This window comes from Notechis scutatus, chromosome 6 (genome assembly GCF_049901735.1).
Source record: "Notechis scutatus isolate UNSWTSFEM ecotype Mainland chromosome 6, rNotScu1.2, whole genome shotgun sequence".
Lineage (NCBI taxonomy): Eukaryota > Metazoa > Chordata > Lepidosauria > Squamata > Elapidae > Notechis > Notechis scutatus.
In genome coordinates, this window is record NC_142014.1 from 33,245,167 (window position 1) to 33,389,345 (window position 144,179).

A 144,179-nucleotide genomic window follows, 5' to 3' on the forward strand; every position below is an offset into this window, starting at 1 on the left:
GTTGGGTACCATATGTTCAAGCTTACTTAATGTTCTATTTAAAGATGCATTCTGTTTGAAAAGGTTATTCGTCCTCCCAATCTGATTTAAAAATAAAGTCCAGAGTGCAGAGACCTTGAGGTTGCCATCAACAGCAGACTCTGGACACCTGATAATGTAATTCCCTATTATGATGAAATGTTTTGCATTAAAATGAAAGTCATTCTTTTTAAATATGCATCTAGAATAGAGGAAAGCAATTTTAGCTCAACGGAGGCTATTTGGAGGAGGAGGTTCATTGAAAGGGGGAATTATACAGAGTGAGTAACCTTGTGATACTTTGTGACACAATCGAGAGCAGAAATATTCCTGTTAAAGGCTGGACCCATTGAGATCATTCCATCCACTAGGAATGATCCCTCTTGCAGCTTTCACATATGTCATGAATTTAAATGTAGAATTAGATCTATATGTATCCAACATATAACAACAGGAGCTGTCTTATCAATTATGCTACTAATATTACAAAACACACCCATACACATACACACAGACTGACACTGCAAGTATTTGCTTTTATTTCTGAAATCTGAGTGCTTCTTACTCGAATAGGCTAGAATAGGGTAGCAATAACATGGTAAACAGATTTGTGTTGTGTGTGTGTGTGATTGTGTGGTGTGTAAAAGGGAGAGAAACCCCCTATCTATATTATCATTTTCCTGACAATAATATTGCAACATTTTGTTACATGGCAAATGGGTATAATTCTAGGCTTATAAGGAAATGTGCCCCTAATTTCTAGACAATTATGAAACCAACCAAGGGTTAATGCTGATTAGAGTTCTCTGTCATTAGAATGTCTGCATTATTTAAAAACTATATTTGATTTTCCCACTGGTCACAGGTTCTATTACATATACCGAAGTCTATGCGCTCCAAAACCCAAGAGAGCCAACACAACCTGCCTTGTCTCTGGGCAACATGCCCTTAAGTACTTAAAGGCTATTTACTATACCAACGCTTCTCCAATTCTACAACAACTCCTATTGCTCACTACTTTTCTTTGTGAATCCTGTTTTTGGAAAACAATAACTCTTTTATTTATCTTGGCTAATTCTGGCTGTTTCCCAAACAAACACAAAGCACCTTCCTCTCACAGCACCACTACAGTTGCCTCTTTGCTCAGCTTTTACAGCTACCAGTTGCTGGGCTGTCTAGAGCAGGGATGTCAAACTCAATTTTATTGAGGGCCGCATCAGGACTGTAGTTAACCTTGGAGGGGGAAGGTGTGGGGGCTATGGCCGACTGGGTGGGCATGGCTGTGGCCAGCTTGACACCAGTCCCCAAACTGCTGGCATGTTTCCTCTTTGCATTGGGTAGACTCGGCTGAAGCTACACTGGCCTGATCTCCTCTTTGCATTGAGTAGACCGGGCCAAAGCTACATTGACCTGATCTTTCCTCTTCTCACTGGATAGACTGGGCCGAAGCTACGCTGGTCTGATCTTTCTTTGCATTGGGTAGAACAGGACGGCCCCGCAGGCCAGATCTGATCACATCGTGGGCTGGATCCGGCCTGCAGGCCTTCAGTTTGACAGTCCTGGTCTAGAGAGAAGTTTTAAAGGGACAGGGCACTAGCAGCCCAGATGGTGGCCACTTTGCAGGCAGCCTGTCCTCTCACACCAGTGCTTCTTTTGTGTCTGCGACAATTGGTTCACAAGACAAAGTGAATCACTTTTCTTTCTGCTCAGTACAGAAAAGAAAACAGACACTATTCCTGCTCTAAAAGGGAACAAAAGAAGAAGCTCCATCAACAAGCAAAGGAGCTGCATATGACACCCTTTCATGGACAAGTCATGCTGCCTTCCAAATGTAGTTTGTCTAGGAGCCAAAACATGGACAAGCTGGAGATCACAGAAAGGGCCATCTAAGGGCACTAGAACAAGCTGACCATCTCTAAATAAATGTGCTCCTTTTATGGCTGACATAAAGAAGAGAATTACAGGCCTCGCCTGCTAAAATTTCTGCAGGCTGAAAATCAAGAACCACAATTCTATAGGTTTTATTTTATTTTTTTCAGGCAAAGTGAAAAGCTTTATTAAGGTGAGAGTGTGTCAAGTTTTTTTTACAGAGAACAGAAACAAACAATACATTTCTTTATTTGTTACATTTACATGCTGTCCATTTCACTCTCAGGTGACTCTGGGTGGTTTACAACATTGTAAAACAAAAAACAAAAACATTTAAAAATGAAATATTAAAAGTAATAGAAATTACTTAAATCCATTCATTATATGTGAAGCTTCTGAAAGCAACAAATTGAACAATTAGAGACATTAATAGTGAGAATTGGACAGTAGAAAACATTGGTTGACTCACATGTAATCAACTTACTGTGTTGGGAATGAACACAATCTTCTCTGCCCTTAGATCTGATTGGCAGAAGTAATAGCCACTGGGAAAAGTCTTTTTATTAATCAATATTGTGCTGGATAGACTACTTCAACTTAAATGAATAAAAGAGTTTAAATGGCAGTTCTGGTGGCCATCTTTGCAAAAAGACATAGAAGCTTATGTCGCCAGTTGTCCTGTATGTGCTTCAGCAAAACGACCTCCTAGTAAACCAGCTGGTCTGCTACAGAATGTTGCTAGGCTGAGTGCCCCATGGAAGGAAATTTCCATTGATTTCATTGTGAAATTACCTGAGAGTGGGGAAAATGCAGTCATTTGTGAAACACAATATTTGTGTTTTAATGGCTTTCTTTGTGAATCTGATATGAACTTCTCTTGGTAGGTTATTTCTCATCGCATATCTTGTAAAAACTCGATATACCTCATCTACTTCCTCCATCATCTTCTCTTCTGTTATTTCCAAAGCTTCAGCCAGTATTTCTATCATTATCTCAGCTAGATTTTGTCCTTTTTCTTCCTCTATGTTTTGAAATCTGAGATAAAATTCTGATCTGTCCATCTCCCATTTCAGCATCCCACTTTTATCTTGTTCAACCACTGTTAATCTGGTGTCAATGTCTCCAATCTTTTTGTCTCTTTGTTTATCTTCTTCAATTTTTTGGAATCTCTCATCATACTTCACCATCATTTGTTGAATGTTCTCCACTTTTTCATCAGTTTTCTCTATTCTCTTTTCAACGGTGTCTGATTTTGTTTTAAGTTCTTGGATTCCTTGCATAATCATCTGTAGGGTCACTTTTTCTTGTTCTTTGTCTTGCTTTAACATTGTCTGGATTGAACATTGTCCTCCAGATGGTGGGGAGGTGGAAGTAGAAGTTGAGGGGCCAGAAGCTATAAATTTCCTACTCATTTTAAACAATTCAAAATCTTCAGGTTCTTCTGAACCTTAATCCAATTATGAAGTAGCCAATTATAATCCAAGATGAAAGATAAAAATGGTGGAAAGAAAGAAGCCCAATAGTAATAAAAAGAAAAAAAAGAGATATAATTCTTCAGGTTCTTCACTACCTTAATCCAATTAAGAGGTCTCAAAAATAAAAAAATGAACCAAAAGTATGGATAGAAAGACAAAAAATCCCAAAGAAGAAAGGAAAAGAAAAAAAGAAAAAATTTGGAGGCTTTCCCTTTAAAATAAAAAGCTAAGATGGAAATATTACAAAAATAAAGCTGGTAAGTAAGTAAAGCTGGTAAGGAGGGGTAGCACAACTTAGAAAAATAAAAAGGACACACTGCACTTTATTTAATTATCCAAGGCTCTTATTATAACTCTCTTCTCCACAAACTTCAAAACCAAGCTTCAATTGTTGATAGAAATCCAGAAGAACACCTGCAATAACACTCTTCCGTGCTCTTTCCTCTATCTTATCATGTTGCAATGTGCTTGAAAGGGAGTCTCTGATCTTTCTTTCTCCGCTTTCTCAGCTTCGTCTAAAACATTTTCAAGCCTCTAGTTGGCAGTGTTGCAAAGTTTCTTTACTCTCACTTTCCCCCTCCTTCCCCAGACAAAACGTAATAGAAGTTAAAAAAAGAGAAAGTATATATATATATAAAGAAAAATAACTAAAGGGAGCCTCTAACCTAAAATGTTGCAAAATCAAAAAAGAGAAGAAAAAATAGATGTAAATAAGAAAGGAGCCAGTCCAGTTAGCAAATGCTAAATAAGTAATAAGAAAAAAACAAAAACAAAAAACCAAGCCTTACTTTGACGCTTCTGTTTAAAAACCGCCGCTTATTCAGTTGTCAAAACTTTTACAGATTTTTTCTTTTCCTTCGGGTGTCCTTTTAAGTCTTAGAATAATGATAAAAAAAAAGTTCTCACCAAACCGACACACTTTCTCTTTCCAGTCTCTTCCGTTCCGGAGCTGTCCCAACTTCAGCAGCTTTAATGGCTGCCTCTCTGCCGCCGGCAAGAAGGGCTTCTCCTGGATCAACCAGGGACTTTGCGGTATCCCTGGGATCTACAGGATGCACCCTTCACTATCGCTGTCTCTTTGGGACGGTTTAGGTCCGTTTGGACCGTCCAGAGGCAAAGATATCGGCTGCAATCTCAGACCTCCGAGATTGCATGCCGTATCGTCGCAATGTCAGCTCCGCCCTCCCTGCCTCCAAGAAGTTTTCTTGACATCTCTTACTGCTTGATTCTTGTTGGCTGCCATAGAAATGGGGGGGACTGGTAATTTGGTATGGGGGGGGAAGTTTGCTGGAGTGCAAAGACGTTCCTGTGTGAATTAAAAAGGAGGGGATGCTTTCCTGCTTACTGAGCAACTGCATAGACTTATCTCTACTAGGCCAAGGTCAACTGTCTTGGCATAATGGATGAATGAGAAACCACTTGAAGATGTGCCCCACATGACACCTCAGATTGGATGACCAGTCTGGACTCCTGGGGGAGGGAACTTGGGATAACTTTCAATATGTAGTTTCTGTACCTATTTGCCTCAGATCTTGTTTTCCTCTTGTTGCTATCACTTCAAATCCAGTAAAAGTACTTTTCTCTATTTTAATGGCATCTAAAGATTTCTTTCTTGGATTTAGAATGGAGGCACAGCTGACAGCTCCCCCTTTTATGAATCTATATAGCGATTACTTTCCAGGATCTTTATTTTTCTTTAGTAAACCAGCCAGGATGTCCAAAGCCAAGATAGATCTTGACAAGCCAAAATGCATAGAATGTTTTACACTTAATCATAATGAATGCTAGTATATTTTACACAAATTATAATTAGATGCATTTTTACATTATACCTTGGTGGCTCTGATATAGTCAGTTTGAGATGTATTTCCTGTCTCAAGCTGGCAATTAATCTTGCTTTTAATGCTACTACTTTCCCTTCTGCTCTTAACTACAGGAAATAAAGAAAGCCTACCATCTGTCTTGCCTTAATTCTCTTAGGGCAAAATTTATGTGGCCAAGCGAGCAAGCCAACTATCTGCTGGCTGCCACTAATCTGCCTGCCCACACCCGGATCCTGCACCCTCAACCATGCTGCCCCCTCTCCTTTCTCCCTGCCTCTCCCAGCCAATGTTGCTCACGAGTAAACTGCAGCTAGGAATCTCAAATATGGCCAAGAATTAACATTTATCTTGTAGCCACTGGCTGGTATTACTAAACAGGCAGCCAAAGTAAGTGTGTGAAGGACCCCATCCAGTCACTTGGAGTCCAGGCGACTGGCAAGTGGCTGGGATCCTTGAGAGGTGAGTAGTTTGCAGGGGACTGATCTGTCGCTGACTACAAGTTCACAATGTTCATTATCATCTGTATTTGAGATTCCTAGCTGCAACAGACAGCAAAACTAGGGTTGACCTCGGCAGCTTCTCTCCACCAGAGTGCTTCCTGGGTGCGGCTTACAGCTCCAAGCCCAAAGCAGCAGGAGGCATGGGCTGCCTTGGTGGTCCAAGGCAGTGGTCTGTGGAGGACGTGCTTGAATTGGCACCAAGATCAGAGACCCAGGAGGGCTCAGGCAAAGACTTTTTTATGGCTTTCTTTCTGCCTTGCAGAAGCAGAGGTGGGCGAAAGGTCCAAGAGCACACAGCACCCCAGTGCAGTGCTCTCTTGAGGGCTGCTTGCCCACCCCCTCCACCTTGCTAGTCTGGCCGGTGATCTCCCGTGCACTTTCCTTGCAGGCCAGCCCAGCTTGGGAAGCAAGCAAACACCGGGAAGGGCTCCGGTGCCACGGTGTCCTGAGCACTTCCCTCACAGGCCAGGCTGGCTTGGGAAGCAAGCAAGCATGGGGAAGGGCTCTGGTGCCACAATCTCCCATCTGCTCCTCTCCTTCCCCATGCGTATCAGTCCACCCGCTGCTGGTATCACCCCTCCGCCAGCTCACCCTCCCCTGCTCACCTGCCAGCCCATGCAACGTGTCAATGCGGTGGCGGCGGTAGGTCATTCGGGGTGGCAATGCAGCGGCAGTGGTAAACCTCACTGTGTGTCCCCACGGCAGACTCTTTGGCCAAGTGCAGATGGCCCCACCCCTGCCATCGGCCTTACCTTCTCAGGCCAGGTGAAATAGAGTGGCCATATGGGAGGCAGCTGGGTGAATGAGCAAAGAAAGTCTCCCCAGGCAGCACGAAAAGGAGTGGGAGGGCTGGAGCTGAGAGGGCCAGGGCCAGTCAGTGGTGCAATTTGACAGTTCTGCGAACTGTGCAGAATCATAACAACTGGTTCTTCTGAACAGGTCCAAACTGGTAGAATCCCACCCCTGTAATTGGCCCAAGGTCACCCTGCTGACTTTCATGCCTAAGGCAGGCCTAGAACTCACGGTCTCTTGTTTTCTAGGCCAGTATCTTAACCACTACTAGCTCTCATTATGATTAGATATGCTAAATAATCATCACAATTTTGAATTGCATGTAGAAAGTGATTAGAAACTAAGGTTGTTTCGCAAAGGAAGCCAATATTCTCAATTGGCTGGTAATATTTTAAAACAATCTTGACAAAACCACTCTGCCTGCATTTCTCAAAGCCTTATGAACTGAACATTAAAGAAATCAATGGTGATTAATACATTATAGGTTTGATTAAATTTAGTTAATATAGTAGACAAAGTAATGAAGTTTGGAATTTCTGGTATAAATGATTAAATAATACAAAAAACAAAAAATAAGTTTATTATAGTCTTCCACCTGAGGGCAGTATTGCTACAGTCAAACTGATAGTTTAAGATTTCTCAGAAAAGGGACATACTGAAAGCTGTTAAGACTAAGGCTGTACATTTTGCTATGTTGATAGTCATTTGCAAACCTTAGCTGCACCTTCCAGAACAGACGTAACATAAATCAAAACAAATGTTGGGCTTACATGTGCCCAAAGCTATGTTCAAAACAAATTGTTTTCTGTATAATGATAATAGGTATGTGTCAATACAATGGGTCTTTTTTATTATTTGCTTGTGCAAAATATTTAATACACTAATGAGCTTTTGAGCTTTGTGTTTAAGTTGCTGCAAGGACAATATTTATCTATGATATCTTATGGATTTTTGTTAGAAAAAAATCATGGCTTTAGCTTTATTTTACAATGGTAGATATTCCTGAGGTTGGAATGGGTTGCAGTTTAAAATCCCACATTTTTAAAATCTCAGTTGCTGTTTAGAAGAACCGATCAGCCCCAAGTTGAGGCAACTGACATCTAACATGTTTTCCTGTGACCTGTCCTGTAAGCTGAAAACCCAAACTGATTGTGGATAATGGGAGTTGTAATATTTAAATAATTTAAAAGCTTCCTAAAACTGTATCTATCTTTAAGATAGTTATCTTTAAGAAACAACAGGATAATTCAAAATGACAAATACAGAAGTGAGCAGATGGAATGGTTAAAAAAAGGAAATATGGCACTTGCAATGGTGCAATCAAAGTTCCACCTGTTTATGTAGGATGCATAAACCCATAAAAACAGGTAGAATTTTCAATCCCATTGAGTAATATTTCTTTGGAATCATATACTGTGAACTCCTAAAAAAATCTGCTTCTATTCCAAAACATTACCAAGCAAGACATGCTTCCATAATATTTTATCGTTCTGATGAAATTTTATGATCAAGACTTCAAACCATCTGAACAATTTACAAAATAGTAGCTTCTTAGCTCACCCTATGGTAGGAAGTTGCAATATGAGGAATCTCCTGGAAGAAAACTACTGCAATTGTGAAAAAGAATGGAAACAAGGCATTATTTATTTTTTTAAGGAGGGAGCTGGTTGGGAAACATACTCATACCAAAATTTTTAAAAATACCAGATGTTCCAGGCTCAGCCTGCTTATGATACTTTGGAATCTTAAGGGCAACTCAAGATCTAGAAAGTTTTGTACAGTGCTGCATTCACACATAACACCAAGCCAGAATGTTTATCCATAGTTTTGCCAAATGTGCCATTAATGACCTTGTTATATTTTTAGTGTTGTCCATATGCTGAGTGGGCAGTTTCATGGTCTCTCCTCTGTCATCTTATATTTACCTTGTCATATTTGAGCAAAAATAGATGACTTTCAATAAAGGATATTTCTCTGGACAATATGACATCTGGAGACCTACCGATATCTTTCAAAAGTAATTTCTGCATTGTTACTACAACGTTAAAAAATTGGTTTATGATTATATTAGTTTATGTCAGAGTTAGAACGGATTTGTTGCAATTGTTAGAAATTCAACAACTGATCACATCTGCATTTGGTCAAAAGCTCTTGTTAAATTTATGTCATGCACATGATAAGGGTAAATTTGAATTTACCATAAGTTCAGAAGATTACTGCTATAAGAAAAATCTGGAATGGGGATTTATAAGGTTTAAGGTTTAAGTTAGGGAGATTCACATTTTGTTGGAAAAATATACAGGATGGAGAAGATTGCGTAGCTTGATGGGACATCATAGAATGGAAGGGTTTGAAGAGACTTTAGAGATAATCTAGTTCCACCTCCTGCACAGTGCCTAATTCCATTATTTGAGTGGTGGCCATCTATTGTCTGTTTAAACCACTCACATTTGAGAGGTGACAATCTATTGTCTGTTTAAACACCTCCATGAGAGATTCCATCACTTTCAGAGACAGTCTGTTCATTGTTTAACTGCTCTTATAGTTATGAAAGATTTTCTTGATGTCCAAATGATTTTTATTTCTTCTGTTCATTCATGTTCAATTCTTAGAGGCTGCCTTGAGAAGTCCCTGAAGTTTTTTTAGCAAGGTTTTTCAGAAGTGGTTTATCATTGCCACTTTCCTAGAGCTGAGAGAAAGTGATTGGCCTAAGGTCACCCAGATAGTTTTTGGCCCAAGGCAGGACTAGAACTCATAGCTCCTAATTTCTAGCCTGAGATCTTACTCACTGCACCAAACTGGCTCACAACTGAACCTAATTTTTCATAATTTGAATCTGTTCTTTCTTCTCTAGGAACAATTTTAAAGATTTTTTTCCTATCACTTACATAGTCTGCTCTAGTCAAAATGAATCAAAATGGACTGGCATACACCTGACATAGAAATTTTGAAGAAGCTGGGTGGCCACTCTTAGAAAGGGTCTTCCTGATTTTCCTGCACAATGGTTAGGATTGGATAATCTTTATGAATCTTTCCATCTCTACAATTCTGTGAATTTATTACTTTTCCCACAAGAGAGGGACCCTCTCTGGTGAAAGTTAATTCTTATGTGGAAGCACAGGTTCAGTCCTTTCTGATTAGTTCTGAACATGGAGAAGGTAGGTTGGTAAAGATGCAGGCCAATCAAAGATGGAGGAGTACCATGTGCCTAGATTATTCCATCACTAACTGGAGGAAAGCATATGAAGCTCTCTCATCAAGATGTTTTGTTTAGCCCTGCAGCTTACTAAGATAATGATGGCATCACTGACAAATGGTCCCATTTCAATTAGTCAATAGACAGTAGATGTTTGGGTAATGAAATTTATGTGGTGGAAGTAGTATTTAGATTTTAAACAACTGGGTAGGTAATACAGTGCCTTTAAACGTGTTGCTATGTCTGGTCACTTAAAGGCAAAAATCATAAAATTGCATCTCACTTATTTTGGCCATGTCAGCAGGGGAATTCCCTGGAGAAAGCAATTATGTTTGTAAAAGTTAGTTGTAAAAGAAAACCAGGCCACCATAGAACATGGTGACTGGACACCATCAAAGCTGACACCAGCAAAACTAAAAAAACTCAAAAAAAAAAAATAGTGCAAGATCAGAATATGTGGAGACACCTGGCCCATAGAATTGCCAAAACTTGGACAAGACTGAATGGATAACATCATCACTATCATCATCATAGGGTGGCTTATACCCTGCTAGCTGAAGAGGGTTTCAAATGTCTCTGTGAAGACACAGTCTACTAATTTTGGTTTGTTACTAGGATATCCTTTACCAAAGTACGCAAAAGGTGTGTTGATGATTTCTTAGCTAAATCTCAACTGTCTATCTAACACTAAGAAAATTTGGACCTTTATCTTTTTGGATGCCCAGAAAGCATTTAATAATGTAAATTGGCAATTTATGTTGCAACAAAGTGCATGGACTTTGGCAAAAAAAATTATAAATATGATAAAGGCAATTTACACACACCAGAGAGTTAAAGTGATGGTGAATGGAGATGTTACAGAAAATTTTTATATAAAAAAGGTACGAGACAAGGCTGTCCATTATCCCCATTATTATTCATATTAACACTAGAAGTTTTAACCAGAAATATTAGACAAGACCCAGAAATAAAAGGAGTGGAGATAAAAAAAGAAAAATATAAATTACAAGCATCTGCAGATGTTGTTGTACTATATTAATTATATTATCCCAAATTAACATTCAGTGATAGAATGAAAGAGGGAACTTTTTTCCATATGTGGTGGTCCTGTACAGAAGCTCAAAAATATTGGCAGAAAATTAGAAATTGGCTGGAAGAAATGACAAGAGAACAGATCGAATTCAAACCAGAGTCCTTTCTGTTAGGGATCTTTGATAAACAAATATCAAAAAAAGTGAAATATATAATAATACACATTTTGACAGTGGCCAGATTGGCTTTTGCACAATGTTGGAAGCAGCCTCATGTTCCATCAGAGGAGATGATCATTCAAAAATATACTACAACAGCTGGAACTGCTGGTACAAATGGATAGACCACAGATAGACTTCACACTAAAAGGCAAAAGAGGATAGGATAAATCCATAGTAGTGATACACAGATAATTGTAAGGATTAGGTGTGTGTATAGGGCATAAAATAAGGATAAAAAAAGAGGTCTTACAAACTGTTGAAGATGAGAATGTTTTTAATTGTTTTCTATTTTTTTTCTTTCTATTTTCTTCTCCCTTTCTTCTTTTTCTCTCTTTCCTTTATGTATGTGTTGTTGGTTTGTTTTAATTGTAAAATCAATAAAATTTATTTAAAAAAAATAAATGTGGAAAAATAAAATAAATCTTTTTATAAAAAAAGATTTAAAAGAATGGATTATTGTAAATAAAATAAGAGATCTTAAGAGATTATTAATATAGACATGTATATAATATGATATATAAGATATATGTATTTGTTGATGCAAAATTGTTGTTATGAATATAAATGTGATTTGTATTTTTGAAAATTACAATAAAAACAAATTTTAAAAAAAGAAACTGGTCCTAAATTGATAGGGAAAATTGAGGAATATGGAGAGTGAAAATAAATAAAAAACCAAAACAATAGTTAAAAACCTTACAGATAAACAGAAAACGAATTGACAGAAAAAAATAGATCTTCAGATAGTAAAGGAAGTTAAATATTTAGGCATCTATTTAACAGCAAGATGTGCAACAATGAAAGATAATAACTATATAAAACTAATGCAACAAATTAAGTTGGACTTGGAGAAATGGAAGAATCTACAACTATCTTTGATAGGGAGAATAGCCACAATAAAAATGAATACACTACCAAAACCAAAACTACTTTTTTTTATTCCAAATGATACCGATACAAATAGAGAAAAAATATTTTGAAGAATTAAATAGAACAATGTTGAAGTATATCTGGCAAGGGAAAAAAGCAAGAATAAAACTGAAAATGTTATAGGAATCTAAAAGCAATGGGGTTTTTGGACTACCAGATTGGGAGCTATATTATCAGGCATCTGTACTTATATAGGTAAAAGAGTGGATAAACGAGAAACATAGAAGATTATTACTATCGGAAGGACATGATCTCCAATTGGGATGGCTTGCTTTTTTATGGTATGGAAGGAGTATGATACATTGATATTTTCAAAGACACTATGTGAGGAATGCTTTGCTTCAGGTATGGGAAATATTAAATTATAAAACTATATGAAAATACCAGTCTGGCTTTCTACAATGGAAGCATTGATACATCCAAATCTTATTAATTTGAAAAAAAAGTACTTTATAAAGACATTTTAAATGAGAATGGAGAACTTAAAACTAAACAACTACAAAACCAAGGGGTGGACTTAGCTTGGTGGCTGCGTCTGCAAATAAAATCAAGATACAAGAAAGATGCAAAAACATGTTTACAAACACTGATAAGATACCATGTTTCTCACAAAATAAGGCCGAGCCTTATTTTTTTTTGACCCCCCCAAAAACGGCTAGGCCGTCTTTTCGGGGGTGACTTAATTCCCCCCCCCTTGCATCCTCAGGCGGGCGGGCGGCGACGGCTTGGATGTTGACCTTGGCATTGGTGGGGCACTTCGTATCGGGAAACCTTCTGCCACCGTTGCTTTCCCTTTTCCCCATGCTGCCGCGGCATTTAGAGCAACACCACGGCATTTGGCGCAGCCATGCACGGCCAGCCAGGGCTCCTCCCTGCAATCGGAGCCCAGCAGAGACACTTGGCTTCAGGTGCTCCTGTCGCCGCCTTCCCTTTGCCTTCAAAGGCAAAGCCAATTCTTTTAAAAATGACGCCCTACTACCGGTACGACAAAGCCTCCCCTGCCTGAGATGGCAGCTCAACCCCACGTGGGGAGGTGAATCTCCCGGGACTGCAGCGCAGGATCGGCCCATCCCGGTAGAAGCGCCCAGCCACCATCCCTGCCTGGCACCGGGCAGAGCACAAAGAGTTTCACCTGGGGCACCCAGCGCAGCTGACAGGTGGGCCCTCCTGCCTGCCAGCAGAGCTCTCACCAAGGCAGTGAGTGACTCCCCACCAGACCCTCCAATCATCCCACCAGGACCGCGCTGGAGTCATCCAGGCTGGGCAGAGCTGGGAAAGCGAGCTGTGGGTGCATGCCCGCCTGCCAACCGAAAGAGCCGGGCCGACCTGAGCTTGGCTTCCTTCCCAAGTCCCTCCAGCCCGAACCCAAAGGGGCCACCTTTTGGTGGGGAGGCACTCGCTGCCTTGGTGAGAGCTCTGCCGCCGGGCAGGAGGGCCTGCCTGTCAGCTCCACTGGGTGCCCCAGGCGAAACTCTTCATGCTCTGCCCGGTGCCAGGCAGGGATGGCGGCTGGGTGCTTTTCCTGGGGTGGGCCGATCCTGCACTGCAGTCCCGAGAGATTCACCTCCCCATGTGGGGTTGAGCTGCCATCTCGGGCAAGGGAGGCTTTGTCATACCGGTAGTAGGGCGTCGTTTTTAAAAGAATTGGCTTTGCCTTCGAAGGCAAAGGAAAGGCAGCGACAGGAGCACCTGAAGCCAAGTGTCTCCGCTGGGCTCCGGTTGAGGGAGAAGCCCTGGCTGGCCGCGCATGGCTGCGCCAAACGCCGTGGCGTTGCTTTAAATGCCGCAGCAGCACGGGGAAAAGGGAAAGCAATGGTGGTGGAAGGTTTCCCGATACAAAGTGCCCCACCAATGCCAAGGTCAACACAGGCAGCACCATATACAGGTATGCAACAAAAGTACTTCCTAATGGCCAGCCCCCCTGCCATTCCCCCCCATTTCACATGTTCAATAGAGGCCTTAATTTGGGGGGAGGGGCTTAATTTGATTTTATGCCTATAAAGCATGCTGGGACTTCCTATTGGGGGAGTCCGTATTGTTGGAGAAACAAGGTATTATTAGGGACAGATGAAAAACTGATCAAGAAAATATATAACTACCTATTAAGTTATAAAATGGAAGAGGAACAAGCCAAAGAAACAATGATTGTATGGACAATTTTTTTTGGTTATACTATAGGATTAGATAAATGGCAAAAACTTTTGGATAGGAACTATAAACTGACAATGGCTACTGCACATAAGGAAAATCTCTATAAAATGTTTTATAGGTGGCACTTGCCACTAGCGAGATTACCAAAAATGTTTAGCAATATGTCCGCTAAATGTTGGAAGTGTAATCAGACTCCAGGCACTTATCATATTGATGAACTTGTATGAAAGCAAGAAAATATTGGATGAAAATGCATACGTAGTTGGAAAAGATGATCAAGCAACATATAGATCTGAAACCAGAAATATTTTTGTTGAGTATAATGCCAGAGGGCTATGATAAAGGGACTATATATCTAGTTTTGCATGTATTAATAGCAGCGAGGATTGTATTTGAACAATATTGGAAAAATGAGAACACCCCATTAGATGAGGATGTAATTCGGAAAATATTAGTCTGTGCAGAGATGGATAGATTGACATTAAAAATAAAGGACAAGGAAGACACAGAATATTACTTAAGATGGAATAGATTTTACAAGTGGTTAGAGATAAGAGGTAGAAATTAGATGAAGAAACATTGTTGTCATGTATGAATTAATAAAAAGATGGTTTATAATTATAAATATGCCAATATAATCAACAGAATTACAAATAAGCTAATATAAAGAGAAATCTCCATTCAAAATTCTCAGTTATTTCTCAGCATTCCAAAACTCACCATTATAGGTCTGAACTCTGGTCATCATGAATTTGTTAAGAATTATTTTTCTGCTGATTTAATAACTGGCAGGCTTCTTTGTGGCAGAGGTGATGATTCAGATCAACCATAAATCATTTAGGTCTTTTTAATTTTTTTTAATTGAAAATTAGATTTTAAAAACATTTGAACGTGGATATCTTTTGACATATATCAATAGTCTTTACATTGTTATAATAGCAGAATGTCATCAAACAATGTTAACATATATATACATATACATATACATATACATACATACATACATACATACATGGTATTCAGCTTTGTTCGGGCATTTTCCCGCGTCATTATAGTTGTGCTTTTAAAGTTGTAGCAACGTGACACCAAGTTACTAACATCCTATGCACAAGCAAACCACCCAAAAGCAACTTGCACAAAGAAGAACTAAAAGCCCTGCAAGCCCTAAAAAAGGATAGCAGCATAATCATACTTCCAGCAGACGAAGGGAATGCCACAGTAGTAATGGATAGAAAAGACTACGAAACAAAATTGACAGACCTACTCCAGGACTCCACATACAAACCCATAAACACGGACCCAACCACACATCTGGAAAAAATAACCAAGAAGAAAATTATAACCAGCCACATGAGCAAAGAGATCCAACAGACGATCATCCCAAGAGAAAAATCTTCCAGATGCCCCAAACTATATGGCCTCCCAAAAATACACAAAGAAGGCATACCTCTCAGACCCATAGTCAGCTCCAGAGGAGCACCACTACAAAATCTATCTAAACACTTAGCAAAACAGCTACAGCCCCATGCTGAAAAAGCAGCTTCACATGTACAAAACTCATACCACTTCTTGGAAATGATCAAAGATCTACAAGAAGATCTGCTTGTAAGTTTCATCGTGGTTTCACTATTCACTCAAGTCCCGATAAAAGAAACTCTTGAAATCATCAAAAATAAATACCAACTAGCTAAACACCTCATGGAACTAGCAGAACACTGCTTAACCAACACATATTTCATATACAAAGGACAAAGATACAAGCAAATTGAAGGAGCCCCTATGGGATCATCACTGTCACTTGTCATTGCAAACCTGTTCATGGAAGAATTCAAATCCAGAGCCCTGGCTAATGCCACCCACAAACCCAAACTATGGTTAAGATACATTGATGACACATTTGTGATTTGGCCCCATAGAAAAGAAAACCTAAACAATTTCCTAACACACCTAAACAGCACACACCCCAAAATCAAGTTCACCATGGAAATGGAAACAAACAAACAACTACCATTCCTAGATGTACTAATCTACAAAAAAACAGATGGCACACTAGGACACACCATATACCAGAAGAAAACACACACCAACTGCTACCTCAACGCCCAATCCCACCACCACCCAGCACAGATAAACTCTGTGGCCAAAACACTAATTACCAGAACCAAATGCCTGGCAGACAAGACACACATAAAGACTGAACTATGCACCCTGACTAAAGTATTGACAGCCAACGGCTTCCATAAAAGCAAAATCACTGGCTTGATCCACAAAAACACACTGAGACATAATGGAGACCTAGAAGATGAACAGACCTATGGAACAGCTGTCCTGCCCTACATAAGAGGTACTACAGAGAAAATCAGTAAGATATTACACAGGCATCACATCAAGACTGCCTTCAAAACAGACAGAAAAATAGCAGCCATCCTTAGAAACCCCAAAGATAAAATTGAGCTGGAAAACCAAGGCATCTATGAAGTCCCCTGTGCATCATGTCCGGCCACATACATTGGACAGACCAATAGAAGAATAAGTACCTGCCTGGATGAACACAAAAATGCAGTAAAAAAGCTGGAACACACTTCCTCACTAGTCCACAGGTCATAGCATCAACTTCAATGGCACCAAAACCCTAGCCACTATAGAAAACCCCAGCTACAGAATTATCAGAGAAGCCATAGAGATTGAAAAAAGACCTGAAAGCATGGATAGAAGAGATGATTCCACCAGACTGTCAATTATTTGGAAGCCTGCACTCACAAACAAAAAAATCTCCACACCACAAGCCAGGCAAATACCTGGACACAAACAGATCCCCCCTGATACCTCCAGCTCAAACACACCCCAACCAGGCACCCAGATGAAACCTAGCTTCCTAACAAATGATAGCCATCCATTTACTCGGAGCCAAGCTGCACTAAAAGCCTCCAATACAGGAACACAATGTTGCCAGCCAACCACGACAAAAAAAGCCACAAAACAGACAGAAGATATTAGAAACACCAATCAAGCAGAACACAGCAAACTCCAAGACCAATAAACACAGACCAAGACTCCCAACCAATCAGGATGAAGAAAAAACCATTCTGGCACAACAGTAGGCTAGCCCCAAATTTAAATCTGAAACAACTGTAAAAGTCTGACTCACAGACGAACACAATACAGAAGCCTGATGATGGCAGATGAGATTCTGCCAAAACGTTGCTACAACTTTAAAAGCACAACTATAATGACATGGGAAAATACCCGAACAAAGCTGAATACCATACATGTAAGTACCTGCAAAAAATTAAGAATATATTTATTCGGGTTTTTTCCCGCGTAAGATTGGAAGTATCTAGGCAACGCTTTCGATGAAGTCTCATTCATCATCTTCAGGCTTCTGTCTTCAGCTCTGTGCTTCTCAGAGTGACGTGAGCTTGCAGCTGCTTCTTCCTTTTAACTGCTAGTGGGGTGTGACTTGATTGGGTGGGGCTTGGCTGTGTTCTGATTGGGTGGGGGTGTGTGTTCTCATTGGTTGGGGGTTTGGCTGTGTTCTGATTGGTTGAGGGTTGGCCGTGTTCTGATTGGCTGGAGGTGTGTTCTGTTCAGGTGGGGGCTTGGTTGTGTTCAGGTTAGTCTTAGTTGCTGGGGGATTTGAGCTGGTGAGCTGTGATCTTGCTGTTTGGCTTCGAGTTCGTGGTGGTGCCGCTTCTTCATGGTGGGGTCAGTTCGCTCATGTATGGCTCGGAGGGGTTTGAAGTGGGTAGTGATGCAGCTGCAGTGCGGCTTCTGGTCCGTGGTCGTTTCTCATCTTCTGTGTGGGTGTGAGTCTGCTTTTTACGTGGAACTGTGGTGGTGGCATCTTGTGTGGCCCTCGTGGGTGTGGGTCTGGTGTCATTCTTCATGTTAGGTACTCGTCTGTTCATGAGGGCGGGTTTCCAAATGGCTGGTAGGCGGGAGGTGTCATCTCTTTTATTCATGCTGTGTGGGCGTTTTTCTATCTCTATGGCTTCTCTGATTATTCTGTTGTTGAAGTGTTCGGTTTTGGCGATAGTTCTGGTATTTTTAAAGTCAAAAATACCAATGAGAACACACCCCCACCCAATCAGAACACAGCCAAGCCCCCACCCAATCAAGTCACACCCCACTAGCAGTTAAAAGGAAGAAGCAGCTGCAAGCTCACATCACTCTGAGAAGCACAGAGCTGAAGACACAAGCCTGAAGATGATGAATGAGACTTCATCGAAAGCGTTGCCTAGATACTTCCAATCTTACGAATAACCAAAGATCCATATATATATCCATATAAATATATATATAATTTTGATAGCTGAAATTCTGCCAATTAATGATAATTGAAGACTGTTCCAATATTCTAAATCTGTTTTAATTTGTCTGAATAGATTTTCATAATTATCCTCCTTGATTGTAGAGCAACATGCCAAAATATTAATTCCTAGATATTTTATTTTTTGTACTATTTGAATATCTAATAGTTTAACAAGATTTTCTCTTTGTGTGTTTGTCATATTCTTGGCTATGATTTTTGTTTTTTTCTTTATTTATTTTCAAACCAGCTACTTCTCCATAGTCTTCAAATTTTTCTAATAATATCGGACCTGTTTGTTCAGAGTCTTCTAAAAAAAATACTAAATCATCAGCATATGCTTGTAATTTAAAATTTTATTTTTTGATTTCCAATCCTTTAATCTGTGTTTCTTGTCTAATTATTCTCATTAGGACCTCCAGTGTATATATGAATAATAGTAGAGACAGAGGGCAACCTTGTCTTGTGCCTTTTTGTATATAAACCATACTTGACAATTCTCTGTTTAATATTATTTTTGCTTCCTGTTGTGTATATATTGCCATAATTATCTTTAAGAACTTTTCACCAATATTCATGTGTTTTAACTGTTGCATTAGAAAAGGCCAATTTACATTGTCGAAGGCTTCCTGGGCGTCTAGAAATAAAAAGGTTGCCTGTTGATCATTACGTTCTTCGTAAAATTCAAGAGCATCTAATACTATTCTCACATTAGATTTTGTTTGTCTATTTGGGAGGAAGCCATTTTGATCGCTATGTATGAATTCATTTAAATAATTTTTGAATATTTCAGCTATGATCATAATAAATATTTTGTAATCTGTATTTAAAAGAGATATCGGTCTATAATTTTAAATTCTTATCTGGTCTGTACCTTCTTTTTTAATCAATATTATATTGGCCTCTCTCCAAGATTTTGGTATTTTCCTGTCATTGAGCACAGCATTGAAGACCTCTAATAAATGTTGGTTCTGATGTTCTTTGTATAGCTCTGCAGGTATGAGCCAGATGCTTTGTTGTTGTTGTTGTTGTTTCTTCATTGAGCATTAATTTCATATCTTCTGGAATCTTTGGTAAATCAGCTTTCCTTAGGTAGGTTCTAATATTTTCTTCTGAGTAATTTTCATTTCTTGTGTATAATTTTGCATAGAATCTCTGGGCAAAATCTGTTAAGTCTGGGCGGTGGGTCCCAAGGAGAGACGAGACTCGAAGTAGTGACAACAGCTCTTTATTAGGAAACCAGATACTGAGACAAAACTCCCAGCCGAGGCAGCTCCTTTTATAGAGCTGGCTGCGGCTAGGCAGCCTATGACATGCATTTGAGCTTGCCGCGCTTGGTTTTACCCAATCGCGGCAGCCGAATAAGAACCAATCAGAACGCTTAGTTTTGGCCAATCACGGCCCGGCTTTTCTGGACCAATAGGAATGCAGGCCTACAAGCCTGCTAGTATGGAACAAAATCATTTAGGTATTGAATGGTCAACATCAGTGAAATAAATTGGATTTGGTAAGCAATTTATATATAGCCCATGCTCCATTTTCTCTTGATTGGTTTGGTCACAATTGTATTAAACTTTTCTACAAATTCTCATCCCATGAAGCCAATAAAGTGGACTGTTGTCCATTCCTTTGATGAAATAATAATAATAATAATAACAACAGCAACAATCATCATCATCATCCAGTAAAATGTTCATCTTTCATTTGGAAAAATGCCAATGTGCCCTCCTATTAATGTGCCCTGTTATGAAACTGCTCTTTTGGCGTCTTCATTCTTGAATAAAATATATGGAGAAAATTTTTATAGTTATATGCCTTGCAATAAAATTCTAGCTTTATCAGAAATTGGTAAACTCTTTATTTCTGGATTTCCCAGTGCTAAAAATTGTATTCAATAGTAATGATCCAATATGCACATTTAAAGATATTGGTTTCAGAATATTAGAAAATTCAACATTGTATCTTTTTTTTAAAATAGTCCTTCTAATAAAATACAAATAACCCATAATCATGTATTTTATACATCATTGCTTTCAGTGGAGGAGGCACAAACATACTTAAATTTCTGGAAAGCAAAATTCAGCAGAATTTTAATTTAGGAGATCATGATCTCCTATCTTGTTTTAGGTCTCTTCTCTTTTTATCAAGTGGGATCCATTCTATGACTGCCTTTGTCCACCTGCCATCAGTTCCACTTGCTATGTGACCAGCCCATTCAATTCTTTTACTCTGAACCCTGAAATTGAATTGCAGGTTGAGTTTATGTAGTTCAAAATAATACAGCACTGCGTACAACAGATCAATAAAGATAAATTTTGCATCCTTTAATGTTATTATCATTTATTGTAGTAACATTTTATGTTTCATTTTATTTAGGTATTATTCTGGGCTTTTCAGAAATTTCTAACAATGTATTGGAGAAATGAAGCTTTTAGAGTTCATTGAAACAGTGCTGCATCTATATAGTATCACGCTTGGGAATATTAAAGGAACAACTACCCAAACCTATCGTATATATAAAAATCAAAGATTTAAACCATACAGGAACTTTTGATAAAGAATAATATTATGTACATACATATTTATATAGAACAAATATATCAATGCTTACAATATACTGAACTGTCTATATTATCAAATACAAATACAAAATACTAGCTGGTGTGCTTTCACATTCTATGTGATTGTGTTAAATCAGTTTGAACTACTGTGGAAGACAAATTACAAACCAAGTTCCAGTTTGTTAAATAATTAAGATCAAAACAAAATTACATGTGCAGGATCAGTTTGATACATGTTATATATACTTGTCATAGGAATCCCACTAGAACCAGCCTCTTTCTGCATCTGAGCCCACTTCAGTTGTCATGATTAGACATCCTTATTATGCAATTATTGACATCATATTGAAGACTAATCTATTAGCCGCAGGAAGCAGAGAATCTCACTATAAAAACTTTTAAATTTATTAGTGCTCATTTTTGACAACTAGTCATAAAAACTATACTTTGGTAGCAGTAAAAAGTAGGAACAGCTTTGACTGGCTAAGATTTAATTTATCTTTTGAGTTCCATAAATTGGAGAATTCTGATAGTCATTTATAACTATCCATTGGCCTGAATACTCTCTATAAACCACAGCTACAGAGAAAATGGGCCTTTTTCATCCCACAACAGCAGTCAATTTTTGTAATAAATGATATTATTAAAAGTTAGCATAATACAAAATTTATCATATTTTCTCACTTTCTGTAGTGGGCACTCCTAAAATTAATGTAATTTATTGATGAGTAAGTGAAATACTTTCAGAAATTGATGCTATTTTTATATCTTGTTTTGAGTATACTTATTAAAGTTATAGTTAGTGATTTAAAATAATTCTTTCATTTTTCTTTATGTACATACATTATATGTACTGTGTATATATATATATATATAATCTTCACTTTTGGACAACTTTTTTCTAGTTTCTAGAAATAGTAGTTATCAAAACCAAAGTAAGTCTTGATATGTACTATATACATAATTAGATCCAGGTACCTTCACAATTCACATTTTTATTCTGTCCTGGTCCAAAAAAATTGGACACAGGTGATAATGCATAAATAACCATCCTTTAACAAAGTGGGATTTAATCCACCTTAGGTCCATTTAGTGGTATTAACAAAGTTTTTGGAATCTTGCCGTTGACTAGAAGTAATGTCCTCTTCTATAGTCAAAAGTCTTTTGTTTGTTTGCTTGCATTTGGCTAATGAAATTCAACCACTTCAATGGCAAAGAAAAACAAACAATTTCCTTCCAAATTAATGCTGATTGGAATGTGAAGAGTTGTAAATCCAATCCAAGAGAATTAGAGTCATGCTCCCAAACATAAAGATTATGCCAACAATGAGGAAAATCAGGGCCTGTAATTGGGAAAGTATAGCAAAAACAATTAATTAGTAGGAAGAGCTACAACTTAGCTCAATAATTGAAAAAATATGGATGACTCACTCCAATCTTTTGAGGTGATCTCAAAGGTTCTTTCTTGACAATCCGAAGATAAAAGGCAGCAGGCAAAATAAAAATCAGCATTGTTGCAGCAGAGGCACCTGCAATAGGAAACATAGTCTTATTGTTTAGGAAATGAAAGCAAGCTAAGGGGCTTTTAAAAAGAGGCTGATTACTATTAATTTCTCTCCAAAGCATAGTAGCATTGCAATATGTTAAGGTATTGAGATTTAAGAGCTGACCAGCTGTAAAGTTGATGCAACGTAAGGCTGATGCAATGAAGATGTGTCCTATACAGAGTTTTCCATACAGAGTTAAGAAGATTGCTTGTTTGTCAGGTATTTGCCTACCACATATATTTCTGTGTATGTCTTGTATATAAATCACTATTAAACAGTCAAAGACTCTATGTGCTGTATTTTGCTCCTGGGTTGTCTCACAATAGCAGTCACACTGCATACGCTCTGACAGGTTATGGGCCCAGAACAGAGAGAAGGTTAATGTGACTGGAGAGCCTAGAGAGAAGAGAAACCCAGTGGGAGCTTGCACCAGAGTAAGTGGTTTAAATCATGATTAGTGGCAACATGGCCTCTGTTGGCCTAATGGGAGGAGATTTCTTGGTGTCTTGGCTGAATGAGACAAACTACCTCTTCTGGAATGTGAAGATGGAGATGTACCTGCAGAGGGAGGAGTTGTGGATGATTGTTACTGATCCACCGGTAGTTCAGGATGATGGGGACCAGAGGAAAAATGAAAAGGCATTAGCCAGCATAATTCTGGCTTTGGAGGACAGTCAGCTGATACTCATGAGGGGTCTCCAGTCTGCAAAAGAGTGCTGGGAGGTGTTGTGCAGTGTGCACATGAGAGAAACTGCATGCAGTAAAGTGTTGCTGACTAGGAGACTGTATAAGACACAGCTAAAGCCAGGGGAGTGTATGTCCACACATCTGCAGAATATGAGAAGGACATTCCTTGAGTTGGAAGAAAGAGGAATGACATTTACTGAGCACACAAAGTATATGTGGTGCTCAGTTTCTTGGACAGTTCATGGGACGTTCTTGTAACAAGTCTGGAGTCTATACAAGAACAGGATTTAACCACTGGTTGATTATTAGAGGAGGATCAGGAACAGCTGGAGAGGAAACAAGGAAAGGGAGGAGAGAACACTCAGCACAGATCACCATCTTTCCAGGATGGTGGCAGAGTAGCTGAGACAGTGAACTTTGTGAAGAGGTGCTACATGTGTGGTTCTACTGATCATCTCCAGAGACATTGCCCTGACAGGAGGAACAGAGGAGCAGCGAGACAAGGGCGCTGGACTACTCAGCACATATGGAGTGGTTCTCCAGCATCATTTTCCTTGGCAGCATCAATGACTGAAGACACCAGGAATTCATGGTTGTTGCGGCATGCCAGGATATTGCTAACAATCCACAAGCATTTTCTGGTTTGAAACCAGCAATGCAAATGATTTCAAAATCTGCTAGTTTTGTGGAGCAGAAAAATTGGAACAAGGTACATGCTAATCATGATGTGTTCATGCCAATGCATAGTCCTAGTTTACTGGAAGGTGAAACAGGGAAGATAAGACATGAAACTGGATCAGATATAGATTTAGAAGAGGATAGACTGTGATAAAAGCGAAAACACAGAAATATATATATATATATATATATATATATATATATATATATATATATATATATATATATATATATATATATATATATATATATATATATATATATATATATATATATATATATATATATATATATATATATATATTGAAGAGATCTGAAACAGTAATGCAGGGACATATAATACCAAGGAGATCTATGAGAAGTAATAAAGGTATACCTCCAGAACAGTTCACTGCAAGTGAGGTTAGAACATACAGTGTCAGGTTTGAACCCCAAAGTTGCCAGGAGATAATGTCATTGCCAGAAAGGAAAAAGGCAGTAGGGTGCAAATGGTGTTACACAGATGTTTTATTACACAATAATGAACTGCAGTATAAAGCATGGTTTGTTGCACATGGTTTGTAATATTGTTTGCTGACACTGTAATTGGAATTAACCTGGTATGTATGTTTGTTAAAGGATGCAAATGTATATGTATAAGATGTATCAGTATTTGTAAGCTGATATGTTAACAAAGCCTGTATCTGTGGAAAAGTATAAGGACTATGTTAAAGACTTTGGTTTATCAGCTGCTCAGCTTTAAATGGGGGGAATATTAAGGTATTGAGATTTAAGAGCTGACCAGCTGTAAAGCTGATGCAATGTAAGGCTAATGCAATGTAAGACAATGTAATTAAGATGAATTAGCATTGGTATTGCCAGTTTTAGACTAAGAAGGGGTCCACAGAAGTTTTACCACTTTAAGAGGCGTTTATATAAGGCAGCCATTAGAGGGCATATACTCTATCCTTGTGTTAAATAGTCAAAGCCTCTGTGTGCTGTGTTTTGCTTCTGGGTTGTCACACAATAGCAGTCACGTTGCAAATGCTCTGACAGGTTATGGGCCCAGAACAGAGAGAAGGTCAGAGTGACCTTCAATTTTCCATTAATTCAAAAATCCAAGACTTTAACATTTGCAACAGTGTTTTTCAATCTCAGCAACTTTAGTGATGGCTGAGGAATTTGGGAGTGAAATCCATACATCTTAAAGTTGATGAAACACTGCTGTAAAGCATAGTAGTATTTAAACATTTTGTCTTATGTGAATATCAGAAGATACATTATTGTGTGTATGTCTCTTAATTCTTATCTGTAATAAAAGTCTTATTTATCTGATCTATCTGAATGTTTCCTGCCAAGAAAGGCTATTCTCAGATGGTTCATTATTTGGAGAGGTGAGATTTATACCTTGCTAACCTCTGGGCTGAAGTCTGACAAGATGACTGCTCCAATTTTGGAGATTCTAACATTCCCAGCTCTGTAACACTTTGCATCCAACCTTCCTCTATTTCACTTAAATTAAATCCCTTGAACATTTCTTCTCAAATGCTGGGTAAGAAACAACTGGTCACTTATAGCCCAATAGACCTAATTCTAAATTTGAATTTTCAATATTATAGTTGCTCCAATCTGACTGAACCAAACTAAAATTACTGTTATCTGAATATGCATTTTTAATATATTATCAGGTATCCAGTAAATTATATTGCCAGAAGTTACAAATAGACAATGAGAATCTTCTATTACAATACCTGACATTTCTATTAATGTATCTATGCAGTGGTGGGATTCAAATTATTTAACAACCAGTTCTCTGCCCGAATGACCGGCTGGGTTGGCATAGCTGGGTGGGCATGGCTGGGTGGCATGACTGGGTAGATGTGACCAAGGGGCGTGACAGCAGTCAGCCTCCTGTAGCACTCTGCCAGTCAAAATGGGGCATGGGGGTTAATTATAAAATGTGGGCTTTGCTTTGACACATCCAGATCCAGCAAGCACAGAAAATACACTTTTGTTTGGTTATGAAGAAATATTGCCATATGTACACTAAATGTAGACTGACTTTTAGCTACACATCTTCCCAGCGAACAGCAAATTTTGAAGCTACAGGTTAAAAGGATTCATTTTAGGATGAGTAACCAGTTTGCATGTTGGAGGTTCCTAAAGGAATGCTGGGAAACTATGTATTTTAAAAACATTTGAGGGAAGGGTGCAGAGTAGCCCTTCTGTGCCTGAGGCTGTAGAGACCTGGCACCAATCAAATACCATTTATGAAGCAACTGATCAACACTGACAGGGTAAGCCACTAGTATATGAAAATAAGAGCAAACTTCACTCCCTTCTAGGACTGATGATATTATCTAGTTTGGTAATGAAACATCTGCAAGAAAACCATCAAGCTCAGAGAGGACCAAGGACCCCACAGTTCAACACTGAGCTACAAGTATTCTCTTCTATCGATAAATACTTTTTGGTTAGAGGGACTCAGAGCCTGCCTTATATGAGATGTCTCCCAGTAGATTTCATTCTAAATGTTGATATGATTTCTGTAAATAAGGAATGTAGAATTATAATGGATGAGTATTTGAACCTTCATACATAAAAAAAATACAAAGCTAAGGGATAAACAAATAAAAAACAGATTTGAAAAAAAGAAAAGGCTCAGAAAAGAAAAAGAATGAAAGTGTAAGAAAGAGGAAAAGAAGGAAAACCAAAAAAGAACTTTCTAATTTTCTTTGGTACAGATATAAGTAAAATATATATATCAAACTCTTACTCTAAGATTAACATTTGTTTACATTATTTCCATAATCCCATATCTAATCATCAAAGCCCATATCAACTTTTAATTTCAGTTTCTCACAAAAAGTCCAGTAATGTTTCATATTGCTTTAATCACTATTTGTTAAGGAAACCACAACTGATTTATTTAATTGCACCAAACTCTAAATAAAAAAGGAATGGAAAATCATAAGCTGTAGTGTAGACCCATGCTTCTCAATTTTGGCAATTTTAAGGTGCATGGACTTCAATTCCAGATTTCCCCAGGCAGCATGTAGTTTGTCCACCTTAAACTTGCCAAGACTGAAAAATGCTGATCTACAGAGAGGGATTTTTCCATTCCTCTTTTACTGGTTCTTACTTACTTATAAGCAATCATAATGCAAATTCCTTACTTCCACCCCATCCCAGAGCAAAGATAATGCAAAATTCTCACTTCCACCCCATTCCAGACTTATCATAATGCAAAATCCTCACTTCCACCCCATCCCAGAGCAACCACCATTCCCTCCCTAATCTAACTCCATTCTCCTGCATGCAGTGTAACAAAAGAAGACCATGTGACTACCAGTTTTAAAAAAGTTCAGTCAGACCCTCCAACTTCTTTGGGGAAAAAAGATCTCACGAAGTTGTAAGGTCTGACTGAACTGACTGATCAGCCTTCCAGCTGCTCAGCGCCACTGGTCTATTGCCGCCTCCCAGCTGATCAGCACAACTCCCAGTCATGCCCCTGCAGCCTCCCCACTCTGAATGGCAACCCCTGTGGGCGTGGCATGGCATGGCATGGCGTGGCCAGCCAGTGGTGGGAACTGGTGCACTGAACTACACAAAAAATTAACAACAGGTTCGGCGGAACCGGCACAAACTGGCTGAATCCTACCACTGTATCTATGGGTCTATTTTTCTATTAGAAATATTTCTACAATGCAGAAAATTTTAGAATTGCATGTTTTCTTGTAAATTGCTATTTATTTGTTCAAAATTGTAGTTTGCTTTTCAACAAATATTTTCCAAAGTAGATTATAGTGACAGGAAAATAACAATGCCTATAAATACCAAAGCCAAAACACAATGAGGAATTAAAATACAAGAATAAACTCTTTTAAACTTTACAAATGATATTCTAAAAAAGAAGAAAGGCTCTGATAATATATTTTAAAAAGTCAGTCTTCTAGTCTTATAATCTAGAACACACTAGGAGTCTACTTATTCCTCCTCCAAAATTATTCCATTATTATCCAAAAACCCGATCAATTGTGGAAATAATTTTGCAAGAAAACAACCAAGCTCCAACAGCAACAATGACCCCTCAGTTCAACCCCAAGCTACAAATATTCCCTTCTATTGGTAAAACAACTTCTTAGAGCAGCAGTGGGATCCTGCCTGTTTCACCAACGGTTTGGTGATTGCGTGCATGCACGTGCACCTAGCGCGCACGTGCGGCTTTTCCCACACCAATTGGGGCCTGCAGTGCCAATCAGCTGAGAGGAGAAAGAAGAGAAAAGCACAAGGGCAGGTGGGAGGGCTGCTCCTGCACTTTTCTCTTCTTTCTCCTCTCAGCTGGCTTTTTTCCCCTCCTCTCAGCAGATTGTCGGAGGCTTTTTTTACTACCAGTTTGGCTGAACCAATCTGAATGGTAGCATACATACCACCATTGTCTCAGAGTCCACAATAATTTGGCAGGGATTATAGATCTAGCTTATCCAAATACCAGGTTAGTGAAAGGAGTTTTGCCAAAAATGAACATGTTGCTATGTTAATATTCTTTATTTAAAACAATGACAGCAAGAGAAAGCATTCATACCTATGAATCCAAATATGTCTTTAATAGTAGGGACAAAGATGACTAAAATATTATTAAATATGAGAATAACAACAGCAATGAGGAAGTGTCTTATCCAACTGAAAGGTCTTCTGGGGAACAAGAGCGTGGTAAGAGATGTACGAATCTATAAAAAAAATCAGCACATTTTAGTTTTATTATGCCCTTTAAATATCTTGTAGCAAGAAATGGTTTACCTTTCCCCCTTTTCACATTTTTGTAAACATGCCCTTTTATCCCGAGGTTTTATAAATAAAAAATGTACTTTGATGCAATATCTAATGTTAAAACTAATATGAAGATATCAAAAATAAGTTATACTTATTAGTTCTACTTATTAAATGAAACCTGACTTGGAAAAGGATGTCAGCATGGTTTCCAGTGAAATCCATAAAGAAAATATCTTCATAAGTATCTCAGTATATTCACTTTATATTGTAGTTGCAGGAATCAATTTTATAGAATTTATTGTAGGTTTTACTAAAGAAGGACTTTTGCTTCTTCTACATGTCTATTAAACATAATTTCACTCTATCATTCCATCTACAAGAGACACCTGGAAAAATAAATGTGGATATATGATTCTGTTTGGCCTACTCTGCAAATATCTCAAGCCTAGACAGCATTTCTGTAGCTGCTATGAAGATGCAGGGATAATTACTAGGTAAAAGGTTAATAGCCGCTCCAGTGGTCAACATTACAGAGAAATCACTTGACTTGTTAAAGGGGAGGGGGGAGTTTTAAGTGCAGATACCAAACATGAAAAAATAGCATCAGCATGGAGTTTGTAAAAACAATCAGTAGCTATTTTCTCACTGATCTTAGTATCATGGAGACTCTTCCTTTAGGTTATAAATTTTTCCACAAGCATTTCTTTTATAAACAGTATTTAAGACTCAAGGCTGACCTTAGTTTAGTCAACATAGTATCACCCATAGATAAATAACAAAATATATTTCCCTAAACAGGATTTTAGGGGAAAAACACAACAATGGAAGAATTTCCCCATGTAAGAGAAGATAATGTGCTTATGGTCACAAAATACTTAGTATATGTGCATTTTTCAGAATGGAGTATCTTGGAAGAGGCCATAGCTGGCTACCACATTAAACTGGAACTATGAATCTTGAGTTCTCTGGTGATTGGAGCAATTTCTTAAATATATCAAGATCATTAATATAATTCCTGAAGTAATTTACCTTTCTAGATTTTTGTCTGTAATCTGTAAGATTTTTAATGTCATGTCACATTGTCATTAAAAATTAAAAAATGGACCTCTTTTACACTTGAATTTCTTGGAGTGGATTACAAGAGGAGGGCAAAGAGCACAATCATGGATGGGCTGCTTAAAATTTGCTTAAAACGACTTACTGGGAAAAGGACAATTGGTACAGTGAGAGTCACAGCCACAAGAACTGCAAGACGAACCATCAAGAGCAGAGTGTCAAAGGTGTAAACCTTCCTATATGTATGAAGCAACTCATCTTCTACTTCACCTGATAAAAAAGAACATTTCTCTATTAGTTTTCTCAAGCAACTTCATCATTACTTGGTGCACCTTCACATTGAACAGTTTGGAATTAGCAAACAGCAAAAATCCCTACATGGAGACTGATTTGCAATATGTTCATCATTAGGTCAGTTGGGCAGAATTCAGTTATCTGTTCCCTGGTTTAGAGATAAACTATGGTAGAAGACAATCAAACAATAATAGACCTTGATCTTAGCATATGAAGTTGATATTTTAAATTGCTCAGGTAAAATAACATTCCTTACTGTGCACAATTATTTTATAGATAGCAAACTAAAGCTGATTTTTTAAACAACAACAACCCAGTGAAGGGAAATTGCTATTACAAGGAAACAGATTCTGAATAATATGAAGCCTGAACAGATACGTTGAGCATTTCAGATCAGCTTAAACTCACCATAGAAAGTAAGATAGCCAAAAAGGGCAGAGAGGAGGTACATGATGAGCATTCCCATGATGGAGATGTTAGAAACATTTTGCATCCGTTTTCGAGATCGGCTGAGAAAAATACAGCAATGGACAGTTAATTACTAGTAGACTTATTTATTCATGTAGCTTTGTATGTATATAAGAGAAAAACTGGGAGGGAGGGAGGGAGAGAGAGAGAAAGTGATGATTACCTTGTGCCTCTTTCAGCTCTATTAAAGGAGAATATTTGTAGTCGAAATGAGGAGTCCTTGGTGTTCTCTGAACTTAGTTGCTTTCCTGCAGACATTTAATTACCCAAACTAGGCAACATCATCAGTGCTATACCTAGTACTAGCATTGATGATATTATCTAGTTTGGATAGTGAAACATCTACAAGAAAACAACCAAGCTCAAAGAATACCAAGGACCCTTTTTTCAGCTTTCATGTATTCGGTACAGTAAGTGGCTTCATTTGCTTATTAAATCTATACCAGACTTATATCGTGCCTAAAGGAACTTTAGGAAGGATAATGTGAAGGGGGAATAAATTTTTAAGATATCAAACTTTAAATTTCCCTACATCACCATGTTTTGCTCTCTTCCTGAGTCATTTACAGTATATTATTTCATTTGTTCATTTTATTTAAAAATAAATATCTGGAGATTATATTTGTCCTTTTTAAGGATGTGGCTCAAGAGAATTCCGGTTAATGGATGATTAGAAATATTAATGGTATAATAGTATAATAATAATTTAAATTTATTTTGCTGTTGAGATTAAGAATAAAATCATGCAATACTTTCAAGTTATTCTATACACAAAAAGCATAAGGATTATCAGTTAACTCTTACTTCATTGTTGGCAAAGGAATAATATCCTATGCCACAACTGAGAAAATAGTTTTACTTAGGAAGCCCAGCTGAAAAAGAAGATAAATGTAAGTTTGTTCTCCAGAAGGAAGAAATAACTGACAAATTTGGCTGAAATGGTTGAGGGTGGGATCATATTATTATCATTCAAGATCTGTTGTTTTATGGTCACAGTAGCTTTGACTACATCTAAAAACAGAAGTGTTACCAGTAGGGGTGGGCTCCAAAATTTTTAGCAAGGGGTTCTTGACCCAGTTGCTAGGCTGGCATGGCCATGGTGGGTGTCGCCTAGTCAGCCTCCTGCATCACAGTGGGGGGTATTTTTGCCCTCCCCGGGCTCTGGAGGCTCTCTGGAAGCCAGAAACAGGCCCATTTCCAGCCTTCCTGAACTTCTGGGAGCCTCCGCATGCACACTGCAATTACCTGCATCTGTGTTGGAATTCCTAGGAGGGGAGGGGTGGATGGAGCCAGCTAGGAGTGGGATTTGGGGGTTCTCCAAACTATGCAGAATGGCTGCGTGTTGCATTATTTTGAGGGGACAGCACATTTACACTGTTATACAAGCTGTATACCCACTACTTTACATTGTAGCCAAGTGTTATTTCCTCAGTGTTGTCACATGAAAAGATCTACTTAAATATTTACAAAATGTGAAGGGGTGTACTCACTTCTGTGAAATACTGTATATAAAAATGTGCAGCTTCAGTAGTTCATGAAAACATTGCACAGCTTCAGTGATTGGTCAACATGAGGAAGAAGAAGGCTGTCACCCATTTTTAGTAATATGCAGTCTGTTCATCAATACAAATTGTCTGCAAGTGGTGGCTAACCTTTTCAGCACCGAGTGCTGAAACAGGAGCATGCACATGCGTGCGTGCTGGAAACCAGAAGAGCAGATCCCCAATGCGTGCACGTGGGAGTGCCGGAATCTGGAAGCTTAGCTCCCCAGCATGCACATGCGTGCTGGCCACCTGATCTTCTGGTTTCTAATGCGCGTGTGTGCATGAAGACCATCTGGGAAGCTGCTCTTATAGTTTCCAGCGTTCCCACATGCGGTAAGGCCAGCTGACCGGAACCCAGAAGAGCAATAGGTGACAGCTGGTATGCCTGGAGAAATGGCTCTGCATGCCACTTCTGGCACACATGGCATAGGTTCACCATCACAATCTTAACCCACAGATTGCCTGTATACTAATCAAACAGTAAGGTTTACTATTACAGTACAAAATGTATTGAACAAAACCTAAAATATATTGGATACTGCATTAAGAATGTGAACAGGGATCTTCTTGGGGAGGTCAAAAAGTCGAAATGGCAACTGTGACCACAGTACTAATTCACTGTCCATTTTAAAATGTATATTGCATTCTCAGATGTTCCAATGTGAAATGAAAACGTATAAAGAAATGAGAAATTAACAATAAACCAAAGAAAAGTGAAACAGAAATATAAATAGTAATGTTTTGCTATGGAAAAATTTCAATCTTTATGAAATAAAAAAGTCAGAGGAAATCTGTGAATAGTCTTACTTTTTAAGTTCACTGTATATAGGTAATACTTCTGGATGGCATACAAATGCAAAGGCCAGAATTGGTATTGTATAGGCAGTCTGAAAAAAACAAACAAAGATTTCAGCTCTGGTTAATGCTGAGCTTGCTTTTTCCTAGGCAACCTGAATTCAATTTCCTGAATATTGTAAGGGGTTGATACGATGCAATTAGTACTGTTAAAACTTTAAGCAAGGTAGAAGCACAGATGAACAGAGTTAAACCGAGAAGACGCTAGCCAGAGATCTATTTTGGAAGCAAGTGACTCAAACATATATTGTATATAAATTTGGAAAGAAGGAGAATGAGGACAATATTTGTTATGGGACCATTGCTTTTAGTGTGTATATTCTAACCACATTATATAGATCCTAACCATGATGCAACAAGATATGGCCACTATTAAAGTTGCAGCAGTGACCAATATATTTTACATTTTAAAAATTTGCAAAATGCACTCTTTAAGGGAGAAGGTCAACATTTATAGAGGTTATTTTCTGTTGGATAAATGATAACAGGCTCTTACCCGTGAGTTAAATACAAAATACTTGGCTTGGCATTTATCATTGTCTTCTCCATGGGCTTCATATTCTACTCCACTTTGATGTAGCTTAACTTTGGTTTCTTCAAAAACCGAAGAATATTGTTTGTTAGTGCTGTCCATCATCAAATTTAATTCCAAATTAGCAGAATCATTTGGTAACGCCACTACATGTAGCGGAACTGCAGTATCATTGTAGGACCAGTTGCCAATTTTATTGTCCAAGACTGGGAGAGGACAGGCTATTTGGGATTTCTTGTAGATTACCTAAATTATTATAAATATAAACAAGAAAAGACATGTATTAATTTATCACAGAAAGCACTGGATCTCATTATAAAGCACTGCAACTATCATTTTCTCAGAAGTTACATTTTAATGTTGCATTGTCAGAAAAGTAAAACAAGTACATTCATATATAACATGGTGCCAGAATTTTATTTGGGCTATTATGTGGCTAGAATATCATACCACTAATATCCAATGAACATGTTTTGAAGAATGCAGCCATTGGATATTTGCCAGAAATGATCTTTATTTTTAAAGTTTATATAGTATGTCTTTTAATGGTTAATGCAATTTAATATTGCAGAAATACATCAATTTTGAGAAATAATGTAATAGATAAAAACCAGCCTGGATATCACTAACTAAAATAATACTTTGCTTAAACATTTGGTTTGGTTTATTGTTGATAAAAATTGAAATATGTATAACACATTAAAATTTGCAACCTAATCAAGATTGAGTTATCATGCCCTGTTACTTCTCAAGCTAATAGTACTGCTGCTACATAATATTCCAGTGTTAGGTGGTAATTGAGAGATCAGGACCACATCTTCACCTCCCAATATTCTCAGATTATAAATGTCATTTTGGCATTAGAGAAGGAAAAGGGGCTAAATTTGGGATGTATTAATATTTGGGGACAGAAAAGATATAAATGGGATTGGGAAAACCAATGCTTCAAATGATCACACTGTTGATTTTCAGTACCAAATAGCCACATTTCAGTGTGATATTGGATCATGTTTGGAGAGGTTAAGAATGGTAATGAAAAGGTTTGCTTCTGAAAGGATTTCCTAGCTTAATTTTGCAAAAGAAAAAAAAGCTGCACAAGTGAAAGTTCCTCAAAGAATTCTAGCTAGTTTTGTTAAGCATGGAATTGGAAGAGGTTTAATCAGTGTAATACAGCTTACTTAGTCTCTATTTATACTGCCATGGTTCATGTCATAATAACTCTAGTTTATCTGGTGACAAATGGAAAAAATTTACAAAAAAGGTGGAACCACTGATGTGCCCATCAACTCTTTATTGCCATTTTAATGCATGCACCAATAATTTACAACAGAACATTCAAAGTAATATCTCTGTCATAGCCCAGAGCTGCCAGTGGCGTGGGAAAGGCAAGTTCCCAGCCCTTTGTTTAAAAATCTCCCCCCCAAAAGGGAGGGAAATCCTGCCCACAGCCCTTTTGTTGGACCTGGAAGCCTCTCCTGCTGGCCTTTCTGGGCAACGCGGGACCAGGCACAATCATCCATTCATACCTGGTCCCCGGGAGACTGGCCAGGGAGAACCCTTGTCACTTTTCTCTCCACTGTGGGGAATTCCAATGTGTGGTCTAAACAAGCCGCTTGTCCACCAACCCTTCCAATTCCCCGCAAATCTACCTCCTCCCCATGCCTGTTCCAGAGAGAGGCTTGCTTGCGCAGAAGAAGCACTAATCCAAGTGCACTGACAGCATGGTGCGTGTGCTCCAGTCAGTCAATCACCCAGGGTTTTCTGGGAGGCAAGCAATGCTGCCGGGCACTTGGAAAGTACTTTGGTGACTGACCCACTGCTAAAAGGAAACAACAAGGAGAGGCACATGAGCTGGTTGGAAGTGTGTGTGTGTGTGTGTGTGTGTGTGTGTGTGTGTGTGTGTGTGTGTAAAATGGCCGATTTTATCCAAAGGAGTTTTTGTTTCAGGTAGGTCTCCTAGCTTTAGGAGAGAGGAAAGGAGGAAGGGAAGAGAGAGAAGGAGGAACGGAAGAGAGAGAAAGAAAGAGAGAGAGAGAAAAAGAGAAGGAAGAGAAAAGAAAGAAAAGAAAGAGAAAAGGGAAAGGGAAAGAAAGAAAAAGGGAGAGAGAAAGAGAAAGGAAGAGAAAGGAAGAAAAAGGGATAGACAAAGAAAGAGAGGGAGGGAGGGATGGAAGGAAGGGACAGAAAGAAAAAGAAAGAAAGAAAGAAAGAAAGAAAGAAAGAAAGAAAGAAAGAAAGAAAGAAAGAGAAAGAAAGAAAGAAAGAAAGAAAGAAAGAAAGAAAGAAAGAAAGAAAGAAAGAAAGGGAGGAAGGGAGGGAGGAGAAAGTGAATGAGATATAGATGGATGGATACATAGATGGATACATGGAGAGATGGAGGGAGGGAGAGAGAGAGAAAAGGAGAGGAAGGAAGGACACAAACCCTGACTTCAGAAGTCTCTTTGAAACAGCACAGCAATTTAGGGCTGGAAGGGATCTTGGAGGTCATCTTCTAGTCCAACCCCCTGCTCTAACAGGAGATCCTTACAGAATTATAGAATAGCAGGGTTAGAAGGGACATTGGAGATCATCTAGTCCAACCCCCTGCTCCAGCAGGAGACCTTATATCATCTGGATTATTTTGGTACCTCTAACAGAGAGGAAAATTGCCAGAAAGGAGGAGTTTACTAGGACAAGGCTGCCATGCAGAGGAAGGCAGAGATAGTCCTTCACTTATGACCACAATTGAGCCCAAAATTTTGGTTGCTAAGCAAGAGTATTGTTAAGTGAGTTTCACCACATTTTACTCAATCCATGACATTCCCTGGGTCTAACAGTCATGTGCAGGCTAGGGAAGTAAATCTGAAGGCGTGTGCAATGTTCTAATGTACAGAAGTTATAGTTAAATGTGTGGCAGAAAGTGGATTCTGGGTGTGTTTTTCCAAACGCAGTGAAGTTGAATATGTATAGTTTTAGAAGAGCGCTCTCTCTCTCTCTCTCTCTCTCTCTCTCTCTCTCTCTCCATACACATACAGTATATATAGTAGATAATGTATCTTTTTGTGTGCCTATACATACACTATACTATGTAATATGTATGGCATATATACATAGGATTAAGTAGTGTATTTTGGATGTTCAGTAGTAGTAAATAAATAGAGAGGGAAACTGTATTTCTTTGAGGTGAAGAGAGGCCAGGCAAGGCACCCCTTGATGTGAGTGACGTCAAGTTGGCCATGCCCACCCAATCACATGACCACCCAGCACACCCACCCAATCACATGGCCACCAAGCCATGCCCACAGAACCAGTAGTAAAATTTTTTGAATTCCACTCCTGCAACAAAGTGATAGTCATAAGTAGAAATGGAAATAGGTAATAGGAAAGATGAGAATAATAATAATAATACAGCCTTACTAAATAGTTTGGCAGTGTTGTGGGAATTAGATGTCTGGAACTTCTAGTTCCAATATCATCTGGAGATCAATTAGAGAAGGCTGATGTAAAGATTGTGCACATTTCCTCTACATTTGGTATAAACACTTACCACACTGAGAAAGAATACCATACATGTAATCGAAAATCCACTTGTATAACCAAGATAACCTTTAAAAATAATAAGTGAATGTATAGTTATTTGAAAAATGAAATGATAGTACAATTTATTATTAGTTAAAAATAAACTATATATTTGAATAAGTAATTGCTTACCTAAATTTTTTAGTAATGAAAGGGGGAGAATAATTCCAATGCTCACAAATATTACAAGATAGTTGCCATTCAGATACCATTCTCTAGTTTAACGAAATAAAATATGAATTAATTAATCTCATAAGTACATGTTTTTTAATAAATATATAAAAGTAAGCATAAGCAAAAACATACCCAGAATTCTCTTCGAGTCCTAAAAGTGATCGGATTACTTCTGGCAGTTCATATTTAATAATAAAGAGGTAGCTTGACATTGCTGTGAATGACAAACAGGTTATTTTAGTTGAATAGGATGCTTGAAAAGGGACGTACAAAAGATTCAGTTCATTAATATTTCAGTGAAATAGAAATGCTATTCATCTAAATTTCACGTTGGGGAGGACGAACAATGCTAAGACGTGTAACAATGTTGTTGGGTGTTTACATACTTATAAAGACATTGGGAAACAAGTATACTGTATATTGTGACATTTGTGTGATGTTGTTGCCACCACTGAAAAGTACCTATAAGACAGGGATCCTAAACAAGTAGGATCAAAATGGTCATATTTTTTTAAAAAAAACTGATCTCCAAAGGCATTTAAAAACATATGCAAATATTAGCAATTGTTTGCCACACATTAATACTTTTCTATAATCACACAATCCATGTTGAATACTATAATTTGCTAGAAATACAGAATGTCTTATAGCAAGTGCAACAACATACAAATATAATAAATAGTCCAAATTAGAAAATAGTAATTTCAGTTAGAAAAATGCTACTTGGACAATGCACCATTTTTACATTTCTAAATGTCATTTTTCAATTGTTCCATATCAAGTGTTACTTTACTCTAAAATTAGTTTTCAGCTGCTATTCAAATTATATATGTTACTTGTATACCATGTTTGGCAATACAATTAAGAAATTTATTTTTATTAAATCTAACTCAAGATTACAATGGTATCAGCAGTAGACAACTGTTTCCAATTTTTATCGTTGGACAAAACATTTTCATTTTAAACCTTCTCAACTGTATTTCCAACTTACCTCCAATGTTCTGCATTGTGATAGAAACAAAAGCACCAATTTTCCCAGGCCATCCAAATGCCTTTTCACCTAGTTTTTCATATATTAGCGAGCCTAGGACCAACAGGAAATGGAACATTTTAGTACAAAATATTTGATCCATTGATTTTGATTTGACTCTTTATGACAGCTCACTGGTTAATTTAAAATAGGTACATACTTAACATGTTCCCAGTAAAAATAGGAAAAGGTAAAACTTGACTATAATGTGACTGTGCTAATGCTGGCTCTGATTTAGGAAGACTTTGGGTAAAGTATCCTCAGGATGCAGACCCCTGCCCCATTTTGAAATGAAAGGACATAAAACCTGAACATTATTTTGGCTGCATCTGATTCCCAAGATACAGTGGTTCTCAACCTATGGTCCGTGGAAACTGTGGGGACTATAATATCATCATAGGAGTCCATGAAGGCTTGAGTTAAGTCTTGGGGAATCTGTGGCACAAAAGATATTTAAAGGGGGTCCATGGGGAAGAAAGGGTTGAGAATCACTGACATGATACATTTAAGAAGTTTCTGATAAATGCTCATTGTCAGTCTCTGAAGCTAGCAACACTACATGGTCATTTTGAGGATCTTGTGGGTAGAATGATAGCACTGATGAAAATGTATAGTAAAAATAGTTGTGATTATTGAATGTCAGGGTGGGGAGCCTGATATTCTATGAGTTAGAATATGCTTACTTAAAATATTGCCCCCCTCCCCACATTAAGTAGATCATACCTCCTTCTTTGGCTGTCTTCAAGAGTAGATGTACTGAATAAAGTGACATTACTGCTACACTGAAGAGTAAGATTCTGAAAGACATATGGAAATACAAATTTAAAAAAAGCAATTGCAAATAAAGGCTTTTCAGTTGTACATAGAGGCTTTAATTTAGGGGTTCCATTGTAGCTTTAGAAATGAAGAAAGAACATTTGAGGGAAGCAATGGTAAAGTCACAATGAGGTTCATGGGTGTTCTTAAAAGCACAGTCTGTAGTAAGAGCATTTGCCTTCTTACTGACAGAAAAGTACTATAAATTATTCTTTTATAATAGGATTTTATGTAGTTTAAGTATGGTTAAGCTAGACTCTTTCTATTAGTTTCCTCTTTACTCTTTCTGTTACATATAAAACCCCCACCCTAAAACTTAAAATGTGTTCAGTTACAAGTACATGATGCATTGTTATAATCCTATTGGAAAACAGGAAGATCTGCCTGGGGTTAGGCAACAAGTAATTAAGATAAGGGACAACTTCCCAAGGTAAAGCCCAGCAATGAAACAAGATAAGGCACAGAAAACAATGTCATGTTGACCCTTAAGCCTATAGTTTAGCTCATCTAAGAATGTAGAAAATAAGGGGGTGTGGGGAGGGTCTTTTAGGCATGGCATGTTTTGTGCATGTATTGTTTGAATATGGAATTTTGCTCTCCTTGTACTCAATCCACTTGGGAAGGGTCTTGGAGGCCACGCTTGCAACCACTTTTCTTTTCTTCAATAAAACTTTGAAATTGTGCACCAGACTTGTCTTTGAAATGTGAGTATAAATTTATTGGGAGTCTTATATCTCACAATACTGTATGTTGTACAGAATTATATATACTCTAAAACATATATGGTTTGGTCCTTCACTTGATGCTATAGCTACTCACACAGTATTTAATTTGAATTTAGGCTCATGTAAAATACATTTGTTATTTAATAAAGAGTGATATATGATGAAGACATGAATCAATGCCTGAGAATATATAGTACTTTAGGGTTAAACATTTTAGCATTTTTAAATCAAATTTGTGGATTTTTTAAAAATAAAGATATATCTCCTTTTATCATTTTTAGAAAACACTATAAGAAAAAACATCAGATTTGTTGATATGGACGTAGCGGCTCTATGTGGATATTTGTTCATATCCCTGCTTATATTCCTGATTAACTGATATTAAGTTATAGTTGTCTAGTGGAGACATAACTGGGAATTCTTGTTTGATTTAAGTCAAGAACTTTGTGCTAAGTTTTTTTACAGGCTGCTGATGGTATGAGGGAGGAGGAATTGGATCGTCCAAACTAAGAAAGCTAACATAAATATGGATAAAGTTATTCTTTACTGTTATAAAATCATTGATAAACTACATCTACTTCCCTTTTTCCCTCTCATGTCTAAACCCTGTCTCAATCTAGAATCCAGTCTAGATTAAGCAACAATTATTTTTAAATTTTAAATAAAGGATTGAAAAAATATTTTATTTTTAAAAACTTCATTATCCTGTTGTTGAACATTTGTTTCATCAATTTTTTAGTCTTAAACACTGAGTGTGCTGAGTGTATTTATTGGTAGACCAGTCATCAAATCCAATTATTTCAATCATTTCCAAATTAAACATTATGATGCTAGATTGAAAGAATTTGGAATCATTTGCTGAACGATTTAAAAGTTGTCTCCTGCTTGATAGATCTAGTTATAATTAAAGCTTGCTCAGAAACATCTGCTGTTGTACATCAAAGGATACACTGTATAGATAGTGTAGGTCAGCTGTATGTCACTACTGTCAGCATTGCTAGAACATTTGGCATACTAAGATATTAGATGGACAGAAATCTTTATCTACATGTTACAGTTTCAGACTGAGAGTTTATTCAGTTCAAGCAAAATCTCCTGCAGCCCCATTATCGTGCAAGCTATCTAATTAATAGGATATCAATATCTGTTCTAAATCACTTACTTTTGGCTCCCTTTTTTCCATTTGAGAAAAACAGAGAAAGCTATCAACAGATATAGATTGTTAAGTATATAAGGCATTGTTTGGATTTGCCTCAAAGACTGAAATGATACTGGATTTTACTATTATACATGCTGTTTGCCACAACATCAAGTAAGTGAATTCTGCCAGGTCCAGGTTTGTATATGGGAAATTACTATCTTATTGTTTCTCATATGTTAAGAATGTGAGAGAATTCCTAACATGGTTAGGAATTCCTAACATGGTTAGGATTTATTTGGATTGTTTCTCCCGTTAGCTTCTTTTGCGCTCTGTATTTTTCCTGTATACAAAATACACAGAGTTCTCATCAAATGAGAATGCTTCATGTCTATATTCTCTCCCTATCCCTTTAAAAGTGGATTTGTAATACTTTAGTATTAACCAATTGCAGAAGGGATGAGTCCCAAAGATGCTTTTTCAAGAGTCAACTGGACTTTTTGTTTTTTTCTTTGAAGATGTTTCACTTCTCATCCATGAAGCTTCCAAAACGTCTTCAAATTCAAAACAGAAAGTCCAGTTGACTCTTGAAAAAACACCTTTGGGACAACCATGACCTGACTGAGAAACTCCATAGACGTTAAGATTTCTACTCAGCAACCAAGAGAGGGGGAGGGATACAACATCATATATCTCCTATCTACAAACACAGTCCTTTCAACAGCTTCAAGAAGGCTCCAAACCCACTTGTACCACTCAGGTGACCCTGTCACCTCAATGACTCTCTAAATGAATGCAAATGAGTATAAATCAGGGGTGCAAGGAGTATAAATCAGGGGTGGGCTGCTGGGGGTTCACAGAGGTTTGGGAGAGCCCCTGGCTAAGATTTTGTGCCGTTCGGAGAACCCCAAATTTCACTCCTGACTGGCCCCGCCCTGCCCACCCCACCCCTCCCAGGAGTCCCCATGTGGCCCATTTTGGATGCAGGTAAGTGCAGGGTGCACACAGAGGCTTGGGGAGGGTGAAAAACAGGCCTCCTGGAAGTTCAGGAAGGCTGGAAATGGGCCCGTTTCTGGATTCCAGAGAGCGCCTCCGGAGCCCGGGGAGGCCATTTTCACCCTCCCAGAGGCTCGAGGAAAGCCTCAGGAGCCCAGGGAGGGGAAAAAAATGCTCCCCCACCATAGTGCAACAGGCTGACTAGGCCATGCTCACCATGGCCTAGTCACATTTTTGAAGCCCACCCCTGATATAAATCCTTCCATTCCCACCATCCTGTCAGACCTGAAGAAATTTCTTGGATGAGAAACGAAACGTCTTCAAAGAAAAACCAGAAAGTCCAATTGACTCTTGAAAAAACATCTTTGAAACCACCATGACCTGAAACTCCATAGACATAAGGGGTGAGTCTTTTATCCTATGACTAGACTAGCAATAGAATGTATTGACTAAAGGACCTTATGGCACCAAATCAGATACTCCTAATTTTCCTCACATTTTTTTTTAAAAAACCATAACTTACTACTTACATAAAAAGGACAATTCCAGTGTTGGCCATGGCATAGGATAACCCTAAGATACCACTGCCCATGATGGCGTTGCTTAAATTAAATGCCGAAATACCAAATGAAATATTTCCTGGATGCTGTTGAGGAAAAAAAAATCACAATGAAGATGTATTAATTGCACCACTTCTCCAGGGACAGGCCTTCAACATAACTGTTGCTAACATACTTACATATTCATCTGTATAACTTTCAATTTTCTTTTTAGCCAGGAAGCCGTTAGCAAGAAACTTCTGGCTTTCTGCATCATCACCAACCAAGTGACTGAAAGGGAGAAAAATGAAGCATAAGATTTTTAATGAAAATAAAATGAAATTAAGTAATTTTATATTGCTCTGGCCAACTTTAAACAACATAAAATAACATGGAAACATGATAGAAATAAAATAAACAGCCAGCACAGATGTAACTTTCTTGGTGCCAGATCAATCATTTTGATTACTAAGGCTGTTAGTCTTAAGACTCAGTAAAGGGGACAATATAAATTGTAACAAAAAAACAGATTAGCTACTGGGAAAAGGAGGCAATTCATGTAATTGACCTATGATCACAAATTTTTATTGTTAAACAAGGTGATTGTTAAGTAAAATCGTGCCTGATTTCACAACCTTTTTGCCACAGTTATTTGAATCTCACAGCTATTAAGCAGATCTGGCTTTACAGGAGAAGAGCAGGCAAAGGTGAAGGGGTAGAGTTAAATATGTCACCAGCTTAGTTTTTAGATTGTCATAAATGATTCAAGTCCAGCCCCTTGAATTCCTTTGACCCTTATAGAGCTACGGTGGTGCAGTGGTTAGAGTACAGTACTGTAGGCTACTTCTACTGACTACCAGCTGCCAGCAATTTAGCAGTTCGAGCCTCACCAGGCTCAAGGTTGACTCCTTCCGAGATGGGTAAAATGAGGACCCAAATTGTTGGGGGCAATATGCTGACTCTATAAACACTTAGAGACGGCTGCAAAAAGCACTGTGAAGTGGTATATAAGTCTAAGTGCTATTGCTATAAGTGCTATTTAGTGCAGATTTAGTGCTGGCCATTAATTGACCAGATTCTAGTGTGAAAGCTTGACTAAATCTGTACTGCAGCTTGATGTATAATCCCGATCCTTTGTGCCTGACATGCTTTACTTATTTACTGCTTTTTGGAAATGGTGATTACATGACTTCAGGATGCCGAGCCATTCTAAATACATGCCAGTTGCCAAATGCCCAGATTTTGATGACCTGACCATGAGGATGCTGCAACAGTGATAAGAGTGAGGATTGGTCATAAGTCACTTTTTTCAGTGCAGATTAACTTTAAACAATTGCTAAATGAATGGTTGTAAATAATGTAAATAGTCATAAGTCACTTTTTTCAGTGCAGATTAACTTTAAACAGTTGCTAAATGAATGGTTGTAAATAATTAAATAATGGATATTGATGAAAATGAAAATGCTTGTTTCTACTTTTCCTGTAAACTACCTGTATTACACAGTTCCAGCAGTAGAATGCTTAATTGTTTAAAATCAAATGTACTGTCCAAATTATTAAACAGGTTTCAAGGCAAGACAGTCATTTGAAAATGAGCACTGGTTCCTGTGACTTCAAATATTAACTTATATATGTGATCAGTTTGAGAGTAATAATGAGAATCCTCAGAGAAAACATTTATAATAAATTAAAGAATGTGCAATACACTAAGAATAAGTGTTAAACTGTGCAGCAAATCTGCATATTTCTTTTTATATATAGGTGGGAAAAATTCCTTTCTAGAAATACAGGTGCTGCCTTTTACAGGGAAAGTAGAAATAGGCATTTTCATTTTCATCAATATCCATTATTTAATCATCTGACTTCCTCCAGTGAAATTCTATTACTTTTCTAACATGTTTTGGTCTTGTACTTTCTGCAACTACATTGCTTCCCACCTGCTAATAGTAGCTTTATCTGGATCAGCCATATCTGCATCATTGTCTTCAGTGCTTTCTCCACTGTTGCTCTCCTCATCAAGTTCTGGGTTGACTTTCTGTAATTCCAGACGATCCATCTGAGCAGTCAGCGATTTCCAGTAACACACACAAACACACAAACACCCTGAAACAATTTCGGTGTCAACAGAACTGGGCCTTCGGTTTAAAGGTTCTGCATCCACAAGATGTTGATTCTTGGAACACTTAGTTCTGTAACAGAATACAAAAAAAAAAAATCACCAACATCAAATTAGAGAAATGGAAAGGGATGTAATAATATTTTAATATAGAAAAATGTGTATGAATTTAAATGTTATCCAGGATTTCTGGCTGACATTGCAGTGCTATCAGATGTGAAGAGCAGTCTCCATGCTCCCATGCCAAGTTCTCCCTGTTGGAGGGCTCCAAAAGGAGCTAAAGCCACCCTGTAGGGGTGGTGAAGAAAAGAGGGGTGCCCTGCAGTTCACAAAGAGCAGCAACTCTCTTGCTGGACTCAGGGCTTCTTCCTGCTCCCTCAATGAAGAGAAAAGGCAGATATCATGGCTGACAGGAAACTGGGTCAGCCAAGGCAACAAAGAACTGTGTAGGAGCGGTGCAGATGAACAGTGATTGCATCTGGGTGAAAAGATTCCTTTTTATTTAGACTTTAAAGAAAAAAAGAAAGAGGAAAATCCAGGAAACGAGACTCTTAGAACTATTTTTCAAAGTGGCAAAAAACCATAGAGAGAAAAATCCTAGACCTGAAAGAAAAGAACTAAGGTGAGAAAAGATAAAGACCTTTTAAAACATAGAAAATTGGACTTTTAAATTGGGCAGGCATTGTTTTGGAAAGGCAGTATAAAATGCTGGACTATCTACCTGAATCTACTTGAATAGCTGACTTTGCTTCCATAAACTGAACTAAATTTGGATTAATGAAGCAATAATTAGATGAAAAGATTGGAGGTTGAAAGATAGTATTATTAGGTATGTTTAAATAATAGGAAGATTGGTACTTGAATGAACAACCAAATAATGAAGGGCTATGTGTTAATATATATGTGTGTATTAGCAATGGCTAATCCTAACATAGGATTAGCAATGGTGACCTGATTAGAAGTTAGAATAGAGGTAGAAATAAGAAATAGGGGGAATATTAGCAGATAAAATTTTTATATAACAGAATACAAGTAATAATTTGATGGAAAAGATCAGAGGTTGAAAGATGGTATTACCATGTATGCTTATAATATCATTGGCATTAAAATGGAATATTGAAATATTGAATAACTACTTTAAAAACATGTGTATTAATACTAGGATTATATAAGTTTGATTAATATATCAACTATTATATTATCATTATTGATGTTTGTATCAAAATGAATTGTACCCAGGGGCAATTCATTGTTCATGAATTGTTGATGAACAATTCATCAACAATTGTTGATTGTTCATGTATTGATATTGATGTATACTTAAAAAAAATCTATAAAACTTGAAAAAATGTTATCCACAGTTTCTTCTCAAGCTGAGATGCACAACCTACATCTGGATCCAAACCCTCCTTCTGACAGCTCACTGGTTGATTTGGGGTCAGGATTTAATTCTTATAAAATGTTTAAAAGTTGCACAATTACATAACAAACTGTAATGAAATGATAATACACTTGAATTAAAAATTGACAATTGTAAATACAGCATTGAGTAGTATTATTGCCCATAACATGAATCTTGTGAAAATAAAATATAAGATCAAGGGGAGTTTAAGTAATTACATTAAGTACATTATTAAGTAACAACATTAATTCACATTATTTTACATTCTCCCTTTCTCCAAAATTTATATTTGAATTCCTATCAAACTTCAGGAAGAAGCCTTACTAGTGTTCCAATTCTCTCTGTGTACTATTATTCTGGAAGTTATTTTAAAAAATAAAAGGGAAACATTATTTTAGTAAGTGCTAAAAAATGGGTGGGAACAAATTGAAAGACAAATAGAAAAAAGTGATTTAGTCATTTAGAAATCCCATAATGAGTGTAATGAAAGTTTGATGGGTTTAAGCATAATAAATTTTGCAAACATGTACACACATATTGAAAGATTGCATAAATATCTAAAAGTATTACTAATTTGACCTTTTTATGATACAAGACTGCAAATTAGTGAAGGACTGAAGGAAGATTAAATGTTCTAAATGTAAGATGGATATGATGTACTCATTAAATACGACCTTTGAGAAAGAGCCAAGTCTCAGAATTCTGATCTGCTTGGGTTCCTTAGTCAGAGCCTTGACATTAAACCAGATCTCATAAATCTACCCTGGGTCCTGAGCACTGACCATCTTCCCGTCAGCACTGGAGGGGTGGGAAAGACTCAGGGAAGATCGTAGATGCAGAAGACAGGGAAACCAACTACTAACCCTAGTGCTGCCCCGGTTGGAGTCACACCATAGGCAAGTTGCTCCAGTGAGGCAGTCCTCCCACTGGTGGCCAGGCCAAAGGTTCATGTGGAAAGGACTAAGAAGCCAGTGACGTGGAAGGAAGCCTTAGCTACCGAGGACCTTTACCAAGTAGAGGTGGATGCTGGGCACAAGTGGATGCCAAAGGCTGCTGAAGTGGAATTTCCTCTGAGGTCCCTTCAGTTGCCAGCTGCTCTCGTCCTGAGAGGGAAAGCGAAGGGAACCACTGAGTGGAACAAGCATAGGGAATGGAAGTACCTGACCACCTTTCACAGTCCATCAATAGAGCAGCTGAGAGAGAGGTTCGACTGTGCAGAGATCTAAGAAGTGGAGCCGATGCGCTGAGTCAGACTACCTGTGGCGACAGAGGCTTGACTGGCTCAGCAGCTGCTGACTCACTGCGGACAAGCTCAGGCCTGATGCACGAGCAGCCACCCTGCCACCCAACCAGCTGAGGCAGCGAGTCCAAGCTGAAGGAAGTGTACTCCAAGGCAGCAGCCTGCAGCAAGTCCAGTAGGGCAACCTTAGCCTCCTCCTGGATGGCACACGTATCAACCATAGCCTTACTATCTGGGGCTCAGTTGATTCTCCAGTCTGTGGGCACCCACTCCTCCAGGCACCCCTTCCTCCTCCTCTATCAAAGGCAGACCTGTGAAGGCCACATTTGACCCAGAGAAATTGGCATTCTTCCTCCACCAAGCGTGGACCCACCTGGACTGCTACAGCTCAGCCTAGCCATCAGACATGGTGATGGTGAATGCCATGACCACCAACCTAGAGGGGGAAGCTGTGGAGTGTGTGATGAATCTCCACAATAAAGACGTGGCAGAGTTGGGGAATGTCAAAGCCTTTGTGGGGAAGTTGAGAGCCAGATTCGAGGAGGAGTCCCAAGTCTTGCAAGTGGAAGCCGAAATCTGAGACCTAAGGCAGAGGGGCCAAGCGGCAAAGGAGTATGTATGGGAGTTCCACAGAGTGGCTGGAAAACTGAGAGACTGGCCAGACTGACTGTTGGTCTAGTATTACTTTAAGAAGGGCCTATGTTTACTGAGGGGTCCCCAACCCAATCCATGACTGGTACCAGATGGCCATAGTGTTGGACTTTGAACTCAAGCAGTGCAGGAAGTGCACCTGAATTGAAGCCCAAGTGGACACAAGAGGGTCGCTGGTTCAATCACCGACCTGTTGCCATGCTGCCTGCTAACCCCCACTCCTGCTCCAGCCTGAGCCCCCATCAAGTACTTCAGATGTGGCTAGCAGGGTCATTGAGCCTGGCTCCAACACCCCAGCTGAAAGCGACCTCGGCCACATCATCTAGGCCAGTGATGGTGAACCTTTTCAGCACCGAGTGCCCAAACCAGAACGCGCATGCAAGCATGCACGTGCACTGGAGCGCTAGAAACTAAAGACCAGATGGCCAGCGTGCATGCGTATGCTGGCCAGCTGGTCTTTACATGCATTGGAGCGCTGGAAACTGAAGACCAGATGGCTGGCACGCATGCATGCGCCAGAGCACTGAAAACCTGAAGACTAGCTGGCTGGTGTGCACACCAGAAAGCAGAAGAGCAGCTGGCAATGGTGCACATGCCCACAGAGAGGGCTCTGCATGCCACCTCTGGCACGTGTGCCACAGGTTCGCCATCATGGGTCTACCCCTGTGATGGGGAACCTTTGACACACGTGCCACAGGTGGCACGCAGAGCCATTTGTGTGGGCATGTGAGCCCCAGCCAAACTGCAGGTGCACAGTGCATGCGCATGCCTCCCAGCTGATTTTCGGTCCATTTGAGGCAGTTTTCGCCCTCCTGGAGGCTTGAGGGAAGCTTCGGGAGGCCGAAAAATGGGTGTTCCGGAAATACTTTTCAGCACACCACAACAAAAAGATTCGCCATTACTGATATGTGCAACCATCAGCCTTGCAACTCTTGAACCCAAGACCCTTCAATGCTATATCTAAACAGATATCCCAATTCCTGGCTTACTGCTTTAGCCCGTATATAGCCTTGTTCAATTTATACACAGTGTTAGGCTTTTTACTTTCATACCCTGGTGCTCGAACATGTACATTTCTTCCTCTAATTCTGCATTGAGGAATGCTGTGGTCATGTCAAAATGCCAAATTTTATGGCCATGTGCCGCTGCCAATGCTAGTGCCAACCTTATGCTTTCACTCTTCACTGTTGGTGCGAATACCTCATCATAGTGCACATTTTTCCTCTGTGAAAATCCTTGTGCCACTAATCTTGCCTTGTATTGTACCTCATTGTTGGGTAGTATACCCATTTACATCTTATGACTTTGCAACCTTGCAGCAAAGTCATAAGATGTGAACACTTTATGTTCACCCATGGGTTTCTGATAGTTCCTTGGCTCATACACACCTTTAGTTCACTAGCAGAATACCTATCAGGTGGAATCTGCTTTTTCCATCACTCTGACCTGCATGGCATTGACTGCTCTTGTGTTTCAACCCTCTCTGGCTTCATATCTGAGTCATCATCTTCTCCTGACTCCTTTTCTAGTTCTTTTTCAACTTCTCCTCCCTGAACGCTGACACCATCGCTAAGTGAGTTACCATCACTAAGTGGGTCATTCCAAATATTGGCATCAATTCTGTTCCAATTTTGCTCTGCAAAACTAATAGACCTGTAAATCACTATTCTTTTGCTCCCAACGCTAAAGCCATTACTCTTTGAGCCAGGCTCATAGCCTCTAAACCTGAGCTTTCTAGCCTTTCGTTGACCTTTTCTACTGATTGCTTTTGGAATATGCAACCAAGCATTGCTTCCAAACACCCTTTTTTTTTTTTTGTGTGTGCAAAAATTGTATTCAATTTTCACATATTAGAGAAAGAAAAAAAATCTTTTTTCAATGAACAGCATGATTCCAGGTTAACACATTTCCATTACAAACTTGACTTACATTTCATATTCATCTTTCACATTTGATAACTTATCTTTTCTTAAACTTACTTTATATATTTTCTTTAATTTTAATCTTTTCCCATCTTATTTTATAATTTTTCCAATACATTGCTTGATCTATTTCTTTAAATCCTTAATACATCATTATATATCTTCATATTCATTATATTTTATCTTCTTATTGTGTCAGTCTGCAATTTAATCATCTATTAATTCATCATTCCAGCAATTCACAAATTTTCAACATAGTAATAATAATAATAATAATAAAATAACAACAACAATACAACACCCCTATTTGCCAATTCCAAGGTGCCATCCCTGTGGTTAGACATATCACATAATTAATCCCCCCTTAAGATTCCCATAATTTAACTTTGAGTTAACACTTTAAAAAAGAAGAAAAAGACACAGTAATAATTTTCTAGTAATTACTACATTACATATATCTCTTTTAAATCTGGGTCTGCAAGTTCCCTTCTCATTATCTTAAGAATATATCTAGATTAAAAAATTATAGATAAAACAAACATAATTAATCCCATCATTTCATAAGAACTAATATTGTTTCCCCTTTGACATTACTCCTACTCTGTTTGCCACAACTTATTAATTCACTTAGTATTATTGATATCTTTATTCTGATTACCTCTCTTAATTGCACAACATAAAGGGAGAAGAAGAAGCAAACAATCACTATAATAGCAAAACAATATCAATTCCCATCTCTCATCTTGGTACTCTATATTCCACTGTTTATCATTTCTTATGTTATTGCTTATTAATTCATTTAATATTATTAATATCTTTGTTTGATTTATCTCTCTTAATGTCATCTCATAAATAGAAAAAAAGCAAGCAATCACAGCAATACCAAAACAATATCAGTCCCTATCTCCCCTTTTAATAATCTATATTTCACTATTTTCTAAACAATCCTATCATTTCTTATTTGTTTAAACTAGTTCTTATTCTCTTGCAGAAGCCCCTTCTTCATAATTATCAATCAGCCATTATCTCTGTGCCTTTTAATTAAGCAATTCCATTTCATTGTTATGTGCTTGCCATATTCCTTTCTTTCCAAATCCTGTTTCATTCTTGACCTTTTTTATCACTCCAATTTCTTTTTTTTCCCAATTTTTTTTATTTCAATCTGCATATGCACAATACATTAATAGTGTGGCATCAATATATCATACATTTTAATATAGGCAAAATTAATAATATCAATCATATCTCTCAATGCATATATTTCACATTAATTCATAATTCTTCCATGCTTATTTTCAACCCTTCAAAACTCTCTTCAAATGCCTACCACCATATCAGTTAAACATACCTAATAATTCCATTATTCAATTTTCTCCCTGCTTTTATTTTATTTTTTAAAATAAAAAATTCTCATTTGGCAAGCAGTGTGGTTCCAGGTTTCACATCTCAGTATAAACATGACCATAGTTACCTGTTCATTATATTTGTTTAGTTTCATACTGCATCATCCTTATTATTGTTAAATATTAAGTTTATCTTATCCAATTCCAATTCATGTTATATTAATACATTCTCATACCTTATTTTACAATGTTATCTAAAATTCTCATCTCATTTCTGTTGTCATTTCTCATATTACTTTTTTCTGTCACATTTGTCATTATCAATCCTTATCTGTAAATATAATTGTCCCCTCTGGTTAATAATGCGAGCTAACCACTTTCATTCTACCTTAATATCAATCTCCCTATCTAGTATATAACACACACACATGTATTTTTCTCAGATTCCGCATAATATTTTCTCAAACACCTTATGAAACATCTATACATTACAAAATACTATTTTCAATATATTCCTATACATCACAACATATTACCTTGCAGAATCTCCTTCCTTATTCTTTTTTTTTTTTCACCCATTATCTCTCACTCTTTGGACAATGTACTTGCTTTTCATCCTTGTTTGTTTCCTATTCCTCTTTGTTTTCTGGTCCTTTCTCTTCATTCCCTTTTTTCCCATTCTTATTCCCCTCCATTTATCATTTCAGTTATTAAACTTTTCTCTCTCCCTCTTTTGATTTTTCTTTTGCCCTTCCTTTTTCTGCTTTTTCCCTCTCCCTTTATCTATTTTCTGAACCATTCTCCCTTTTATCATCCCATCAGAACACAAATTTTTAAATCTAATTCCTCCCCCCCCCCGCTTAAATAATTGTTGTTCATTTTGTCCTTCAATGTTGGCTTCTTCTTTATAGAACTCCTCCCCCTCTGGTTTATTTTGTTCTTGTGTATGCTGAGTCACCATTTCTAATTTCTGTCGTACATAATTGCACATTTCAAGTTTAATTTTTATCATGTCCCTTATACTTTGCAAATTCAATCTTGACTTATACTGAGAGTATTTACACCAAGACAAATTCCTTGTGTGTCCAATCGCACTTGGCCAATAAAAGTATTCTATTCTATTCTCTTGTAAGTCCAATCTTATATCAACAAATAGTTTCTCCATTGTATCTTCTCCTTTTTTTCTTTTCTTCCCTCTTCCTTAATAGTTAAAATCCTCTTCTTTAATAGATATATTCAATCCCAGAGTCCAGTATATTATTTCAGCCAATATCTTTTGAATATATTTTCAACAATCCATACTCTTGAGTCTTTGTTCAGATGGTTCTATAACAATAATAAAGTTTCTTTTATTTTCTTTTAAGTTCCAAAATCCAAACTCTTGAAAAGACCAGGCACTTTTTAAAATGTACTGAAGTTTTCCTGTACCATCAGGTGGTGCTCTTGTCTTTTTACCTTTAACTTTCTTTATTGAATATAACACTTTTATTAAGTTCGCTAATTTAAATCATTAGCTATTATTTCTTTTCTTTTCAACACACTCAATTTCAGCATTTGATTATGCCCTTTAAGTGCCCACAATTCAATAATTATCCAGTTTAATTTCTAAACCTTTGTTGTGTTAAAGTATATTCCTTTAAATTTTATCCTCCAAATTAATCCAATCCAAGTTTTATAAGATCCAATTTCTTTCTCACTTTCTCTGGTTGCCACTTCCACACACTCCCCTACAAGATAGCCCTTTATTTTAATACCGGGGTACCTCAAAAGCGATGTCCTTTGCCTGGTTCACACTCTGCTCACTACTTCCCTGCTCCAGCACAAAACTTAGTTTCCCGGAGTGTTCTTTGTCTTCGTGGTGGCTATTTTAGGACCACCACTGCAGCTTGCCTTTGGGAGGGATTTTCCTGTCAGGGAGGGGAGTTGTGACTCCCCTTGACCCTCCAGGTGATTTACCCCTTCTTCACCACCCCACCAGGGTGGTTCTGGTCTCGATTGGCACCCTCCAGCAAGTGAGCTTGGGCGAAACCATGCACAATTGTGGATTCTGCTCTGAAGAGGAACAAACCGGAAGTCCCTATCACTCCAATTTCTATCTCCCTTCTTTTCCATTACTCCCCCCTGAAATTTCCTTTCCTGCTGTTTCCTTTTCTTTTGTTTGGTTTTTAGAATAAACCCCCTTTTAATTACAATGTTGACTCTCCTATTATTAATTCTCCTTCTATTCCTCCTTTGCTTAAATTTCCATTGATTCAAGTGTTCATTTAAGATGGCTACTTCTTGCGTTGATTTCTCTTCTTGTTGTTGTTTTTGGTATTTTGAAACCTTCATTTCCAGAAATTGCAATGCGAAACCAAATGATTTGCCTTCTTTTTGTAGCATGTCTTTCATAATTTTAAGTTCCAGTTTAAGGTCCAATAACATTCTTGACATCTTTAGACAATGTTTATAAAGGTTTTCCAATGTTTTATTGACTCCTCTTCCAAAGATTTCCAGATTCGCTCCACTTTTCAATATCCATTGATTAAAATTATAATTCAAAAACACCAAACACTTCCACAATTTCCCTTTATTTTCAAATTTCACTTTCACTTTCCAAGGTCCTTATTTTGTAGCATCCTAATTCCAGATATTTTGTATCAAGTAGATCTAAAGGATCCAAGTTTTAGAATAGAAAGGGATATTTATAAACAATTCCCTTTTCCACTAGATGGCACTCTTCACTGTGTTTAAAGTCAATTCTTTTCCTTTCCCCCCCATTTTTCACTCATTCAGAGGTTTTAAAGTTCCAATATCAGTAAATCCAAACATTAATTTTCAAATTTTATTTTCCACCTCGACAACCTGTTTGGTGTCAGGGTTGTATGTTTAATTATTTCAAAGACAAGTTTCTTCTTCCGGCTTCTTCCTTTTTAGTACAAAGCCATTTCATCTGTCAGAATTTTTCTTTCTTAATTTCTTTGTCCGCCATTTAAATCCATTTTCATAACAATTTTAAAAGATTTCAAAACCGGGGTACCTTACGTCAAAATTCTCCTGGTTTCTATGCTGTCCTCTTTTTCATCTCTCCTCCTGCACAAACTTATTCCAGCAATCTCTTCTCCTTCAGGGTGGCCATGTTGGACCATTGCTTCAGAGGTCTTCAGGAGGGAGTGTTTGCCAAGCCAGGGAGGGGATATGTGGCTCCCCTCTACCCGGCTGGCGGTCTCCCCTTACTCCAGTGCCCCTACGAGGCGGCTTCTGCCCCAAATCTGGACCATTCTCAACTGCTTTGTACAGATTTGTGCATTTGTGTTTTATTCCTAACTGTCCCAACCACTGTTGAAAACTTGCTGACATGAATTCTGAACCTCTGTGAGTTTGCAGCTGACATACCTGTTGTTTATATCTCCTTTCTATGAATCTTACCTGTTGCTTAAATTTCTGTAGCACCTCTATTTTACTCTTTAGTAAATAGCAGAACCCAAACCTGCTGTTCATACTTTTCTTCTCCCAAACTGGTTTGCATTGGCCCAACCAAATCTGCATTTACCAGTTCTAAAGCTCTTGTTGTCTGTCTTGTGCTACTCTTGCTTACTGGGAATGCCTTGGACTTTGATGATTTACATACTGCATAGTCCAAGTATGCCTTACATCCCTTTAAATTCAATCCTTCTGCAAACTAGTCCATCTTTTGCAAACCTTAGAAGGAGGCATGGCCAAGCTTTCTATGCAAGAGCTGAACACATGAATCATGTTGTGCCACATTTCCAAATGTTTGGGCACATTGAACCTTTGTCCCTGCGACATATAAAGATTATCCTGTTTTATGTCCTGTGCACATACAATTCCATTCCTTTTTAGGAGACACTTCTCACTTACAAATGTTGTCTCAAACCTCTTGTGGTCTAGACTAGAGACACTCAGTAAATTATGCTCCATTTCAGGCACACAAAACATGTTACTAAACTTTTTCTCCAGACATGGAATCAGCACACTGCCTTTTCTAATGATTTTAGCCTTCTGGCCATTTGCTACTGCATCTCCTCCAGCTGGATCCATTCTGAAAAAACAATTTTGAATTAACAATTGTTTGACTAGCTCCAATGTCAATTAACCATTTGTCTCTTCTATTACAATAGCTAATTTTTGTCCATCTGTTGTTTTTCTTCCTTGCAAACAATCTTTTTCAAATTATTATTACTACAGATGAAACACAGCTTCTTAGAAATTCTTTGCTGGGCTATAATCTGGTCTTTCTTTTACTTTGGTCTTTACAGACATCCTGTCTGTTGCTTTTCTCTCTGCTCCTTGGGCCCCCACCTCAGGAATTTCTCTCGTGGTTTTTTCTAAAATAACACTTGTTTTCTTCAGAAAGCAAACAGGTTTTAAGGGCTTCCATTTGTGAGTCCTGTTCTGGTTTGCACTGAAAAACAGCTGAAACAATGTCCCACATTTCATCAAGACTGTTTAACACCAACAGCACCCTCTGAGATTCAGGAATTTGCATTCCACACTATTCCAACTCAATAAATAAAGTCTGCATGTGCAACAAATGCTGCTCCACACTTGCTTGTGGCTGCAGCCTGGCTCTGTATAATTGTCTCGATAATTGCACAATATTGCATGCTGAAACACTCACACATACTTCTCTATTTCAGCCAAACCTCATTTGCAGTCTTTAAATCAGCTACATTCAAGAATTGTTCATCTTCTAAAGTTGAGGTGATGTAGGCCAGTGCCTTATCATGCTGCCTTTGATCTTTTGCTGTTAATAGTGCCTGGGGTAGATTGATAACAATATCCCAGAGCTCTTTAGCCTTCAGGAAGGATTCTATTTTTGCAGCTCAAATAACATAATTCTTCTGTCCCAATTGAGGCAGAGAGCTCTTCTTGAACTCAACAGCCATCCTGCAATCCTTCAGCTTCGTTCTCTTTTCCTTTTAACACAGGCTGTCCTTCAGCTTAATTACAGTTCAGTCTTACTGTGTGCTTGGTGTGCTCTGGGCCCATAAGACCTTGTTAAGAGCTTGCAGCAATCCAACCAGCACACAAGTAAATAATTCAGCAGGATTCATTTATATAAGAAACGTCTTTATATAAATCATGATGCATGTATACACTACCCATGCAACAGAAGCCAGAACCAGAACTCAGAAGACAAAATACAAAATCACAGAAGCTATATAAGCATAGAAGCAATATATTACAGAGGCAATATTGCAAGGACAAAGCAACTCTTATATACAAATCAGTCAAGCGAAGCCACACCCAGGCTCTGAGCTGACTGGGTCACCAAACACTCACCATTGGCTGACCTATTACCATGTCTATTCCAATTCATGAATTCTTATACACTGGCAATTACTTCGAATTGGAAGCTGCCCAGTGGGCAGTTAAAAGCAATCTTCCACTCATCCCCCTCTTTAATCCTCATCCCTCAGGTCTAGCTTGATGAAGATCTTCCCTTTTGCTAGATGGGACAGCATGTCTTTCATTGGGATAGGAAAGTGATGGTTAACTTTTTTGGCACCTACCCAAAGCTCATGCACACAACCCCAAAATGCAATACCCACACATCCCCCGTGCATACTCCCTGCCCTTGCACATGCACCACACATACCCATGCATGCACACACATCCTCATGCATGCACATACATCCTCCATACATGCCCCCGCCCCCTGCACATGAGCAGCAGAGACCCAAGACCAAATGGCAGATGGGAGGCATGTGCGCACATGCGCAGCGGAGCTGAGCTGGGACAACAACTTGCATGCCCACAGACAGGGCTCTGTGTGCCACCTCTGGCATGCATGCCATAGGTTCACCATCATGGAGGTAGGAGGTACATGTTTTCAATACACACACACCATTTATGCCCCTGAAGTCCACGCAGTCTCATCATCCCATCTTTTTTTCTCCTTAAACAGCACGGGAGCAACCACCCAGGATTTGGCAGTTGGATGAAGTCTCTGGCTAGGTTTTTGTTTATGTACTCCCTTAGCTCCTTCATTTCCTTTGGGATCATGGAGTACATTTTTGGTTTAGGGAACTTTGCGCCTGGTAGGATCTCTATGGCAAAGTCAGTGGGGCAGTGAGGAGTTAGCACATCACATTTTTCTCACTAAACACCCCTGCTAGGTCTTGGTATTCTTTGGGGATTAGCTGGGCTCCTGGTGGTTGCTCTGAAGTGTCTTTAAGGAGCTCATTTCCTTCAGTTCCCACCCAGTGCTGGCAGCTGCTCCCTTTTGGCTGCCTTGAGGAGGGAGAGGGCATCTTCCTAGCCTCGTTTTCCCTCTCCCCCTTCCCACCAGATTGTTGGGTTCCACTTTTCTAGCCAGGACAGTGCCAGGATCACTGCCTCTGTCATCTTCAGGACAATTACAGATCTGATGATGTCCCAGTGTTGGCCCATCTCTAGCCACACTAGCCACAAGTGAGGTGTGTTTCAGGTGTGTTGCACCCTCCTATCAGTGATCCATCAACTTGCTCAAACCTCATGGCTTGGGGCAGTCTTCTCCTCACTCTGATCCCTAGTTTCAGCCTCGTCTGTAGGCTAATTGGGCACCTGGTACAACCTGAGTCTATTAGGGCATTCACCTCTTCCTGGATTCCTGAGCTTGGCACCATGATTTTTGAGGGGATGGCAAAGGGTCAGATGACAGCATTACCATCGCTGTCATAGGGGGCAGGTTGAAGGTCCCTCTGAGCTAGAGTTCCTCTCCCTCAGTTGAAAGACGGGAGACCTTGATGGCCTGGTGCACCAAGCATGACTTCTCCCAACCCTTCTGCAGTGGCCTTTTTGGCCTAGACCAGTGATGGCTAACCTTTTTGTCATCACGTGCTGAATGTGTGTGTGCATCATTCATGTGCATGCTTGCACCCATAATGCAATGCATGCATGCCCCCTGTGCTTCCCCTGCCCCTGCCCCTGCGCATGTGTGCATGACCCCCACACACCCCCTGAGCATGCACACACAACCCCCATGCTCCCTGTGCCCCCCTGCACATGCCTGTGCAACCTCCCCATGCTACCCCTGCCCCCTGCGCATGTGACCCCCCATGTGCTCTCCCAGAAATGGACCTGGGAAAAGTCAATGCCATCCTGGAGTGGCAACCCCCTCAAACCTGCAAGCAACTACAGAGCTTTTTGAAGTTCGCAAACTTCTACTGGCAGTTCATCCCCTCTTTTGCTAAAATAACCCCGCCCATCACCGAACTACTAAAAATGGGGAAGGGAGCCAAACCATGGCCTAGCCTGCTGCTAGAGTGGACTGTGGAGTGTCAAGGAGGATTTGAGAACTCAAATGGCTATTCACAGAGGAATTGGTCCTAAAGCAGCCAAACCCCAAGGAGCCATTTATCATCCAGGCAGACGCCAGTGATGTAGCAATAGCTCTTAGACTTATATACCTCTTTATAATGCTTTACAGCCCTCTCCAAGTGGTTTACATAGTCAGCATATTGCCCCAACAATTTGGGTCCTCATTTTACCCACCTTGGAAGGATGGACGGCTGAGTCAACCTGGAGCCTGGTGGGATTTGAACTGCCAAATTGTAGGCAGCTGGCTGCAGAAGTAGCTTGCAGTACTATATGATGTAGCTATAGGGCCAGTCCTCCTCCAGAAGAACAAGGAGGGAAACTTCTAACCATGCACCTATACCTCTAGAAAACTCACCAACATTGAACAAAGGTGGGTAGTGTGGGAGAAAGAGGCTTTCATGGTTCTTTGGGCACTTTTAACCTTGCAACACTTCCTAAAAGGGAACCAAGTGCCATTTGAAGTATGGACTGACCACAAAAATCTGGAGCCCATTAGGACCTGATGGAAGCTCTCTCCCAAATAGGTTCAGTACTTTAACCAATTTGACTTCACACTGAAATACATCCCAGGAGGGAAAAACTTCCTAGTGGATGCCTTGTCCTGAATGTCTCAGTACAATAATAAGCATGAAGAGGTGGTCAGCGCCATCATTCCCATCCTCCAGAAGGTAGCACAAGTCACCACAAGGCAACAGACTCAGAGGCAATTGAGTGAACCAAGGGAAGAAACTAACTGAAAAGCTCAGAGCTGAGCTGCAAACCACCTCCTGGTTCAGGGACAACAAACAACTCCTGACCTCCAGATTGGCATGGAAAAGTCCAAAAGTGTATGTCTCCAGTACCCTTGGGGTCCAAATCCTGCAAAGAAGCCAGGACTCCAAGCAAGCTGGCCACTTTAGATTCCTAAAGACAAGGCATCTGGTGTGAAGACAATTTTGGTGGCCAAAAATGGAAAAGGGTATTGAAAGCTGCACAACATGCACAGTTATGAAAAGAAGACCCAGGAAACCCCCAGGATTGTTACAAGTGGCCAAACCATCACGACCCTGGAAGGAGATAGCTATGAACTTTATTGTGGAACTCCCAGAAAGTGGAGGAAACACCGTAATTTGGACAGTGATTGATCTTTTTTCCAAATAGGCTCATTTTCATTGCCTGCTCTGGCCTCCCTTCAGCCCATAAACTGGCTACGCTGTTCCTGAAGCACATTTACCGACTGCAAAGATCTCTGTAATGGTAGCTTAATACTCTGACGATGTCAGCAGAGGCTGAAGAAAGCTTAGTAAGTACATTAAATGTAATTTTAAATTTCAGAAATCTCAGGATGTCTGTTTCTTCTTTTATATATATATAAACATTACAACCTTTATATGGAGTAAAGTCAACTAAATCAAATTTATTTATTTATATATAAGTACTTATTGACGGTATAATTAATATTAAAGGTGAAGATTAAACACTGCAAAATTGAAAGAATGTGAAAAATGGTCAGTAGCATTAATATTTCTAATTCCTGGTTTTGTTTTGTTTTCAAATTTGAAGTGTCATTTGATTTATTTCCCAATATTTTAACCTGGAATATTAGCAACTGGGAGATTTTTCAAGCCTACCTTTACTAGATTTAGATACAGTAAGTTGCTTATAAGCTTATTTATAGCATTGAGCATGCTGAGAAGTGAATGCACTTAAAACATTGAAATGTTTTTTGCTACCAGCAGAATGATAACAAATTAAAATAGATTCTGTATGGAAAAGTAGACATCAAATCTAGTTTTTAAAATCTTTAATTTAATTTGTTTCAAAAGAATGTCAAGTTTCTAATTTGGTTTCTTACCTGAGATAATAGATCTGTATATTTCTTTCTGTGATCAGTCTGGTAACTGAGAATGATAATTTAATCTGGCATCCGGTCAGAGAAATCTAGTTAGGCTTGTATTGCAGACTTATTCTGATTCCTAAGATACACAAGCTCTATACTGTCTTCCTTGCGTTAGTTATATACATAATAATTGGCACTGCTTTCTGGCAACCAGAATGACAACATCTGTCTGTCTGTCTGTCTGTTTAGATCTATCTATCTATCTATCTATCTATCTATCTATCTATCTATCTATCTATATCTATCATTCTATCATTCTATCTATCTCAGTATCACACTATCATTAAAAATAAAGATATAAACCTATTCCTACTTCCTTAGCAGTAAGCATAGAATTAAATAGCACTTCTAAGTAAAAACTTCAAAAACAAAACAAATTCTACTTCATATTCCTTTTTCACATGATTATTCTGATTATTAATTTCATTTATGCAACTGAATTGAAATTCTAACTTCTAGAATTCTACACTGACTTTCATAATACCTGTCATATATAAGCAGCTGTTTTGATGCACGCCCATCAGCTGTCTATATACCTTTATATTTCCATCTTTGTTCCAATATTCATTTCAATCACTCTGAACACCTTGTTTCAACATGGATAAAGATTTGTATCCTGTCTTGGGCACTACCTGTTGACTGTAACTAGCTTATTTTGCTGACTCTAGTTTAACCCAACATGAAAAAGAATGTTAATTTGCTTTAATCTTTGTAAAATCAAATTCTTTATTTTAAATGTGAATTTAAATCTGAATGTTTAGACCCTTCTGTTTTGGTTGTTTATTAATCATCTGCTTCTCATAGGTTAAATAGCCCAGACAATCATTATCTTGACTATGGAAGAGTCAAAATCCATAGAAGGTACCCAATGAACTGGTTGAACTGAATTAATGATACAAATACAGATGGAATCATGTAATTTTTCAATCTCCAGTTAATCTTACTCAACTCAACAGCTTTTCTTCCAGGGAACATTTTAAGAGATTAAATTATCACCATGGTTTATTTATTTAAAAGTCAACCTTACTGAAATTAATTGGGGCTTCTTTGTACAACATGCACACTGAGATTTCTGGTAAATAAACTCAGAATGCACGATATGTGAAATAATAATCTTGCCTATCTTGATGGAATATGCAACCCTTACTTCAAATACATCTGTATATTATCTACATTTGCACAGGGCTTTTTTTTTGCCATTGGTAATATTATTGCAAAAAAGCAAGCATGCAAGTGATGTAAATATGTATTCTGAGCTTATAACAGCTAGTGTTATGGGGCTCTCTCAGTCTGGCAATGTCCAAGTACATTTAGTTGCCAAAATCATCTTCACCATAGCTACACTTTCTGAAGAGTAACAGAGTAACAGGTTAGGCATAGACGGGCATAGATGGGCAATAGGCTGGCACAGAGGCATCATTTTTTCAATATTCATACAATATAAGAAGAGCTTTACTTATGGGAAGAAATCTGCTTTGAGTATTCCCATGAATTCATGGATGGTCAGTGATCTACATCAATGCAGAAAGCTTCTTAATATCTGTCTGAAATTCTGGTTATATGAGCTCTCAGGCTATGAATCTACAACAGTATGATATATCTTCAGAAACCCGATTTAATTACATTTTTTTTTTTTTTTTTTTTTTTTTTTTTTTTTTTTTTTTTTTATTTTATTTTAAAATAATTTTTTTATAAAAAATTTTTTTTAATATATAGTAAACATGAACATTTACTGAATAAATGTTAAAAACAAGATTTTTCAAATTTTGAAATATTAGTTAGAAATTCATAATAGGTTTTGAACCTTTAACTGAAATACTGGATAATTACCCTTCTTTCTTTCTCTTTCTTTTCTTTTCTTTCTTTCTTTCTTTCTTTCTTTCTTTCTTTCTTTCTTTCTTTCTTTCTTTCTTTCTTTCTTTCTTTCTTTCTTTCTTTCTTTCTTTCTTTCTTTCTTTCTTTCTTTCTTTCTTCTTTCTCTTTTTTGTTTCTTTTTTGTTTCTTTTTTAAATGGCACCTATCTTTCAGATATTCTCTATTTAAAACCTTCCACAGTTGCACTGTGATTTAAAGGGAGATGGGAGTATATTAGATAAGCCAATCAACAAAGAAGTTAACTCAACACCTCCCTTTGTCAGATTTGCGTCACTTTTAAAAAAATGGAATAGAAAAAGTTTTAGTGCACGTTCAGGGCAAACATCACTGTCAACAGAGCTATTTACTTTTCAAACTTGGCTATAGTACAAAATGCACATCTGTTAGAAAGCCTGATGTAGACTTTTATCAAGTTACCTGGACACTATTGACAACCCATTAAATATTACTTTAAAGGAAAAGTAAATTTCTAACTATTAAACTTTTGAGGATATTGACTAAAAACTAGATGATTTTAAGGAAGCATTCACTTAATTTTGATGTTTTTGTTTCCAGCTACAAAGCTAGTGCCTGTGTCTGCAAATACCTCCAAAGAACTTTTCATGTAATTCAGAATGTATTAAGAAATATTGCTAAAATGTAGATTCTAATAACATATATCTGAAAAGAGATTAACATAAGGAAGTTGGATCATAACAAAAAGCAAGTGAATTTCTGTCTGTAAAGGCAATGAATATGGGCATTTAGTAAGAGAATATTAATGAGATGTGAGTGAGAATGATTACTGTCTTCTTTTCTATTATGTGTAAATCTTCCTATTTCATTTAGGTGTTTACTGGAGAGGGCAGCTTGCTAGATTAGACCAGTCATTTATCTGTCCAAATGTAGCAATTCTTAATATCTTAATTTAAAAACAATGAAATGATTACTTGATAACATAGATGAGTTATAAAGCAATTGGCTCAAGGTCAGCCAGATTGCTTTGTGCCAAAGGCAAGCCTAGAATTCCCCCTGTTTCTAGCCTGGTGTCTTTACTACTGGTCATACTGTATATCAACTAGCAAATAGAGTTGCCTGTTGTTAATTCTAATTTCTGTAACCCACTCTGAATATTGTACCAATTTCATCAACAAGTACCGTGTTTCTCATATAATAAGGCCGGGTCTTATTTTTTTTTTGAGCCCCGAAAAAATGGCTAGGCCATCTTTTTGGGGGTGACTTAATTCCCCCCCCTTGCATCTTCGGGCAGGCGGCGACGGCTTGGATGTTGACCTCGGTGTTGGTGGGGCACTTTGTATCGGGGTCAACGCAGGCAGCACCATATCCGGGTGTGCAACAAAAGTACTTCCTAATGGCAAGCCCCCCCACCATTCCCCCCATTTTGCATGTTTTAATATAGGCCTTAATTTGGGGGGAGGGGCTTAATTTCATTTCATGCCTATAAAACATGCTGGGACTTCCTATTGGGGGAGGCCGTATTGTTGGAGAAACAGGGTATGATAACACATTTAAGGAGAGCCAAGTAATTGAACATACCCTTAAAAAAAACTAATTGTAAGTGGGAAGCTGGTGTAAACAGAGAAGATCAGTTTAAGGAGAAATGTGAAAGCTACCTGCAGATATCTCCAAATTTGTAAATTTGAGCCTTTTTTAGTTCTTTTGAACATGTGTTTTCTCCACATATGAAAAGGAGAGGAGTGGGATCACTGTGATATATTTAATTGTCTTTGTTGATTTTCTTTCATGAGCAGAAGACAATCTTCAGAGTCTTCTCTATCAATTGAAAATACTGATATACTTTTGATCAACTAAATCAAATGGATCCAACCATGCTAAGACATTCCACAGATAGAGGAAGCTCTCCATACTACACAAACAGTTTCAAAATGTAGAAGACAAAGATAAGAGTAACGGAGAGATATAGTTAATTGAACAAAACATGCAAAATCAAATTAGTTTACCATGATCTATGAAGCCAATCAGTAAGTACAAACTACTGGTCTAGTTAAAAGATTAAGGGGAAATTATCTAGTTAAAAAACTAGAGCCACCTTCCCTCTCCTTAAAAGGTAAATGATGAAGGATTCTAGACACTTGAGCATAAACTGACATGTTATATTAATGTGAAGTCTGAGAGAAAAAAGTTAATGCTTAATTCATGTCCTTACTAATGTAATCCAGTAAGTAAAATATCTAGCCTGTTTGCATGTTGCCAAGAGATAACAAGGTTTTAATTTGCCCGTCCAAAGGGTTCATGGCTAAGCAGCTGGGGATCCCTTGTTCCTGCAGTCTGTATCCAGCCCTTAATCAATATTCAGGATACAAATAATGTTCTCTCTACAGTAAAAGGGATGGGAAAAATGAACCCATAGTGACCCAAAGTCTGGGCCAGCCTTTTAAGAAATGACACCCCAAGAGATGGACAAACAAAAAAAGCATGACATAGAATGTACGTTTTCACAGCCATAATTCATAATGAATGACCTTTGCTTTTGGCCATGAGAAAGAGAAAGCGATCAGTTCAAAAAGTGATGAAGCAATGCAGTATTTGTTAGGCAATCAACTGTAGTTTAGTGAAGCTCTAATTTGATGAGGTTCATCCTTCCTAGACAGCAGGTCAGAAATAAGCTGCCTTCAGTCTAATAACAAATTTTAAAACTTCTAGTGAAAACTTTTGTACTGGCATACCCACATTGAAACACTTGACATAATGACTCATATGCAATTTCACATTTAAAGATGAAATTTAAAATATCTTCTGTCTCTTTCAACAACAAAATCAATTCAAAGATGCCACTAAGTGAAGCTAGAAAGAAACAGTGATGAAAAACAGAAGCAAGGTTCATAATGGATGAAAAGTTTTTGGGGGTAAAAGCAAGACAAATTTTAGCACAGCATGAATTGGGGCACCATTGATTCTCCATTGTTAAACCATTTGAGGCAGCAATAAGAAATAAGAACTACTTAGAGTTCTGGAAAAATCTTGATTACTTGAAGGGTAATGTAACAGAATACTGAAAGTCTACTGAAGCAGTTCTCCAGCTCAATTTATACCTTGTGCAATTAAGCTGGAGTTACTCTATTTCTCATATTTCTATGCTAATAATCTTTTCTGCAATGGCCTGTTTTGTCCTGTAATGCTCCTCCATTTTCCTAGGGTCTGTCAGACATTTTATTGCATTTATGTCTGTCAGAGCTGCTGCTACCACCTTTGTGTAAATTAGAAAAAGGTATTCCTGTAGTGGAAAAAGTGGCGAGGTTGTGTGCATGCTACTGCCTCCACCACCCAGATTGGGAACAAGCCAACCATGGCTTGTTTTCCAAGCCACACAGGTGTCCTCCTTTCTGTGGGCAGATCACTCCCTTTTTGTTCTTTTGCTAAGAAAGTACCGCTGACCCCTTCTGCTTTGCTGCCTCCAGCTCAGATATAGTAGGTTGTGCAGTGCATAACCTGAGCAACTGTTTGTGGCAGCCTGACTTTTGTGTTCCAATGATTGCAGAAAATTCTGGAATAAGTTTATGGGGAGGTGCTAATCAGACCTGCTGGATTTCATTGTTTTGCACAATCTGCTAAATTCCACAGAAGCATTCTCAAGGTTAAAAAGTGGAAATCTACCAAGAAGATTTGCTTGCTTACCTGAAAATGGCAGTGAGTCTGCTGATGTAGTTAATCTGTTCTTAAATATGGAATACTAAAATGGAGTATTGTGATATCACATCCCACTTGTAAGGGGTATTATATTGTGGCACGAACCTACTTTTTGCAACTTACCTTCTTGCCCTCTCCATCAATGCCTGAGATAAACACAAAGCTGCTGGAATAATAAAAAAAGGATCCTCATATATCCCCCAAGCACCTCATTAAAGAGACCCATGAGAAGATAAATTAATTCTTTTGACAAATGCTTCAGTAAGGGCAGAACAATTTATGTCATACAGGGCAAAAGAAAATGCAGGAGTAGGGATTCGTGATTAAACACAGGAAGCTTTTGCAGCATTTTAATTTCTCTGGAAGTTATGTTATTTGTTTCCATGCTGTATTGTGTAGATGCAAACAGGAAATGTGGAAATGCTATATTACTGAAAAGTGGGAAAAACAGGTAAAAGTTCACTCAGGAGTTCTGAAATGCAGCTCATCAAGACATACAACATACCCAACATATTTCAAAGAGAGACTTTTGAAATCAGAACAGCAAGCAACATTGTAGCTATTATTATCAGGCTGAAACAAAAAATCTTTTTTTAAAGAGGGCATTTTTAAAATTGGCAACACATTTCACATATCAAAATAAAGTTGCATTAATGAGCTCCCATCTTATCCTTTTAGTGCTTTTCCAATAAACACTTCTTAGCAATATTACTTTACACTGCATGCAAATTAAAGTGCATTGTTTCACTCCTAACACATGAGAGACATCCTCAGCATAATTCTCCTTTACTTTTCTTGAATAGTTAATAGAAAAGATTTTCTATTTTTGAGAAATCATATTTGCTCAGTACAGGCTGTTTATCACAATCATATGGGAAGGATGGCTATGAAAATTCATTCTACAATTATTAATCAAATCTTCTGAAGTTAGCAATAATTATTAATATATTATATATTTCATTTCTTGAAGCTATATTGCATTTACATCACTACGAACCACATTCTGGCCACATACTAGCTTTGAAGGGATCAACTGTTTCCCATTTTAGAAAGTTGTTTATGATTTTGTGTGTGTGTAATTTTGTGATAGCACTGATTAGCACTTTGTAAACCTCAAAAACACAATTTGCAAAATTATGTCCATGACCCCTTAAAAAGTATCTAAGAAAACAACCCCATTATGAGACTTTGCAGCAGATGTTTGTTTAGTCTGAACCACAAGTGCAACTTCCTACTGCAATGGCACACATTTGTTCCTGAATAATTTCTCAAAAGGACTGTTCAAACATGTTGAAGCACTAGAGTAGATCTTTGTGCGTGTATGTAACGTGTGGGGAGGGGCATGTCTCATATGCTCCCCCAAATCCCTCTACGAGATAAATTAACATTATCAGTAGAAAGTAAAATACCATAGTAAGTGAATTACATTTCCCTTTGAACTTATACTGCTGGATTCATTATCCATTTGTTTTTCAATACCTCATATTTGTCTCTTGGTTTTTTGTTTAATGTTTTAATATGCTTCTGACAGTGGAATCACCAACTTATGAAGCAAAAGAGCAACCTGCTGTACAAAGAGACTGCTCCATATATCTACCTATTGAGTTGTGATAATAATTTCAGGCATGTTAAGTGCTTTTATTGCCAAGAGGCAATGAAATGAGAATATTGAAAAGGACTGTAGAAGAAAATATTTTCAAATTATTTAACTAGCTTGCTCATAGAGCATTGTTTCAAGTGTCTTCAATCAACAATTCATGTGTCTTCACATTCATCTCTCTTCAATAAACATCTTCAAAGGAATGAAATTCACCAGGGAAGAAGAAAACAACAATACACTACCCATCCTGGATATCCTCAGCAGTAGGGCAAACAACAGGAAAACAGAAATGCAAGTGTATTGAAAAACAACCACAATAACCAACCTTTGCTTCATTACCAAAGTAACATCCCAGCCTCTAAAACAGGGAGCTGTGTAAGAACATTATTCAGATGAGTACAAATGCATCATTCCTCGAAGTTTGGCCTTTAGACAAATTAGCCATCAAGAGGAGCAGAGCGATAAATCATATTTACACAATATTTAAAGGAGATAATAAAAAAACTAAGAAGGAGACAATAAGATCAGAACACATCTTCACCAACCAACACCTAGATAAGTAGAGATTAACACCAGACAAATAATAAAACAGAAAATAATATCCTAATCAAGAAACTACCAAGGATAAAACCATAATCTATTCTATACCTACACTGGCTTGGCAAGCTACTCTATATAAACAGTAAATCCCACAATCAATAACACAACCAAACAAATAACCAAAAATAGATACTACTAAGGACTCCATAAATTTGATACCAATTTCTATCTGGATTTAGATAATTTACTCCATCTTCAGAAGGTCCATTTTACATCTGTTATTTGTTGCTTTTTCCATCATTAATATTGATTCAACTTATGAATATCCTGATGTATATTCTGCAGACCTGAAATATGCCTGTGAATTTGGTAATTCTAATTTAGAATGCTATGTATTTCTAAATGCAAAGAAATGTAATGTCTATTTCATATGAGTGAAAAAATAGCAATAGTTTGGTATTTTATGTGGCTTTCTTAAAAGATGTATTAATATCTTGGAACTTTTCACTAGTAATTGTATTAGTGATTTATGAAGGAAAACTATGGTAACCTGAAACTTATTTTTGCTTAAGTATGCCATATGAATATGATTATATACTCTTAGAATGATAATGTCAAATGGTATAGAACTAACTTGAAAAAGGTATATCTATATATTATGGAAGACCATTTGTATATCATATATGAAAAATGAACATATTCTGTTGTTGTCAGAGAAAAAATTGAAACATTCAGAGATTGCTTTTAATTGGCTCAGAACATTCACAAATTCAAAAAATTACAATTAATTTCTAGAAAATGCTATCTTTTCCTTAAAGAACATTAACGCAATGGCTTTAATCGGAGGTTGAAAATAACCATTACTTGCCTTTTCCTATTGTGTAACTCACCTCCTAGTGTGTCAAAGTTTTGGAAATGAAAACATTTTATAGCAATAAAAATTCAAGTACATATTTTCAGCATTGAATGATTGTTTTTCATACTTTCAACATAATTATTACTGGGAGAGAATTTGTAAAATTTAAAACTTAGAATAAGAGAATTGGAAGAATTTGTATAATGCAAGCAAACTATGACTTTGTACAGGAAATTGTGATAAATACCACAAATTAAGGGAACTACTACAGACAAAGAAGTCTGTATTATTATTCTAGAATCATCATGAATTATTTATAGCAGAGTTCTCTGTTTGAAGACCTATCATACAACATCCTCTTTTAGGGCACAAGACAAATTTCTATATCAGTTAGGTTTATTTTTTCCTTTTAACTTTATCAAATCATCTAGTAACAATCTTATTCACTGTGCTGAAATGAATTACATAATTGAATTATAAAGAATATTCTTATTCATATGCATCAAACATGTAAACTTTATACAGATACTATGTTTCTTACTCTGAAGAAGAATTCACTTTATTTTCTGGGATGATATGAAAGTAGTAACTCCTTGTTCTTGCTTCCCATCGTTACTCTGTAGGGGAAGAATGTTCAGCCTTTCCTCACCCCAACTCAGAGTTCATTGTGAGAGACAGTATGACAAAAAGAAGATTGATGTCTCTGGACATCCCTTTTATTCACCCCATAAAATCAGATTTCTTCCAGTTAGGCTTTTATGTCTCTCTTGTTAAAGATTTTAAATGGTTTGAGCTAGTGTTTCTGAACGTTTAAGATGTGTGGACTTTGATTCCCAGAATTTCCCAGCTATCATGGAGAATTCTGGGATTCTAAGTCCAAACATCATGAAGTTGCCAAGATGGAGAAATACTGGTTATAAGTAATAGGATTAAGAGAATAACAATCCAAAAGAAAATAGCAAAATGAACAACAGAATATAGCTGTAGAATCAAAATCACATGTAGGATTAGAACCGCTTTATAAATCCTTAGGAAGAGCACACCTGGAAGATTACATTCAATTTTGGTCACATTACAAAAAAGTTGTTGAGACTTTGAAAAAAGTGTAAAGAAGGGTTACATGATAGCAGCAATCCAGCATTTGAGGGGATGCCACAAAGAAGAGGGGGTCAATTTATTTTCCAAAGGCAAGACAAGAAACAATGGATGGAAACTAATCAAGGAGAGAAAAAACCTGGAATTAAGGAGAAATTTCCTAACAGTGAAAACAATTAACCAGTAGAACAGCTTGCCTTCAGAAGCTATAGGTGCTTCATTACTGAAGGTTTTAAAGAAAAGACTGGATAGCCACCTGTCTAATACGATATAGGATATCTTGCTTGAGCAGGGGGTTGAACTAGAAGACCTCCAAGGTCCCTTCCAGCTCTATTCTAATTGATTGACACGTAGTCATTATTAATAAGAGTTGCTGGGAAGTTAATGCTGCTGCATCAAACCCACATACCTTCAACTCAGGAGTTGAGTCAACTTTCATCCCCACCCCAGAAGCCCTCTGAAAGAGCTGTTTTTAGAATAACCCTGTGACTTTTTTGCCGTAGGATGAAGATATGTATCTGTAACGTCCATGCTTTGCCATTCCTTATTTAGATTGGTTCTGATGCAATGCTTTTGTTTTTGGAGATATTTCATAGCAGCAATAGAAAATATGCAATTTTCATTTTTTTTAAAAAAAGGAATTAAAGCAGCCCCTCTCTTTTCCTCCTTACCCTAATACTACTCAGTTCCCTTATATAGTGAGTGTGACCTATAACAAGAGAAATAGGAGAATTGGGCTTTCTGAATGTTCCCTTGATTATGTTGATCCCCCTCCCTAATATTGTTTGGAATGGGGAAGGAGGGTGAAAGACACTCATATATAACAAATGAAAAAAAGGGCCTGAAACACTTGAATCAAATTTCAAAAATGTATATAATATAAGTACAGACAGGTGAAATGATAACCTACTTATTGAGCCATGGACAATAGTCTCAAAATTGGCTTGAAACAAGACTGAGGCTATGAACAGTATTGAGTGAACTGGTTCCACTTGAGAACCTGTTGCCCTCCAATGCAAGATACTAAAACTGTTGCATAGGAATTACATCTTTGAAATAATGTCACCTAAGAACATTTTGCTTTGCTTATTTCCTATTATTGCAGCCCTCATACTTTTGCTTGGACCTTCCAGAAACCATGATTCTGTCAAAACAAGGTAGGCAGTGAAATGGTGATAGGAATGCCAACAGCTTTAGTGAATATAACAGCACTAAGTGGCTGTTTACTTGGGTATAGCATTAAAATATGTGAACTCACCATGGCAACCTTTGCATCACATAGTTGTCATACTGCTTCTAAGAAAGCAGCGAACCTTCTGAAGAAACATGCCTGAACATTTGAGGTACCTCTATCACTTTCACATTGCCACTCAATCCATCATCTATCATACACTGGCTTGCTGATATTGGTGAGGGGGGTGAGAGAGAGAGATCTGATCTAACTCGGAGGGCTGGTGGTGATATTCTCTCTCTCTCTCCCTCTCTCTCTCTCTCTCACACACTCACACACACACAGAGGTCCCTCACACCCACCACACCCCGTCCAAGGCAGCCACATTCCTAACCTGCTTTTGAGCTCCATTCTCGGGGGGTAACCCCCGGGAGAGGGTATTCTGCTGCAGGCCATGTGCGCAGCACAACCTTGTGTTCCTGTGCAGCCTGGATTAATTGATTGGGGGGGGGTGTGCTCTGGGGGTGCCATTTCTTTGTGGACCAGCAAAATTTTCTCACGGACCACCAGTGGGCCGCGGACCATCGGTTGGCAACCACTGATCTAGGGTTATAGCTATTCCTGCCAGCTTAGTATCATCCGCAAATTTGATAAAATCTGTGATGACCCAGGGTGTGATTCAAAAATAACAAAGTCACAAAAGTAGATAAATTCCCTTTAATACCTCCAACTTGGCCCCCAATGTCCAGTTATCGGCTGGATAATCAAACTCTTCCAAAAACAGTCTATAAAGGGAAGAAATGCAGTCCGAACCCAAAGTACAGATAAAGTAGAAATAAAAAAACCAACACAAACCATGCTGAAGTAATTAACACAACAGACCAGGATAATAAATTGCAGACTTCCAAAAGATAACAAAGCATACACAGTTGGGAGGATGTCAAAACCCAGATAAGCCTAGACAAAGACAATGCATGCTTTGCTCCCAGCAAGGTGCCGTGTGGTGCCTTCTTATATCCTGTTCTCCCAGCTGCAACTAATGAAAGGGATCAGGGCCTTTTTCTCTCCCGTAATCCACGCTGCTCCCTTCTCTGTTCCTCCCTGCATGCCCTAGGATGAAGAGGGGGTGGCTCTGGGTCTTCCTCTGAATGCCCAGCCAAACTGTGCCCTTCCCCTGTTTCTTCCACAGACACCGGAGCCACACTCCCACTCCTTGTCAGCTGCTCAATCTCCCCCTCAGAATCAGACTCCAACAAGGGCATGACGAGATCCCCTTCTATTCCCTCATCTAAGTAGTTTATGAAGATATTGAAGAGTACTGGGCCTAAGGTGGAACCTTGTGGTACCCCACTGCTTACTTCCCTCCATGTAGATGTAGACTCAGAAAAAAAAACAGATAATCAGAGTTGGAAGGGACCTTGTAGGTCATCTAGTCCAACCCCCCACCCAAGCGGGAGACCCTACACCATTTCTGACAAATAGCAGTCCAATCTCTTCTTGAAAGTCTCAAGTGATGGCGCTCCCACAACTTCCGAGGGCAAGCTGTTCCATTGAATATGTTTTTTCAGCCAGTTATGAATCCATCTGGTTGTGATGTTATCTATCCCACTTTTTTCTAGCTTACCAAGTGGTACGTTGTGGTCTACTTTGTTGAATGCCTTGCTGAAGTCTCTGGCTGGAATTCTCTTGAAAGGTAGAACACTAAGAAATAATTTCCTGTTATTGGAGTATTGTTATATTTCTGCATAACAATGTCTTGGTCAGATATTCTTGGATTGTGATTCATGACCACCACCACCTTGAGGACACAAGGAAGTTTGAAAAGATTACAATTGGGGATGTCTTGCTCACACAAAGCAGGATCACTTCTAGAACTTGTTCCCTCATCCCTGTGCAAATGGACAAATGGGGACAATTGTCCAAAGTTCACAGCAAGTTCTGGCAAGACTCCTACTTTCCATACTCAAGCCTCACAGCTAGATTTTGCAAACCTAGACTGCTCTCAGAACCCAGTCTTGCTCAGCCTAGTGAGAAGGATAGCAGTTAGGATTTATAGGTGATCCAGCTGTAAAGAGCAAAAATAATTCCAAAACAAACGAGGAAGTTATACATGTCTCAGAAATAGAAGTTGGATTATAAGAACTATGCAACAGTAAGCAAGCTCATCCTATTAAAAATTAGAGTTTTGTTTTGTTGTTTAAATCTAATAAAGTAAGTGTGTGTGTGTGTGTGTGTGTGTGTGTTGTATAAGCTATATTTTCCAAATTCAAACCCCAATGAAAACATTGGGGGCCACACAAATCTATTCACATTTGGAGGTCATGGCAACTCAAGGTTTAAGACCCAATGCCTTGTCTTCCAGCCATTCTTCCTCAGGCTGAGAAGCAACCCACCTATATTGAATCCAAGAATGGCCACCGATGATGATGAAAAGCAGAAGACCCATTGCTCCCTATTGCTCCCTAAAGGGAGAAGCCCTCTCAGGCAACCTGGTGGACTAGGGAGAGACTCCCACTCCTCCAACCTGACCCACCGTTCCTAGCGCCTGACCCCATCGCAGTCTTAAGGCGGGACACTTGACACACCCCTTGTAGCTGCGTGCTGAGGAAGATGCTTCTGACAGCTGCCCTCAGCCCAGTCAGCCCTAGAGCCCTTTCCTAACGGAAACAAGGAAGAGGCGAGGGTAGGCCACTGGCCTGTCCAGTCGCCACCACGAGCCAAGGTGTTCCTTAATACCCAGCCGTTCGCCCCAGTCTGGCTTGGAGCGCTGTTGTACCTGTGGCTTATCTGCCATTCCTGGAACCTTTCGGCGATCCCTCCTCACAAGCAGATGTGTTCGGCTCCCAGAATATCTAGCAGTGCCTGTGACTCTGAGGCTTGGAGTCCAAGCATGTCTGAAAAGCTGCGTCTTGACTAGGGCTAACTGACTCAGTCACACCTGCTGAATGGCCTCTGCCTTTGGGGCCTTCTCACTTCCGAAAAATATATATCAAAAAGTAGTGCGGATTTGTTTTCCTGCATGTCAGTCCGCTGCAACCAGCTCCTCGAGGCTGAACTCGGGCTGTTGCTCACCCGTTGCTCACACTTAAGCCACCAGCGAGATCTGAAGGAAGTTTTCTAGCGTTAGTCGGAACTACACAGGACGGTATGCAGCCGAACCTTACAGCGGTTCAATGCACCACGTAGCGCGTTTAATCATATTTTCTTGATACTAATCAGCCCCGAGTTGCCTGTCAGCGTGGCATAGTTCTTTGCTTTGGCCGTCCTGCACGCTGTTCTGTCACTCTGCCCCTCTCTCACTGTATTGTCTCTCTCTACCCCATTTCATGTCCCACCACTTTCTTTCCACCCGCCCGGTCTGCCTTTCCAGATCGGCTGCAACGCTTCCCCAGAACGAAAAGTTTGGCCGGATCTCTCCGACCGCGTGCAGTCAGATCCTTCGCGTTGGGAGGTGTGTGTGGGGGGGATAGGATAGGGGGCAGTGAGGGAGCTGGGTATATCCGAGGCACCTTTTCGTCTCCCGCGCATCACCACCTCCCCCCGTTTGCTATCGACGTAGCTGCCATCCGTCTCAGCCAACCTCCCTGGCGGGATGATTTGAAAAGGAAAAGCCAAGCGCGGTGTTCTCCCAATGACGCGCAGCTGCAGGTGGCCCGATACGCCGAGGGGAATACCTGCCGCTCGGAAGATCGCTTTTCTTACCTGGGCGAGCGCTGTAATTCTGGTGGCAAAAGGCAGCGGCTTTGGGGTGAGCTGCAAGGCCACCTTCAGGAGAGCTTTCCCGCTACTTGCCAGGAGGTTGGCAGGCGCTTCTGGTTACGAGAGACCCTTCGGACCAGAAATTGCTACTGCTCCGGGGAAGGAAATGTATTCAGACACCCTCCACCTCGCCCTCCTTTCTTTTCGTTCCTCCTTTTTGATAGAGTCAAAGAGTGGAAATTTCCATCATGTGACAGGGGGTAGCATCCCCAGCCGCTCCTTCCAGAGAGACCTTCCCTTTCGGAAAACGCCCACCAATAGCAGCGGGCAAGCAACTTGAGAGGTTAAACAAAACATTAAAAAAAAAACAACTACTCACCGTTCCAAGCTCAGGTAGCGATTTGGGGGGCTACTCTGGAGGGTGAAAGTGCAACATGCCCACCCCTTAGACATGTTGAAGAGTTGTTTTTGTTTGATTTTCTAATGCCGAAGAAAGCAACTGGAAAGATTCCATTCTAGGGCTCGTGACTTTATAGATTACAACCCTTTTCTTCATCTATAAGATTTTATGTTCCCCTTCTCTCACTTAAATTTTAGTCAAGGCAAACCATCCAAACTGGAGCTTGCAAAAATATTTTTTCTCCTTATGCAGGTAGTCTTCAACTTATGACAGTTCATTTACAATGTATAAATTATAAGGGCACTGAAGAAAATGATTTATGATCGTTTTTCACATTTATGACTTGCAGAATCTCCATGGCCATGTGATCAAAATTCAGACACTTGGCATCTGATTCATATTTATGATGATTGCAATGTCCTGTGGGTCATGTGATCAACTGTTTCCAACCTTCTGACATGCAAAGTCAGTGGGAAGCCTGATTCATTTAACAACTGTGTCAATAACTTTATAACTACAGTGATTCACTTATCAACTGTGGCAAGAAAGATAAAATGGGGGCAAAATTCACTTAACAACTGTTTTGGTTAATACCATAAATTTTGGGTTCAGTTGTGGTTATAAATTGAGAATTACCTGTAATGAATGGTAACTGCCAAATTCAATGCCTTCATAATACATCATGGACAGAAGAAGAGAATTCCTATCTAGTTTCCATTTCCTTCAGTTTCTGACATGATAAGGCAACCTTTTACAACTTGCAGCCATTATAAAAGGGGGAAACCACTGGCCACTAAATAACTTAAAAGACATTAAATGTCTGAATGACCAAGCATACCAATGGACTTTATTGATTATGGCAATTGTGCATAAGAGTTGATGGATATAAAACGAAGTGATTGACTCATAGATTTGGATGGTTGAATTCAAATGTCTGACAGAATTATTGAATATCAAAATAATAAACATGCTAATTTGTTGACTTGGATTCTATGGAGCAAAACCCTCCATAGAACCAAAGTCTGAAGTCCTCCATCCTGGCTGGGAGGAATTCTGAAACATACATACATACATACATACATACATACATACATACATACATACATACAACAGAGATGGGAAAGACTACAGAAGTGTACCAGTGAATTATAGGAAAAATCCCATTTATTTAATTTCCCAATCAAGAACTCTCACCTAATTCTCAAAATAGGCCTTGCAAAATAACTTTTACCTTCTCTAAGTTTGGCAAAATCCTCTTTAAAAGGATCTTCTGGAACACATTTGAGTTATAATACTTGATGGAAAAATTTATCCCTTTCCCCACATTCAATGTTTTGCTGAATATTCCTCTATCTCTCTCCCTCCACCTCAGGTAGTTCCAAGGTTTGTTTTTTTCCACCATGAGTGGAGTTCCACGAGTAGGTAGGTAATTGAACAGGATGATTTACCTTGCTGCCTTTGCATCTGGAAGTTAGGCTTATACAATCTTGCATGTAATTCATGTTTGTTTGCAAGGGCCCCTTCAGATGAGTAAAACTGAAAAGATTTGGAAGTCTAAATTCTTTTGAAAGTTTTCCAGTATTAATGTACATTATAACCCTTCTTCTGTGTGGATAGAAGTTTGTTTTTTCCTAGTTGGTTTCCATAAGACATCCTCAAAATATACAAATACCGTTCAAATACCTTTTTCTCTAAAAAAAAAAAAAACACACAAAAAACACTACCATTACTGTCAGCTGAAATTAGGGAGCTACATTTAATCCCCCCCCCCACACTTAATATTGCATAGATAGAAATTTTATGGTTAGGTATTAAAATATTCTGCTTCTTTATTAGTCTTTTATTTGTGTTTTCCCCAACATTCTATGATCTATAACATTGTGAATAACCTTAGGTTTCCTATTTTTAAAATGAATATATAGAAAATTCTATATTTAAGAATCTAATTAAGAATCTAATGATTCTTAAGCAGGTCAACTAATAAATTATCATGAATTCATTTATATGTCTAATTCAGAAGTAAGTTGTATAGAGTCTATCCACGTAAGTGACTATATTCTCACTATTTATGTAATATTTTTGGAACAAAGAAATTCAGGTTATCATAATAATTGTTATAAAACCCTGTGAAGAGAATTGACATTTTAATGCCCATAGTTCATTGCAAGATTGACTTTGAACTTTGATTTGAATGTTGACTTCTTATTAAAGAGACCTTGTTTTGTTAGCAATTTTAATAAAGAATTGACAGATTTTTTTTATTTCTATTGTATTTACTTGTTACTTTTGTGTGTTTTCTCTTACATTTTTATTACATTTTTAAAATTACATTAATAAAAAATGTTTCTTTAACTTCACTTGAACCTTTTTGGAAGGCAGACACAGACATCCTAAATGTAAATAAAACCTGGAACTTCCCAATCATATGTTGTAGGTTGATCAAGTTTAAGGAGGTTTTGGGTAAACTGGCTTCTTCATTGGCAGCAAGTAAGTGATGAGCTATGCACCACGACTTTAATATCATCATGTATTTATTGAAATTGAGATGCAAGTACGTAATGTCATTGTTGTGTTACTCTGGTAAATGCTGTGTAGCTCTTAGCTATATTACTGCAATTCTTCCAGATTTTCTTGTATTTGCATTGAGAGCTGGGAAACAGCTCTTTCATTTCCCCCAAAACAACTTCAATGTATCTTTAAAAACAATAAAAGGAGGGAGGTAGAAGATGAAGGAAAATATTAAAATGGGATCTTTGAATCACTTGAAATTGCTTGTGATATCATTCTGCCTGAGACTTGGCTATATACTGATCACAATAGTCAAGTCAGGTTACAAGTGGAAATTATTATCCAAAGTTTTTGTAAGTCTTTTACTGTATAGATCAGCTCTTAAATATTTATGTATATATTGGGGTAGTTTTTTTAAAAAAAAAATCAGTATATTGCTTAATATAATAAATCTATATAGTTTGTGTTGGAATATATTTAATGGTATTGTATAAAATATTTCTGAGTATCATACTGAAATGCAATATTTTTCTAGTAATAGAAATACTACTGGAGTAATATTATCTGGAACTTAAAATACATTTTGTGACGAGCTCTATTTCTTCACCAAGTACTGTTTAATTGGCCTGATAGGAATCCGTTTTTGTTTTCTTTCTATTATTTTTGTTCCGGCCTTTTGCTGTTTACCAGCAACAATTCTGTCTCCATGACTTATAGCCTGAGTTCTGAAAGTCAAGTGTATTGTGTGTGCATGTTTTTACTTATGCCAGAAAAAATATATTATGGAGAATCATTCCAAAGAACTGTGTTGTTTCTGCGGGATTAAGCAGTAAAAACATATCTTGCTTGCTCTTGTTGAAATAAGCAAGCATGATTCTGATTCCAAATAAATTCTGTACTCAGTAAGGAGGCTTTGATTGTGCTATGTCAATCCATAAGTATAAGCCAAAGACCCTTGTGTCTTTATAAATACAGTATACAGTGCAAAAACATATACAGACAAGTTAGAAATACAATTACAAAGTAATAGCAGTATGCATTTGTTTGCAGGGTTGTTGTTTTTTTTGAACTTTAGAAATGTGATCCAGAAAATTTGAACTATGGCATTAATTTTAATCAAAGTAAATGAAGCTACAGTCAGTGGTGTATTAACTGTTAAGCAGACTAAGCACATTCTTAGGGCACCAGGCCCAAAGGTGGCACCAGAAAGTTGAGAATATGGCTTCGTTTGTACAGTATGTACAAAGGAGGGGGGTGCTAAGATTTATAGTACTTAGGGCACCAGTGAGCCTTAATCCGCCACTGGCTACAGTACATGTAATCCTTGAGACCATGGTATCATGGTATACAATTTTGGCTGGAGGTATTATGTCATGTTGTCTCTCTTGAGGCCTTCTGCATCCACCACTATGGTAAGTCAGTACTGTCTTCTCAACAAGTATCATTGTTCCTGATGGGCTTGTTTAATATTTATTTTCTAAAATATATATATTTCTAAAATTCTCAGACTACCGCTATAATGTTAATTCTTTATTATATAAAATATATAATGGAAATTACCCAATCAATTTAATTGTATTTCCCGCACTAATGGCAGTTGGCGATTATGTGCCCGCACCTGTGCAGACACAACACCATCCAGCTGGAACTTTAATTATTGTCAGCTACAGTCATAGTCCCTTAAGTATGCAGGTCATTTGAGGTCCTGAGCCAACCTCTGATCCGCCTGGATTCTGGATTGCTCGTCCCTCTCATTGGTGTTGCCTTGTCTTGTTTCAGGGTTGTTGGATGTCTCTCTCTGGATTCCCGCCAGTGGGGCGTTCATGTCAAGTGTCACCTCGGGTGCTGCGCTTGCCTTTCCAGGTATGTCCCTGTCCTTATCCCCCTGTGATTCAGTGTCCTCCAACTCACTCTTAACCTGTTGCTCGGGGTCTCTCCACAGCTGGTCGATGTGTCTGTGCCACACCTTACCATCGCCAAGTTCCACACAATACAACCGGGGGCCTGTGACTTCCAAAATGTGGCTGGATACCCAAATAGATTTTCCAGCATAGTTCCTTATGTATGCCCTTTCACCCTGCTGAAATCTTCTGACCTTGTCTGTCCCATAGTCAAAGTGTACTCTATCCAGGTGTGTTCTCAGTCTTCTTCCCATTAATAGCTCCGCTGGGCTCCTGCCCATAGCCATGCATGGGGTGACATGCTGAGTTAGTAAGTATTTCTCTAGTTTCTCTTGTATATTCCCTTGCCCCATTCTTGAGAGGGCCTGCTTTTCTGTGCATCCTCTCTATTTGCCCATTTCCTGTGGGGTGAATGGAGCGGTGAGTGCATGGTGGATGCCTCTGTTCACCAAGAATATCTTGAATGGCCTTGCTATGAACTGTGGCCCATTGTCAGAGACCAACATGTCTGGCAGGCCATGGGTTGTGAACAGACGATGTTAGCATATTTGTGGTGGCGTCTGTCGTTGTTGTGCTCATGACAGCCACTTCTAGCCACTTTGTGTATGCATCAACGATGATTAAGAAGAATTTTACGTATACTGGTCCAGCGAAATCAATGTGTATCCTGGACCATGGGTTCCAAGGAGGCTCCCATTCTCGTGGCGGTGTGACGGGAGGTGATGGTCATGTCTCTTAGCAGGGCTTGCAGCAGGCCACCCACTGTTTGATGTCTTTGTACAGAGACGACCACTGCAGGTAACTGCGAGCTAACGCCTTCATCCGGATGATCCCGAGGTGGCCTTCATGTAGCATCTGCAGCAACAATTCTCTTAGTTTCTGGGGTATCACTATGCGACTACCCCACAGTAGGCAACCTTTCTGTATGGATAATTCATGTTGCCTCACTTTGAACTGCTTAAATTCTGTGCTTGTTGGTTCCTTTGGCCACCCCCTCCACACCCAGTTTAGTACCTTTATTATTGTTGGATCTTCCTTAGACTTCCTGGCTACTTCAGTGGCCATGATCAGTCCTGTTTGCACCAATAGCAGTACTGTCGCTATTGGTGCTGGGTCTTCCACTTGTTTAGACAATGAGCATCTGCTAAGCACATCTGCATGGCTTATACTTGTGCCCGGGCAGTGTATGAGTTAATATTGATAGGCTTCTAGGAATTCTGTCCACCTAATCATGCATGGGGATAGGACTTGTGGTGTCTGGCGGCCTCCTGCAAGGAGGCCCAATAGTGGTTTGTGGTCTGTTATATGCTCGAATTGTTGCCCATAAACATACTTGCGAACCCTTTTTATTCCTGCAACAGCAGCTAACACCTCCTTTTCAAGCTGGCGTTCTCTCTGCCCCAGATAGCATTCTTGAAAAAAATGTGATGGGCACCTCCTTTCCATCTGGGAATTTGTGGCTTAGGATGGCTCTGTACGGTGAGGCATCATACGTCAGTGTTAAAGGTAGGGTCTCATTGTACTATACCAGTACACTGTCTGATGTGATTAAGTTCTTGAGGTGTTTGAAGGCCATTGCTTCCTTCTGGCCCCAGGCCCATGGTGTTTTCTTGTCTAGTGCAATGGTTCTGCAATGGATGCTTTTTGTTTGAGAAAGACACTGTAGATGTTTAGGAGCCCTAGGAATGCTTGGAGCTCCATTCTGTTTGTGGGCCTTGGGGCTGCTTTAATTGCCTATGTCTTCTCCTTAGTGGGGTGTAGTCCGGCTGTGTTGATGAAGTATCCAAGGAATTCTACTTGTACCACAGCTACTAGGCACTTTTCTTTTTTGACCTTGAACCCCACCTATTGGAACTTCTTGAGTACTGCCCGCAATCATTCAAATAGTTCTGGTTTGTTTGCGGAGATCAGGACATCGTCAAAATACGGGACAACTCCAGGGATTCAGTGCAACATCCTCTCCATTAGACTTTGGAAAAGTCCGGGGGCAACATTCACCCCAAACTGCAATCATCTGCACTAGAAAGCCCCCTGTGTGTGATGATCATCTGGGCCTCAGCTGTCTTGTCATCCATGGGGAGTTGCTGGTAAGCCTGGGTGAGGTCGAGTTTCATGAAGATCTTGCCACTTTCCAAGGAGTGTAGAAGGTGTTGTACCACCAGGACGGAATACACGCTCTGCTGTAGTGCTTTGTTTATTGTGCATTTGCAATCCACACAAATTTGTATTGACCCATCGGGTTTCATAGGCGTCATGATTGGGGTCTCCCACCGTGCGTGATCTACCAGTTGTAGTACTCCCTGCTGGATTAACTTGTCCAGCTGCTCGTTGATCTTGGACTTCAGTGTGAATGGCACCCACCTAGGTTTCAATCTGATGGGTGCCACTTGTGGGTCTAGACTGAATGATATTGGTTTGCCATTGTATTCCTCCAATGCGCAATCGAACATGCTTGTGAACTCTTTACTTAAGTTCTTGGCTATTTCTGTAATTGTTGCATGGATACCTGTGACTCCCAGCCCCAGGGATGCAAACCAATCCAGTCCTAAGAGGCTAGGCAAGGATCCCTTGACTATGAGAAATGGTAGGTATCCCACAAACTGTCCATACTTTATGAAGAATTGGCCGCTGCCTGCGATGGGAATGTTGTTTCCCTGGTAGTCCCTGAGCCTCACATGGCTGGTCTTGAGCTTCTGCTGCTTCTTCTTTTCCATGATCTCCTCTAGTATGGCTGTTGATATGATTGTTGTGGCTGACCCCATGTCTACCTCCATTCTGCATGGTGCCCCCTTGATGTTAACAGTCACATGTATTTTTTTGTGTAGGAGACTCCCAGATTGGTAGCTAACTATTTCTATGGGTTGCGGGTCTGTTTGAATGGTGAAATAGCCCTCTTCCCTGCTCTTCCATTTTGTTTGACTTTGCTTGCCACTGTGTGGATGGCCTGAGCTGCCTTTTTTGGTTTTGACGGGCTTTGCTTCGGGAAAAGCTGCACAGCAAACATGTGCTAAGTGTCCCTTTTTCCCACATCGCCTGCAGACCATGTTCTTATGTTGGCACGCTGCTCTCGGGTGGTTTCCCTCACACCCCATGCACTGGGCTGCCTTCCGCTCTACTTCTCAGTAATGCCTTGGGGGGGTTGCTGCTTTCATTCTATGAATGTCTTCCTCATTGTCTTCTGTACCCTCAACTCTCTCAATGTCCTCAGTTTCTCGCGATGGACCATGGTGCACCACCTGGCAGTTCTTGGACTGTTAGTTTTTCATGTTTGGATTTTTTCCGCAGACCTGCCAGACTGCTCTGTGGTGACAGCCTCGTCTAGGGCTTCCTGTAGCATTTGGGTGTCCCTGGCGAGTAGGCACTTTTGTAGTCTTATATACCTCACACCGCTCACTAACCAGTCTTGGAGGGCCTCATCCAGGTCACGGAAATCACAATACAAGGCAGAGTTTTGGAGCACGGACATATAACTGCTTATGGACTCACCCTCCACTTGGTTTCTTCAGTAAAATGTGTGCCACCTTGCAATGCAGGAAGGTTTGGGGGCATAGTGTTGGGACTGCTTTTCCATTAGCATGGTCCATGGGACTGTCAGCAGGGGGTCTGGAGTGATGATTGTGTGAGCCATTTCGAAGACCTCTCTGCCACAATTGCTAAGGAATATTGCCCTTTTTCGGTTGTCGGTGATGTTGGTAAAGTCATTTGCTTCTAAGTTGCAGTCAAATTGCACCAAATAAGAATGTTTCCATTTTGGCATCAAAAGGGGTGAATCTTTGAATGTTTGCCATCTTTCTGCAGGTGATTCAGCTGTTGGATGCTGTCCTGCATCTCCTGCGGTGATCTGGCGATGGTGCCTGACCAGGCTATCCCTCATGGTCCCCCAACATCTCCTGCGGTGATGGCTCTGAGCCAGCTGACCTGTCCAACTCAGTGATGACTTCCTGGAGGCTCCCTCTGCTTCCTGCGGTGATCCGGTGATGGCTCCCAGTCAGCAATGCTGGCTCTCCTTCAGCAATGCTGCCTTCTGCAATCGGGTGCTGGCTCCCGTGGCTCCACTCAGCTGGCTCAGTGACACTGCCTCATCGATTGGGGCTGGCTCCCACAGCTCCTGTGGGGCTCCAATCAGCTGGCTTTCGGCGATCCGAGGCTGTTTTATTCCAGCAATCCCACCTTCATCGCCAGTTGTTAGATCTTGCCAGAATGAAGACCCAAAGCCAAGGATCCGCAACACAAGTTTATTTTGTAAGTATAGCAACACTCAACTGCTGTAACGGCTGGTGGGCAACCCTTATATAAGGGGTGCCTACCATGCCATTACCCAATCAGTTTAATTGTATTTCCTGCACTAGTCATGGCAGGTGATTACGTGTCCATACCTGCACGGACACAACGGAAATAAAGAAGAAAGACACAGCTTTTGCCAAGAATAGGACATGGAACTTTAAATCCTATCTGTATAATCAATTAAATAACAAGATCAAGTTAACCTGGAATGTACACACTTATACAAGATTGTTCAGAAAGAGAAGGCTGCCCTCTAGATATTACTGAGGCACAATCCTCAGCAGTTGTAACCAAACGTGCAACTTGAACTTCTGCTGCTCTGACCAAAGCATTACGCAGTTATTTCTTTTTATGGAGAAACAAATAATTTTTTAAAGGACAGACCAGTGAAAGTCCACGCCTAACATCTTAGGCTGAGCTGCAATGAAGTAAATTATGGACCTTATATCCAAAGTGTGGCAGGAAAGTACATTGTTTGAGCTTTGACTTGCAGTTGTACAATGCAAACATATATATTGCTCAGGTCATTTATAGTGGTTTCAGTTCAACTCCTTTATTGCCATTAAGAATAATGGTTGTTTGAAAATACCTCATGGCTAGAGTTGTTGGAAATTGAGAACAGTAGCTATTAGAATCAGTGCTGTAAAAGGTGAAAGATTTATATGATCTGAATAGAAACCAGAGTAGGAGATGTAGTTTAAAATTGTAATTAACTAGCCAATAGGGGGTCAGTAGATGTCAGCTTCTGACTACGACAAAACCAAAATTGCCAATGAGTGTTGTACAATATTTGTTCACCATGACTTCTGCTGGAAATAATAATGTTAAGCCTGCAGCAACTAAACTAATTATCCCAGTGTAGAAATTTATTTATTTATTTGGAAAATTTATATTGCTGCCTACTCATTCATGGTGATTCAAGGTGGCTTACAGGAAATAAAAATACAACTTTTTTTAAAAAAATATGAAATTATAAAAAAATTATAAAAAAGAAAAATAATAAAATAATAATTCCCATCTTGACCACACACCCATACCAGCCATTTAATGGGCTCCATCCAGCTCAGGCCCACTGGCAGAACCAGATTTTTAGGGCCTTCTGAAAGAATGTTATATTGGGGGAGCGGTCTAATTTCTGGAGGGATGATGTTCCAGAGGGAGGGAGCTACCATAGAGAAGGCCCTTCTTCTGGGCGCTGCTAGATGTATTTCCTTAGGGGATGGGGCCCGCCACTTCCTTGCCTCCTCACTCTAGTGGATCAAGTGGATGTGACTGGTAAGAGAGAATCTCTCAGATAACCTGGTCTCAAGGCAAAAAAGGCTTTAAAGGTCAGCACTTTGAATTGCACCTGGAAGCTAATGTGTAACCCATGCAGCTCCTGCAGGAGAGATGACATTTGCACACTGAGGTCTGCACAAAACCATGTGGTCTGTTGCATATTGCACCAAATGGAGCTTCCAGATGCTTTTCAAGGGCAGCCCCATGTACAGCATATTGCAATAGTCAAGACAGAAGGTGACTAGGGCATGAGTGATCGTGAATAGGGATTGTTTCTAGTCTAAGGAGCCAGTGAAAAACTTGGAAATAGCTTGTTTAAAAAAATTACCATCATCACTGTGGTAGAAAAGTAGAATTCAAATGGAAGTTTAACAGTTATTCAGAAAGGGGATCAAATTTTCAGATTGTACTTTTTAAGGGTGATGCATAATCCCTCCAGTGACAGTAGAACTGAATGCATGCAAGCAAGCCCATCAGTAAGTGGTTCTGCCTTTTAAAGAACAAAATGTAACTGCTTCACAAGGTGAGAACGTGCACTCTTTTGAGAGGAACAGCTGTCATAACTTCAAACTGTATTTAATGCAGAGCGCACAGCCAGCAGAATTACTGGATATTTATTTTTAATAAGGGACTTCTTGAAAACAACAGACCCTCCTGTTTATATAATCTGCAAAATTGACCTTTTGTTTGGACATTCAGGATAAGAAGATATGCAAGCTGTCACTTCTCGAATCTGAAGCATTAATGTGATGGGTGATAATTGGAAAGGTTACTGCTCCCTGGAAACCACTTCCCATGCTGACATGACAAAGCAGGAATGGATAGGCCAGATTGGAGGCATTCTCCATTATAATTGAGGATTTGATATTAAAGGCAATGGAGTGGTTTTATCTCTTGCAGTGTGCTCTGGAATTGGTGTTATTTTCTATATCAGGTTTAATTTGAGTGTTATGATACTCATACTTCATTATCCTGCTTCACCAGGGCCAAATGTTATAAAGAAATCACTTGATTTCCAGTATTTGATAATCAAACTGCTTTATCTCTGAAGAAGAATATTACTTTCATATTGTAGTTAATAGGAACTGACAGATCTCCAGGAAGGTACATGGAATAGAAATCGAAGTGCCTACAGCATATATTACTTCTGGCTGGCAATTTTATACTCCGGACTTCCTTAAATTGGGGTTCTCCAAACAAATGAAAGGACATCTCTCAGACTCCTCTCGGTATGGCAGTTCGGTAGTTGGAATTCCAAATTCCAACTCATCTGCATAACTTGCTATATGTTCTTATTTGCAGTGAGAAGGCAGTTAAAGTTAGTATCTTAAATAGTCCCTTCCAATTCTTTAATTCTATTGTTCTCAATACCATTGAAGTTAATGGAATTTTATTTTGAGTTGAGATACTGTGTTACATTTGCTAGATTCAATTTCTGGCAGGGAATATCAATAATTTAGGGGTTAATAAAAATTTATGTGTAAAATATAATAAAAATGTTTCCATATTCATCATTACATTGAAGCAATGCCATTCTTAGTTTTTCTGTTGTTTTCAGCAACTTAAATTAAAATTCATTTGGGCTGATTCACAAATGAGGACACATTCTTTGACTACCAACACTTATTGAACTACAGTTGAAAGTTGCATTGATCCACCTAAAAACATAATTGAAACTTGATAACTCATTCATATATGTAAACCATTCAGTGATCCAGCAAAGAATTCAACCTGGGAACAAAACATCAACTTTATCAAATTGAGGTACCAATCAACAGTGCTATTACCAAATACCCAAACTAGACTACACTTTGCTCTTTATTTTACAAGTTATATGAGGACCCTTATCCACAATGAATTTAATCCATGACAGGATTATTATAAGCAAATAACATAGACACTCTTTTTCCCCATTCCAAAAATACTAAGAAGGCCATCTTGTATCACCTGTTTTGCCTATTGTGAAGAAAAGATATGAAATACTAGGTAAAAATCCAAATTTGCTTTCAAGAAACCTGTAAAGTAGATGCAAAAGGTCAGTTTAAAATATGTTTGTTCATAAAATACCTGAAAGTTTGTTTTATTTTTATTTTATTATACATAGGAAATCTGGGAATTCATAAGAATCAGTATACCACTATTCTAACTCCAAAAGAGCAAAGCAAAATAGTCCTGTTGCTTTTATAATGTTTAATGGATACATGAAGTAGTAGCTGAGCAGAAATCAAGCAATCTTAATGTATATGAGGATTCTTAGTCATCCAGGTCATGGTTGTCCCAAAGGTGCTTTTTCAAGAGGCAACAAGATTTTCTGGGTTTTCTTTGAATACATTTTGCTTCTCCTTCAAGAACCTTCTTCTTCAAAGAAAAACCAGAAAGTCCAATTGACTTGAAAAAGCACCTTTGGGACAAACAATTTTAATATTTTGGTACATTGTTGCCTCTTCCCCATCCATCTTTGATTCTCTACTGTATTTACATTTACTCCATGCTATCCTTGTGGTGGCTAGTTCTAAATGAAAACATAGGAGATCACTTATTTATAGGTTGGTAACTTTGAAATTGATCTTGCTTGCTCCAATACAAACTAGGACCTACTTAGTTACAGCAGACAAGCCCAATATCCAGCATGCCAACAGAATTCAAAACAGCCTTGCTATTTCTTCATTGGTATACATGGTCAACATTTGTGATGGTGGTGGTGATGATGGACAATTGGCAAAATAAGTGGAATAACATTAGGTCAAATTTTGTACTTATGTCAGAAGTTGGGAAATAAATATATTCATGACATTTGTTGATGATCTCACTACATGCATGTTGATAGTTTGGCATCATTGCAAGTTACTCAAGATGCTGCTGTTAGTATAAAGTACTTTTCTGGATATATTAATATTTCCTTGCAGACATCAACCAATAAATAATGTTCTGGAAAGAAATATTGGCATTCAAAAGCACAGATATTACTAGTACATGTATACATTGTCCAATTTGCATGACACATTTAACTGACTTATTTAAAAGTCTAATGTGTTGGCAAATCCACATTTAGTTTAGAACTTCCTAATTTATAATACTGAATTTAATATATTATTGTATTGTATTATTGATTTATTCTATATCTGTACTTAATCATAACCACATGATAAATAAAACTATTACTATATTTTTAGGTGAAGAATAGACACTGACCTGAGTCTGGCTACATTGTATGAACCCAGAAGGGAGAACTATTATATCCCTGGCATTGGATGTGATGCTGATAATAATCTCTGCAGAGATGAAGCAGGCATTCCATGGTTTATTTTACTTTTCATTGGACATGGACACACCAGGGAGTAATATGGGGGCAACAATGGTGTGACTATCTACGTTTTTCTGCATTTTCTTCCCAGTGGATTAACTGTAATAGGATTGCAACTTTTCTTAAATCATTCAATAAAGTTTATTGATACTACACTATATAATATAATGAAGACTACAAATGCACACACTGCAAACCAGCAATCTGTCCTTGAAAAAGATAATAGGATACTACCCAAGATAATTGCTGGATATGCAGTTTCTGATTTTTCTGATAGTTTGTTCCTGGATATTGGAAAAGTGATCTAGGGGTAGTGACAGACTCTGTCAACCATGCTATGGGACTAGAATAAGTGCAAAGCTAAAACAATATTCTCTGGGATGTGAAGAAGCAAAGAAAAAGTTAACACAATACGTTTTGGATATGGACGGACAAGTCCAGGCTCTGTTGGCCAGGCATGTTTTGCCAAGCAGTCAAACATATAAGTTTAGACGGGCGAGATACTTAAACAGTATTACAGAACCCAAGCTGAGAAGGTTTTAACCAAGATTTAATGATTTTCCTTCAACCATTTTGGAAGGTAGATACAAAACAATTCCATATGTTGCTCCATTCTGTCCATGTATTACAGGTGCTATAGAATCTATTGCCCACATTTTACTGAACTTCTGCTTTTATATAGATATTACAATCTATTTCAATTCCCTCACCTGGTAAAATTATTTATTTATTTATTTGTCAAGCAAGTATTAGATAACAGGTATAAACATGGTTATGAATACATGAAATGAATACGAATAAAAAAAACAATAGGGATGGTAGGCACGTTGGCGCTTATGCACACCCCCTTCAGACCTCTTAGGAAAGGGGTGAGGTCAATAGTAGACAGTCTAAAGTTAAAGTTTTGGGGGTTTGGGGAAGAAACCACAGAGTCAGATAGAGTATTCCAGACATTGACCACTCTATTGCTGAAGTCGTATTTCCTGCAATCAAGTTTGGTGCGGTTTACCTTGAGTTTGTATCTATTGTGTGCTCTTGTATTGTTGTGGTTGAAGCTGAAGTATTCATTGACAGGTAGGACATTGCAGTAGATAGTTTTATGTACTATACTTAGATTGGACCAAAGGCAGCTGTTAGATGGGTCCGTGCATGAAGGAGAGGCAGGACACAACAGGAACGGGTAAGTAATCTTTATTCAGGTTCAGTTCAAAAAAGCCGCATGGTCGCGGTAGCCACCAGCTTTTAAAGCCGGCGCTGTCCAAAGCTTCAGCCACTGACGGGACTTTATTTCTCCCACCAATGGCCGAGCCAATGAGTGGAATCTGTTAGCTGACTCCTTGGCCATATTTGGTCATGTACAACACCGCTCCCTTCCAAGTAAATGTTCCTCCAATCAGTGTTCTCCTACCGTATGTAATTGCGTAGGTAGGTGGGGCTTCGATGGGTGTGACTGGACCTGCGCACCTCATTTGTTCCTGGGGCAGCGGCCTGAGCGGACGGGTCCACCACTGCTCCGGTCCCTGCCTGCGGAACAGTCTCAAGGCCCACTTGTGGCACGGCAGGGGCCATCAAGCCGGAGGCCTCAGAAGGACACCGCGGGACTTCCTCTTCGCAAGATAAGTCTCTCTGCCATTGTGGTACGGGGGTTAGTGTCTGCGTCCTGGGTTGTTCTGTTGCTGTGTGTCAGGTGCTGGGCCGGTTGTCTGAGTTCGAGACCCGGCCTCATAGTTGATTGATGTGCCGCTCCCATATCTTCCCTTCTTCTGTCTCCACCTGCTTTTCAGGAACTCCTTGTCAGTTAAGGGGGTGTGTGATTGTCAATCCTGAAGTGAGCCTGGCTGAGGCCATCTTGAAGGCTTCAGGGTTGCCACAAGGAAGAAGAAGGGACAGGGAGGGGGAAATAGATAGCTGGGGTTTTGTAGTCAAAACAAAAGGTTTTCCTGTGGGAACCAAGGAAATTCTAACAAGTGGCTGGGAGAGGAGGAGTGTGGTAACCAAGCAATCAGCCAGCACCTTGATTGGACAATGTGACTGATGACTTGGGGAAAGGGGGAACTTTTACTTTTTAATTAGGTGAAAACCGTGGGAACCTTCAGAGTCGGTTTGCACCAGTTGTGCCAATATGAAGTATCCAATAAATCGTTTCTTGAGGAATATATCTGCTTCAGAGTTCTTCTTTCTTTGGGTTTATTTCTTTACTTGGAACCCAGCAGTGTCCCCCCAAAACCAAGAGCCATCTACAACATATAGTGTAAGGACTGTAACAGCCACTATATAGGGTAGACCATCAGAAGAGTATCCAAGCAACTAGCCATCAACACCAACTAGCAGTCAGAAGACATGGTGTAAACCTCTTAATTTCAAAGCACGCAGATAGACTCAACCATTGTTTCATCTGGGAAGTGTAAGCATGCTAGACAAAACGAAATTCCCCAAACACTAGGTGATTTCTGGAAGCTTGACATTCATACAACTCAGCCATCAATAGCCACAGAGAAATAAATAAAATTTATACACTATTCAAAAGAATCAATGTCAGCCAGATTTCTAGTGTGGCTTTTTTTGTAGATTGCTTGCTCTCAGCTGCTATAGAAACAGGGAGGGGTTTTTTAGGCATTTGGGATGGGGAAGCAAGCTGGTATGAAGCATTTCCATGAGAATTGGAAGGGAGGTTTGCACTCATGAACTATGGCACTGCTGAGTGCAGTTGTTTGGACCAGGAAGGTCAACTTTCCTGGGACTCCTGAAGCACACAACACCTGCAGAATAGCTTTTACCATAACATCCTACTGGATGCTGTTTGGTCTTTCTATGATGGATCCTGGGGGGAGGGATTTGGGGTAACTTTCAATATGTAACTTTCACATGGGCTTTTCTCAGATCTTGCCTTGCTCTTGCTGCTATTAGTTCATTCTTAGTGAAAGTATCTCTTCTCTAAATCAAGTTGGGGTTTATTTTCTTATAAATTGAATGGAGGCAGACCTGACATTAGGCAAGATCTTTTTTTTTTGTTTTTTGGCCAACCTGGAGACCATAGTCTACCACGGGAGCTGAGCACTCAATGTCAACCCATGGGAGCAATCAGGAAGACTCTAGAGTCCAGAAAGCAACTCACCCCAGGCCGTGCCATACTCGAGATGAGCTGGAATGGCTGGAGAAGCTGGAGCTTGATGAGGAACCAGTCCGAGCCAGATGGTTGCTAGGCGTAGGATGACCAGTAGATCCCGAGGAGCATCCACTGGGGATGACTTTTACTAGAGAGCATCGAGGATCCTGCAGAGTGGAGGGGGTGCAAAGGAGAACAATTCTTATCACAAAGACCTCATGTTGAGTCATGTGTTGTGTCTTCTGTGAGAAGCGATCAAAAATCAGAGAGTCAGAGAAATGCTTGCCCAGATGTCTGCCCAGAAACCTCACAGAGAGACCAGCCAGGCAGCAGGTGGAGCTGTCACCTTCACAGCTGCAGCAGCAGACTCAGTTGCTCCACAGGTGGTGGCTCCAGCTGCAGTTACACAGCCACCACCAGCTATAGTGGCTCTGGCTCCCCCAGCTATTTCCCGAAGGCACCAGGTTCCCAAAGTTCCACTACTAGGAGTAAAGTTCAGTGAGGATCCTGAATCATTGGAATTCTTCCTGGCTCAAGTCTGGAATTATATGCACGAATATGGCAAATTGGGACTGGAAATAGCTAAATTGAGGTGTGTCACTATGGCCCTGAAAGGGGCTGCAGCTGAATGGATGGTTTCTCTTTACAATGACAATGTCCTTCAGCTATAAAATGATGACCAGATTATGGCAGCCCTCTGCTGGTGGTTTGAGGACTTTCTAGCAGAGCACAAATCCAAAACCCGGGGTGGTGATTGGTGGCAGAATACACCCAAGAATTCCATGAGCTGGCATGTCAACTGGCCACATGGACTGAAGAGAACCTAGTTGAATGTTTCAAGGATGGATTTAATGATGAAGTCTACCACACCTACATCTTTTTTAAAATAAAAATTTATTCATTTTTCTACATATTAAAAACATCTTTTTTCAGTGAACAGGTATCACATTTCCATACAAACATGACTTTTAATTTCATATTCATCTTTCACATTTGAATTCAAATCTTACCATTGCTTTTCATATTTTCTATCATTTTTATTATATACTTTCCTCCAGCTTATTTTATATATTTTTTTCAATTTATTACTTGATCTATTTCCTTAAACTTTAAATCTCTCATATTATCATATTCATTATGCTTTATGGTTTTCTCTGTCAGGTTTGCACTTTCATCGCAGATACTTAATTCATCATTCCAAAAATTCAATCTCAATTCAAACATTTCAAAAAAGTTTCTCCTACTATTAACAATTTGAGTGTGCCACCCCTATAGCTTACATATCATGTAATTAATCCCCCTTTAAATCCCATTAATTATTTAATTTTTAATTATCACCTTATAAGTTAAAACCAATTTTCTTCTAACAACTACCACATTGCATATATAATTTTCAATTCAGGGTCTGCAAGTTTCTCCTTTAGTTATATACCAATATATATAATTTTAATAGAAGAAAATAATCTATTTAATTCATCATAAAAACTGGTATTGTTCCCCATTTCCATATTTCATTTCAACTGTAATTTATATATTCATTACACATAGTTAATACACTTATCATAATTCCCCCTTTTTCACAATTATTCCGTTTAACTCTGTATATAATTCCATTAAAGAAATATGCATATCTTGCCATAACAAAACAATGTCAGTTCCAATCTCTCATTTTAATAGTATGTATTTCACTATTTTTAATAGTAAAAGTTAATCTATTCAATTCAACATAAGAGTTAGTATTATTCTCCTCATCAAACTTATCATAATTTCCCCCTTTTCACAAATTATTCCATTTAACTCTGTGTATAACTCCATTAAAAAGAAAAGAAAAAGAAAAAAGTTAGCAAACTTACAATAACAAAACAATATCAGTTCCAGTTTCTCATTTTAGAAATCTGTATTTCACTATTATCTAATTAATTATTTTTAATTCATTTGTATTACACCTCATCAACTTGCAGAATCCCCTCTCTTAATTCTTAATTAACCATTATCTCTGTGTCTTTCAAACAGACAATTTCTTTGCTCAATTCCCATATTTCTTTGTTTCCTGGTCCTGTTTCTTATTATTTCTTTCCCCCTTCATTCTTCCCCTCCTTTTTCTACTCCAATTTTTGTCCCCCTCTCTTTTTAAAACTCTCTTCTGGCCTTCTTTCTTCTGCTGTTTCTTTTTTATTTTGTTTGGTTTTCAAGATAAGCCTCTTTTTAATCACCATTTCAAACCTCCTGTTTTTAATTCCCCTTCTTTTCCCCCTTCGCTTTAACTTTCATTGTTTTAAATGTTCATTAAAGATGGCCTCTTCTTTACTCAGCTCCTCTTCTTCTGGTATTCCTCGTTGTTCTTCATGCTCTAAGATCACCATTTGTAAGAATTGCAAAGTCAGGCAAAGCAGTTTGCCTTCTTCTTGTAACATTTCTTTCATATTTCTAAGTTCCAGTTTTACTTCCAAGAGCAGATCTGCCATTTTTCACTTTTATCCAGTGACTTGATTCAACCAATGTCTATAAAGTTTATTTCCAATGATAAGGTTTTATTAATTCCTCTCTTAGATTTTCCAAGTTCATCTCAGTGTCCATAGATTAAAGTTTGCACCAAAGTTACCAAACAATTCCAAAATTGTTTCTTCCTGCTTTTTTCTTTGTCTTAATATTCAATAATCCACTTTCATTTTCCAGGGTCTCTATTTTATTGTATCCTAATCAGTTAATTTGTATCAAATAAGTCCTTGAAGGAACCAGACTTTTAAAAAGGAAAAGGAAAAAAAGGGATACAAACAATTCCTTTGGCCACTAGATGGCACTCTCCATTATGTCTAGAATCAAGTCTTTTTTTCCCGCTCCCCCCGCTTTATTTCAGGTTTTTAAATTTCAAAAGTTCCAATAAGTCCAAGCATCAATTACTTTCTCTTTTTTTCCCCTTGACACATTCAAATACAGCTTTAATTATGCCTTTTTAGTGTCAGGGCCATATGTTTATCCCATATAGGCAGAAATCTTCCAGCTTCTTCCTTTTAAGGTTCAAAGCCAGTTTAAGCTGTCAAAATTCCTTTTGTTCACTTCGTCGTTCGCTGCTTCAATTAACTCTCCTGAAAAATTTAAATTTAAAACTGGGGTACCTTTTAGTTAGAAATTGTGCCCAATTCTCCTGCTTTCTGTGCTGTCCTCTTCTTCTCTGCTCCTGAACAATCTTATCCTGGGCAGCTTACCTCTTCAGGGTGGCCATATTGACCACCGCTACAGCCGTCTTTGGAGGGGAGCATTGCCAAGCCAAGGAGGGGAGATGCAGCTCCCCTTGACCCAGCTGATGGTTTCCCCCCTCTTTGCCACCTCTACGGGGTGGCTCTGGCCCCAAATCAAGTTGATTGGGGCCCTCCAACAGGAGAGCATGAACCGAAACTGCGGACAATCACAGATTTCAGTCCATCAATGAGGGAGTCCAGCCGGAAGTTCTTACCACACCTGCATCTTGTGGGGAGCCCCTCAAGGCATCCAACAACTGGTACATGCTGGCAGATGAGTTGAAAATAGATCTGGCCAGAGACCAGCACTGAGGAGAGAAGAAAATCACAAAGGAATACTGGGACTTAAGGGAGGCATTCAGTGAATGGGACTCCAATGCACTTCTGCCCCATTGCCCCATGGACTGCAGCATAGAAATCTTCCCTGGGGGTGAAACTCCTGAAGCCAAAAATCTATTTGATGGCTCTGCATGAGTTAGGTGAGCTGCGTGCCTTTATTAACAAGAATTTGAAATGGGGATTCATCCAACCAGCCAGACCATGAATGGCTGCTCTAGTGTTATTTCTGGAGAAAAAGGACAGAACTCTTCATCTCTGTGTGGATTACAAGGGGTTAAATGTCATTTGTGTGGAAAATGTTTATTCATGCCATTGCCTGTGCATTTAGCCAAAGGGAGAGTTTTTACTAAATTGGACTTGAGAGAAGCTTATACAGTGCATTAAAGAGAGAGATGAATGGAAAACTTTTAACTGGCCTTTGGGTTGTTTCCGAGTTCCAAGTGCTCCTGTTTGGGTTACAAGGGGACCTGCTGTTTTCATGCCATTGATCAATGAAGTATTGCCTGAACATCTGTACAAAAGGATTCTGGTATGCTTAGATGATATTCTAATATACACTGAGACTATGGAAGAGCACGTAAAGTTAGTTTGTGTGGTCCTGAAAAAATGCAGACCCACTGAACTTTATGATAAATTGTCCAAGTGTGAATTCCATCAGGACAAAATTGATTATTTGAGCTATAGCATATTACAGATTACAGATTAACAGTTGGAAGGTACCTTGTAGGTCATCTAGTCCAACCCCCGTTCTCACTGTCAGAAAATTTCTCCTTATTCCCAGGTTAAATCTCTCCTTGTTCAATTTCCATCCATAATTCCTTGTCTGGCCTACAGGTGCTTGAGAAAATAGCTTGACCCCTTCATCTCTGTGATAGCCCCTCAAATATTGGAACACTGCTAACATGTCTCCCCTGGTCATTCTCTTCACTAGATTAGCCATGCCCAGTTCCTGTAACCGTTCTTCATATGTTTTAGTCTCTAGTCCCCTAATCATTCTGGTTGTTCTTCTCTGCACTTTTTCTAAAGCCTCAACATCTTGTTTATAGTATGGTGATCAAAACTCCAGGTGTGGTCTTACTAAGGCTTTATACTGTGGTATTAGTACCTCACTTGATCTTGATTGTATTGTATCCCTCTATTAATGCAATTTAGGATTGCATTAGCTTTTTTGGCTGCTGCTGCACACTGTTGGCTCATATTTAGCTGGTTGTCCACTAAGACTCCAAGATCCCTCCCACAGTTACTGTTATTAACCCTGGTTTCACCCAGACTATATGTGAACGTTTGCCTAACTTTTTCTTGCCTAAGTGTAGGACTTTACTTTTCTCTACACTGAATTTCATTTTGCCCAGTGTTCTAGTCTGTCAGGATCCATCTGGATCTTTGAACTATCTTCTTAGGTGTTAGCTATTCCTGCCATCTTAGTATTATCTGCAAATTTGGAAAGTTCCCCTTCTATTGCCTCATCTAAGTTGTCGATGAAGATATTTTTATTTTATTTTTTTATTTATTTTGATTTGTCAATCGCTTACAAGATAATAGGTATAAGTATATACATAGTTATGAATACATGAAATGAGTACATATAAGAAAAATAAAAGAAACAATAGGACAGGGATGGTAGGCACGTTGGTGCACTTATGCATGCCCCTACAGACCTCTTAGGAAAGGGGTGAGGTCAATATTAGACAGTCTAAGGTTAAAGTTTTTGGGATTTGGGGAAGAAACCACAGAGTCAGGTAGAGTATTCCAGACATTGACCACTCTGTTGCTGAAGTCATATTTCCTGCAATCAAGTTTGGTGCAGTTAACCTTGAGTTTGTATCTATTGTGTGCTCTTGTGTTGTTGTGGTTGAAGCTGAAGTATTCATACACAGGTAAGTCATTGCAATGTGTGATTTTATATACCATACTTAGATCAGATCAAAGACGGAGTAATTCAAGGTTTTCTAGGTCTAGAATTTCAAGTCTGGTGGCATAAGGTATTCTACAACGAGTAGAGGAGTGGAGAACTCTTCTTGTGAAATATTTCTGGACTTTCTCAACTGTGCTAATATCAAATACGTAATGTGGGTTCCAGACTGATGAGCTGTATTCGAGTATTCGTCTAGCAAATGTTTTGTATGCTCTAGTTAGTAGTGTGATATTACCAGAGAAAAAGCTACATAGACCAAACCTTGTGGCACCCCACTGCTTACTTCCATCCATGTACATTTAAACCCATTAAGGATTACTCATTGAGTACAGTTTGTCAGCCAATTGCAAATCCATCTGGTGCTATCTATCCCATTTTTTTCTAGCTTGCCAAGAAGTAGGTTGTGGTTGTAAGGGACTATACTCAAGTAATGAAAAAGCATACTTTTATAATCATCCTACACCCGTCAGTTTATACCACATCATTCCTTTCCAGGTCCAGCTGTTAGGCCCAGTCTGGACACATGCCTTCTGACTTCCTAGAATCTATTATCACCCCTAAATGTTTAAAGTTAGTTAAGCCCTTATTGTCACCCAAGCTTGCTAAACATTCACAACCCTCATATCTTCCTTATCAGTTCCCCTATTTCAAAAGAATTGCAACATAGCCATGGAAAAGAACATTTCCAGTGAAAGAAACATTTGAAAGAGAGAAACATCAAAGCAGATACATAAGCTATATGCTAGTCTATATAATGGAAAATTATAATAATTATAATATTGTATCTCACAACGTGCTTAATGGTTTCATGTGCCAATTTTTATTCCCAGCTATCCTTTTCCAAAGTGACTTCACTTAAAGCAATAATAACTACAACTAGCATCATCCATCAAGAAATAGCAGTGTCTGTTGTTTCAAAAAAAAGAAAAAAAAGAAATAGCAGTGTCTGTATATATTGCAATCACAACAACACAGTATTAACACCATATAATTCTCTGTATAGTACCAAGGCCTGAAGTCTGGACTTTCAAAGTTAGATTAATGAGTAATATCACTTTGTCTATGAAATATCTACGGAGATTCTCAATAATTCAGTTCATGGTTGTCCCAAAGGTGCTTTTTCCAAAAGGTTTTTATTTCTTGTTTTTTTTTCCTTTGAAAATATTTTGTTTCAGGAAATGTTTTCAAAGGAATAAAAGCCAAGAAATAAAAACTTTTTGGAAAAAGCACCTTTGGGTATAATCTGAAATGTTCATGGTTTTTTTTTTGTTCTTTATTACTCTGTTGCTGATCTTGAAATTAATGTGGAGATTGCCAGATGATTTTCCTTCACAGGCAGGAAGAGATTACATATTCACAATATTCACACTGATTCTATTAGTTCTATCAGCAACATTAGTTGTTTATTAACATACCAGTGGACATTGTCTTCAGAAGGTTGCTTTGCTTTCATGGAGTTCTGTACCTTTTCCATAGAAAGATCCTGGGGTAAGAATTCAATCCAAGCAAACACATTCTTGAACTGAACTTCAATGGGGTTCTAGCTGGTCACCATTCCTGCACCACATGAATCTAAAGTCACTAGGGGAGATAAGATGATTGAATCTGAAACATTATCAAGGCTCAGTTCTGCTTCATTTTCATAAAATCTCAGATGGTGGAAGAGTTTATTTATTTTCTCAGTGTCTGGCTGAGAGCATTGGCTGAACCCCCAGTCCCAGGAAATCAGAGATGATATAGCTTGTGGGATAATAAAAATAGTCAGAGGATAGGATTCAGGAAAATAAGTATTGCTGATGAGTTTGAATTTATCTTTGGACCAGGAATGGTGAGGGTGGGAGGGGAAGGACAGAACTATTCACTGAAGTCTTCTACAGTCCAAATAATATTATTAAATTGACATTTCTGAGTTTTCTAAAAGAAGCATTTAAAAATTTGGATGGCACAATGGTTCAGAGGTGGTATTCAGCAGGTTCTGACCAATTCTGGAGAACCGGTAGTGGAAATTTTGAGTAGCAAATACCACCTCTGACTGGCCCCGTCCCCATCTATTCTCTGCCTCCCATTGAGTCCCAGCTGATCGGCTGGGTCTTCTTTTGTTGCCCTGCACAGGAGAACGGAGCTGGAAAGCAGGTTAGTGGGTGGGGAGGGAATGGGGATTTTGCAGTAACCTCCCCCCAGGAGTGGGGAGGGAATGGAGATTTTATAATATCCTTTCCCTGGAGTGCGATGGGAATGGAGATTTTACAGTATCCTTCCCCTGCCACGCCCACCAAGCCACACCCACCAAGCCACCCACTCCCACCAAGCCACACCCACAGAACCAGAATCCCACCACTGCGATGGCTCAACCCTTAAGTCACAGGGCTTTGAGATCCAATAGTTGTATAATGGAGTGAGTGCCCATCTTCATCTCATTCCTACCTAGGATTTCAAAAGCATGCATATGTGAGTAGATTCCACTTTGGTGAGGCGGAAACAACGCTATGCAACATCATGTGGGTCACATGACTATGGTAATGTCTTTGAACAGTGCTGGTTCACAGCCTTAAAATATAGATGAGTGCAGCACCTTATAGTCAACAATGACCAGCAGAGTTAAATCCACAGGAATTATTTCCTTCCTTCAATTTGTTGTTGAGAAAACTAGTGGAGAACTTGTCACAACCTTACTTCATTACCATTCCTTCCCATATACACTTATCCTTACAAAACTATTAATGTGCTATAGATTCTCTGACATTGAACCACATTTTCTCTATTTGAACTTATTTGAACTTAAATCCATATACATATGGCTACAAAAGATTGTTGCATTATTCACTCAGATATCTTCTAGAATTAAAATATGAAGAGTTATTGATTTGTATCCTACAAGTATCTCAGCCATTATGAATGTGGACTTCCTTCAGACTTTGCTGTACTGTTTTGCTGTCCAATCAGGAAGCATATCTAAGTTATGCAAAGTAGTTTCTCTTTTGTCACTAAGTGTTTGTGGAATCTCAACATGCAGATAATAAACAACATACCAGTTAAATGTATAAGCAGCACCAATGTGTCACCGTGCATTGTCCTAAATTGTTTCTGTTGTACATTGAAGTAATTATTTTCTCTATATATACCAGTCAATGTTCAAACCACCGGCAAAATGAGAACCAATGTATCTCAGGTAAAAGTGATACTTGATTATCTTGTAAACAATCTGGCAAATCCAAGGATAAATAAACAGAAATAAATACTCTTCAGTTTAAATTGTCGAAAGTTATTTGCAGGGAGAAATATATAGCGTGTGTAGGATTTTGATCGAAATATATGTATAAATTTAATTGGTGGAACTTTTACTAATTATTTTGGAGAAGTTTTGATCTGAAGATTGTTGCCTCTAGCTGTTTTACTAACCAGGAGCTGTTACAAGATGGCTTCAACCTATCTGTTTACTGTAAAAGGAAGCTCTTGCTGTTGCAGCCCTTTATACATAGCTAACTGTATATATATATACATACGTATGTATGTATGTATGTATGTATGTATGTATGTATGTATGTATGTTCTTCAGGTTTTTGCACAGCATATAGATTCAGAATTAGTATAAGAATAAGATATAGCAGAAGTAAACAAGGGCCCAGGTCTGCATGTGTTGCTCCCAAAGGCACTGCAAAAGTTTCTTCAAAGTATTATTTTTTAATGTAACAGAAAGTAAAATTCAATAAATATATAAAGACTTTTCAGACATCCTAGATTTTATTAATTTGATCATAAGTTACCTTTAAGGAGTTTTGGAGCCTGAATGTTTCGAGCATTTACCCATTCAGATTTTGAAAGAGGGAAATGTTTCCAAGCTACCAAATATTGCAGTTTTCCTTTCCATTTTCTCGAATCAAGGATTTCTTTAACTTCAAAGCGTTTCTCTCCTATAAGGAGGGGCACCAGAAGGGCAGGCTGGGAAGGGTAAAGAGGAGACACCTTCTCAAGTTTGAGTAGGCTAACATAAAATACTGGGTGAATCTGTCTAAGGTTTTTCTGTAGCTCTAATTGCACAGTAACTGGGTTGATGATTTTGACAATTGGGAAGGGGCCCCATCTCTTCAATTTTGGGGTAATTTATAAGTACTTAGTGGACAGATACATTTTATTTCTCACTCAGAACTCTTTCAGTTTAGCTCTCTTTTTATTAGCCTGATAAAGACAAAATCCTAACCAGAAGCAACTTTGAAAACCATGCAGGAGATCCAGCTGACACCTTGTGAAAGCTATTCAGATGCATGCCTTGATATGCCTGTATCTACAAAGATCATTGTCATCCCTATACTTTCTACAGATATTCCCTGGGATAGTAATTTTCAGTGCATACGTTATTATCTAAATAGATAGATCTTAGTGAAAGTTGTACTTTGAAGAAGCAAGGTAAGAAGACTATTTTTTTCTTTTATTTATTTATTTATTTAAACAAAGTTTTTATTTTTTACAACAAACATACAAACAAAACATAAAAACATAAAACCCTCTTTCAATTATATACATACAATGTGTCAGTTGGTTACAATCTTTTGTGTTATCCTTTTTTTACCATTACTCACAAGTTATATAAATTCTCACCTTATCAATCTAGCTTGTGCTTATGTAATATCAATTATTAAACATTCATTTGATTAAACTATTTTTCCATCATTTTATACGAGATATTCTAATTTTCATTATGATTTAATCTTATACATTCATCCAATGGTTATATATTTTATACTGTATTCTATATCAATCTATTAACTTTTATTGTAAGGCTTACTAATCTATTTCTTTACCATGTCTTCTTATCTAACCATTGATAAAATAAATCCCATATCATATAAAATTGTTTATCCTCTTGTTCTCTAATTTCAAATGTCAATTTACTCATTTCGGCACAGGCCATGATTTTCTTAATAATTTCCTCCTGCATAGGTGTTTTTTCATTTTTTCAGTTCTTAGCAAATACAATTCTAGCCACTGTTAAAACATTTACAATCAAATATTTCAATTCTTTACAATATATTTCTGGTATAATTCCCAATAAAAATATCTCAGGTTTAAAGTCTATGTGTTGTTTTGTCATTTTTTCCAACCATGTGTGGATTATAGTCCAATATCTTTTTGCATCCGAGCATGTCCACCACATATGGTAATATGAACCAGGTATCTGATGACATTTCCAACATTTATCCAATTTATTCTTGAACATCCTGGCAATTCTCGTCGGGGGTGCCACCTGTAAAACATCTTATACAAATTTTCTTTATATGCAGTTGACATTGTTATTTTATAATTTTGAGACCACAATTTTTGCCATTTTTCTAAGTCAATCCCATATCCAAAATCCCCCCCCCCATGCAATCATTGTTTTTTTTTACTTGTTCTTCCTCTAATTTAAACTCTAGCAAATGTCCATAAAGTTTTTTGATTACTTTTTTATCAGTACCTGTCAAAATTTTATCTAAATCAGTCAACTTATCATAGATACCTTCTGTTTTAACATCTTTATCAAATCTAGATTGTATTTGCAAAATGAAAACCAATTCATTTTTACACTTTGTTCTTCCAACGCTTGCATAGATTTAAGTTCACCCTTTTCATTCAATATCTCACCATATCTAACTGTTTGTTCCTTTTTATATATTATTGGATAGGAAAAAGCTTCAATAGTAGATAACCATAGTGGAATTTTTAAATAATATTGCTTTTTTATCTTCTCCCAGTTTAGAAACAATGCTTCTCGAATATAATGTCTTCTAAAATACCCCTGCGTTTTAGTTCCCTTATACCAGAGGAAGGCATGCCACCCTAACAGCAAGTCATGTCCTTCTAAATTCAAAAGTCTAGTATTCCTTAGTGTTATCCACTCCTTTATCCACATCAGATTCGTCGCTTGGTGGTATAATACCCAATTGGGAAAAGCAAGTCCTCCTCTTATTCTTGCATCTTGTAGCAATTTAAGTTTTATTCTCGCTTTCTTCCCCTGCCAAATGTATTTTAGCACTATTTTGTTTAAATCTTCAAAAAATTCTTTCCCTAATCTGATTGGAATTGTCTGGAATAAGTATAAGATTCTAGGCAATACATTCATCTTAATTGTAGATATTCTCCCAATCAGTGATAATTGTAAATTTTCCCATTTTATCAAGTTTGTCGCAATCTGTTGTTTAAGTTTAAGATAATTATCCTCCTTAAGTGTGCTACATCTTGGTGTTATGTGTATCCCTAAATACTTAACCTTATTTGTAACCTAGATCCCCAAAACTTCCTCTAATTCTTTCTTTTGTCTTACTAACATGTTCTTTGCTAAAATCTTTGTTTTATCTTTATTTATTTTCAAACCTGCTACTTTCCCATACTCTTCTATCTTTTCTATCAGTTTAGGTGCTGACTCCAATGGATCCTCTAATATAAATACCAGGTCATCTGCAAAAGCTTGTAATTTATACTCTTCTTTTTAAATTTTCGTTCCTTTTATTTCTTTTTCTTCTCTGATGTTCCCATTCAGCACTTCCAGTGTTAACACAAACAACAGAGGCAACAGTGGACAGCCTTGTCTAGTCCCTTTTCTTATATCTATAAAGTCCGTTAACTCTCCATTTATCATAACCGTTGCAGTTTGTTTATGATATATCGTTTTGATGGGTTGAGTAATTTTTTTACCAAAGCCCATTTGGTCCAACTGTAACAGCATAAAACACCAATTCACATTATCAAAAGCTTTTTGTGCATCTAGAAACATCAGAGCCATTTGTTTTTCAGGATGTGCCTCATTGTATTCTAGTGTATCTAAAATTATTCTCATATTATCTTTAATCTGTCTCTTCAGCAGAAATCCATTTTGATCAGGGTGAATAAAATTGTTTAAGTATCTTTTCAGTCTTTCTGCCAGAATTGAAGCAAACATTTTATAATCTGAATTTAATAATGATATAGGTCTGTAATAATGTAATTATTTGCCTTGTTAAAACTTATAAGTAATGTTTAGAAAGGAGGTTTTATACTTTTATGTCTTATGTTTTGTTTGTCTTCAAAAAATCAATAAAACTTGTTTAAAAAAAAATTATGCCACCAGATAAGGACTGAATGCACCAATTATCACATTAAACAAGAGGAAAACCTTCTACCCACCAATTCCACCCGCACTTTCTACAATTTTGTAAACAACAAACTTAAAGACTCAAGGTCCATCCCACCCCTGAAAGGACCTAATGGTAAAGACTGTAACAATAACACAATTAAAGCCAACCTCTTTAACACATTCTTTGGCTCAGTCTTTGTAAACAGCAATGGATCATGCCCAATATTTCCTAGTCAAACCATAGACAACTACAATGATCTAATACATATTGATTTTACAGAAGATAACGTTGAAAAAGCACTGTGCAATCTAAAACCATCTCTATCTATTGAACCGGATGGAATATGTGCCTACTTCTTTAAAAAGCTATCCACTGCCATAGCAGAACCTGCAACAATTTTAGCTCGATTCTGGGTTTTTTCTTTTGCCATATAAATTGTGATACTAATTTGTCCAAGTGATCAAAAAAAATTTTTTCCCAATTTTATAGGAGCATTTTGAAAGAGAAATAATAATTTTGGTAATATATTCATTTTTATGGATGCTATTCTATCCATAAAAGATAGTTTTAAATTATCCCATTTTCTCAAATCTTCTGTTATTTGTTTAATTAATGGGGTGTAGTTGTCCTTCTTGAGTGTTGCACATTTTGCCAAAATCGTAATCCCTAAGTATTTAATTTTGTTTGTTATCTGGATGTCCATTATCTTAGTTAAAATTTCTTTTTGTTTGTTTGTCATATTCTTCATAAGTATTTTAGTTTTTTTCCTATTAATTTTTAGCCCTGAGGCTTCTCCAAATTCTTTTAATTGCTCTATAAGTTTTGGTCCCGAATTTTGTGGGTCTTCTAAAATAAAAACCAAATCATCAGTGAAGGCTTGTAATTTAAACTCCTCCTTTTTTATTTTTAATCCTTTTATTTCTGTTTCTTTCCTAATTATTTTTGTTAATACTTCTAGGGTCAAAATGAATAATAATGGTGATAATGGACATCCCTGTCTCGTTCCTTTTTGTATTTCAAATTTATTTGTTGTTTGGCCATTCATCAATATCCTCGCTTCTTGTTTGCTATATATTGCCGATATCACATTTGAAAATTTTTGCCCAAAATCCATATACTTAATTTGTTGCAAAATGAAACTCCATTTTATATTATCGAATGCTTTCTTGGCATCTAAAAACAGTAGTGCCACGTCTTCACCACTATGTTCTCATAATACGCTATAATATTTAAAATTGTCCTTATATTATTCTTGAGATCTCTATGTGGGAGAAAACCATTTTGATCCATCTGAATAAATTTATTTAAATTTTTTTGAGTCGATCAGTTATTAAAGTTATAAAAAATTTTATAATCCACATTTAAAAGAGATATCGGTCTATAGTTTCCTATATTTGTTTGGTCATTTTTTCCCCTTATGGATGATAATAATTGTTGCTTTATTCCAAGATTGTGGGATTCTTGCCTCATCTAAGACCCCATTAAATAATTTGAGCAGTCTATTACTTAATATATCTTGTTGGATCTTGTATAGTTCAGTAGGAAGCCCATCTGGTCCTGGTGCCTTGTTACTCTTTTGTTTATTTATTGCCCAAATCACTTCTTCCAGTCTTATTTTTTGGTTCAACATATTTCTTCCTTCTTCTGAAATTCTTGGGAGTTCTGCTTTCTTTAGGCAGTTTATCCCTTTTTCTTCTATTAAATAATCTTCTTCCTTGTATAAGTTCTCATAAAATTTCTGAACAATGTGTTTTTTTCATTTCTTCTTGATAGAATATCTCCCCCTGTTCATCTCACAGTTTAGTAATCCATCTCTTCTCTGTTTGCTTTTTCAATTTGTAGGCTAGCCATCTTCCTGTTTTATTGGCATTCTCAAAGGTGTTTTGTTTTATCTTTTTCAGCTTTTGGGCTAATTCTTCTTTCTTCAACAAGGTTATTTTATGTTTTGTTAAGTCCACTTGTAATTTTATTTCTTTTTTCTTTTTGGTTCTACTTGTAGTTTCATCTCCAAATTTCTATATTCTGTTTGTAATATTTTTCGTTGTTGCTTCTTTTCCTTGTTCTTTTTCGCCATATAGTTTATTGCCACCCCTCTCATAAATGCTTTTGCCATGTCCCAAGTGTTTTGTAGAGATGTATCCCTTATTTTCTTTAAAGAAGAGCTTCATATTCCTTTCCATTTTAAGTTTAAATTCTTCCTCCTTTAAAATTGCTCTTTGCAAAGTCCATCTTAAGGTTTGGATCGACCTTTCCAACTAAGCTTAATATAGCTATTATTTGCCCACAGACTTGTTTCAATTTCTATATCAATTATTTCTGAGATAAGATTCTTTTTTTTTAAATAAAGTTTTATTGAGTTTTAACAAAACAAATAAAACATCTTATTTGAGTACAGCATCGTTCCGGGCTATCACATTTCCATACAGACACAATTTCCTATGCGTATTCATCTTATGTATTCAACTTCATATCTTATTACTCTTTTTCCAACTTCTCACTATTTCTCCCTTTACTTCTCTTAATTTTCTTTTATGGTTATCTCATTTTCTTCTTATTCAATTATATTTCTTTTACCTAAATTTCTATATCTTTTTATTCATTGTACTTATACTTTCATCAGTCTTGTTTACAATTTCATATGTTCTCTTCCAACATTCCTAAGAAGCAAAATTCCCCCTATGATTGCCAATTGAAGTGCAACACCTTTAAATCTTATTGTTATTATCATATGAAATCTCATTAAACATTGAATTTGTGCATTCTAAAATTATAACATTCAAATTTCGAATATCTATTTTATATCATGTAGATCTCATCATTCAGATTCTGCTTGGTACTTCCCCTTGAAAATGTAAAAAGAAAAATTCTAAAAACATAGCAAAAACAGTATATATATATATATATATATATATATATATATATATATATATATATATATATATATATATATATATATATACATACATACATTAGAGAACAAAATAGTTATTCAAATTCATTCTAGTACTGGTATGAGCCTTGTAAATCTTTCACGTCTTTTCAATATCTATTAATCTTTGAGAACAATTGAAATGTTTCCCTCCCTTCTTCATTATTAACTGTTAATAAGCATACCACTGGATAGTCATACAGTTTTATCTTATAAATTATTTACTATTAATAAGCAAAATAATTATTCAAATTCATTCTAATAACTGGTATAAATTTCCCTATAAATCTTTCACATTTTTTTCAATATTTTATCAATCTTTAGAAACAATTGCAATGTTTCCCTCTATTCTTTATTATTGCATTAATTATAAATAAACATACCATTACATAACAATACAGTTTTATCTCATAGATTATTTACTTATTTCATTTCTAACTCATTACAGTATTCTACTGTCACACTATCTTTTGTACCTTTGCAGAATCCTCACTTTTAACTTAATTTAACCATTGTCTCTGTGTTTTCTAGCTGATCAAATACCTTTAATCCTAGCACGTTTCCCCTTTTTCTTTATTTCCTGTTTTTGTCCCTCATAAGTTCTTTCCCTTTCTATCTTTTCCCCCTTTTTCTCAACCCTTTTTTTATACCCTTCTCTCTCTAATTTTCCCTTCTGTAGTTTTCTTTTCTGCTTCTCCTTGCTGTTACACTTCTGTTATTTTTCTTTTTGGCTATTCCCTTTGATCTCAAACTTTTAACTCCTCTCCCCCTTTTTCTCCTTATTACCACACTTTGCATTATTTGATCATTGAAAATGGCTTCTTCTTTGTCCCGCCCTTCTTCTTGCTCTTGAAGCTTTTACTTTTGCTTTTCATAGTTCAGGATCTCCACTTCAAAAAATTCAAATATGAAGCCAAAGGATCTTCCTCGCCTTTCTGCATCTTCTTTCTGTTTTTTAAGACTCATCTTCAATTCCTCCAGGAGTGATGCCATTTTAAACACTTTTAAACAACCACCTGATTGACTTTAAGTAAAAACAGAAAAAGAAAGAAAAAAACCAATGCCAAATTTTTTTTTTAAATCACCCAATGATCCCAGACTGTTCCTTCTTGTTTCTTTCCTTTACTTTTCCTTTCCATGGGTTACTGTATCTTTTAATAAGATTTCAGTTACAATGTATCCTGGGAGTCTTTTCAAAGTTTCACTGTTAATCCTCTTTATTTTTCCAGGTGGCACTCCATTTTTCCATTATTCCAAGTCCCACCCTTTTGCCTCCACTCTTCTCCTTTTTAGGGCTTTAAAATGGCCAAGAAAAAAACTTTATTCTCCTTTTGACACTTAGATTTCAGCTTAAGGTTGCCTATTAGTGTCAAAATAGATTAATATAAATTTCTTTCCATACCATTTGTAATTGTCAATATAAAGGCAAAAAAAAGGGTTTTTAACCCCACTTTCTCTCTCCTTTGCTGCTTAAAGATCTTCTTTCAGAAGTATCCTCTAGGTACTTTTAGATTCAGGGTACCTTGCTTAGATGTTCTCTGTTGTTTAGCCTGCTCTGTCGTGCTTTCCTCTTTGTCTTCCTCCTGTACAATCTTATCCAGCCGGGTTCTTCTTTGAGGTGGCCATTTCTGACCACCGCTGCAACCGCCTTCGGGGAAGGGAGTTTAGACCAGCCAAGGAGGAGAGATGCGGCTCCCCTCTACTTGGTAGCAATCTCCCCCCTCTTCACCACCTCTACAGGGTGGCTTCAGCCCCGTATCCAAAGGATCGGGGTGCTCCAGCGGCAAGCACAGATCGAAACTGCGCACGATTGCGGATTTCGGTCTGTCGCTGAAGAGACCCAAACCGGAAGTCCCTGAGATAAGGTTCTTGGGCATCCATACCATATCTAGTCTCAACCAAGACTGATGTCTTGTAGAATAGAAGGTGAATTGTTTTTTATCCGGATAACATTCTCTCCATGCATCGTAAATCTTAACTTCCCTTGCCAAATCATGAAAAAAAATTGGTAATATTTTTTTTCTTTTTTATTCTCCTATTGTCACCCTTATAATCCAATGTTTTATCTATAATCACATTAAAATCACCTAAAAGACAGAATTCATCATATTGCATATCCTTAATTTTGTTGTACAATTTTTGAAAAAAACTTTCTTGTGGGCCATTTGGAGCATAGATTTCTACCAGAAGGATCTTTCTATTTTCTAGTTCTATCTCCACCATCAGTATCCTACCTTCCTTATCTCTAAAAAATTTCTTTGGCCAGAATCCAATCTTTTATATATAACACCCCCACACATTTCTTTTGTTCATCTAATGATGAGAAAACTTTCCCTAATTTTTTGTTCTTTAACAGATTTTTTTTCTTTTATGTGTGCTTCCTGTAAGGCTATTATATCCACATTCAGCTTTTGTTAAGTTATGAAATATTCTTTTCCTTTTCACTGGAGAATTTATACCATTGATGTTCATCGATATTAATTCACATCTTTCTCTTTTCTTACCTGTTTCTTTGCTTAGTGCTTCTTGTTGTTCTAATTTCTTTAGGTTCTGTATCTTTTCTTTCATATTCTTCTGCTTTTCCTCATCTTCCATATTTTCTATCCTTATTATCAAGTGAGCTTCCTTCTGTATTTGTTACTTCTGTTCTTCTTTCTTCTGTCAAATCTTTTCCTTCAACCGCTTCTTCTGCTTCTGCTTCTTCTTCGTTGATGAATTGCTGATCGTAGAGCTCTTCCGCTTTATCAAGTGTGTCTAATCAATATCTTTTCTCTTGCCAATTGACCACAATTCCCTCCGGTGTCAACAATCTGAAACTAACATTATATTTTATAAGTTTCATTGTCAAGAAGTGGTATGGTCTTCTTAAGTCTCTTATTGTCCTTGGCACCTGTTTAAGGACAATTATCTGCTTTCCACTGTATTCTGTTGGGTCATCTCTTGTTCTATGCAACATTTCATCACGGGTCGATTTCTTGACCAATCAGACATGAACTTCTCTAGGGAAATTGTGTCTCATTGCATAATTCATCTGCACTCTATAAGTTTCATTCATTTCCATCACCATCTCTTCTTTTTCTGTCCCTAATATTTTCGTGATTATATCTGCCATCACATCCGGCAGATCTTCTCCTTTTTCCTCCTTCACATTTTGGAATCTCAAATAATAGGCTGCCTTTTCTACCTCTAGAAAGATTACTGTTGATTCTAAGTCCTTGTTTGCTTACATCAGCTTTCCAGTCAAGTCATCCACCCTTTTTTCCTCCTTCTCCATTCTAGTCTCTATTTCCGCTATTTTCTCTTGGTTTTTCCACATCTCTTGTTGATAAGATTCAATTTTTTCATCTATAATTTTTATCTTTTCTTTTAATTCAGTTCTTACTGACCCCATCTCATTCTTCAAATCTTCATGGTTTTTCAATAGCATTTCTTGCATGCTCAACATTAGACCTTGTAGGTCTTTTATAGAATTTGATCTCTCCTTTGGCAGCATTTCATCAATAGATCTCTGCATGGAGGGACTTGCCATTGTTACCGTTGTCAAAGTTTGTGTGGGTATTTTTTCCCCAGCTCCTATCTTAGGCAAATTTGTGTTACTTGTCATTTTAAATAGCTTTACTACAATGTTATTTTTCAACCACCTCTCCCAGTTCTTGTTTTCCTTTTCAGAACCCTCCACTTCTATAAATTCTTATTCTTTAACACAATGCAGTAGGTCTCTTCTTTCTATTTTAAATCAGTAATATTTCATCTTATATCAATCTTATATCAGCTTTCAAATATTAATTATATTAGTGATAATACCAGTCTATTACTTCCTAGTGTTAGATATTCAATAATATATTAAGTTATATTCGACAATCAATAATTACTTATTATATTTTTGATAATAAATATTAATAATTAGTCAATAATCTCAATTAATCAATCCTTAAAGCTGATATCAGTATAGCTAAGTAATATATACTATAATATAACAATATATTAAGATGTAGAATATTAATAAGCTTACATTGTAATTATATTGACTAAATTAAATGCTAATATATGATATATAGTTTATACTTGTGTATTTGTATCAATTAAATATTTAAAACCTTAATATCAAATATATATAAATATCTAAATCTAGAAACAGATGTTATATATATTCTATATGATTACATATGATATTGTCTTATATATTTAGAACTTTAGAAATCAGAAAAAACAAAGAGCTTTAGTATAAAAAGAAAAGAATCCAAGTATCCCTTTTTCCCCCTACTTGTTACTGTTCAGTTTCAATTCAGTGGCCAGCAGGTGTCTCTCACAAGCCGCTACAATGTCTCTTTGTCTTCTTCAAATTTGCTGTCTCACTGTCACTGTACCATCCATTTTAATTAGTTCAACGTTTCTTTACTCAAAAATCTCAGTTCAGATCAAAAGGAGGGATAAAGCAAAAACTAAGAAAATCCAATCCAGTCTCACCAATTAGTAATTCACAGTTGTCAGGTCTCCAAAGTTACTAGTTCAAATCCAACCCACCCTTCTTCGTAGTCAAGGGCTCTCACATATACAGCTTCTTAACAGTCTCAGGTGTCTCCGCTATCCAAACTAAATCCAAAATTCACATCTTACACCCACTCCAAAAACACTAATCCAGTCACCTTTCTTCTCAGCCATATGCACCAAATCTTCTCCCCAATCTAGCCAGCAGATCCTCCCCTCTTTCTTGGCTTCTCTATCTTCTTCTGATCTTTTTGCCCATGATTACACATGCCGCTCCATTCGCTGCTAGCTAGGGCTGGCTTCGGATGCCGGATTTTCTCTATTAAATCAGTTTTTGGTGCTCCTTTCCATTTTACTCACTTTAAGGTTGTCAAAATTGTCAGTTTTGTATGCACCTTCATTCCGCTAGCTCACCGCTAATAGGATCAGCTGTCAGTCTTCTTGGACAGCCATTACTGGTTGTCCTTCCTCCGCTCGCTCGATTCAGGTTCTCTCTTGGAAACCCTATGAGCTTCCTTCTGACCCCGATAGGTCCTGCAAAGCGGAGTTAGAAGATCGTGCTTCACAGAGCCTCCTGCTCACACGTCTTCTCTCTCTGACAGCTGGCTCTGCCCCCCTGTCTCAGTGCTAGCTTTACTTGGGGTCTCAATTGTTGCCTATCGGGAATGGATTTGTGAAAATAAACCTATAATATTCACCAACAAAACTGTGTGTAAGGTGGTTTGTTTGCAAGTCTATCCAGTACCCAGCAGAGGCTGACAAATACCTTATGCCACCAGACTTGAAATTTTAGACCTAGAAAACCTAGAACTACACCACCTTCAGTACGACCTAAGTGTAGTACATAAAATTGTCGATTGCAACGTCCTATCCATCAATGAATACTTCAGCTTCAACCACAACAATACAAGAGCACACAATAGATACAAACTCAAGGTAAACCGCACCAAACTTGATTGCAGGAAATACGACTTCAGCAACAGTGGTCAATGTCTGGAATACTCTACCTGACTCTGTGGTTTCTTCCCCAAACCCCAAAAACTTTAATCTTAGACTGTCTAGTATTGACCTCACCCCTTTTCTAAGAGGTCTGTAGGGGGCGTGCATAAGCGTACCAACATGTCTACCATCCCTGTACTAATGTTTCTTTTTATTATATCCATTTCATGTATTCATAACCATGTTTATACTTATACCTGTTATTTAATACTTGCTTGACATAAATAAAAATAAAATTAAATTTAAAAAATAGTATTGGTAGGAGAGTAGTCAATCAGGCCTGAAACCACAGATTTGTGGGATGTCACAAGACTTCAGTCTCACTCTGTTTGTTTAATATGTACATATAGCCACCGGGAGAAATTATCTGTTGATTGTTATCAAGGGTCTTGGAATACCCAATTTAGTGAATATTCAGGGTTTGAATGGGTTATGCTACCCAGTTCAGGACCAATGCATAATCTGCTGGCCCCTGGACTCTCAGCACAAATGAAGGAGCAGCTGCAACTATTGCCAAGAAGGTGTTTGTGCAGGTTCAGCTTATGTAATAGATCAGTTGTGGACCAGGAGGCTACCTTTACAGTCACCTATGTGTTGGTTACTCTTGGGTAGACAATTGCAATCCTTTCTATATAAAAGGATTGCATTCTGATACAGAATGCAGTAGGACAAGCAGTTGTAGGAAGCCCCCCGATTAAAATATTCTTTATTATTAATATTAAAGAGGCAGGATAGAATATTTTCCCTAAAGGAAAAGAGAAGAAAATCTTAACAAAAGCAGAAAGCAGCCCTAGTCTTCCTGCCATAGAAAAACAGCCTCAAGAGGCTGGTCTTTAGGGTTAAGGTTTAGGAATGGAGATTTTGTATCCATTCAGAAAGATCGGGCCATTCAATTCATAAGCAATAAGGAGTCCAAACTGATAAGATTAGCTCAGACAAACAAAACACCTAGGATTTGCATTTCCCTTATGGCCTGTAGAGGCAGCCATGACCCCTACATGACCCCATAGGAATTTGCAACAGCCATTAAAATATTGAAGGACACATTCTTGTACAGGAACAGGCATCTTAATCACAAAGCCCCAAAGAATGTATAAAAGCCCACCTACTCTAAATCCTATTCTGTCAGCCAGCCCAGAAACATGCTGCTGTCACTAGTTTCTGGCTACAAAATAGAGACTTCCTCTTCTGCATCCTGCCACCATTCTATTTCGAGCATCTTTCTTCTGGCTTGGAACCAGACCAGATTTTTCTTCCAACACAGTGTAGAAAGTCAGCACCACCCTCCTAGAAGAATGAAGGAGAAATGGAGAAACAGACTCTTGGAGACAGAGACCAGCCCCAAAATATCTGCTGGGGGATATTTATTAATAGTCCACAGCAGATATTTTGTGCCCATTAAGAAAGATTGGGCCAGCCTATTCAGAAACCAGCCCCAGATTCCCTGTCCCAAGCAGAAACTGAGGCCAACGTTTAGAAATGCAGATTTGGTAATCCATTCAGAAAGACTGGGTCAAGACAGAAACTCAGATAAACAACAAACAAAAAGTTGACAAAATTAGCTCAGACAAATACCTAGGATTTGCATTTCTGATTCCTACATAACCCCTATATGACCCTACAGGAATCTGACAACAACCAATAGAATATTAGATGCCATTTTCTTGCACATGAACAGGAAGCTCAAGGGCAAAGCCCAAAGAAGATATAACCTCCTCCAACTCCATTTTGTCAGCTGCTCAGAACTACAAACCCATGTGGTTCTGCTTCATCAATAAACCATCTTTCCAATCATCCTCCTTCTTTCCAGTGTCTTTCTCTCAGCTTGGAACTGAACCAGATAGATATTTCTTCCCACAGTTTGGCACCCCAAGATGGGACTCCAAGCTAACCAGACAAATGGACCTGGCCCAGGTAGGCGTCCCTTAGCGGCAACAGGTCCATTGTGTTTGTGGGTGGATTCCCCTGGACCATGGCCATTTGGAACAAGGATAGTAAAGGGAGTGTGGAGTGTGGAGCTCAAAGGCTGCTTGTAAAGAAGGTGAGTCCCTCTAAATTTTAACCTTTAAAGCCCAGAAAAGCAAGGGAAATGTGTCTATGCCTGTGTGTGTGTGTGAGTAGGAGGACCCTTTTCCTAACTGCAGCTGGACCCTGCTTTTCCTAACCACAGAAAGATCTGTTCTACCAACAGACAGGAAAGTATAGGAGGTCAGGCCAGAGCACAGGGCCTTCTGTTGGGAAAAGGGAGAGGCTGTGTGAAAATGGAATGGAAAAGTGAAGAGAGCATGAAACTTGGGCAACCAGCTGAGAAGTCACTGAGCAAAACCCTGTGTTAAGAGGTGCCCATACTTGACTGCTTAGGAAAAGTAGCAGGTCCTCCCAGACCCCTGAGGGTCTAAAAACTGATGGCTTTTTTTAGGAGGTGCTCATACTTATCTGCATAGGGGGCAGCAGGTCTTCCAGGTTCGCTTTTTCTTTTGGTCCAAAACCTGACAGGCTGTGTTTGCTATAAAGGAGGTGCCCATACTCTGTGAAGGAACCAGAGTCCTCCTGGACACTTTTTCTTTTTGTCCGAAAACTGACAGGCTATGTGTGACCTGGTTGAGCCAAAGTGAACCCCATATCAGAAGGGGAACATGGGAAGTTGTAGCTTGAGGGTTGTGTCAGGAACCCCTTGCTCAAGGCATGGGATGGGTGGCAGATGTTCGTCCTGCCTGGTAAAGATTTGAGCAAGGAAATGGTGTAAAAAGTGGACTTTGCTCAGGGACAAAGCTGGAAAATCAATTTGTCTAAATAAAGGTACTTAAAAGAAAAGGGAAATATATAAATAGGAATGTTGGGTTTTTTTGTTTTGTTTGTTTTTTCTCTCTATTCCTCTCTGTTTTCCATGCAACCATGTGATATGTTTGTTAAGATTTGTGTCTTCCCTCATTTGAATTAACTGAGATTTATGGTGGGAAGGACCAGCATGTAAACCTGAGAGTTTTGTTTTCCTCTCCTTTTCTCTTCTCTTCTCTTTTATTTATTTATTTATTTATTTATTTATTTATTTATTTATTTTGTCAAGCGATTATAAGATAACAGGTATAAGTATAAACAAAGTTATGAATACATGAAATGGATACATATAAGAAAAATAAAAATAAAAACTTTTAAATAAAAATAAAAACTTTGTTTGTGTGTGTGTGTGTGTGTGTGTGTGTGTGTGTGTGTGAAAGTCTTCGTGTGCCTTCAAGGTAATTGTAACTGTTAAGTGTCTCTGATCCCTAGAGACAAGCATTTTAAATTGTTAGGGGAAAAAATGTTAAAGCAATGAAAAGAAAAAATACCTTTACCCTGAGTTTGTCTGGCAAGCAGAACAGGATGAAGTGTTCATTTTTTTCCTTTTATTTTTCATTTTTTTCCTTCCCTCCCTGTACCTTTAAGAACAGCCCAAGGTTATGAGGGAATGTTTATGAGGTTTTATCTGTCCATGTTTTTCCTGAAGCTTCTCCCCCCACCCCAATCTGTGGTGTCTCTATTTTGTTGTGACTGATTTATCTGTTTAATAACTGCAGTACTGATTTCCCCCCTCAAACTCTGTCTGCAAGCTATCTCTCCACCTCTCCATCTCTTATTCTCCAACAATACCTTTCCTGGGAGGATCACTCACAAAAGGGGGAGGGGCCCCTGTTCTCATATCTTTCATCCCTGCTCAAACAACCCTGAAACTTGTAGAAGCAGAGCACACTGACCCAGATGCTGCCTCTGGAAGAAACCTTCCATTCATTGTAGGCAGGAATTGGGTCTGGATCCAGCCATCTATTAGAATCTTACAAAGCTTCTTTTCCAGAAATATTGAATTGCTAACTAGAGCATACAAAACTTTTGCAAGACCAATATTCAAATACAGCTCATCAGTCTGGAATCTGCACTGTATATCGGACATTAATATAATTGAGCGAGTCTAGAAGTATTTCACAAGAAGAGTACTACACTCCTCTGTTTGCAACAGAATACCCTATATCACCAGGCTTGAAATTTTGGGCTTGGACAATCTTGAACTACGCCGCCTATGGTTGGACTTAAGCGTAGCATACAAAATTATCTGCTACAATGTTCTACCAGTCAATGACTACTTCAGTTTCAACCACAACAATACAAGAGCACACAACAGATACAAACTCGATTGCAGAAAGTACGACTTCAGCAACAGAGTGATCAATGCCTGGAATGCACTACTTGACTTTGTTGTTACATCCTCTAACTCCCACTCCTTTAACCTCAAACTATCCACTATTGACCTCACCCCATTCCTAAGAAGTCTGTAAGGGGCGTGCATAAGTGCACAATTGTGCCTTACCATCCCTGTCCTATTTGACATTAATCTATTCATTTCTGCACATTCAAATATTTTCCTAATCACATTATCGTCAGTAGGAATCTCTTCACTTTTCCAGTTTTGTGCAAACATGATTCTAGCTGTAGTAAATACATGGATAATTAAATATGCATTCTCTTTACTAAGTTTCAGGTAAAATCCCAAACAAAAATATTTCTGGTTTTAAATCAATAGGCTGTTTTATCATCTTTTCCAGCCAAATATGTATTTTTGTCGAGTATTTTTTGCTTCTACACATGTCCACTACATATGATAATAAGACCCAGGTGGCACTTCCAACATTTAGCTGACTTATCTTTAAACATCTTTGCCAATCTTGCTGGTGCAAAGTGCCGTCTATAAAACATCTTATACAAATTTTCTTTATATGCAGTTGATATTGTTAGTTTATAATTCCTATCCCACAATTTCTGCCATTTATCAAGTTCTATTGTGTAGTAAAATTTTTTACCCATGCTATCATTGTCTCCTTCACTTGTTCCTCTTCCAGTTTGATGCCCAATAGGTAGCTGTACATTATAAAAACCATATGATTTAGCATCTTTCTCTTATCTAAAATGTATCTGCATTTGTGAATACCATGTCATGTCGATCCCTTGATCACTCAATTCTTGTTTAGTTTTGAGCTCTCCCTTTTCATTCAAAATGTCTTTGTATCTACCAATGTTTCCCATGTTAATAACATTTGGATGAATCAATACTTCCGTTGTTGAAAGTCAAGCTGGTATCTTCAAATAGTGTTGATCTCTAATTTTCTCCCATACTAACAGTAGCACATTCCTTATATAATGTCTTTGAAAGTAACCATGTATCTTACTTTCTCCATACCACAAGAAGGCATGCCAACCCAGTTAAGGCAGAAAGAATAAATATATTGTTTTTAGGGAAATATTAACATGATTCTGCTTGATAATGAAATGTGTGTATTAATGAAAAGTGCCAGATTAAAGGGTCATCCATCATTCATCCAACCATATTTGTCAAGCAGGAAACATTGTCTTGCTTGCAACAAAAACCACAAACGGAGGTATAAGAAGTCAGGATTTAGCAAGGTGGGTAAGCAAAGATTCTGTGAAATCCAGCTACTTTCGCCCAGCAACAGGGGAGGGGGGTAGCTGAAATTCAAAGTAACAATGGATGATTGACAAGTTGTTTTTCTGTGGTTGCCTTTGGAGTGTATAAAAGTAACCATAGGAAGGCGTTCAGATGTGCCCTAGCTAAATATCTCTGAACTTTTGCGCAAATAAAACAATTATCTTTGACTCCGTGGTCTGAGTCTCATAATTTCCTGCAACACAGTTGCAAGTCATGTCCCTCCAAAGTCAATAATCTTATATGCCTCAACACAATCCATTCTTTCATCCATATTAATACTGCTGCCGGTAATACAATTCCTAGTTTGGTAATCCAAAACCTTCTCTACTTCTTGAATCCTGCAGCATTTTTAGGCTTATTCTTGCTTTTTTCCCTTGCCAACTATATTTTAATATTATTTTATTAAGTTCCTCAAAGTATTTCTTTTCCAATGTTATTGGAATTGTTTGAAATAAGTACAATAATCTCAGCAGTGTATTCATTTTAACTGTAGCTATTCTTCCTATTACCGTGTTTCTCCAACAATACGGCCTCCACCAATAGGAAGCCCCACCATGTTTTATTGGCATAAAATCAAATTAAGCCCCTCCCCCCCAAATTAAGCCCCATATTAAACATGCGAAATGGGGGGGGGAAAGTGGGGGGGGCTTGCCGTTAGGAAGTACTTTTGTTGCATGCCTGGATATGGTGCTGCCTGCGTTGGTGGGGCACTTCATATCGGGAGACCTTCCACCGTTGCTTTCCCTTCTCCCTTGCTGCCCCTTCTCCCTTGCTGCCGCGGCGTTAGAGCAACGCCGCGGCATTTGGCGCAGCCACGTGCAGCCAGTCAGGGCTCCTCCCTGCAACCGGAGCCCTGAGGAGACACTTGGCTTCAGGCGCTCCCGTCTTCCCTTTGCTTTCGAAGGTAAAGCGAATTATTTTACAAAGCCTCCTCTGCCCGAGAGGGCAGCCCAACCCCACGTGGGGAGGCTAATTTCCCGGGGCCTCTTCCGTTCCTCCCTGACCTCCCTACACTGCGCGCCTCTGACGCACCGGTCCCTTCAGCCCAGCGAGCTCTTCCACCTCAAAGAAAGGCCAGGCGGGCTGCTGCAGAGCAGCAGCAGCAGGTCTGAGCCGCTCGCAGCGGAAACAGCCACCACCCTTAGCCCGACGCGGGGAGAACGAGTGAGGTTAGCGCCCGCCAGCCCGTCCTTCCTGCCTTTGGAGGCACCTGCACTGAGCGCCTCCACGGCTTGGTTTCCCCTACCGGCGGGTCCTCCTTTCGTGCGGAGGGCTGTGGGGGAAGGCGTTCACCCGAGAGAATCTCTCCCTCTCTCTCCCTGCAAGGTCAACATCTGCGCTGCGGAGGAGAGGCCTGCAACCGGTTCCTCCTGCTTGCTGAGAGGTGAGGAAACCGCGGCTTGCCCGGGCGAGATTTGGGAATGAGGGGCAGGAGGAGGCACGCACACATCCGCAGCTCGCTTTCCCAGCTCTGCCCAGCCCTTACAGCTCTGGCATGGCCCTGGCGGGCAGCGAGCGCCTCCCCGCCGGACCCTCCGCTCATCCTGTTTCTGTGCAGCCTGGATTAATTGCTTTGGGAGGGTGCTGGAGGGGTGAGATTTCTCTGCGGCCCACCAAAATATTTTTGAGGCCCACCAGTGGGCCACAGCCATGGCCCACTGGTTGGCGACCGCTGTTTTAGAGTATTTTGCTATTTATAATACACAAAGAGTAAGGGGTAAGGCTATTAATTATAATCCAAAAAGAAGATTAAAATGTGAGTTATAATCCAAAGTCAGTCTTATTGTTATTCTGCAGATTCTTCAGACCCTTATCCTTTCTCATCAGAAAAAGAAAATCCAAGAGTTGCCAATCATTACACCCCATCAACCTTATTATTTGTTTTTCGGGTTCTTCCATCCTAATCTTTTCTCATCAGAAAAGGAAAATCATAATTTGGTAAGTTGTAATCCACATAGGCCCACCAAATCCCAGAGTTCAACTACTAGCTGTTTTATATCTAGAAATAAAGCATTTACAAAGCAAAAAGTGCAAGCAAGGAAAATATTTGCTATTGTCCGCCTCAATTTTGCCTTTTCTGTTTCACTTCCATTTAAGTTCCAAGAACTGCACTGTTTAAAAATAAAAAGTCCCAGTGTTTCACTCTCTATCTCAGTTATTCAGACTAAACAATTGTAATACAGGAATTGTTTGTCTAGCAGTCAGTTCTTATCTTCAATTTCCCAGCTTCTCAAGGTTATTTTATTTTGCATATTTTTCCTCTTTTCTCTTTTGCTCCTTTTCACTTCTGCGTATAGATGGCACTGTTGCTCTATTTCTCTCTCTCCTTTTTCATCCTTTTGTATAATGTGCTCCAGTTCAAGTTTTATAAAAAGAAAAAAGGAAAAGGGTTTTTGTATCCAAGAGCTTCTAAGTTATATTGTTTTTATAACACCCAGTCCAGCTTTCTAGTTTTTGCACCCGTTTTTTTTTTTTTTAAAAGGTACTTTCACTTTACTTCCTGTTTTAAAAATGTCCTTGGGAAGTGAGAAGAAAACAGTTCCACCTCCTCCTTTTAGGTCCCACTTTCACCCAGATGTTTTCCAGAGGACTCTTTCTTCCATATAGATTAAAAGTCCCAAATTAGAAACCTCTCACCAGAACAGTCACACTGTTATTCCATCTTCCGCTCTTCCTTTCTGGTCTTTTTTCACATCTTCAGTCCAGCATGCAATGGCCGGCTTTTCCTTCCTGTTGAGTTTGAGAGCCTTCTCTGGATCAATCAGGGAGATTGCAGGCTCCTTGAGATGTGCTCTCTCTGTTCATCACCCCTCCAAGGTGATTTAGGTCCGTTCGGACCTCCCAGCAGTTCGGATTTCAGCGTGATCCCATGGAGCCCTGTGGGATGCATCGTATCGGCCCCACCTCTCAGTACAGGCAGGATTTCAAAGAGGCAGAGGAACTAGAGATCAAATTGCCAACATATGCTGAATCATGGAGAAAGCTAGGGAGTTCCAGAAAAACATCTACTTCTGCTTCATTGACTATGCTAAAGCCTTTGATTGTGTGGATCACAACAAATTGTGGCAAGTTCTTAAAGAGATGGGAATACCAGACCGTCTTATTTGTTTCTTGAGGAACCTATATGTGGGTCAAGAAGCAACAGTGAGAACTGGACATGGAACCACTGATCGTTTCAAAATTGGGAAAGGAGTCCGGCAAGGCTGTATACCATTGCCCTGCCTATTTAACTTATATGGCAGAGCACGTCATGAGAAAGGCAGGACTAGATGAATCACAAGTTGGAATTAAGACTGCCAGGAGAAATATCAACAACCTCAGATATGCAGATGATACCACTCTAATGGCAGAAAGTGAAGAGGAACTAAAGAGCACCTTGATGCGGGTGAAGGAGGAGAGTGCAAAAGTTGGCTTGAAACTCAACATTAAGAAAACTAAGACCATGGCATCCGGCCCTCTCAATTCCTGGCAAATAGATGGGGAAGAAATGGAGGTAATGACAGATTTTATTTTCCTGGGCTCCAAGATCACCATAGATGGGGACTACAGCCAAGAAATTAAAAGACGCTTGCTCGTGGGGAGGAAAACTATGGCAAATCTAGATAACATACTAAAAAGCAGAGACATCACCCTGCCAACAATAGTGCATATAGTCAAGGCTATGGTTTTCCCAGCTGCAATGTATGGCTGTGAAAGTTGGACTATAAGGAAGGCGGAGTGCCAAAGAATTGAGGCCTTTGAACTATGGTGCTGGAGAAGATTCCCTTGGACTGCAAGGTGGTCAAATTTTCCTAGAGGAAATGTCTGACTGCTCTTTAGAAGGCCAGATCCTGAAGATGAAACTCAAATAGTTTGGCCACCTAATGAGAGGAAGGACTCACTGGAGAAGACCCTAATGCTGGGAACGATTGAGGGAAAAAGAAGTGGGTGGCAGAGAATGAGATGGAAGGATGGAGTCACTGAAGCAGTCGGCATGAGCTTAAATGGACTCTGGGGGATGGTAGAGGACAGGAAGGCCTAGATTAACATTGTCCATGGGGTCATGATAGGTCGGACATGACTTCATCACTAACAACAACAACAAATTCAAGTATCCTCTTGTTTTGGAGGGTCACCCATTCTTTTGCCTAGGCCAAGTAGCATGCATCAAAATATAATTTCATATCTGGTAGGCCCTTGGCATCTTACAATAGCTTATATCTAATTCTTGGTTTTTTTCCTTGCCATATAACTTCTGCCAGATAACCTTCTGCCATTGTTTAAACAGATAATCAGTTGTGAGTATTGGTAACGTCTGAAATAAAAAAAAGCATCTTTGGTAAAATACCCATCTTAATTACAGAGATTCTTCCCAGTAATGATAAATGCAATTTGTCCCATCTTTGTAAATCTTGTTTAATAGCCCTCCAAAGAGGAACATAATTATTTTCAAACAGTTTTATATTTGTATTTGTCAACTACCCCTAAGTATTTCACCTTTTTCTCGACTCTAAAACTGTCAGAATATATTCATTAACTGGCAGAGACATGGTTAACAAAGTTAGCAAGTGAATAAGCATGGCAACAGACCAGCCAATGGGAGCTGACAGCCTGGGTGTGGTTTGGCTCTGTGTGCTTTGCTGAGAATTGAAAGTGAAACTAGCTTGCTTGCTTGCTGACTGATATCTGCTCTGAGCTGCTGCTGCTTGTGTTTTTGCTTATGTCATGTTGAAAGAAACTACTGGTATTGTACATTTACTTATTTTATATATAAAGAAGTTAATGATCCTGCTGAATCAGTCATCTGCGTGTTTTTTGAACTTGAATTTATGCTGCAAACTCTAACAAAAACCCATTTTTTTATTCAATATATCACTATCCTGAGATGACATATTCTTAATCAACATTGTTTTCAGTTTATTTTGAAACCTGCCAAAGTCCCAAACTCATTCAATTTCCTCATCAAATATTCTACATTATTTTGTTGAATCTTGTAAAAATATAACCAAATCATCAGAAAAGGCTTTGAATTTATAAACTTCTTTTTTAATATTTATACCCTTTATTTTTGTCATCCTGTCTAATATCTCTATTCAAGACTTCCAAAACTAAAATAAACAGCAGCAGGGACAAGGGATATCCTTGTCTTGTACTCTTTTGAATTATTACATGAATTAGTTAAATCACCATTTATGATGATTTTTGCATTCTGTGACATGTAGATTTTTAATTTAAAATTCCAAAATCCATTTCTTCCAGCACCTTAAACGTGAAACCCCAATTTAGGTTGTCAAAGGCCTTCTTTGCATTTAAAAAATTAAGCCAGCCTATTTCCCAATATGGTATTGTAAATATTTAATAATATTTAAGACAGTCCCCATGTTATCTCTTAGCTGTCTTTTCAGCAAAAAGCCTGCTTGGTCTTCATGTATATAGACCTGTAAAATCTTCTTTCTTTCTCTAGCGGCAAAGAGTTTATAGTCATTATTTAGTAATGAAATTGGTCTATAATTCTTTGTTTTTGTAGCATCTTGACTGTCCTTTGGGAGCAACACAATATTGGCTTCTTTCCATGTCTGGAGTATATTTCCCTCCTTTAGTATATCATCCATTGCATCTTTTAATGGTTAGAGGAGTTCATGGTCAAAACACTTATAGTATTGGTTTGCAAGACCATCAGGGCCTGGGGTTTTTCCTGGCCTCATTTTTTTAATAGCTTCCAATATCTCAAAAACTGTTATTGGATCATTCATAAGTTATCTCTGGATTTGTGATAATTTAGGTAACTGTTGTTTTGAAAGGTAATCTATTTTTAATATGTCAATTTCCTTTCTTTTATACAAATTTGAATAAAAGTTGTGAAAGGACTCTTTAATGAGTTCATTATCTGTTATTACATTATTGCCTTCACAAATTTTTTCCAATTATTCTCTTTTCTCTTTCTTTTCTTAATTTAAATATATATTTATAAATTTATATTTATAAGATATTTGTGGTCACATGCCATTCTCCCCTCTCTTGCTTGAGGCTCCCCTTAGATCAGGGGTGTCCAACCTTGGCAACTTTAAGCCTGGAGGACTTCAACTCCCAGAATTCCCCAGCCAGCAAAGCTTAAGTCCTCCAGGCTTAAAGTTGCCAAGGTTGGACACCCCTGCCTTAGATAATAGTGTTGATTCACCACAAGAGGGAGCCAAGAGTCTGTGATATTGCTGACTCTGCTTAAGAATACTCCTAGTCCTATTGCATACAGGAATTGAATTCAGTCAAATATAGGCTTCAAACCTATAAACCTGCAATTTATAATTTTAAAAAGTTTAATCTTTTTAATCCTAAAACCAGGATGTCAACAAGATATAGATCGTTTAAAGCCATTTATGGATGAGTATTCGTTAAAATTGCAAGAACAGATTCAAAATGTCGGGTTAAAGTTGGAAACCAAAATTGATGAGCTAGTAAGGGATCTCTGGGAAGAAATTAAAGATCTGAAAAGAGGTATGAAATGGGTGAAAACCAGAGTATATTGTACAGAGGATGGACCGGAGAAGACTATTCCTATGTGTGAGGCGGAGCTAGTTTAGGTCACAGATTTGGAAGCTGAGATTAAAGAATTTCAATTAGATTTCATGGAATACCTGAACAACCAAGAGAAGATATCAGATCAAAAATGGTAAAGATTGGCTCAGTTAACTAATAAAGGGGAAGGAGAAATAGATACTGACATAGATAAGACATATAGAATAAACTTGTAAGGCCCAGACTCTCTCCACTTCAAATGATAAGAATGAACTTCTGAAAACTGGGTATTTCAAAAGGAATTCTTTATTGAAAAGGAAGATAAGTAGGTGATAGTCAAAGCAAGGTCTAATAAGGCTCTAGGCATGCAGCATAGATAAAGGGGGTTAGAACCCCTCCCCTTAGTCTGATATGGATTTAATCAATAAAAAGAAGTAACATGTTAATTCCCTCCCCCCTTTCTGGGAATGGAGTTGAGAAGCGTTTCCCAAGAAGTTTCTTTCGGAGCTGGAATTTTTATGGCCCTTTCTCCTCTTGCTATCTCTCCAAGAGGTGACAAGTTTCCAGGCAGCAGGGCACCAGTCCCCCAGTTGTATATCATGTGCAAGTTATACAGATTCAATGCAAGTATTAAGATATTCAGGTTACATCCAAAAGGATTACTTGTATCAACCTCTCCCCCACCTTCTTCCATTGAAGAATGGCAGATACACAAATCTGACAAAACTCCAGATTTGCTGCCATGAGAAAGCTACCAAGGGATGTTCTAGTCCATGTCGTAAGAAAAATAACAAGGGATCAGGTCCTGGATTGCCATTTTAAATATGGTCTGAAAATGGATAATACAGATATTATTGTTTTGAAGGAAATCCCTTTTTGAGAAAAAAAAGCTTATGCTTTTTTTTACTGATATCATGAAGCAGAGAAGAATCTTATTTCACTGGGATGGATTAGAAGGGGTGATACTTACCTACCATGAGCAAAGATTTAGGCTGAAGTCCATAGAGAAAGCTAAGGACTTTTTAATCAGATACAGTGATGGGATTCAAAAAATTTTACTACTGTGGGCATGGCTTGGTGGGCGTGGCAGGGGAAGGACACTGTAAAATCTCCCAGTCAGAAGTGGCATTTGCCAGTTCTCCGAACTACTCAAAATTTCCACTACTGGTTCTCCAGAACTGGCCAGAACCTGCTGAATACCACCTCTGATCAGATATAAGCTAATCCCTGACACATATAGAGAAAAGATATAGAAAAGAAGTTAGTGACTAACCAAGATCAAAAACAAGTGGTTGTACAAGAGCCTAAAATTGGCATTGACAAGAAGATGTAACAGAGAGAAGAAAAAAGGAAGAAGAAGAGGGGGTCATGGTAGTTGTACAGGAATCTATTACAGTGCTTAAAGATCGAAATTAAGTTTTTCACATGGAATATTAATGGAGCAAATGCTCCATCAAAGTGGGGGGAATGGAATTCATTTGAGAAAACTTAATTTGGATATAGTTTGTCTTCAAGAAACACATATTAAGAAACAAGACAAGAAATATTTGTTAAATAATTAGGAGAGGAATTCATATCTGCAGCTGTAAAAAATATTAATTGAGTTTTTTAAAAAAAACCAGTTTCAGCCTAAGCTTCTTATAGAAGATGATCAGGCTAGATTTATAGTAGTGGAAATAGTGGTGGGATTTAAAAAAATGACTACTGGTTCTGTGGGCATGACTATGTGGTCATGTGACTGGGCAGGCATGGCTATGTGGTCATGTGACTGGGTGGGTCAAAAGAGAGAGCACTTTAACAATGCTCTTGGAGCAGAGGGTTGGACTAGATAACCACCGAGGTACTTTCTAGCCCTGGATTGCTGTGCTGCTTCAAAGCATCCTCTGAAGCTGCATCTAGTGCCAGGGTTCCTTCCTCTCCTTTTTCTCTCCCTCCCCGCCTCTATCCATCTGTCCATCCATCCATCCATCCATCCATCCATCCATATCTCATTCATTTTCCCTTCCCTCTTTCTCCCTTTCTTTTTTTTTTCTTTCTTTCTCTTTTCCCTCCTCTCTTTCTTTCTTTCTCCCCTCCCTCCCTTTCTTTCTTTCTCTTTCTCCCCTCCTCCTCTTTCTTTCTTTCTCCCCTCCCTCCCTCTTTCTTTTTCTCCCTTCCTTCCCTTTTTTCTCCCTTCCCGCCCTCCCTCTTTTCTCTCTCTCTCTTTCTTTTTTTCTTTCTTTTTTTCTTTCTTTCTTTTCTTTCCTTTCTTTCTCCCTTCCCCCACATCAGATCCCTAAAAGTGATACTGCCATTCAATTGGGAGAAGAGGGCCCCTTGAATTTGATTCATTACTATTGCCTATGACAACTGTTATTTTATAACTTGTATCCTGGCACCGAAATGCCCTGAGATATTCTCATCTCTTGGGGAATGTTTAGGGGGAGGGCCATATGGGTTGTTTCATTTTGAAAGTCAGTGAAAGATGGCCATGGGAATGCATGCTTATCTGTTTCTCAGAGAGGCCAGTACAATAACATGTTCACTCCTATGGATTGGCGAATCCGCATCTGGCTAAAAGGAGGGGTCTCTAATGCTTTAATTCTACTTGTCTTGCCTAAGGGTATTCAGACACTTCTTTGAATGTATTGTTATCACTTCTGCTTAATAAAAGGTTCCTTTTGAAATACTTCGTTTCAAGAGTCTTCACTTTCTTAAGTAAGAAGGAGAGGTAATCCGTACACTCTTTTTCTTTCTCCATCCCTCTTTCTTTCTCTTTCTTTCTTTCACCGCCCCCTGCACCCCATTTTGGGATTAGCAAGTCTCACTGGAGCCTCAGGAGAGCCAAAATGGGGCATGGGAGGGAGGCATGATGCTCCCCACACCCAATTTTGGGTCTAGGAGGCCTCCCTGCACTTACCTGGGAGCCATCATGGAGACTCCTGGGAGGAGGGGAGGGGTTGGGTGGGTCCAGCTGGTTGTTGGAACTACCAGTTCACCAAACTGGATGTAAAATTAACGTCCGGTTTTCCCAAACCAGCCCAAACTGGAAATAGAACTTAACGGGTTAAAATCAATAGTGTTGGGTATGTATAGGCCAAATTCTTAGATTATTTAATGGATTAGTTATTGCCTTTTTGTATGGAAATTGGTTTGTGTTGGGGGATTAGAATGGGGTGATAGCAGCAGCCTTGGATAGAACAGCTACCAAAGAGGTTAAATCGTCACAGAGTAAATTACCTAAGACTTTTTTTGAGATGACAGACAATTTAGTATTAGTGGACTCCTGGAGATATAAAAATGGAGATGCCAGAGAACCTTCTTCTCTGAAAGACATAAATCTTTTTCAGGGATTGATATGATATGGATATCTAAAAATCTTGTAAATAAAATTTTGAAAGTGAGCATTCTGTCTAAATCTTTCTCAGACCATAATTCAGTGCTTTTGGTTTTAAGAAGAATGTGGTCATGTGACTGGGCAGGCATGGCTATGTGGTCATGTGACTGGGTGGGTCAAAAGAGAGAGCACTTTAACAATGCTCTTGGAGCAGAGGGTTGGACTAGATAACCACCGAGGTACTTTCTAGCCCTGGATTGCTGTGCTGCTTCAAAGCATCCTCTGAAGCTGCATCTAGTGCCAGGGTTCCTTCCTCTCCTTTTTCTCTCCCTCCCCGCCTCTATCCATCTGTCCATCCATCCATCCATATCTCATTCATTTTCCCTTCCCTCTTTCTCCCTTTCTTTTTTTTCTTTCTCTTTTCCCTCCCTCTTTCTTTCTTTCTTTCTTTCTCCCCTCCCTCCCTTTCTTTCTTTCTCTTTCTCCCCTCCTCCTCTTTCTTTCTTTCTCCCCTCCCTCCCTCTTTCTTTTTCTCCCTTCCTTCCCTTTTTTCTCCCTTCCCGCCCTCCCTCTTTTCTCTCTCTCTCTTTCTTTTTTCTTTCTTTTTTTCTTTCTTTCTTTTCTTTCCTTTTTTTCTCCCTCCCCCCCATCAGATCCCTAAAAGTGATACTGCCATTCAATTGGGAGAAGAGGGCCCCTTGAATTTGATTCATTACTATTGCCTATGACAACTGTTATTTTATTTTTTTTAAACAAGTTTTATTAATTTTTTTCAAAACACACAAGTCGTCATTATCCATTACATATTTAAACCTTTTTCCATTATAAATTTAACAAGTCAGATAAACTATAATTCTGTTTTAAACCATTTCCATATAAACATACAAAAACCTCTTATCCATTTTCTCTTTCTTTCTCTTTACTCTTATTCCATTTTATTATTATTATTTCATCTATTTCTTTCCGACTTAGTTACCATTATTCTCATTCTATATTTCTGCAAGGTTTCATTAATTCTCCCCCCCCAAAAAAACATATATACACAACACACAAAACATAAAAAAAGATCTTTTTGGAAAGTAACTTGGACCCAGGTATTTCTTTCTTCATGGACTTCAACTGTATTCATACTCATCTTACATATCATTACTTATTTTATTTACCATTCTAAATCTTCTATATTAACTTCTCCCCATATTTCACTCTTTTTAATTCTATCTTAATTAATCATCTTAATTTGAGTCATTATATTTGTATCTTTTGTCCATTCTTTATTGTACCTTTGTCTCATTCCTTATAAAAAAAAAAGAAATTTCTCCTGAAATCACTAATCAGAGTATGATGCCTTTCTATCTCCGACTAAATTAATCAAATTAATCTTTAGAATACCCAATCCGATTTTGCTTGGTACATTCTAACTGAATAATACATCCAAAATAATTAAATACATAGTTAAACAATAGATCTAAATATTAAAAACAAATACTATAATGAAAATTTTATAATAACATCAATCCCATAATCTTATTAAACTCTTTAATTAAAGCTCAATATTCTAAATCTCCCCTCATATTATATTTTAAAACCAATCATTATTAACATTTCAACATTTTAATCTCTTATCAACTCTTAAGCCATTTAAGTTTTCTATTTCTAATACAATACTACCATATCATCTTATGTACCTTGCAAAATCTCTTTGAAGAAATTATACTTATCCTTTATCCCTAAAAAAATTCCTTTTTTCCCATTTAATTTCAAAACTTTGTAGCTTTTCTCCACCTTTTCCCTTTCTTTCTTCTCCCAACAAACCTTTCTACCCCCTTCTTCTAGCCTCTGCCTTACTGGCTTCCCTTCTCTGTCGTATTCCTCTTCCCTTTTGTTTACCATCCTTATATTGATTTTGCATCTTGTTTTCCCTTTCTTAAATGTTTTTAAATCTTAAGTCCTTTATTTCTCTTCTCTTCCCTCTTCCTTCCCCTTGGTCGAGTTCTGAGATTTATTAAAGATGGTTTCCTCTCCTTCTTCTTCTTCTGCTGTCTTCATCTGCTGCAATTTTTGTTGATAGTTAATAAGCGCCATTTCTAAAAAAAGGAAGGCTTCTTTCAAACCAGCTTTACCATTTTTTTTTTTGCTTGCTCATAATCTTTTCTCAGTTCCTCAATAGAAGGAGCCATTATAAATCTTTTCTTTTCTTTTCTCTTACAACAGTCAGAATATTCCAAAGGAAAAATAAGACAATCCCAAAGTTATCAGTCAGTCCAAACCAAGACAGAGTTCCCCACTCTCTCCTCCTAGGGTAGTATCAATCAGAGAAAAAGAAAGTCCAAATCTGTTTCTTAAAATCTTATTGCAATATATTTTAGTCTTTCAATCCTTAAGGCATCTCCTCCAACAAAGTCTTAGCATACAAATATTTTTTTTAGTCCTCTCTTTTCCCACTCATCGCTTAAAGCCAGTTTTCACCTAAAAAAAAAAGATTTCTTAATATTCACTTTTTATTCCGTGAAAAGAGGGTAAGCTATCCTTTCAGCACCATTAAACTGCCGCTTTTTCCTCTTCTCGAAGGTATCATTCAGAAAGTCATACTTTTCAGGAATTTTGTTAAATATGTCTTAGAGTCCTAGGAGCCAAGAAAAACTTTCTCCTTTCAAGCACTTTCTCCACTTCCTCCTGCGCATTCTTACCCGGCTGCCAGCTTCTTTGTGGCGGCCATTACGGACCCGCTGCTGCACCGTCCTGGGAAAAGGGGGTTCTGCTGGCCGGGGAGGGGGTCTGCAAAACCCCCAAACCCTTCTCTGGATCCCCCCTACCTTCAGCTGCCCCTGCAGGGCAGCCTAGCTCTGTACCCGTCTGGGTCGGAGCCCCAAAAAGGAGCTAGCGGCAGGGATCGCGCAACCGCAAATCCCTGCCGCTCGCGAAGCCGACAAACCGGAAGTGACATATTTTATAACTTGTATCCTGGCACCGAAATGCCCTGAGATATTCTCATCTCTTGGGGAATGTTTAGGGGGGAGGGCCATATGGGTTGTTTCATTTTGAAAGTCAGTGAAAGATGGCCATGGGAATGCATGCTTATCTGTTTCTCAGAGAGGCCAGTACAATAACATGTTCACTCCTATGGATTGGCCGAATCCGCATCTGGCTAAAAGGAGGGGTCTCTAATGCTTTAATTCTACTTGTCTTGCCTAAGGGTATTCAGACACTTCTTTGAATGTATTGTTATCACTTCTGCTTAATAAAAGGTTCCTTTTGAAATACTTCGTTTCAAGAGTCTTCACTTTCTTAAGTAAGAAGGAGAGGTAATCCGTACACTCTTTTTCTTTCTCCATCCCTCTTTCTTTCTCTTTCTTTCTTTCACCGCCCCCCTGCACCCCATTTTGGGATTAGCAAGTCTCACTGGAGCCTCAGGAGAGCCAAAATGGGGCATGGGAGGGAGGCATGATGCTCCCCCACACACACCCAATTTTGGGCCTAGGAGGCCTCCCTGCACTTACCTGGGAGCCATCATGGAGACTCCTGGGAGGGGAGGAGAGGGGTTGGGTGGGTCCAGCTGGTTGTTGGAACTACCAGTTCACCAAACTGGATGTAAAATTAACGTCCGGTTTTCCCAAACCAGCCCAAACTGGAAATAGAACTTAACGGGTTAAAATCAATAGTGTTGGGTATGTATAGGCCAAATTCTTAGATTGTTTAATGGATTAGTTATTGCCTTTTTTGTATGGAAATTGGTTTGTGTTGGGGGATTAGAATGGGGTGATAGCAGCAGCCTTGGATAGAACAGCTACCAAAGAGGTTAAATCGTCACAGAGTAAATTACCTAAGACTTTTTTTTGAGATGACAGACAATTTAGTATTAGTGGACTCCTAGAGATATAAAAATGGAGATGCCAGAGAACCTTCTTCTCTGAAAGACATAAATCTTTTTCAGGGATTGATATGATATGGATATCTAAAAATCTTGTAAATAAAATTTTGAAAGTGAGCATTCTGTCTAAATCTTTCTCAGACCATAATTCAGTGCTTTTGGTTTTAAGAAGAAAGAGTTCGAGTTTCAGATGGAGACTAAACAAAGCTATTTTGCATAAGGAAAGGATTGTAAAAAACTGTAAAAAGAAATTGCAGGAATACTTTGAGAACAATCTGGGGAAAAACATAAGTTTAATGACAATATGGGGTTCTAGTAAAACAGCCATGAGGGGCTATTTCATACAGTATAATCGCCTAGAGAAGAAGAAAAAACCCAGGAAAAGACACAAAGGATAATGGATGAAATTAGACAGAAAGAAATACAGTTGCAAAAAAACACCTACAGATACTAAAATTTTACACCATATTAAACTGTTACGGCAACAGTTATCTATGTTAAAAAATTGAACTATGCAAAACAAAGGGAAGCCAAATGTGTTTATTGACTGCTTATTGATTTGCTTAGTGACTGTAGTAAAATGATTGTAAAATTGAATCTGGTCATGTGATGACTTGCTTAACAATGACATCACTTAATATTCTGTTTGCAATTGTGATTGTAAGTTGAGGACTATCACTACTGCTGAGTTAGATATCTTTGAAAAAAACATACTTTCATAATTTTCTGCAGCACAATTTAACCTGGACTGTAGTTGCAGTGCAGCATTGCTGTGTAGATTAGATGTTTTAGATTCTGGCTTTCATGCCCCAGCATACAATTTTTATATATACAGTTGTTGCTCTCTAGCCCCGTCTAGTGGCCAGAGGGACAAATACCAATTATATTGTTTTGGCAATTGGCATGTATTTATGACCATTGCACTGTCCTGGGTCTTGTGATTGCCATTTGCAGGCTTTTGACTAGGGAGGGGGCTTTTATCAGGATTCCTTTGGCTTAAATTTATGCGTGAGCCTTTTCCTGCCTGCTTGCAAATGTTCCATTATTGATCTGACTTGGTATTTGGTGGAAATCACAAAAGCAGAAGGACTAAGTAGAACTTGAGTTCTATCTAGTTATTTTCAATCAAGTCCTTTTCAATCGTCCCTTAAGGCTTTGCTAAATGGATAAACCCTACCAACTCCCTGCCTGCCTCCTCTGTGCAAACAAACCAGGTTGTTGCTCTTTACTCTGCAGCAAAGCAAGGATTCTGGAGCTTGATATCTATGGAGATTCTCAGTCATCCAGGTTATGGTTGTCTCAAAAGTGCTTTTTTCAAGAGGCAACTGGGCTTTCTGGTTTTTCTCTGAAGATGTTTTGCTTCTCATCCAAGAAGTGTCTTCAAAGAAAAACCAGAAAGTCCATTGGCCTCTTGAAAAGCACCTTTGGGATTCTGAAGTGCAATGAGATGACCAATTAAATAAAGTTTCATTTTACCAACTCATTGTGGGCACATTGTTTGCATTGGTGTAGTTTAAAAAGCACCAACATTTGCCTGATGAGTTATTTGATGAGATTATTGCATGGTACTGAGGGATTCCCAATATGGAAAGTGAGAATGGGAACATTTTAACAGATCTATATGTTCTTGGGTTATAATTTTCACTGTAGAACCATGGGGTTGGAAAGGGAAATTTATAAAATAGAGTCCATCCCCTTCCTCAACAGATTGGAAACAAAGAATAACTAGCAAAGTGTAGCCCTTTACCTCTTTCATTCTTGCTCTATGTTAGTTTGCGGCAAGCCTTGATGTCCATGGAACCTGCTAGGGGGGCACAGCAGGTGTGCCCACAAACGAAACTGGCTCTTTCACCTTGCAGGGATAGGGACTTGGGAGGCTGAAATCCTGCAGGGGCACTGAGCGGATCCCGTCTCTGGGACCAATTCTTGGGTGCTTGAAGGAGACAGCCTGTGGAGGGAAGGGCCAAGCCCAGGTGAATAGCAGGGCAGAAGCCACCAAAGCCCCAGGTGAGCCTTTCTACTGTGCATACTGCAACTGCCCTGCTTCCCAGAAATTTCCCCCCTGAATCGTGGCCAGCTATGCCCTGCAGGGGACACACCACCCAAAGCCCCCACCCGCCACACACACCTCCACTGCCACCCCTCCTCACATTTGAAGATGAAGCCCCTGCTCGTCGTACCCCCCCCCCCAGCTGCCATCCCTCCTCACCTTTGAAGATGAAGGCCACTGCCTTTGCCGCCTTCACCATGGCTGGATGCACTGCTACGGCCACTGCAGCAGGTGAGGCTCACCCACACGCCATCTCCTCACAGAAGGACCCAGAAAGCATCGCAAAATTCCGACAGTGAAGAGAGAGACCTGCCCATCCAGGTCCAGTCTTGGTGGTGACCTGGCCCCTTCTTAGGCACCATGGAGCATACCTTTGGGCTCAGCAGGGTGACTTCTCCCCAGTGGTGCTTTCCCTCCCCAGAGTGCCAAGAGGCGGAATTTTGCAATGTGCTCAAAGCTTCTTGGCACTCTGGGGAGGGAAATACAACGTGAATGCTGGTGCAAGGGAAATACAAGGAGCAGGGAAAAAGAAAAGTGGGTGGGGCCAGCCAGAATTATCACTAATGGTTCTCCCAAAACAACTAGAACCAGCTGAATCCCACCACTGCATATATAGATATATAATAGAATTTATTATAACGATAAATATATTAAGATTAGAAGGTGGAAGACTAGGATTAGGTATATCTAAATATATTATTATGATTAAGGGTGCAAAAAATATACTGGAATATATAGTTTTCAAGAACTATAAATACAGGGAACTTGGAGATATAATCTGAGGACTGATTAAATCTTATTAACCATTGGTTTTATTGGTGTTTATAGAAAATTGAGATATTGAAAATGTGGTGGAACACTAAGTGATATTTATAATATTAAAACATTAGTGACTTAACGGGCTAATGAGTATATTGTATGAAGAAATGTTATTGATGTTTACACATATTTTTGAAGAAAGTGATAAAAATCATAAAGAGAGAATAGTATTGTTTAAAAATAATGAGGTGAATATAGAAGAACCTCAACAAATGGGAAAAATAAAGAAATAAGTACAAATTGGGAAAACAATATAATATATATTGATACATAAAAATATATTATAATGAGCATATCAAGGTTAGAAGTTGAAAGATAAAAACCTCTGTATATGTAATTGTATTATTATTGTCACATTGTGTGAAAAATATATTAACCCACTCATTACACTGTCCTCAAAAAATTGTTGGTTATTAAAGAAAAACTATAAATAAACCATATACAATTAACAAAAAATAATTTAGAGTGATTTTACTAGCAACTGATGATTCAATTTTGGTTCCATTATTTATTATTATCTAAAATGAAATGCTACTGTAAAAGTTGAAGGGATGATTCAATTTGAAGCAGTTTTTGTTGATTTATGTTTAACAACTCGCAGACTACTTTGAAATTATGTTGAATGTTCTAGCAGTGGGGGAAGATAAAACCTTATAATTTATGATGAAAATATTGAAAGTTTTATTTATTATAAATAAAATTCATTTTAATATATGCATAGTTACTCTGAAAAAATCAGAAGGAAATAGATAAGTTGAATTTAAAGCCAACCAATAAGCTTTCCTGTAATCTAAGCATATGGGAATTCAGTGACCCCATCACCCTAGAGAAAAGGAACTGCTTGTAAGAAAGAAATCTGGCTTCATTCCAGAGAGAAATATGTTAGCAAGGATAGATAAAGCAAAGCTGGTAAGCAGAAACTTATCAGAGAGGATTTTGAAGCTAATTCTGAAAAGCACTATGAAGGAATCTACATTGACTCTGATACATTCAGTAATTTAACTGAGGAAACAGATTCACTAATTTAGACAAAGATTGAAAACTACCACTTATCTAGCAGATGGAAGAAAAACGAACAGATGGAAGACAAGGCAAAGGAGCTGCTTTACTGCATTGCAAATTGCGAAAAGGAGATAATAGTCCAACTGATTATTGAAGGTTTTATGGAACCATATAATACAGATGGAAGAGCCGTTTAGACCATTGGGCCCAATCCTTTGCTCAGCAGGTAGTTGTTTTGCCTCCACATGAACACAGTCAAAGAAGATGCAGGGAAATCACCATTCTGTATAATCAACTCTGCTGTTTCTGCTACTTTAGGAATGTTTTTCTTCAATTAGAATCTGTCTTCCTATAATTTAAACCAGTTATTCCATGTCCCTACTTGGTAATAAGAAAGATGCTTCGGCAGCACATATACTAAAATTGGAACGATACAGAGAAGATGTTATATATTCTTAAGGCTAAGCATATCACCTCTTTCCATCTTCTGAGGATTTAGATTTTTGTCACCCTTTTCTGAAACAGCATAAAACACACTTTCTTAAGAATATTTGCCATGGCAGCAGCCAATGTTTGCACAATATTGCCGCTTTCTTTATTAAAACACTACCCTGGTTATTCTGTGAGTTCAAGAAAGGTATAATTTATTTACAGAACTTCCAAGGGATACAGCAAGAACACCTAAAGTGGCTCCAAAGAATCTTGCCTGTTTCCATCCAAGTACTACATGTGTCCACAAGACATTTGTATCAAGCAGTCACCTGCTTCAAAGAACTTGTAAGAGAAGTGCTTCAAAAAGCAGCATATGTGGTCTAAAGCAGGAACATCTGGAATAAGAAATTGAACCAAACGTTGTTTAAGAATGCAAAGAAAATCCAATTTTTTCCTCTACTCAGGACTTTGAAAGAGCAGATGGATATTCATTTCAATCCATATAGATTTGATTATAAGATATCATGAGGATGAAGTATAATATACCTAATATAACAAGTAATATTACAATATACCTAAAAGGAACTAGAGATGAAAAAAAATGATAAAATCTGCTAGTTTGACATTCAAACAGAAAGAGCAAGAGATGGTGTCAGATCCCTAAAAAGTGATACTGCCATTCAATTGGGAGAAGCGGGGTCTTGGACTCGAATCAATTGTATTGTATAAAAATGGTATTTTTATAACTGGTATCCTGGCACCAGAGCAACCTGAGATTACCCACTTCTTGGGGAGATGGACAGCTGGGAAAGCCATGTGGTTTATGTTATGAACTAATAAAACACGCCTTATTAAAAGTTAACAAAGCTAGCTAGGAAAGCAGGCTCGAAATCCTGCTCTTCTGATTGGCCCATCAGAGCAAGTCGGGATTGGTCCATTCCGGGCATCCTGATTGGCTTAGAACGGGCCATTCCCATTGGACAGAAACCAAAGGTATTAACCGTAGTTCATTGGTTAATGGGACAGCAGCCAGCCCTATAAAAGGGCTGCTGCTGTCCAAAGGTTTCGCTCTGTTCTGAAGTCACTTAATAAAGAGTTGAGTCACTACTGATGCCTCGTCTCTGTTCTTGCGCCCACGCCTCCAAACTTAACAGTTTATTTCATGCTAATAGCCAGCAGAAGGAGAATATGGGAATGTATACTTATATGGTTTCTCAGAGCGACTGGGAAATAACATCTTCACACCTGGGGAGTGGCTGAATTAACATTCTGGCTAAAGAAATTCTGGCTAAGGTTTTAATTATACTTGTCTCGCTTAAGGGTAGGCAGACATTACTTTGAATGTTGTCACTTCTGCTTAATAAAAGTTTCCTTTTGAAATCCTTCATTTCAAGAGTCTTCATTTTCTTAAGTAAGAAGGAGAGGCAATCCTTACAAATGGAAATGATTTGATCAATCAGAAACATAAGAACATGCGGGAAGCCACTTCCAGAAGAATGAAATATTTTGAGGAATATTTAAAAAGGCAAAATGTTATATTTCCCTAAATGAGAATGGAGAAAGGTGTTTTTTTAGAGGCAGGAAACAGACTCAGTCTTTCTTAATAGTTCCCAGCAGATATTTTGTGCTCATTAAGACTGCCAGGCTATCTACAAAACAAAAGACCTTCAGCTCCAGGATAATGGGAATAAGAGAAACAGGACATGATCCTTCAGGACATAATAGGATTAACCCACTACCATTTAGCAGAAGACACAGTGCTCATTACATTGCAAAGTCTCCTAAGGGCATTTCAAACATTGAACAACCCCCCTAACAGAATCTCTGAAATTTATAAAAATCCATGTACTCATCAAACCAATTTGTCAGCTGACCCAGGACTGCTATTGGTTCTGTTCACCATTACACTTTCTTTACAATCAGCCTCCACATTTCCAGTGTCTTTCTCCCAGCTTGGAACTGAACCAAATGGATATTTCTTCCAACAACCAAAAAAGCTTATCTGGGATTAAAAGAAGCCACAGAAAGTAATATATCAATAGACATAAATTTTCTAAAACAGGATGTAAAGGATACATTGTGGGTCTCCATAGAGATGGGCTTGACTTTGGCTGGGAAAGCTGGGTCTTGTTTTGACTGAGGTGTGAATTCCTTGGTGCAGCTGCAAGGTGCAATTCCCCATCCCCTATGGCAACTCAGGAGCAGGTCAGGAAAGCTTCATGAGTTGACAATGGGCATGTGTCAGATCCCTATCATGATATTGCCATTCATATGGGGAGGGAACCCCAGATTCTGTTACTCATTTATTGCTCTCATCCTGTTTCCTATGTATCCTGTAATTTCCCTAGTGTATAACTTTTACCCTGTCACCTATTCTGCCCTGTGCTTTGATTTACCTTGGGGAATGTGTAAGCGGGGGAGGGCCATCTGCTTTCTCTCAGTTCGGAAGCCTCACAGAAGAAGCGCATGGGAACAACTCCTTATCTCTTTCTCAGGACATGTTGTTTCCACAACATCTTCGCACCTGTGGATTGGCTCATTCAACATCAGACTGAAGGGAGGGGGTTATAACAACTTTATCCTAATGGAATTGTCTTGCAATTTGCTTTTGTCTTGCAATCACTCCCTTTCAATAAAACCTTCCTTTTGAAATGCTGCTATCTCAAGAGTCCATACTTTCTTGATTGGGGAGTAGAGGTAGGCCCTTACATAAAGCAAGGTCTGACCCTTGGCAGATCACAAAGCTCGCAATCACATCAGAACTGTGAAACAGGCGCAGGCCGGTAGCTGAATACACTGAAGAGTTCCGAGACCTCATCTGCAGAGTGGACTGGCCGGAAAACATCCTAGTGAGCTAGTTCAAAGATGGCCTGAATGACGACCTCTACCATGCCTGCCTGGCTTGAGGGGCCTCAGACTGCCCGCGTGACTGTTACCTCCTGGCTGAAGAAGTAGAGATTGACGTGTCCAGAAACCAATACCGAGGGGGAAGAGCCTGGAAGAGATCCCCACCCTAGGAGAAGTGAAAGCCATTCAAGCCACAAACCCCCCTGGCACCAAGATCATTTGCTTGCTTCAAATGCAGGAAGGAGGGGCACCATTTAGCTGAGTGCTACAGAATTTTGTCCCCTCACAAAATTGGGGAAAGGAGCTCCAGCATCATCTGGGGAGGAATCAGGCCTGTCCGAGAGTGACCCTGAAGACGACCCACTGGTAAGTGAACCAATTGAGCCACTCACCCTGCCCCTAAGACGATTTGTCCCCAGTTGGGGAAAAAGAGTGAAAATCTCAGCCTTCTTGGACTTAGGGTGCATTGATCCAGAAGTTAGAAAAGTGACTGGTATGCCATGTCCATTATTCTGGATAGAGAAATCCATCCACACTGAAAACTTCCCTCTGAGAAACCATCTACGAGAACTTTGGCCAGACGCCCTCTGACTAAACCTGCTGAAGCCACTCCTACCCAATCTACAGGGATTATAAAATGCTATCGATGTGGCCAGGCTGGGCATCGGGCTTCCTAATGTCTGGTCCCTGCACTGGTTCTACAACCAAGGCCCAGTACAGCTGCCAGAGGCAGAAGAGCTCCATGGAAGCCCCCAGACACCAGCCGGTTTGCCAGACAAGCTGTAGATGTTCTCCTCTCCACAGAAGAGAGTGAGGAACCTCTAGCCAAAGAAACCCTTCCTGGAAAGACAAATGAGGAAGAGGACCCCATGGTGAGTGCTGCCATTCCCCTTTTTACAGTTAAAATGAAGTTGGTGATGCCTGAGACTGGGGAGGCTAGGGAGTTAGAAGCAGTAATAGATACATAATGTTCTAGATGCCTGATTGGGCTTCCTATCATTGAGCAATTATGGATAAAAACTAAAGCCCTAAAACACCTAATAAAGTTTGAACAGGCAGATGGAACATTAATTGGGGGAGTCCCAGCCACCCAAATGACGGAACTGATCAGATTAGAAATGGGCAGGCATTGTGAACTTATACGATTTATAGTGGCTCCAAAAATGTCAGAATCTATCATATTGGGACTTGCTTGGCTTGATAGATGGGCCCCTACGATCAAACTCAATGAAGTGTTACATACACATTGAAGAACATGTCAAATTAGTCAGGCAAGTACTGAAAAAACCTTTAGCCGCCAAATTATACACAAAGCTGTCAAAATGCGAATACCATGAAGAGTCTTTGGGCTACCGAGTGTCAAACCAGGGATTGAAATGGACCCTGGAAAAGTGAAGGCAGTGCTAGACTGGCAGCCACCAAAAACATGCAAACAACTTCAAAGTTTCCTGGGTTTTGCAAATTTTTATAGACAATTCACCCCTTTGTTTGCCAAGGTCACCCACGCTTTAACAGGGTTATTGAAAACTGGGCCTTCCCTGACCAAACCAAAACCTAATCAACCTCTCACTTAGACAATGAATTGTCAGAAATCTTTTGAAACATTAAAATGCCTTTTTGCAGTGGAGCCTATCCTCCAACATCCAGATCCAATCAAACCTTTTGTAGTCCAAGCTGATGCCAGTGATGTGGCTGTTGTGGCAATTCTACTTCAAAAGAACTCTGAAGACCAGCTGATGCCTTGTGCTTATGTGTCAAAAAAGTTGACGGACACAGAGAGTACGTGGGCAGTTTTGGAAAAAGGCTTTTGCCAGATGATGAGTTTTACTATCTTGGAAGCATTCTCTAGAAGCAGTGACGGAGTCTTTTGAGGTGTGGACTGATCATAAGAACCACGAGGCTCTGAAGACGCCTCGGAAGCTTTCCACTAAACAAGTCTGCTGGGCTCAATATTTCAAGAGTTTCAATTTTAACATGAAATATATCCCATGGGGGGAAACGTATTGGTGGATGCCTTGTTGAAAAACCCCCAATTTGACAGTCGCTGGGAGGAAGTAGTGCAAACTATAATATCAGAAGCCCAACCTGCCGGCCAAGCAGCCTCCAGTGGCCAAGCCAAATGCAGCCCTAGACTCCTTGAGGACAAACTGACAACCAATTTGAAAGCAGCACTTTTAACTGATCCATGGTTTGCTGAAAATCAAACCAATTTGACAATGAACGAAGGATTAGCTTGGAAAGGAACCAAGATTTATGTACCCTAAGGAACCAAGATTGTTGGTACCCTAAGGTTGATGGTACTCACGGTTGGGGGGGCACTTTGGGTTCCTAAAAACCCTACATTTAGTCAGAAGACAATTCTGGTGGCCAAAAATGAAAACTGATGTTGAGAACTATGCAAAAAGCTATTCAATTTGTGCCACAATGAAACAGAACTGGGAAACCCCTTGGTCTCCTCCAACAAGTAGCTGAACCAATGAAGCTGTGGGAAGAAATCATGACGGACTTTATTGTGGAATTACCAGAGAGTGGAGGAAGTACTGTGATTTGGACTGTTATCAATTTATTTTCTAAGCAAGCCCACTTTATAGCATGTAATGGACTACTTTTGGCTAATAAACTGGCGAAACTGTTCATGAAACATATTTATTGACTCCTTGGAGTACCTCATAGAGTAATCTCAGATCAAAGCATACACTTTACTGCTAAGTTCTGGAGGGAGTTTTTGAAGTCCATTGGGTCATCCCAAAGGGTTTTCTTGGCATTCCATCCAGCTTGTAACGGGGCCGCTGAGAGAGCGAACACTATGGTGGAACAGTATGTTATTTTTTTAAATTAAATTTTAATTTAATTTAATTTTAGCAAAAAATACAAAAATCTCATTTCCGTTAACAGTTATTGTGTCATTGTATATACATGTTTCTTGTTTTTTGACTATACATTATTTTTATCCTTATTCTTCACCCATTTGTACCACCTTTCCCATGTCGCATAGTATTCTCGATCCTCTTTGCCTTTCAGTTCCATAGTGAATTTATCTAGTTCAGCACAGTCCATTATTTTTTGAATCAGAACTTTATCTGGTGGCATTTTATCACTCTTCCAATTTTGTGCTAATGTGATTCTTGTTGCAGTTAAGATGTGTACAATAAGGTATCTTTTATCTTTACTCAAATTCCCTTTAATCATGCCTAATAAAAAAGTTTCAGGCTCCAATTTGAATTTATATTTTGTAATCTCAAAAAGCCATTTGTGTATTTTTTTCCAGTATTTTTTGACCTCTATACACTGCCACCACATGTGGAAAAATGTTCCTTTCTTTTGTTTGCACTTCCAGCATTCCAGTTTCAAGGTTGGATACATTTTTGCCAGTTGTGCCAGCGCTAAGTGCCATCTACAAAACATTTTATATTGATTTTCTTTGAATGCCATTGACAAAGTCAGCTTCCAGTTCTCGGTCCAAGTCTTTTCCCACGCATCCAAATTTATATTATGACCCACATTTCTTGCCCAGGCAATCATTGGTCCCTTAACAATTTCCTCCTCTAATTCCACCTCCAGTAGGTAATTATATGTTCGTGTTATAAATTTTATATCCTTGCCTGTCAAGATTTGGTCCAATTTTTGTAAATCTTTATCTATCCCTAGCTCCTTTACATCTTTCTTAAATTTAGTTTGAATTTGCAAATATACCCACCAGTCTAATGTTATCCCTTGTTCTTTTAGTTTATCCAGTGTTTTTAATTCCCCCTGTTCGTCTACCAATTCTTTATATCTAATCATTTTTTAAAATGTCCCTTGTATTTGGATATAATGTAGCTTCCATAGGTGAGATCAAGTTGGGTCTTTTCAAATAATGCTTTATTTTTATTTTCTCCCATGTTTGTAAAAGTGAGTCCCTTATCAAATGTCTATGAACAGTATATTAGATGTTCTGTAAATTATCAACAAGAGAACTGGGCGGATCTGTTGCCAATTTGCAGAAGTTGCGTACAATAATGCAGTACACAGCAGCACTGGTCTGACCCCTTTCCAAAACACTACTGTCATGGATTTTGTCCCTATGCCAGAATTGTCTAGGGAACCCCCAACACCCATGTCCTTTTTTAAAAAAAATAAATTTTATTGAATTTTCAACTTTAAAAACAAATTCTATATACATTTTTTGCAGTTATTTGTGACATTAGTTATTCCATTCTCCTGTACACACACATACACACACACATACTATTTACAATTACATTTTAACAGTTTTACTTTTACATTCTCTTTTCTTTCTGTTGTCTAACCAGACATACCATTTTTCCCAGACCATATAGTATTCTTTTTCTTCCCTCTCTTGCAATTCTATTGTGAATTTGTTCATTTCTGTGAAATCCATTACTTTCTTTATAATCATGTCATCTGTGGGGATACTATCTAGTTTCCAGTTTTGAGCATATAATGTCCTAGCCACTATTAATATATGTATCATTAAGCATTCAATATATTATGTATATTCACCTTTAGTTATCCCTAGTAGCAATGTTTCAGGTTTGGATACTATCTTTAAGCTTGTTATTTCCTGTAACCAGATCTTTATCTTATTCCAAAATTCCTTCACTTTTGGGCAGGCCCACCACATGTGAAAGAAGGTACCTGGTTTCTTTTTACATTTCCAACAATCCAGTTTTAAATTTGGGTAGTTTTTAGCCAATCTCGCTGGTGCTAGATGTCAATGATAAAACATTTTATACAAATTTTCTTTATATGAACCTGCCATTGTTAATTTGTAATTTTTCATCCACAATTTTTCCCAATTTTCTAGTTGTAGACTGTATCCAAAAATTTTCATCCAGGCTATCATTGTTGGTTTCACCACCTCCTCTTCTCTGTCAAATTTTAAAAGATAACTGTACATTTTTGTTATAAATTTTTCCTCTGGTCCTAATAATATTTTATCTAATTGTTGTGGCATTCTATGCCAAATTCTTCTACATCCTTTTTGTATTTTGTTTGCAGCTATAGATAAGGCCACCAATGTATCACTATCCCTTCTTCTTTCAATTTTTGGTTTGTCTTCAAGATTCCTTGATAATCTAATAATTGGTTATATCTAATCATTTTATTTATATCCAAAGTATTTGAGCAGATCATAGCTTCCATAGTGGAAAGCCAATCTGGTATTTTAATGTAATATTTTTTTCCTAATTTTATTCCAAATCTCTAATAGTGCTTCTCTTATTCGATGATTTAGGAAGTGTGAACTTGTCTTATTTCTCTTCTCCCACATAACAGCATGCCAACCATTTGTAGATCATGTCCTTCAAGAGTTAATAGCCTCTTATTACTTAGGATGATTCATCCTTTGATCCAAATCAGTGCTGCTGCATGTTGGTATAATTCTCAGACCGGGAGTTCAAAGCCATCTCTGTATCTATTCCCTTGCAATATTTTAACCTTATGCGGGGGTTTTCCCCTTCCCATATAAATTCAGTCACTGCCCTGTTCA

General features: G+C 38.4%; 1 protein-coding gene across 5 annotated transcripts; it reads right to left on the reverse strand.

Annotated features, from left to right (window-relative positions):
* Window positions 1–20,619: 20,619 nt before the first annotated feature.
* SLC38A4 (solute carrier family 38 member 4) lies at window positions 20,620–74,790 on the reverse strand. 5 transcript variants are annotated; one of them, XM_087967926.1, is made up of 16 exons: window positions 74,612–74,790; window positions 44,204–44,455; window positions 42,467–42,557; window positions 42,258–42,373; window positions 38,776–38,849; window positions 38,014–38,106; window positions 37,155–37,236; window positions 36,981–37,063; window positions 36,817–36,875; window positions 33,255–33,536; window positions 32,711–32,790; window positions 30,300–30,400; window positions 29,743–29,867; window positions 28,354–28,498; window positions 22,309–22,406; window positions 20,620–22,220 (listed from the first exon to the last, which is right to left on the reverse strand). In XM_087967926.1, the coding sequence occupies exons 2-16, from the start codon at window positions 44,320–44,322 to the stop codon at window positions 22,119–22,121; spliced, it is 1,650 nt and encodes a 549-aa protein (XP_087824052.1). In that variant the 5' UTR covers window positions 44,323–44,455; window positions 74,612–74,790; the 3' UTR covers window positions 20,620–22,118. The 5 variants fall into 5 exon arrangements, with proteins under 5 accessions (XP_087824052.1, XP_087824053.1, XP_026523621.1 ...); XM_087967927.1 differs by lacking the exon at window positions 74,612–74,790 and adding an exon at window positions 72,534–72,555; XM_026667836.2 differs by lacking the exon at window positions 74,612–74,790 and adding an exon at window positions 61,955–62,126.
* Between the last annotated feature and the right edge of the window lie 69,389 nt (window positions 74,791–144,179).

Coding starts and splice junctions, on each gene's coding strand:
- SLC38A4 (XM_087967926.1), bottom strand. CDS start 44,322: ATGGATCGTCTGGAATTACAGAAAGTCAACCCAGAACTTGATGAGGAG. Junction 42,374..42,466: donor AAAGTTATACAGATGAATAT/GTAAGTATGTTA, acceptor TTTCCTCAACAG/CATCCAGGAAATATTTCATT. Junction 33,537..36,816: donor TGGTATTCTTTCTCAGTGTG/GTAAGTGTTTAT, acceptor ATAATAATTTAG/GTAATCTACAAGAAATCCCA.